This window comes from Physella acuta, unplaced genomic scaffold (genome assembly GCF_028476545.2).
Source record: "Physella acuta isolate Inbredline_101_S28 unplaced genomic scaffold, ASM2847654v3 ptg000398l, whole genome shotgun sequence".
NCBI lineage: Eukaryota > Metazoa > Mollusca > Gastropoda > Physidae > Physella > Physella acuta.
In genome coordinates this window covers 103,468-235,660 of record NW_026731917.1, presented here as the reverse complement: position 1 = coordinate 235,660, position 132,193 = coordinate 103,468, and the positions used below count along the sequence as shown (strand labels likewise).

At 36.0% G+C, this 132,193-nt stretch overlaps 6 protein-coding genes across 20 annotated transcripts in view; 4 read left to right on the top strand and 2 right to left on the bottom strand.

Moving 5' to 3' along the window:
• LOC131942297 (neuroglian) overlaps positions 1–2,383 on the top strand; it is a 19,295-nt gene extending 16,912 nt beyond the window's left edge. For all 4 annotated transcript variants that reach the window (XM_059302092.1, XM_059302095.1, XM_059302093.1 and 1 more), the window contains exon 15: positions 167–2,383. In XM_059302092.1, the coding sequence (XP_059158075.1) occupies positions 167–368 (202 nt within the window). In that variant the 3' untranslated portion in view covers positions 369–2,383. The remainder of the gene's footprint in view (positions 1–166) is intronic.
• A 17,429-nt stretch (positions 2,384–19,812) lies between these two features.
• On the top strand, positions 19,813–35,827 carry LOC131942296 (neural cell adhesion molecule L1). 3 transcript variants are annotated; one of them, XM_059302089.1, is made up of 15 exons: positions 19,813–19,882; positions 27,537–27,640; positions 28,513–28,621; positions 28,766–28,956; positions 29,086–29,262; positions 29,714–29,845; positions 30,279–30,375; positions 30,607–30,815; positions 30,922–31,080; positions 31,490–31,633; positions 31,818–31,929; positions 32,294–32,502; positions 32,687–32,815; positions 33,045–33,123; positions 33,521–35,827. In XM_059302089.1, exons 2-15 carry the CDS (start codon positions 27,580–27,582, stop codon positions 33,726–33,728), a joined length of 2,016 nt encoding a protein of 671 aa, XP_059158072.1. In that variant the 5' UTR covers positions 19,813–19,882; positions 27,537–27,579; the 3' UTR covers positions 33,729–35,827. The 3 variants fall into 3 exon arrangements, with proteins under 3 accessions (XP_059158072.1, XP_059158073.1, XP_059158074.1); XM_059302090.1 differs by lacking the exon at positions 19,813–19,882 and adding an exon at positions 19,893–20,303; XM_059302091.1 differs by lacking the exon at positions 19,813–19,882 and adding an exon at positions 27,144–27,414.
• A 317-nt stretch (positions 35,828–36,144) lies between these two features.
• Positions 36,145–80,872, bottom strand: LOC131942293 (abnormal spindle-like microcephaly-associated protein homolog). 5 transcript variants are annotated; one of them, XR_009386732.1, is made up of 16 exons: positions 80,801–80,872; positions 73,179–73,440; positions 72,505–72,671; positions 63,580–63,634; positions 61,219–61,298; positions 60,864–61,001; positions 57,222–57,380; positions 55,990–56,091; positions 55,509–55,612; positions 54,372–54,496; positions 53,347–53,379; positions 52,605–52,694; positions 51,120–51,986; positions 49,490–50,477; positions 40,094–40,135; positions 36,145–38,860 (listed from the first exon to the last, which is right to left on the bottom strand). XR_009386732.1 is itself a non-coding variant. In XM_059302084.1 (14 exons), the coding sequence occupies exons 1-13, from the start codon at positions 73,383–73,385 to the stop codon at positions 49,515–49,517; spliced, it is 3,090 nt and encodes a 1,029-aa protein (XP_059158067.1). In that variant the 5' UTR covers positions 73,386–73,440; the 3' UTR covers positions 36,145–38,860; positions 49,490–49,514. The 5 variants fall into 5 exon arrangements, 2 of the variants coding, with proteins under 2 accessions (XP_059158067.1, XP_059158068.1); XR_009386733.1 differs by lacking the exons at positions 73,179–73,440; positions 80,801–80,872 and adding an exon at positions 73,067–73,089; XR_009386734.1 differs by lacking the exons at positions 73,179–73,440; positions 80,801–80,872 and adding an exon at positions 72,927–72,938.
• On the top strand, positions 77,493–107,509 carry LOC131942294 (calmodulin-like protein 3). 3 transcript variants are annotated; one of them, XM_059302087.1, is made up of 8 exons: positions 88,797–88,915; positions 97,416–97,533; positions 101,492–101,594; positions 103,624–103,663; positions 104,818–104,961; positions 106,230–106,403; positions 106,617–106,697; positions 107,421–107,509. In XM_059302087.1, exons 3-8 carry the CDS (start codon positions 101,589–101,591, stop codon positions 107,450–107,452), a joined length of 477 nt encoding a protein of 158 aa, XP_059158070.1. In that variant the 5' UTR covers positions 88,797–88,915; positions 97,416–97,533; positions 101,492–101,588; the 3' UTR covers positions 107,453–107,509. The 3 variants fall into 3 exon arrangements, with proteins under 3 accessions (XP_059158071.1, XP_059158069.1, XP_059158070.1); XM_059302088.1 differs by lacking the exons at positions 88,797–88,915; positions 97,416–97,533 and adding an exon at positions 77,493–77,510; XM_059302086.1 differs by lacking the exon at positions 97,416–97,533 and having other exon boundaries at positions 88,791–88,915.
• Positions 107,510–107,573: 64 nt separating this feature from the next.
• On the bottom strand, positions 107,574–118,869 carry LOC131942292 (ankyrin repeat domain-containing protein 36A). Of its 4 annotated transcripts, none has more exons than XM_059302080.1 (10): positions 118,751–118,869; positions 116,192–116,393; positions 115,221–115,357; positions 114,275–115,136; positions 111,344–114,220; positions 110,505–110,558; positions 110,120–110,258; positions 109,593–109,768; positions 108,836–108,925; positions 107,574–108,698 (listed from the first exon to the last, which is right to left on the bottom strand). In XM_059302080.1, the coding sequence occupies exons 2-10, from the start codon at positions 116,381–116,383 to the stop codon at positions 108,636–108,638; spliced, it is 4,590 nt and encodes a 1,529-aa protein (XP_059158063.1). In that variant the 5' UTR covers positions 116,384–116,393; positions 118,751–118,869; the 3' UTR covers positions 107,574–108,635. The 4 variants fall into 4 exon arrangements, with proteins under 4 accessions (XP_059158063.1, XP_059158064.1, XP_059158065.1 ...); XM_059302081.1 differs by having other exon boundaries at positions 111,344–114,073; XM_059302082.1 differs by having other exon boundaries at positions 111,344–113,971.
• Positions 118,870–121,309: 2,440 nt separating this feature from the next.
• LOC131942276 (glutathione hydrolase 1 proenzyme) overlaps positions 121,310–132,193 on the top strand; it is a 15,397-nt gene continuing 4,513 nt past the window's right edge. Inside the window, exons 1-8 of the mRNA XM_059302051.1 lie at positions 121,310–121,513; positions 129,452–129,553; positions 129,860–129,974; positions 130,635–130,743; positions 131,350–131,501; positions 131,646–131,763; positions 131,953–132,020; positions 132,118–132,191. Coding sequence (XP_059158034.1) covers positions 129,490–129,553; positions 129,860–129,974; positions 130,635–130,743; positions 131,350–131,501; positions 131,646–131,763; positions 131,953–132,020; positions 132,118–132,191 — 700 coding nt within the window. The 5' untranslated portion in view covers positions 121,310–121,513; positions 129,452–129,489. The remainder of the gene's footprint in view (positions 121,514–129,451; positions 129,554–129,859; positions 129,975–130,634; positions 130,744–131,349; positions 131,502–131,645; positions 131,764–131,952; positions 132,021–132,117; positions 132,192–132,193) is intronic.

The window sequence follows — 132,193 nt, the reverse complement described above, 5'->3', positions numbered from 1 at the left end:
CTTTAGTTGATAAATCATGTTGTATTTGATGTGATCTATCCAAGTAGCTTTAGTTGATAAATCATGTTGTATTTGATGTGATCTATCCAAGTAGCTTTAGTTGATAAATCATGTATTTGATCTATCCAAGTAGCTTTAGTTGATAAATCATGTTGTATTTCTGCAGCCTCCATGATGATTATGAGTTCCCTGACAAAAAGCCACGGGTGGACTTAGAGTATGATGATGTTCCAATGGTGGGAGAAGATGAAAGTCTGGGTTCTTATGGAGATGAAGATGATACCCATTTTAATGAAGATGGATCATTTATTGGAATTTATCAGAAAAAAGAGGGACAACGTCAAAAGACAAATGAGTCTAAAATATGAAGTTTTCAGACATTATTATAGAAATGTTATAGGTGAAATTTTTACAGAAATCTAAAATATTGAATACTTATATAAGTCACTGATATCTTATACTGGTAACAGTTCTAACATATCTAAAGGTCAAATTTTGCTCACTTTTTGAGAAGTTTAAGAAAAATTAATTTTCATTTCTCTTTTTTTTTGGTTTTTAAATGCTAACAAAATTTAAAATTTTAATACATTGTGGTTAGATAAATCTTGATTACGATTTTATTCTATTTTTATAATTTGTTTTATTAAACATTTATTCTGGCCTAGTTTTGACTGCTATAAATAGAACCTTTTGTTTGTATAGTACCAACAAAATGTATTTTTAATGATTATTATCCTTGTAAGTTTTAAGGCTTTTGTTTTTCATTCAGCTCTAATCCTTGGGTCAATAATACTAAGACTTGTTCTCATCTCCCATAATATTTCATTAGGGATAAATGTTGGGCTTGTAAATAAAGGTGTCTATTACTTGAGTGTGTTAATTGTTCATCCACTTACCTACAATCGCAGTTCTATATTTAATACAACATTCCAGTAAAGTTTGTCATACATTTTTTAAAGCATGTAATCATTGGGGTTGTTTTTTTGTTTTTTCTAAAATATAACTACTTGATTGATTCTTCTGTGAAAATTAGGTAAAATTGTTTTCTTTTTTAAAATTTTCTATTTTAAAAACCAAAATAAAAAAATTCTTTTGTAAAAATTTAAAAAATCTTTTATTGTTAGATAGTACTCAGTAATGCGATAAGTATGGTAAGACAGCTGCACTTTATATCCAGACTAGGAACAAGTTCATTCATTTAATTATATTGTTAAAACAATTGAATAACAATGTTTTTTTTTACTTGACTATGCAGCTGAACCTATTAGTTGCAATTGTTATTTTGTCCACATGAAAGAAAGATTATGATTACAGTAACAGTGAAATTCAGACTAAAAAAAATACTTTTTAAAATTAGTTTTTGAATTGTGGATTAATAAAACATAAAAGTTTACCTATATATTTATGATGTAATGCACCAGAAACTTATTTTTTTTAAAATTGTTGAATCATAATATATTGTTAAAACTCCCAAAGATTATTCTTTTAAAAAGCCTGCAAAATCAATTGCTACATGACTTTAAAGTATTCAAATATTTTCATAGTTTAATTTTAACTTCAGATGAATGTGTTTGTTAGATAGAAAGTAGGTGCAAAAGTTAAGAATGTTCCATTATGTTTTTCTGTACATTTATATATATATAGACAATTTATCATGAAAATTTAGCTATTTTGGGAAAATCTCCCTTATATATGTATGTCATTCTAGGTCACTTTACAACCTAGTTGACAGTTCTGGCAAGTCAAGTCTAATTGTAGGCCCTCCATGTATATAGAGTATATTTTATTTGTTTTTTTTTTTGTCAACTTTTCTACATACATGTGTGAAAGGTGTTAGACTGGCTTGCCATAGGTTGTTTTTATAAAACGTTTTTTTTTTTCTAATTTATATCCATGATTTGTAGTATGTAGAGAATAGCAACAATTTTATCAGACATGAATATACATGTACAGCAAACCAATATTTTGATATATGAATGTACCTTGCTTAGTTTTAATCTTGTACTGTTACTTGCTTTATCATATTAATCTACCGACTGAATCCATTTCTAATTGATGTTACTTAAAATTAAATTGATTTGTTAAAAATTATACTTATTTATCAAGGCACATTAGCTTTTATTTGAAAAGCTAGAACATTATTTTTTAGTTTAGAAATAGCAATTTTTACCATGTGGCTTTACATTTCTTAAGTATGTGAAATAGCTTATGAATTATTATCCATAGACGTCAATAGATGTTAATTTTCTAAAAGTGAATGACAGATTTCTCATTTTCTGCTTCATTAATCACCTGATTTCTGTGTTGTTTTTGTCTACTGGAGGCAACCTTAGCACATGTTTTGCCATATTTTTCTAGCAATAAAAGCTTTATACAAAAATAATTTTTCTGTAGCTTGCTGGGTTATTTTAAACAGCTGATGTTACAGTCCAACCAAAACTGTGTGCTGGTAATTAAACCAGTCTATCTAAAGCAGGCAACAAACCAGTCTATCTAAAGCAGACAAACCAGTCTATCTAAAGCAGACAGACCAGTCTATCTAAAGCAGACAAACCAGTCTATCTAAAGCAGACAAACCAGTCTATCTAAAGCAGACAACAAACCAGTCTATCTAAAGCAGACAAACCAGTCTATCTAAAGCAGACAACAGACCAGTCTATCTAAAGCAGACAAACCAGTCTATCTAAAGCAGACAAACAAACCAGTCTATCTAAAGCAGACAATAAACCAGTCTATCTAAAGCAGACAACAGACCAGTCTATCTAAAGCAGACAAACAACCAGTCTATCTAAAGCAGACAAACCAGTCTATCTAAAGCAGACAAACCAGTCTATCTAAAGCAGACAAACCAGTCTATCTAAAGCAGACAAACAAACCAGTCTATCTAAAGCAGACAACAAACCAGTCTGTCTAAAAGCAGACAAACCACTCTATAAAAGGCAGACAATAAACCAGTCTATCTAAAGCAGACAAACAAACCAGTCTATCTAAAGCAGACAACAAACCAGTCTATCTAAAGCAGACAAACAAACCAGTCTATCTAAAGCAGACAAACAAACCAGTCTATCTAAAGCAGACAAACAAACCAGTCTATCTAAAGCAGACAGACCAGTCTATCTAAAGCAGACAACAAACCAGTCTATCTAAAGCAGACAAACCAGTCTATCTAAAGCAGACAAACCAGTCTATCTAAAGCAGACAAACAAACCAGTCTATCTAAAGCAGACAAACCAGTCTATCTAAAGCAGACAACAAACCAGTCTGTCTAAAAGCAGACAAACCACTCTATAAAAGGCAGACAATAAACCAGTCTGTCTAAATCAGACATTAAACAAAGCTATCCAAAGCAAGCAGGTCAAACCCAAGAATAATTCGTGACTATGAATTAACTGAATTAACTAGCAATGCATCCGAAGTCCAACATTAGTTAATTAGTTAATTAAACTAATTGCTATTGTTGAAAAGATATTTTTAGACTGCTCATAGATTAATGTAATGCAGTCTGATTGCATTGGCTAGTCTACATGATTATTTTTGTAGGGCTTGAACATTGTTTTCAAGCTCAACGTATTTCCGAAGCTTAGTGTAACTCCGGGGTTCTTTACCTTTTTGGGGGTACCAATAACATCCGCCTAAACCCGCGACTGTCTCCCCGACCCCCTGGGGTTCGATCGAATACAGGTTAAGAACCACGGGTTTAACTAGTTAATCTATTTTATAAATGAATATGGTGGCCAGTGCAATCAACATCAGCAATGTAGATGACACCGCTTAATAGTGTAGTTGTTGTATACAGCCAGTGGCGTAGCGAGGTCGGGTGTTACCCGGTGCGGTACTTAATGGTGTCCCCCCCCCCCCCCTGAGGCGTAGCGACTCTTCCCGGGGACAAACTTTCAATTTTCGATTTGCACCCCTCCCCCTCAAACTTTCGATTTGCACCCCCCTCAAGATTTCGATTTGCACCCCCCCCCCCCTCAAACTTTCGATTTGCACCCCCCTCAAGATTTTGATTTGCATCCCCCCTCAAACTTTCAATTTGCATCCCCTCAACCTTTCAATTTATTTTTCCAACACATTTTGGCGCCCCCTAAGGTCGGCGCCCGGGGATATATGTCCCCCCACGCCCCCCCCCCTCGCTACGCTACTGCCCCCCCTCAAACTTTCGATTTGCACCCCCCCCTCAAATTTATCTCTATATTTTACTACTTTTTGCCTTGGTGTCACCCCCCTAAATGGTGTCACCCGGTGCGGTCAGCACCCCCGCCCCCCCCCCCCTCGCTACGCCTCTGGCTGTACCAACAGTAGGGGCGCCAGGTTATGAAAGTACCGGGGTATTTCTAGAGAGACAATAAACAAAATACAGGCCTGATGACAAAGCGCAGGAGTACTTGCTGGGCGAGCCTAGCACAAATTTACCTATTGGCCTACTACTGGCTTACTATTAGGGAGTTGCTAAAAAGTTACCTATTAGAGAACGGCGCTCGCGGAAAATTCTCTTACCCCAAACCCCACTGTAGATAGTGTGAGTTTAAAACGTATTTGTCGACATACTCCTAGGGCGGACGCACACATCCTTACATACTGCTGGGTCCTATTGAAAAAAAAAACAATGAAAGAGGTAAATACAGTCTTTCATCTAGTATACAATGATGAAAGGTAGTTTTGAGGGTCAGTTTTTACCTGAAAAATCCCATTGTAAACAGCGTTAAAAAGCTTAGTATTCGATTATCACCTGTACTAGTATGAATAGCTAAGTATTCGAATACCCTCTCCACAAGGAAACGCCAAAGTTAGACGTACGTGAGGTTTGTGTGTCCACTGTTTACATTTTCTTTCAATGAAATCTTTTCTTACACCCAGATGTGGAGCAAGGAGGTTGGCGCAGTGAGCGGTTTGATTAGTTAGCAAAAAAGGGCAGTGGTAAAACAAAATGGACATTTCCCATTTCCCCGATTGAAGTAAAAAAAAAGTTCTTTTCAGATCAGAATGCACGCGTCTCAGATGAAGTAGAGTTCATCTGTTCTCAGGCCTCGACAAATGAAACGGGTAAAGTAAGATACTTTTAAAAGGAATTGATGTTTTCAGTTATAGGTCAAGGCCATGGTTAGAAAATATTGTGATTAAAATATATCTTGTAATTATTTAATGTCGTTTAATCAACATCATTAATAATAAAAAGCAAATTTAAATTAGGAACAACTGCACCAGAGTTTCTCCCATGAATCTCTTCGGGTGGGGTGAGGGGGGGGGGGGGGAGCTGCTCTTCCACCCCCGCCCACCGGAGAAAGTAGTCTGGCCTACGATGGCCTATATATATTGTTGCAATTGGTGACCCCTCCCTCCGATTTTGCCAAATGGTGTGAATTAGCCACACATTATTTTAATCCACCTATAAATTTTTGCAGTTAGTGTCAGCCCCCCCCCCCCATGGTGTCACCCGTTGCGGCGCGCACCCACCGCCCCCGCCTTGCGACGCCTCTGCACCGAACAGCACCCTTCCCCCACTCTGTTTTACTTGTCACTTGAGATAACCATTTTGTCTGCCCTTATCTTATACGACGTATAGGAAAGACATTAAGTGTGATACGGCCTACATGTACTGCCTACAGTAGCTCCACTTTCAGAACCGAAACCTAACTAAAGTGTAATCACGCAATGTCCGCCTTAGCTACTGGGCATTCTTGATTTGTTTCGTATCCTGATTTGATCTTGTTTGTATCATTTGATATTTTCTACAAACCCATAATTTCTGCTACACCCGTGATGTGTGTACTGGGCTTTTATTAATTTATTTTCTTTCAGTTGCTTCTAGTTGCGTGAGTGTGACAAAGATGCACATCTCCGGGGGAATGGCGTGTTAGTTATTACAGGATTCGATTGGACAGATTCAGTTAAGAGAGATGGAGCACCTCTCGCTAATTTCCGCCCTTGTTAACCCATGAGCCCTGTATTATTATTGTTTTAGATGCACACTCGTGGAGTGATTTGGTTTGGGTTGTGGAGGGTTAATCCAGGTCTAAATATATTGGAAGGGATTTGAGATTTTATTCCGTGCACGCAGGCGGGGTTTACGTTTGTGTCTGACTGGGAGTATTAGATAACTCGTCCTATCGCCCCTGAAATATTTTGTGCTTATCCATTACTATGTCAACATTTCCGATAATGGTTGCCATATCTTGTTCTTCAACACACTGGTCAATTCTAGCACCGGCCCACATGACGCTAGAATTCATTTTTTTTAAAAGTTCAGGTTAAAAAATAAGGGGGGTTAAGTTTTAGTTTATTATGAGGTAAAGCTAAAGAAAAAGTGTCGAAATTATCTTATTTTTCTGGATGAAAACATAAATTTGGCTATTTCAAACTAGGCAACCTAATCGGTTCATTATATTTGTGTAAAGTTTGTTTCTGTCGCTATTGGTAGTACCATAGGATGGACAACGGCAGCAAAAACTCAAACATATTTTTGAAATCTAAATAGACAAACTTATGTGTTCGACATGAAATAAGTAATAGAACTTTACACATAATATTTTAAGATAGACGTACACAAAAATAACATTCGTTTCAAATTTGAACTAATTAACTATCAGTAGTTGCCGATATACAAAGACGCCGAAAGAGAAATCAATATAACATAATTGTCAATGTAGTTATTTTAACCGATACATTCAATAAAACGTCCCTGTTGTTTGAGAATCAATATCGGGTTTTTACAAGGCATATGTTAGTTTTGTTAATGTAGACTCGTAGGTAGAGAGATCACTGGACCTTGGTCAAGGTAGATTCACATGTAGAGAGATCACTGGACATTGGTCAAGGTAGATTCACATGTAGAGAGATCACTGGACATTGGTCAAGGTAGATTCACATGTAGAGAGATCACTGGACCTTGGTCAAGGTAGATTCACATGTAGAGAGATCACTGGACCTTGGTCAAGGTAGATTCACATGTAGAGAGATCACTGGACCTTGGTCAAGGTAGATTCACATGTAGAGAGATCACTGGACATTGGTCAAGGTAGATTCACATGTAGAGAGATCACTGGACCTTGGTCAAGGTAGATTCACATGTAGAGAGATCACTGGACCTTGGTCAAGGTAGATTCACATGTAGAGAGATCACTGGACCTTGGTCAAGGTAGATTCACATGTAGAGAGATCACTGGACCTTGGTCAAGGTAGATTCACATGTAGAGAGATCACTGGACCTTGGTCAAGGTAGATTCACATGTAGAGAGATCACTGGACCTTGGTCAAGGTAGATTCACATGTAGAGAGATCACTGGACCTTGGTCAAGGTAGATTCACATGTAGAGAAGGCATCTAACAAGATCTAGTTTGTGTCTCTAGCTGTGTCCATCAAGACCAGGTGACTACAAAGGTGTGGGTGGGTAACTTTAAACATGTCAAGAGTTTTAGAAAAAACAGTTAAAAACAAACAAACAAAAACAACAAAACGAACAAGAAAACCTACAAGTAAGTTGAGGAGATGTTTTTTTTTTTAAATAAGTGAAGCGTAACGTTTGAATAACACACACACACACACTATCATGGGATTATGCAAATATTGTGTAACACGAACTGGTACGAATTTGTATTCTTTTATATTCTGTTAATACCGTTATTCAGTGTCGGGGTGTTATAGAGCAATACTATATTTTACGTTAATACCGTTATTCGTGTTGGGGTGTCATAGAGCATACCACGCGTCACTGGCTTTGATTTTCTTTATTCTTAGTTTAGCAAACAACTTGACTTAAAACGCTTGGATGAGGAAGTTGACATGAGTGACAATTTAAGAAATTTCCTTGAAACTTGGATAAAATAAAGGGTGTGTTGTGTAAAATAATATATACCGTTATATAGATAGGGGAGTAAATTAAAATTATGTTTTTGTTATATAATATCTAGAGAACTATATACATGGTTTATTGTTTTATTCGTAGGGAGAGCAGATAGCGTTTCTTTCAGACTTTTTCTACGGGGGGGGGGGCTTGAAATTTTCGGGGGGGGGGGGGGGCGGAGTGGACTGAAATTTCCGGGGGTGGAGGCAGACACTGTTAAAAGTATATATTTTCTTTATAAATTCAATTTCGTTCGGAGAGGGGGGGGGGGGGGGGGCGGCAGAGGCGTAGCTAGGGGAGGGCGGGGAGGGCGGCCGCCCCGGGCGCCGACCCTATGGGGGCGCCAAAAGCCCTGAAAAGGGGTAGAACATTTTTTTAAAGTTCATTTTAAGCTGCAGTTTTGAATTATAAACAGTCAAAGTAAAGAAATTTAACGGCTGAGAGTCCTTGCATACTGATTTAACTGTTTTTTTCCCTTGATGTTGTAACTGTAAAACGTATATCCTTAAGAAATAGTGACCGGAAAAACCGCTTTCCAGCTTTCCTTGGTGGGGGGGGGGGGGCGCTTTTTCGAAGACTAAAATCGGAAAAATTCACACCGGAGTAAGGAATAAATAACCGATAGCACTTAGAAAAGAAACCCATTGAACTAAAGCGTATTAGACGATTGTGGAACATAAAAAAGAGTTAGTGACGTTTAAAATTCGCTCTACCATTTTTGTCCAAGACGGTCCAAGTTTTGCTAAGTAATAACGTGACTAGTTCTTTGTACGATTCTTACGATTCTCTGAACTTGATCGTGAGAGATCAGATACTTTTATTTGATTGCATTACATCTTGCCTGGATAATTGCATTAAAGAAAAATAAATATAACGGATTCTTGTATCGCTATCCGATCATTAAAAATAGCAGACTGTCGGAGCGGGTGGATGGGAAGCGACACTCTTTGCCAAAATTTTAAGAGAAAAGAAAATTAGTATATTGTACTGATTATTACTTTGTTCAACCTAACTGATAATTCAAAATTGCAATATTGGCCTACTATTATCGAAATTGTTCTAAAGACACGACCAAAAGTAGACCAAATAAGGCTTGCACCTTCTACAAAATACACTCTAACGCAGTGGTCTTTAATTTTTGGAGTACCGAACCCCACCAGTTTCATATTCGCAATCACCGAACCCTCCTCAATAGTTGTATCGTCCACACTGACAAAATCCGATCGTGAATCCTATGAGTCGGGTGTGTGTCTTGACCTCCGCTGAAGCCCTGAGACTGAATTACCGAACCTCTCGGGTTCGATGGAGCTCACTGTTCTAAGCTCTTTTGATTTTCTGCTTTTTACTCGTTTCAGCATCTTAAGGGGAATTTAATTGGCGTCCAGTGAAGTTTTAGTTAACGACAATCAGCGTAATTGTTAATTTTTTTTCCAGACTGTCGCATACACAAACACACACGCATATATATATATATATATATATATATATATATATATATATATATATATATATATATATATATATATATATATATATATATAAGGGGGGGGGCGCCAAACTGAAAGTTCGCCCCGGGCGCCGGGAGGGGTCGCTACGCCTCTGGGGGGCGGTAGACTTTCTTCGGGGATGCCTGGAAGAAACTCTGGCTCAGTGTTTCTTCCAGACTTTTTTCTCCGGGGAAGCACTGGAAATTTTCGGGGGTGGGGGGGGGGGGGGGGTGGGGAGGGGCGGTAGATTTTCTTCGGGGGGGGGGGGTGGGGGCGGACACTGTTAAAAGTATCTATTTTCTATATAAATTATATACATTTCATTTCGTTCGGGGGGGGGGGGGGCGGTAGAATTTTTTCGGGGGGCTTTGCCCCCCCCCCCCCCCCCCCGAAGAGATGCCTAGAAGAAACTCTGTTCTGGCTGATGGGGTCATGGCATGGGCATGTCACCATATTATGACGACTATCATCCAATCAGCGTTGTCGCAGTCACGTGGTTAAATTGTTGCAGTCACATGGTTAAAATGTTGCAGTCACGTGGTTAAAATGTTGCAGTTACCGTGGTTAAAATGTTGCAGTCACCGTGGTGAAAATGTTGCAGTCACGTGGTTAAAATGTTGCAGTCACGTGGTTAAAATGTTGCAGTTACCGTGGTTAAAATGTTGCAGTCACGTGGTTAAAATGTTGCAGTCACGTGGTTAAAATGTTGCAGTCACGTGGTTAAAATGTTGCAGTTACCGTGGTTAAAATGTTGCAGTCACCGTGGTGAAAATGTTGCAGTCACGTGGTTAAAATGTTGCAGTCACGTGGTGAAAATGTTGCTTGATCTAGATCTAACCAAAATGTAGGCAGACGTTGAAAGCTAGCGTTGTCGACGACAACTCGCCCAATGCCAGCCGGTTTTCTGACGTCATTTGATATTGCAGCACACGTCAATAAGACAGTGGTAACAAATCGTATAGGTTGTGTAGATCTTATCTGCCGTAGCATTGCAAGCAGGCTAAGGTATTTGTTTGTACAGCCGCCTACAGGCTCTGTACGGCTTTTTGTCGGGACATGAATAGAAAGCCAGTGGGGGATTTATAGCTCTCAGTTTTTTGCCTCTCAACCAGCGTATCAAATGTTGGGGGAAAAAGTCGTATGGACATTTTTTTTTTTTCCAGTTTTATTTTTGACGCCTTATATGGAAATAAAATTAAACCAGCCAAAAAAAAAAAAAAAAAAAAAACAATACATATAGGCCTACCTTAATAGGCCGTAATAAGGCATTCACTTCAAAGTTAACTAAAATTAAAATTTATAATCAATACTGTAAGTAGGCCATGTCAATATTATCACGACATTAGAAAAGCATAGGTCTATGTGAGTTCACAAAACAAATTGATAGAAACATAACATGTAAGCCTACATCAACATTATTGGCTGTGTTGTAACATTAGACCTACAACATCAACATTACTGGCTGTGTTTCACATTAGGCCTACAACATCAGCATTACTGACTGTGTTTCACATTAGGCCTACAACATCAACATTACTGGCTGTGTTGTAACATTAGGCCTACAACATCAACATTACTGGCTGTGTTGTAACATTAGGCCTACAACATCAACATTACTGGCTGTGTTGTAACATTAGGCCTACAACATCAACATTACTGGCTGTGTTGTAACATTAGGCCTACAACATCAACATTACTGGCTGTGTTGTAACATTAGGCCTACAACATCAACATTACTGGCTGTGTTGTAACATTACATGTAGACCTACAACATCAACATTACTGACTGTGTTGTAACATTACATGTAGACCTACAACATCAACATTACGGGCTGTCTTGTAACATTAGGCCTACAACATCAACATTACTGGCTGTCTTGTAACATTAGGCCTACAACATCAACATTACTGACTGTGTTGTAACATTAGGCCTACAACATCAACATTACTGGCTGTGTTGTAACATTAGGCCTGCAACATCAACATTACTGGCTGTGTTTCACATTAGACCTACAACATCAACATTACTGGCTGTGTTGTAACATTAGGTCTACAACATCAACATTGCTGGCTGTGTTTCACATTTCACATTAGACCTACAACATCAACATTACTGGCTGTGTTTCACATTAGGCCTACAACATCAACATTACTGGCTGTGTTGTAACATTAGGTCTACAACATCAACATTACTGGCTGTGTTTCACATTTCACATTAGACCTACAACATCAACATTACTGGCTGTGTTTCACATTAGGCCTACAACATCAACATTACTGGCTGTGTTGTAACATTAGGTCTACAACATCAACATTACTGGCTGTGTTTCACATTTCACATTAGGTCTACAACATCAACATTACTGGCTGTGTTTCACATTAGGCCTACAACATCAACCGCATGGCCAAATTATGCCATGTGTCTCAACTGTGTCTGCACATTTTAAGTGACAAATGAAAACAACCACATTGTTTTTGGCAATTTAAAAATATTTTAATTACCGAAAATACTAAAAACATCAAACACATCCACTTTTCTAGTAAAATCAGACAAAAACCAAATAGTCTGTTTTTTTAATAACCGTATTTATTTTTAAGAATTTAAGAATATTTAATGGACAATTTAAAATAATTTCGACACTATACTGGATTGTTTCCACTGCAGTGAGTGTAGCCTTGGCCGTCGGTCAGTGATTGTGGAGACACGATGGTCCGTGGTGATTTTCCTCAGTGCCGACAAAGACAAAAGAATGGAGAACTCGCTTCTGGAACACAGTTCCTAGCTTGTAGAAATCGTCTGGAACAAAGTTGCACCATGTTCCGTTCCTAGCTTGTAGAAATCGTCTGGACTACAGTTGCACCATGCTCCGTTCCTAGCTTGTAGAAATCGTCTAGAACACAGTTGCACCATGTTCCGTTCCTAGCTTGTAGAAATCGTCTGGACCACAGTTGCACCATGTTCCGTTCCTAGCTTGTAGAAATCGTCTGGACCACAGTTGCATTATGCTCCGTTCCTAGCTTGTAGAAATCGTCTGGACCACAGTTGCACCATGTTCCGTTCCTGGCTTGTAGAAATCGCCTGGACTACAGTTGCGCCATGTTCCGTTCCTAGCTTGTAGAAATCGCCTGGACTACAGTTGCGCCATGTTCCGTTCCTAGCTTGTAGAAATCGCCTGGACTACAGTTGCGCCATGTTCCGTTCCTAGCTTGTAGAAATCGCCTGGACTACAGTTGCGCCATGTTCCGTTCCTAGCTTGTAGAAATCGCCTGGACTACAGTTGCGCCATGTTCCGTTCCTAGCTTGTAGAAATCGCCTGGACTACAGTTGCGCCATGTTCCGTTCCTAGCTTGTAGAAATCGCCTGGACTACAGTTGCGCCATGTTCCGTTCCTAGCTTGTAGAAATCGCCTGGACTACAGTTGCGCCATGTTCCGTTCCTAGCTTGTAGAAATCGCCTGGACTACAGTTGCGCCATGTTCCGTTCCTAGCTTGTAGAAATCGCCTGGACTACAGTTGCGCCATGTTCCGTTCCTAGCTTGTAGAAATCGCCTGGACTACAGTTGCGCCATGTTCCGTTCCTAGCTTGTAGAAATCGCCTGGACTACAGTTGCGCCATGTTCCGTTCCTAGCTTGTAGAAATCGCCTGGACTACAGTTGCGCCATGTTCCGTTCCTAGCTTGTAGAAATCGCCTGGACTACAGTTGCGCCATGTTCCGTTCCTAGCTTGTAGAAATCGCCTGGACTACAGTTGCGCCATGTTCCGTTCCTAGCTTGTAGAAATCGCCTGGACTACAGTTGCGCCATGTTCCGTTCCTAGCTTGTAGAAATCGCCTGGACTACAGTTGCGCCATGTTCCGTTCCTAGCTTGTAGAAATCGCCTGGACTACAGTTGCGCCATGTTCCGTTCCTAGCTTGTAGAAATCGCCTGGACTACAGTTGCGCCATGTTCCGTTCCTAGCTTGTAGAAATCGCCTGGACTACAGTTGCGCCATGTTCCGTTCCTAGCTTGTAGAAATCGCCTGGACTACAGTTGCACCATGTTCCGTTCCTAGCTTGTAGAAATCGCCTGGACTACAGTTGCGCCATGTTCCGTTCCTAGCTTGTAGAAATCGCCTGGACTACAGTTGCGCCATGTTCCGTTCCTAGCTTGTAGAAATCGCCTGGACTACAGTTGCACCATGCTCCGTTCCTAGCTTGTAGAAATCGCCTGGACTACAGTTGCGCCATGTTCCGTTCCTAGCTTGTAGAAATCGCCTGGACTACAGTTGCGCCATGTTCCGTTCCTAGCTTGTAGAAATCGCCTTACGTTCATGACAACTGTAAGGACAGCCAGTAATGTTGAACACCGCGACCTCTGTCAACATCCGGTATACGGATGCGAACATTATCTCCCACTTTAGCTTGTCTGAATTTTGAATCTGATTTTGTATTTTACCTTCTTGAGATTGCAAGTTAGCATGAGCTGCTGACATTTTGTTCAAGATTTCTGGGTAATTGTAACATAATCTGCAATTAATGTTCCCGCCGTATCCTTCTTCTGCTTTATTAGCTATTCCATGGACACGACTTACGAGCATCGGCTGCGCTACATTCTCTTTCACACACTACACAGAATCTGTTCGCATAGTTATTATCAAGCTACTGATAAGAAATTTCTGCCAGAACGGAATGTTTCCGAGGATTTTCTTCAGTATGTTATCGACATTCTCTTTGTGCAGACTTGAACTATTTTATAAGTCTCCCTTTTGCTTTTCACCCTAACAAGGCTTTGTATGGCGACTGTTGAATTTCTTGATTAAAATAACGTTTTTTAAAACATTTTAAATTGAATGAATTTGAAACTCACATCCCACTGGGCTGATTCATTTGTCTGAATCTGTCATCATCAGGTTTTGAACATCTTAATGATTAGCACGTTCGACTTGTTTGGACTTGTTTCCGTGAACTTCTCTAAGTTCAGCGCGCACGTTTCTTTGAACTTGGTTAAATGAGTAGGATACGAGGCAGATGTCTGTGAAGTGAGCAGTGTTGAAGTACTGAAGTGAGTAATCGAACGTTTCTACTCTTCCTCCAGTTCTGGGAAAACCACAAAAGAGCACGAGAACAAATCTTCACCATAAATGGTAAACTCTCTGTTAGATCCCTCGTATAGAACAGGCAATACACCAGTGTGATGGATTAGACCAAAGTCTGAACATAACAGTTTAACGGTTTAACGGTTGAACAGCAGTGGTGTGGGTTAGAACAACGTCTGTACAACAGTTTAATTATCTGTAGCGTGGGTTAGAACAACATCTATACATCAGTAGCGTGTGCCTCTCTAGTAACAAACAGGTGAGTGAGCTGTTTTCAATGGAAGATTTTTTTTCCATCAGAGAATCCTGGAGAACTGCTAAATGTAAACATCCAGAGATGAACTAAACCATCTGAACCCTGGATGTAGAGGAGACACTGACAAGAACTTGTTAACTGACAAGAGTTCCGTAGAACAAGCCGTTGGTTGGCTCGTCTACTCCAAGATCTAGACTATCCTGGACAATCAATTATAATTTAGTACTTTGTCGTAGTTGCGCTTTAGTTTGTGTTGAATTATGATGCAGGGTGCTTACCATACCAAGCAATCAAAATAACGTTAATTAACATAATTAAAACTAAAACATTGTTTCAAAATTGTTCTAAATCAAAGGCCTGATGTCAGAAATGTTCTAGATCTAGACAGGACATCAGAAATGTTCTAGATCTAGACATGACGTCAGTAATGTTCTAGATCTAGACATGACGTCAGTAATGTTCTAGATCTAGACATGACGTCAGAAATGTTCTAGATCTAGACATGACGTCAGAAATGTTCTAGATCTAGACATGACGTCAGAAATGTTCTAGATCTAGACTAGACATGACGTCAGTAATGTTCTAGATCTAGACATGACGTCAGAAATATTCTAGATCTAGACATAACGTCAGTAATGTTCTAGATCTAGACATGAAGTCAGAAATGTTCTAGATCTAGACATGACGTCAGAAATGTTCTAGATCTAGACATGACGTCAGTAATGTTCTAGATCTAGACATGACGTCAGAAATGTTCTAGATCTAGACATGACGTCAGAAATGTTCTAGATCTAGACATGACGTCAGAAATGTTCTAGATCTAGACATGAAGTCAGTAATGTTCTAGATCTAGACATGACGTCAGTAATGTTCTAGATCTAGACATGACGTCAGTAATGTTCTAGATCTAGTCATGACGTCAGAAATGTTCTAGATCTAGACATGTCGTCAGTAATGTTCTAGATCTAGACATGACGTCAGTAATGTTCTAGATCTAGACATGACGTCAGTAATGTTCTATATCTAGACATGACGTCAGAAATGTTCTAGATCTAGACATGGCGTCAGTAATGTTCTAGATCTAGACATGACGTCAGAAATGTTCTAGATCTAGACATGACGTCAGAAATGTACTAGATCTAGACATGACGTCAGTAATGTTCTAGATCTAGACATGACGTCAGAAATGTTCTAGATCTAGACATGACGTCAGAAATGTTCTAGATCTAGACATGACGTCAGAAATGTTCTAGATCTAGACATGACGTCAGTAATGTTCTAGATCTAGACATGACGTCAGTAATGTTCTAGATCTAGACATGACGTCAGAAATGTTCTAGATCTAGACTAGACATGACGTCAGAAATGTTCTAGATCTAGACTAGACATGACGTCAGTAATGTTCTAGATCTAGACATGACGTCAGTAATGTTCTAGATCTAGACATGATGTCAGAAATGTTCTAGATCTAGATATGACGTCAGAAATGTTCTAGATCTAGACATGAAGTCAGAAATGTTCTAGATCTAGACATGAAGTCAGAAATGTTCTAGATCTAGACATGAAGTCAGAAATGTTCTAGATCTAGACATGACGTCAGAAATGTTCTAGATCTAGACATGACGTCAGAAATGTTCTAGATCTAGACATGACGTCAGAAATATTCTAGATCTAGACATGAAGTCAGAAATGTTCTAGATCTAGACATGACGTCAGAAATGTTCTAGATCTAGTCATGACGTCAGAAATTTTCTGACGTCATGTCTAGATCTAGACATGACGTAAAACAAAGTTCAGTGCCGGCGCCCGGTTGTGTGCGAGGCAGTGAGTTTGTTGCACGGCCAATCAGTCACGTGATGTGATATTTGTTTTTGGCACTGGCTTTAGACTTTTATTGGCTATACTTGGTGAGGACGAAGTGGTCTATTATGTTTGTGTACATAGGTTGTCTTTCTTTTTTATATAGGTTGTCTAACTTCTTTTTGGATATAGGTTGTCTAACTTCTTTTTGGATATAGGTAGTCTAATTTCTCTATAGTTATAGGTAGACTATTATCATTGTGGAAATAGTCTTGCATCTTTGTGGATATAATTATGTGGTGGTCTATTATTATCTTTGTGGATATATTCCATGGTCTATTTTTTTGAAGTTATTTTATAATTTGTAAATAGTGGATGTGCAATCATATATTTAATACTACGGCGAAGAGACATGAAAATTTCAAATTTCAAGAAATATTGTCAATTAAAAAGATACGACTTAAAACTTTCGTTAGAATAAAAAAAAAAAAAAAAAAAAAAAAAAAAAAAAAAAAAAAAAACCACTCAACAAAATGAAACAACAAAATAACTATCAATCTTTTTACGTCAGGTAGAAAAAAAATATAATAATGATAATAAACGTTTTGATAACAAGCTTATACACGAAAAAGTAGAAAATGGTGATTTCCTTTGATACATATAATTTGGCGACACTATTTAAATCAGAGCCGGCGTTAGGAATACGCGGGGCCTATGGCCAACCATCCGCGCGGGGCCTCTCCATTATATATATATATATATATATATATATATATATATATATATATATATATATATATATATATATATATATATATGTATAAAGGCCTATATAATGTGATGTACACATAATAACACAAATGTTTTGGAGTTTATAACCTAATGCCAAACTTTCCACTATAATAACAGATTTTTATCTCTCCCATGTATTAACCCAATGTTCGTAGTTTTTTTTTCCTTTGCTAAGATATTAAATCACTTTTGACAGTTATGTAATTCATACCAAATCACTTAAGAAAATTTAATCACGTGCCGAATATTTAGGAAAATAAAGTTTACAATACAGCGAACTTGGCCTGATGTATCAAAACAGTATAAACTTCAAAATTTGTTTAGAATTCATACAATATTTTAAAACCAAAAACATTATTGTCTTAATTATTGAACGGGTGAATCCTTAAGGTGACACAACATAACAACAGTTTTAACTTTCTTCCAAAAAATAATAATAAATCACTCTGTTTAATGCCGCCTGATATAGATCCTAAGCCCCCCCCCCCCCTCCTCGTCGCCCTCCTCCCACCCCTCTGCATGCAACTGAATGTTAATTTTGTTATACCGGCCTACATATAGAGTTTCTTCCAGGCATCTCTTCGGGGGTCAAGCCCCCCCCCCCGAAAACGAAATGAAATTTATATAATTTATATAGAAAATGTATCCTTTTAACAGTGTCCGCCCCCCCCCCCCGAAGAAAATCTACCGCCCCCCCCCGAAAATTTCAAGTGCCCCTTCCCCCCCCCCAACCCCCCCCCCCCCCCCCGGTGAAAAAAGTCTGGAAAAACACTGTACATATACGACATTATACGACATTTACAACAAGAAAGTCAGGACTAGAGTTCATCAGGTCACTAAAAGGATGTCTTCATGGGTCCGCATACAATAGGGTATCTCTTTACGTCGTAGGCTAATTCTCGACCGCCATCTCCAGTCAGCTCAGGTCAAATGCCAGGCGACCGTACCCTACACAAAGGGGAGGTGTGACACTGTTTTTGTATCGAATTACGGCCTGTCCCAGTTCAGGTGGGACTCACCAACATCAACCGTGGACTCAGTTATAACAATCAGCATCGTCGGCATTCGACCATTTAGTTTTTCCCAATTGAATTCAGCAACAATTTTTTTAAGTTTACGAACTAATTCAGATAACAATGACATTAATGAAGCGCGGGGCCCCTTCAAGCGCGGGGCCTATGGCGACCGCCCCGTTCGCCACCCCCTAACGCCGGCTCTGATTTAAATAAATATAACGAAATAGAGAGAAACAGGTCGGTTAGAGAAGTGGTCGAAATTTCGCTCGCCAGTTTCGATCAAGGCAGAGGAAGCAAGTTAATTAAAAGCTTGTAAAAACACACTTTAGAATGCTCATTAACGACAAAAATAGTCACGTAAAGAAGGTGGATTTGCTTAATTAAGGTTGAAGAAATTCAATGTTTTTCTACATTTTTCATTTATTTCTATAAAAACAATAAAAAAATATAAAATAAAATAATATCGATCAATATATATTTTCAAATAATAAAGTAAAAAACCATTTAGGCCAGTTCATTGTTTACACAGACAAAAATCGTTTACATATCTTGACTATTAATTTATAAGCTGATAAATAATAAATTTCAAAGATGTGCAGTCTAGATTTTAGCAATTTCAATTTCATCTTGGATTTAAAGCACAAAGCATAAGAGACGTTTTGATCCAAAATAATCAACAATTTGCAACTCATTAAACGCCTTAGGGGTCGTCCATAAATGACGTCACTCGTAGGAGGAAGGGGTTGTCCGTAATTTTGCGACGGTGTGTGATGAGGGGGAGGGGGATTCAGATGGTGTGACGTCATATTTTTGAATTATAAGAAAGCAATGTTAGAAAACGAATTTTAGCCGTTATTTCGCGTTTTAGAAAACTGTTTTAATAAATTGTAATATGAATTGATTAAAATACTCTATGTTGACAGAGTTCAGACAAGATTTTGGAAAAAATATCGTATTTTAAGAAAAATTCAACTGCAATTTTTAGGGGGGGGGGGTTGTATGCTGAGGTGTGACGTCATTTATGGATGACCCCTCAGTGATCGGGCGCACGATTTCGACAATCAAGTTGTTGCTAGACATTTATTTCTTGGTTGTTGTTTTTTTTTATAAACCCGGCTCTGCAGTTATTCACCGTTCATTGTGTATCCAATAAATAAAATGGTTTTGAAACAGTATGAAATTTGATCAGCTATTTCACCATCACTGAGTTAAAATCGGAAAACTGAATGGCTGTCAGTTATTGTTGTTAGTAATGATAACCATTTAGTGCAGGTTCTTTTGGATCTTTACACAACAAAGTGCAATGCTCTGCCACACGAGTCCATCCTGTTTCCATCCCTTTCCCTATCTGGTGCCCACTCTACACGGGGATATTGGCGAGGGTAAAAATTAAAACAGGCATTAAAAATGAAAAGTTTAAGTACTGTAGACATGTCTTCATCTTATTTTTTTTTCTTAAAGATTAAATTGGTAACCATCAACTTGCCGCGAAACATTATTCGGAAATGACTCACAGATCTGTTAAAATATTTTTGGTTTCTTTTTTGTATTTACACCGGAAGGTGTTTGACATACTTTTTTAAAAACGAAGCGACGTTCTGTACCTGCGACGGTATGTCATTTTCTTTTATGTGGTCAAAGTTGTATTATAAAAACGTGTATTACTATATAATCTTTACAGTACGATATAGTTTAAATTGATTTAGGATTATGTTAACAAATACATTTGTAATCAGTTATTTTAGGGATTGGTTTTTCCCACATATTATAATTAAAAATTGATTTGTTTCTCAATGTTTATCAAGTTTTTTCTTGTGGCTGGAGGGTCCCACAATTACTATGACTGACAGATTAGTCATTACCGATGAATGTTAGGTGCAGTGAGAGTAGGAAGTGAAGCTTCGTGTTCGTGTAGTTAGGGATTTAGCCTCACGTTGAATGGTTTTATAAATTCTGTTGTGATTGATTCTCGGAAAATTGTCGAGGATAAAACAAAAAGCGAAAACTAGAAGCAAAATAATACTGCTGCAGGGGTGAGTCAGTGTGTGGATTCATTTTGTTTCAAATTAAAACTTCTGCTTGCCCTAAATTACATTTACAACTGAACTGTAGTAGATCTAGATCTAGATTTAGATCTAGATCTAGATGTAGCTAGATCAAGATCTTTCTACTAACTAATAGAATTAAGTAGGGCCTAAATAATTGATATTGAGTTCAGAACACAAAAAAGAGTAGGCCTCATGGCTAATTCTCAGTTATTTTAACAAGGCCTTAATAAAATCAAAGTCAAATGGCTTAAAATATACTAGAGATCTATAGGCCTACTAGATGAGATCTAGATTCTAGATCTAGAATCTAGATAGATCTATTTCTAGTAACTAGCTCAGTAACTAGACTATAGAAGTTAATTCATTTGCAGTAGGCCTGGTCACCTAGTGTAATTTAATAGTCAAATTAGTTGTAGGCCTACAGTCTGATAGAATAATGACATTCTTCATAATTTTATAGGCCTACTCATTGGCCCACACACTTTGTGACATTGTCCACTTGTTTTTAGTCTACTCTTAAAAATGTTTTAATGCATTTGACTGCTCTCTTCTTTGGCCCAAAGTAATTAGAGGAAATGATCACTTAAATTGTAATTAGTCAACTTCAAGAGAAGTGTCAACTTGAGTTCAACTACTTTTTACAAGCTTTTATTTAACTTTTTCTCTTTCATGCTTTTGTCTTGCTTCATCATGGATCGAAACTGGCGAGTGAAACTTTACCACTTCTAACCGACCAATTTCTCTGAAACTTGGCATGTGTGTCAAAACCCAATGACAGTACATTAAATTTGACTTAATTGGATGTTTAATTAAATTTAAAAAAAGAGCTAATTAAAATTTGCTATGCCTACTGTCCTATAAGATACTATTTACCACGCTATAATTATACACACATTTTTCGTGTTTATTTGGTGCACAAACGTTTTTAGTCATGCAAACTCTATTATATATTTTAAAGTACTGGAAAAATACATTAAAAACATTTTAGTAACAATCTTTTACATAATTGTGCACTAAAAAGTAGAAAACAAATGATTTTCTTTAAATATATAATAATGAACTATTCAAAGCCCACTATTTAAATAACTACAGATAAAAGTGTGGTTCACTTCTTACTTAAAATTCAAATAAAAGTAGGCATTTTCATCAATACATAATAAAGTGACCCACACTTTTCTTTTTAGTTATTTAAATAGTAGTTCATTTTATATATTTAGACCTAAAGAAAATAATTTATTTTCTCATTTTTAATGCATAATTACATAAAAGCTTGTCATCAAACATTTTTAATGTATTTTTAAAGAATAAGAATTAAAAATTGAAAGCTTTTATGTGTTAGATGGTGTCATTTTGACAATTTACATTTAATATAGGGGCCCAATTATTGCTAATTTAATATAGGCCTGACGGACCTAATGTTATATCAAACTGAGCAGTAATGATTACCATTATTAGATAAATTTAAGTTTTTTTTTTTAAAGCTATAACATTTTGGTTTTTCAGTCCATGTAGCATATTAAGATGAGGTTAGGTAGAGAGCAGTGTTTCTTTCAGGTTTCTTTTCCTCTAAGGAAAAAAATGTCTGAAGGAAACCCTGGTGGGAGGATGGGGTGGACCCAGCAAAAAACTTCATGGTCTGAAGTGAAATCTACTGTTGGGCTAGGCATAACTTAAACTAGCATTACCACGTTATCATTTGGTGAGGGATGCAAAACCACCATGTCCACATAGAAAACTTGAAGTGGGTAAAAAGTGGTTTCTGCTTTTTTTATTATATAAAATTGTGTTGTGTTGTATAGAGCAATTTTTAAAAAATAATTCTTTATTGTTTTTGAAAAATTTCTCCTATTTAGTTTAGAAGTTAACAGAATAAGTTAAATAAGAAGTTAAATCAAATAATTTCTTATCAGCACAGTCTGTTAAGGTTTTATGGCTTTTTCTAACAAAGATGTAATTGTAACTAATGTAATTTTCTCTAAAATGTTGTGACTCCAATAATTAATAAAATAAATTTAAAAAAATTGTATATATAATGTGGGGTGGCGATCTAAGAAAATATTTGGTTCGAGATTAGAGAACATTTCTTATTTTTGGCTTTTATAAAATGTACCAGATCATTTCTTAAGAAATTTTATAGTACTGGAATTAGTGTTAGTTATATAACTAGCAGTGGTGTCATTCTATCAGGTTTCACTCAGTACTCTAACTTAGGGTGTCGCACCACCCCCTCCAACAAATTTTCTCTTTCAGTTTGGTGTCGCCCCTCTCCCAAGCTGTTTTATTATTTGAACTAGATAAAACCTAGTTTTGACAATTTATGTTTGAACCTAGTATCACCCAGTGTCGCCCCTGCCTTGTGATGCTATTAATTACTTTTGTAATTTACTATTTGCAATATTTTCCCAATATCCGAGGTGTCTGTTATTTGTCTGGTGAAGGTATAGTATCATATAATAAAGACCTACTGGATATAGAGATATTATTAAAACCTTGCTGGATATAAAGGTATTATAAAAACCCGACTGGATATAGGGGGATTATAAATTTAAAAACCTACTGGATATATTTATTTCAAACCTTATGTTTTATTTAAGCCTGGGAATCTTTACCACCAAAGTATTTATGAAAACTTTTTCTGACTCATTGATTCCTTTCACTTGTAAGGCTATTCAGTTCAGATTCAATGTGTGTAATTTATAGCCTGGGAAAGATCTTTTCTTTTGTGGTATGTAAACTCAGCTTATTATTTCTTGTGACCTGTTACGGTTGTTTATAGCATGTGGATTTAGGTCAATGGAAGGTTTCAGTTTTAGCACCTGAAATTTTATCACATAGATTTTATATAAGATTGGAGATTATAAAAACTTATCAATATTAGCACTTTGTGAGATGGATATCAACCCTATGATTGCACTAAAATAGGCCCTATTAGAATAAATTGTTTCACTACTTTTTAAGTATTTGTGGGCCACAAAGGTCATTTAAGATTAGGTAAAACAGTGACAACATGAATACAAATAACACTGTTTGTCTGCCCCCCCCCCCCCCCCAATGTTGAAATGGAAAAAAAAATGTATAAATAGTGTATATTTAAACTCTAACCAGTGACTGTTTATTTTTTCTCCCCCCCCCCCCCCCCCCTCAAGAAAAATGTCTGAAAGAAACCTTGTTACAGGTAACTTGGACCCATTCTTTTAGCATACAGCATTTACTGTTTACTTCCGTGTACTATTCAAATATTCCAATGAAAACACACATTGTATGATGTAGATATCTGTTGTAGAATTAGGCCCAGGGCAACATGACATCACAACCCAGCCCAGGTTACACGACAACCTACCTCTTGGTGGTGGCCCACTTGCTTAGCGTCTGGAATTAGACTATTTTTAGCTCATCTAAGCGCCCTTTCACTTGAATGTGTTTTAAAATTCATGCAGGTCTCTGAGACCTACCCAAGGGTGACATGTGGTAAGGTGGGTCAGTGAGCTTAGGTTACGCTTGGGTCGTCTGAGTTGTTTAAAAGTGGCCTGCATTGACTGTTTAAAAGTGACCTGAATTGACTGTTTAAAAGTGACCTGAATTGACCGTTTAAAAGCTACTTGAATTGACCGTTTAAAAGTGGCCTGAATTGACCGTTTAAAAGTGGCCTGAATTGACAGTTTAAAAGTGGCCTGAATTGACCGTTTAAAAGTGGCCTGAATTGTCTGTTTAAAATTGGCCTGAATTGACCGTTTAAAAGCTACTTGAATTGACCGTTTAAAAGTGGCCTGTATTGACTGTTAAAATGTTGCCGTTAATGAAAATGAAAAGGTTAAGAACATATTTGCTATCAAATAAATATTCCATAGCGACTTTTTCAACATGTACACCACAAGTGCTGTTGAAAGCCCCCCCCCCCCCCCTCCTCACACACACACACACATCAGCACGCACTTTACCCTGGGCGATCAAAACGTGAACACACCAGACACAAACACACCGACCCGTAACTTGTCTATTCAACACGTCAGACAGACCGTGACACAAACAGGCCCGCGTCGTTAATCTCCTACCAGCTCCATGACTTTAAAGCTAATCTCAGTCTTCTCACTTTTATTTCTTAATGATTTCCTCTCTTTTTTATGGTTAGGGGGATCTTTCTAAAACAGGTTTGTAGCGTTGTTTTTATTCTGGGAAGCGAGAAAAAAAATTACACGACATAATAATTACAGCTGCAGAACTGGTTGGTAACGTTGAACTTTGACCCTGTTATCAGACTGCCGTCTCCTACCCCAGTGTTGTTTCCTGTGTGTCGTAAACACGTTACAGGTCGCCCACACCAGGGGGTCTCAAATTGACGGGGGTAGATTTATGGCCAGTTGTCCATATAGCCCCACCCTGCCAGTGGGTCTTGTCCGAGAGACGCTCTGTACTGCCTACACCACTTACCTGGGTAGTTTGAGCACACGTGAGACCCGCGGACTTCTTTGAGGACCACTGGCCTACAAGAAGGCCTCTTGACGCGTTGATATCAGATGTAGATTTTCTAGATTAAACATCTGATAAAGGGTAGGATTTAAGCGAGTAGTGTGTAGTATTATTAAGCTGTAAAACTAGCATGGGTATAAAGAACGCCATTTATCACTAGCTATATACAACAACCCCTGTAGATTTCATGCTCATTGCGAGAGTATTTTAACAAAACAATTTTTTTGTTTTTATTATGCGCCGCCAAGCTCCCCATTACGACTGGCTGTTACACATTAGAAAGTGCCCTGACATTTTGTATTTAATGTGGCCGGCGACTCCTGCCCAACTGGGTGCTCACGATCTGGGAGACAAGCACTCAGATGTCTAGGGGAACCAACTCAGCAGATGTCTTAAATACCCAAATCTCATAGTTGGCACGATGATCTAATAGACAGGAGGGTTACATTATCAACATGACCCTGAAGCCTTTAAGTTATAAGTTAAAGCAAGGCTTCCATCCATGGAATATCAGTCTGGCATAGGTCTCCCATCCATGTAATATCATGTAGTAGGGTATAGGTCTCCCATCCATGGAATATCATGTAGTCGGGCATGTCTCCCATCCATGGAATATCAAGTAGTCGGGCATAAGTCTCCCTTCCATGTAACATCATGTAGTCGGGTATAGGTCTCCCATCCATGGAATATCATGTAGTCGGGCATAAGTCTCCCATCCATGGAATGTCATGTAGTTTGGCATAAGTCTCCCATCCATCGAATACGTAGTCTGGCATAGTTCTCCCATCCATGGAATATATCATGTAGTCGGGCATAAGTCTCCCGCACAATACATTCAAGTCCAGGGTTTCTTTCAGACTTTTATCTGGGGGCGAACTATGCTTATATATGTATAGATACTATTTTTTTCTATTCGGCCTGGGAGGGAGGCGGTGGACGTGCTTGGGGGGACGGGGCAGTGTATAACAATAGCACCATGAACCCGCACAACATTTAGCGTGACCGGCCATTCTATCTGGGGCTGTGGGTGACTTGTATGGGGCCTTACAGTTATTGGTTGATTGATTCGATGTGATGATAAAATCAATTCGTTCATTAGGGGAGTGATGAACTTCATATTGATTAGACATGCTCATATTACTTTCATTAGAATTGTGTTAAAGCCATCTGTGCATACGACACTTTGGCGCTGATCGTTATTTATTCACGTAATACACGATAATTTACTACTGTTTATTTGTCAGGATTTGCTGTATATTAACAAATCCTTTGAGATGTGATTAATTTGCTACTATCGATGTTTCCGTCAATTACTTTAACCAATAGTGTCTTAACTTCGCTACAGGGCCGACGTCGCTAACACTCCCCCCTGTTTACAGGTCCGCACATTCAATGTTAGGCCACAATACGTTTAAATCATCCACCCATAAATTAGCCATATAACTTGCATTAACGTTTTTTTTTATCTCCCTCCCCTACATATAAACGTATTTTAACTGGTCGGGCCACCTTTTCAGTTCTGCAACAAAATAAAGGCGCGTCCATTCATGACGTCATACTCGTGTAGCCGATTCCCCCTCCCTCCTCCCGTAGCAAAAAGCTGTCCTGCCTCAATCTGAAACAATAAGCTCCACCCACCAGTTCTCTACTAAGTATTTGTCCTTTAGACTAAAATGTGAAATGTATAATGCGTGTCATTTCATCAATTCCCACCAAAGTCTCACATCACATTAAGTCTGACCCGCTCTTTTACTAGATATGTGACGCCATCCACGGACTAAAGCCAGTAAAACGTTGGATACTGTGCTGCACACAGCAAGCATATTTACCACACAAAAGATATAGGCTAGCTTATCGAGCATGTTTAGAGCATACACCGTGTATTTCTGAATTAAAATAACACACCAATTCCCAGACTCCTCCCTTCACGTGTCACAAATGAAACTTGTCCTTGTTTTATCTTGTGACGTCATTAATGTCTCTCCCCCTCTCCCCACTTGAAACGTGTATTAATTTCTTGTGGGTTTCCCACCCCAACCAATAAGAGAGTCCTTGTTATTGGAATAGCCGTTACTGACCTCGTCCTGTCGTCTGGTCCAGGTGCGGGGTCAATCCTAGTTACCGGGGATGCCACCACTCTGCCGTGTGTGGACCCCAGGAAAAGTACGGCGGTTGTTTGTTCCCTGCACACCCATCCCTCCCCCACCACACCAGCGTTGGTCTATTTATAGACATCGCTAAGCCATAAGCTGGTTTATCAGTTTAATCCGCATACATGTAGTCTATAGATCTAGATCCGTTGACATTGCGATCATTCTTCCGTGAAGTGAAATTGTATACTGTAGGAAAGAAAAGCCAGATACTACCAGTGGGCTGTAAAAACTAACATGTGTATGGAAGCGATGACAGTTCTTCAGTGACAGCCGTAAAACATAACTAACTCTTGATTGGCTGATCGTTCAAATATGATACATGGATTGATCCAATTGGACATCGTAGCCAAATATGCCCTTTAATTATTGAATGATTTTCCATTCTCCTTTGTTAATGACCTGTTTTTTAGAGAGTACCTACTGCACATGTTTGTTTACAATTTACCATGCATTGATGAGGCCTACTTATATTATAGGTACTCAGCTGATTAGAATAAAATCTGATATTTAAAAAGTATAGATCTAGATCTATTAATAAATTAATTTATAGCCACCACTGTAATTTTTGTCATTAACAAAGTGATCATTGTTTTTTTAGGTGGTCCTAAACAAGGTGTTTGGTTTGGTCAGACATTCCCAAAATGTCCAGCCTACTTCTTGTAGTTCTGGCTGTTGTTACCTCAGTGTTTGCTCAGTCTGATGGTAAGATGTGATTCTATTAGGTACATTTCTAATGTTTAGCTTTAAAGTTATTTTGTAAATGTATCAAACTGGTTGGACTCTTGAAAGCAAGGAGGGGAGGTAACATTGTTTTTTACTTGGACAACCAGTAGTTAGGGCCTAGATTTAAATTTTATATTATTTTGTTATGATTGGTTATTGTAGTTTACAATAGTTTACATTAATTTATATTTTATATTCTTTTAATAAAGGCTAAAAGCACTAAAAGACAAATAGCTCAATATTTAAAAAAAATCTTGTTGGTTATTTCCATTAAACATTCTGTGCTTGATTTGTTACATATTACTTATCAACATTTTTTACACTACATTCATATATCATTTAAAAGTATTTATTAGTTTTTTGAAAAGCTAATAATTAAAAGAAATGTAAAAATGTTGAATCGTTACAAAGATTTAGGATTGTTCAGTAATAACAATCTTAGCAGATCAAAATATTGTGTTTTAACCTACTATCACTGATTAGGAATTAGTTTTTTTTTATATAGAATAAGCCTGTATACTTACTAGTATGTTTCTTCATTTTTTTTTAACATTTTATTTCTTCACATATTTTAAATGTATATCTTTGTATCTTCATCTAAAGTAACTTGACAAAATATTTCTGTACAATTATTAACTAGACAGGATATTTCTTCATATACTTTTTGGTATAATTCGCAATATATTTCTTCACTTAAAAAATTCTTTATTTTTATAAACTTGATTGTACATTTCTTAACCTGACCCAGTATATATATATATATATATATATATATATATATATATATATATATATATATATATATATATATATATATATATATATATATATATATATATATAACTTTACAGTTCGCTTACCACCCAATGTGATAATTCCTGACAGTCCAAAAGTCGTATATAAAAACCAGAAAGCTGATTTTAGTTTACCATGTCAAGCCAAGGGCATACCAGAGCCCAGGTTAGTCCAAGTTTTAGTTTTTGTATTGAAAAATTGTCAAAACAGTGTTTGCATCACATTGGTGTTTGTTACAACGCAATTAATTACATGAAATAAAAGTGCCCATATACATCAGTCTCGTCAACCTTTATTTTTCTTCCTCAGTTATGAATGGTTGAGAGGTGGAATACCTCTTATAGTAAGTCCTCAGATCACATTTGATTCAGTAAAAGGGGACATAACCTTCAATGATTTTACAACCAGAGAAGAAGGTGTTTTTACCTGTGTGGCAAGGTCTATGTTTGGCACCACAACTGTCAAGAGTTTTGCTCCCACATACACTTTAAAACAATCCAGTGAGTTCACACAAGCTATGTTCTAATCTTGATGCTGAGTTGGAGTTTCTATTGGTGCATTTAAAAATAGCGCAGAATCCTGATTTTTAAAATAGGTATTTAACTCAGTTATTTATTTACATTTCCCAGGGGTAGAAGAGTTCAAAACAAACGCCACCAGCTCTGTGGTAGCTGAAGAGTATTCCTATACCAAGCTAGAATGTGCTAATAAAGGAGAAGCTGTTGGTGAAGAAATTGGTTACAACTGGTATGATTTCAGTGGCAATCAAATTAAAATTGAAGACCGTCACTTCATCGATCAAAAAGGTTAGTATTATAGAAATTACCTTTGCTATTGTAAAAACAAATGTTAACACATTAGATTTCACACAATACACAGTTTTCATTATTCAGATTTGAAAAAAAAAAGTTCTTTTAATATGTTTTGTCTCCTTGATAAACAAATGTCTGGTCAATTGAACATACTGTGTGGATACATTTTTTGAAGTGCAACAATTTGTAAACAAGTTTAGACGTGTAAAGTTTATCAGTTTAGCAAGACATCTAGAAAATTTTGAGAATCTTTCCTTAGAATGTGAGGTGGTTTTATCTTTTTATCACTGTATTTTCTGTCTCAACTGCCATAGAGCTTAATTGAGCAGAATCAGATGTTTAAAAATTTAAACTGTAACAATACTGATATGCTAAACTACAGTGAGGAATTAAAATTAGGATTACAAGTGCTGAAATATTAATGATAATTTTTTTCTTACGCCAGGAACCCTGCACTTTTCATATGTCACAACAGCAGATGGTAATGTAAGACAATACAAGTGTGGTATTTCAGCCACTGGTTTGTCCTACATACAGCTGGGTGGAATAGTATTGCTGACTATCAAGACCATTGCTTGTAAGTAAATTTGTGGATCATACAGTGTTAGGGCCGGGTCCAGCGTTAGACAAGAGCTAATTATTATTAGGTACTATTATTGTATTAGCACTAAGTTTATGGTCAATGTAAGGGCTGTATTAGTTTATTAGCTGGGTTTAATAATAGTTTTAAGATAACGTTAAACACAAATTGCCTGATGTACATCACTTTGTATCTATACCTCCTATAGGTATTCTTAGCTGGGTATAGATCAGTGTCAGCAAATTTCACATATCTAGTACAAATAAAAGATAATTCCTTTCAGAAAAAAAATTCTGCTTGATCTTTTAAAGATTTGAGTTTTCTTTGAACACGAGAGAAAATATCACATGCTGTTGAAGGTATAAGATATCTTCTGAATGATAGGGAAATGTATATTTCTAACATTTTACAATTGTACATTTATTTACAGCTCCGACTGCCATTTCCCCACAAATACAGTACACAAACAGTGGCACCAAGTTTATTAGGTTTACAACAGCCACACTGGAATGTTTTTTCTCAGGATAGTATGTGCTTTTTTCTGTTAATAATACAGTTAAATCTATGATCTTAATTCATTCACATGAACATCAATTTTTAAAAATTCATTGTTTCACAAAAAAGAACGTTTTAATTTAACTTAGTTGTAAAATGGAATGTAATAGATTCTGCTTATAATTCAGTTTCAAATAATGTTTAGATTTTAAAATTGTTAATCTTATATATTGCTCAAGTTTTGTATTTTTGTGTATTTTCAGTGATCCACAATATCCAAATGTTCCTGCAACAAAATGGTATTTTGATGATGGCAATGAGATCATAGCAACAGGTAGATATTCATTTTCAGCTGATCATCGTCGTTTGATAATCTCCAATGTTGATGAAGCAGATGAGAAAAATTATTACTGCCAAGCCCAAAATACAAGAGGAACCTCTAACAAAGAAGCTGTGTTTCTTGACGTAACTTGTAAGTTCTATTTTTAATTTCTAACTATAAATTCTACTTAAGTTTGTAGTTAGATCTGAAAGAAATCATTGATAAATTTCACTATGAATGAACAATTTTTCAACAGCCAGCCCAATATTTTACCCAAATGGCGCACCAGTGGACCAAACTATATCAGAGGGTAAAGATGCCGTGTTTAACTGTAATGCCAGGTCAGCACGTGGTGAAACTGAACCAGATTATCCTGTGTGGTACATTAATGGACAGCAAGTTGGTTCACAAACAGGTACAGCACACAATAACTTGTTTTGTTAGGGGTACATGCCAGCTGCTATGTACTCACACTGTTTGATCATTTGGTTTCTATCCATTCAAGTTTTAATGGCCTTCCCTGCACCATCAGAACATAACTGAAGTTGTGATTGTTATTGGCTTTGGGTAACTTGAGTTCCTCCTATAGCCTTAAAACATTGTAGTTTCTAATCTATCTATTTAAGGCAGATCTTGTTACTAGCTTTGTGTGATGCCGATTAGCTTTTGCCATGAATTCTTCTTTCTAGAACCCCACATGCATGTTTTGTATTGGTACATCACTTGGATACAGTTCAGTGTAATTTAACTCTTGGGATACTAATGTAATAGGACTATAGTAAAGTGATATAACGCAACATGACATTGAATTCAACATATTTCAGATAAGACAAAGTTTGTATTTACTGATGGGAACAAGAAATTAACCATACGATCTTTAAAGAAAGCTACAGACATCATGTGCATTCAGTGTTCTGTTTCTAACCCTGTTGGGACAACATGGGCTGATGGCTGCCTCAACGTTCTTTGTAAGTTTACCTTAGATTTCTATGACTGCAGTAACACTAAACTACATTTTTTACAAATATAAGTACTTTTTTGTGCTGTAAAAGCATTTATAAGTGGTCTAATATGTTATTTTAAATGTTTTACAATTTCCAGTTTGCCAGAGATCAATATTTTAAAAAATGTATAAATTCTCTCTGTTGACAGTGCCCATTACAATTTTGAAACAGCCAGCTGCCACACAGGAAATTGACCATGGAGATACAATAGACCTCACAGTGACTGCTACCACTGATCCTTCACAAAATCTAACGTACAGGTATTTGTAGGTCATTTAGTAAAGCTATTTGTTTGACTCAATCAACAATACAATGATGGCACACTTCTGTGCTAACCATCCCCTTAAGCAAAGTGCATTTTTAAAACTGTTTTTTCTTTCTTATATATTTATGGGCTTTTTCTCCTTAGTGTTATTGCCCAAGAATATTGTAACTCCTTTTATATCTTGATAGCTTGGCTTATTTTACTTAATACATTTTTTCATCACTATTAAATTGTGAGAATTCTAACAATCCGGTCAAAAGATTTTTTTAATACAATTGAAAGAAGAAACTGCTAAAATTCAATTCCTCATAAGCATTGTCTTATGCTCCCTATTGAATAAACTTGATTCCACTGAACAGATGGAAACACAACAACACAGAATCCCTCAACCCTCCGCCATTTGTCATCTATAACCCATCAACAAGAGAGGCCCACATCAACACAAGCAATCTAAACACTGATCAGTACGAATCTGTGAGAGGAATCTACATCATCAATGTGACGCATGTCTTTGATTACCATGTGGTAGAGGTCAATGTGATACTTAAAGACAAGCCAAAACCTGACAGTGAGTGACAAGTTCTTTAATTGCTACCTTATAAGATGCCAAGTCACAGCAGTATTTTTATAATTGATTGTATCACTTTTATAATCAGTAGTTAAACTAAAATTAGAAGTTTTAGGTATATAAAATAAATAATGTTAAAACACTTACAGAAATATAAAACCGTTTGGAAATTGTTATTCTTCAGGTGTAGCTCAGGGAGCTACCTTTGATATGTGGATCATTGGACTAATAATTGGCCTTATCCTGCTGATCCTGGTTGTTATTCTTATTATATTTATAATCTGTCGCAAGCAGCAAGAAGGAGCTTACAATGGTAAAGTTATATAAAAGTTACTCTATAAATTATTTATTCAAATTTTAAAAATATGATTCTCTTGTTCCATTAATAATAGAGAAGAGTTTATCACATTTTGCTCATTTCACAATAATGAGATTATCAAGGTTTCAATATCATGACACCAAATGTTAAATTCTACTTCATTTTTTAAAGAGCAAAATATCAGTAGTCTTGTTTTAAAATGACGTTTGTTTCATTTTTAAAGTGGATAAGAAAGAGACTGGTGCGGGCTTGGATCCTGAAAAAGAGTTAAAAGATAAAGGATTTGATGATTATTCTAGGCCGTAAGTAGTCTCGGTTGTCTCATTTTGAGTGTGAATCTTTACCATAATCTAGTCCACACATTTTTGTATATCTCTCAATCAACACATATTAACTGTGGGCAGACCATTCCCTAGCCACAATAAATGTACTCTTAAGCTTACTACCTGTCTTCATCTTCATAGAATTTTAAAAAGTGTTTGTTAACTAATGTAGGAATATGTTATGAAAAAAAATAAAAACTGAATATATTTAAACCATTGATGATTTCTTATTTTATTTTAGTGGTTTTTTACAATTAGGCCAAATCTAGTTTATGTTCGTTTCATATTTCTCTTGCAAAGTAAAACGTAACGCAATGATCTTTTATACGTTATAGAATATTATCCAGTGAATTACAACATACTATTTTTTTCAAAGGGTTTATAATGAAGACTATGACTTCCCAAACAAACCTCCCAACAAAGCTGATCTTGAATATGATGATGTGCCTATTGGGGATGATGAAAGCCTAGGAGAGTATGGATATGAGGCAGATACACATTTCAATGAGGATGGATCTTTCATCGGGATTTACCAGAAGAGGGAACCTCAACCCCCACCTCATGCCACAGAGTCAACTATCTAATATTTGCTTTGTAATACACTCAAGGTGAAGATATATAACTATATTTCTATTAATAAAGAAAGAATCAAAGCAAAAAATTGCATTACAGATGTAAGTTGTAAAAAGTATTTTCTAAATATAATTACTAAACTGTACTATTGTAAAATAATATACTTCTTTAAAATGCTCAAGTTTGTATGGTTATTAAATGATATTACACCAACTTATTAGTTTATTGTTGTATAGATTTTCACATAAGTTGAGGAAACTGTTGCCTTTAGCCATGTCATGTACACAGAATTAAATTTGAGTTGAAGTCACCAGCAATAGACTGACTAGGTTGTGAAGTTATATCTAAGGTTTGTAGATGAATTCCATCATTTAAAGTTGTAAAATTAAACCGCTTCTGTTTAAAATATTATGTCTTTATAAGCTTTTATTTTTATAATTCTTTGCTGCTTTATGTAAACAAATATATTTATATATATATATTACCAATCAGTGTATTAGAAATTTCTAGATTGTTATCTGAATAATGTCCTTTTAATTCACATTGTACTTTTTGTAAAGATTATTGTTAAGAATTTATAAACACAACAAAACTGTACCATAATTCGGAGCATCAATTAAAGCTACACGTGAACTGAATCTTAAATGTAGTCTTATGATAAAGTTTTGTTAGTGTCATGCTTTTTATTTTATAATGTGTCATTTTTCTATACTTCTTAATTTGAAAAAAATAAACTTTTCATTATGTACATATTACAGTTTAAAAGATGTATGAATGCTCATATACAGACGTGCCTTATGTTTCTAATAAATTTATTTAGCAATTATTGGAAGATTTAATGTAAATTTGTTTTTATAAATTTATAATAAGAATTTAAGCAAGGGTCAAGTGAGAATGCGGTTCTGTAATCATCATGACAGTGTAAATATTTGTTTCAAATGCTATGTATGCAGTCGTCACTGAAGATAACACTTTGATTTTATAGTAACTAACACAAGCTTATGTATTAGTGAATGGGTGAAAAATTCTTGAAACATTTCTAGGTCATTCTACAACCTAGGCAAACTATTGGCAAGTCAAGTCTAATTGAATGCCCTCCGTGTATATTGACTATATATAAATCGTTTTTTTATAATCTTTTAAAGTTGTACATGTGTGAAAGGTGTTAGACTGGCTTGCCAAGATGGTTGATGGTTGAGCAGATGTTATTGTTTCACTAGCAAACAAGTTGTACATTGAATAGCTATAGAATCTCAGACTGATGTGTATCTTTCAACAGGTTTACCCTTACGTTTCCAAAGTTTAATTTACATTTGTTGCTTGTAGTTTAGATTTAATGAGTTTTAAAATAGTATTTCTATATTAAAGAGAGAACTGTAGCACTTTGATTTATCATTGCAATTGATTAAAACACATAAATTATTGCACTCCATCTAGGTAAAATGTGTATATTTTATTCATTTAACTTCATTTGCAATAAAATATAATATGCAAAATAGTTTTCTGACATAATCCTATTCATTTTTCTAAAGATCTGTAAATGTACCCTTTAGTGCAAAAGAATTTTTAATTTCTATTACAAAAAATTGCTAGGCTGTTTTGACTCAGTTTATTTCAATGTTAAAATATTTTATTGAATGCAATGGTTGTGATTAGTGTTTGCTTAGTAAAGGAAAACTGAAGAAAGCTCAACTGGTCTGTTTATTTTTATTAAACAAATATTTTGAGCTATCCATTCTTCTATATATTCACTATTTATTAATTTTATAATTTTTTGGTACATTCCATTCTAGTGGTACCAATGATTTAGCCTATTAAAGTAATTTAAAATTCCATTGATAAAAAAATTGGACATATTTGTTTACATTAAAATGATTAGACAATTCCATACATGCATTCCACTGCTCTGGTTATAAGGTGCACACAGGTAGTTGTGTATATATTTTACATAATCTTAGTAATTTTCTTCTGTCTTTTAAAGAAAAATGGTTGTTATAGCATTTATTTTAATGTATGATTTCTAAATACTGCTTTATATTTAGTTAAAAAATAATTTGGTTGTGATGTATGTAATTTAGAAAATCAAGTAATAAAAATCAGTTTCTCTTTAGTTTTGTGTTTATCAATGTTTTTGTTTAAAATTTCAACTTGCATTTAAATTAAAAATGAATTTTAGAATCTTTTTGTCATGGAGGTAAACTTTTTCTCAAACACTGAACTTAAAATAAAATAATGGAAATTATTTTTTCTTTACTGATTTATGTGCAGCAGATTAAGTAGTGGATTAAAGATTAACATGGAGATTATGAGGTTGTATTTGGTTTAGAGCTGAACCTATTAGCTGTCAACTGTTGTTGCTTATATTACTTTAATATAAACAAATATATTACTTTATATAAACAAATATATTAATATAAACAAAACGAGTAAAGAAATCAATTTTATTCAGTATACATTGTAACAAATATGTAATGATTGAAATACAACAATCTTAAACATTATTGGAGATATTAAGTTCACTCAAACACAATTTATGATATAAATAATTTTGATAGAACCCAATACAATAAAGCGAATTCCCCATCTAGATAAACAAAATTTAATTAGACTAAAAACTGTGGTAATTTAAACTAATACATTTCTAAAATAAAAGTACAATAAATAAAAAAAACAATACTTCAATATTTCTTTAAAACCCTAGCATAAAGTGTATGTTTTAGTCACTAACTACACTTCTTAGAGATTTGAAATTTTGTACTCATTATTATTCAACTTATTTAACCATTAAAAATGTACTTTTATTTTAAACTCATTTCCTATGAACAGCTTTGTAAACTTATTTAGACCATAATTTATAATATACATACTAACAAATCACAAATATTTGTATTACATAAAAACACAAAATCTAGATGAAGAAAACCAAACCATGAATTCATAAATTCTACTTATAAAATAGTGCATAAAAATTATGTGAAATAAAGTGAAGGTTTGGTCATTAATGAGATTAGATACTGTGTAGGCAATATCATTTTATTTTAATCATACATTTTATTGCTTGGCTCACTTTACAAGAACTTGTCAATTATATATTTAAAAAACATTAAGGCATTTTTCATGAGGATTAGACGTTAATGTAATATAACATTTCTAACCAATGTTAATCTGATTTATAGAGAGGTAAAGGGTGATATTTTCTTTATACATACAAGTTAATCTTCTTGTTGCTATTCAGATTTTTAAATAAGTAATTTAAGTTATGAACCTATTGAGATTTGTTGAATTATTCTTTGTAATACCAGTCAGGCTTAACTTAAAATTATCAGTGAGGTTTAAAGTAAGGAAAATTTCCCCCTACCCCCAATTATTTTATCTATCAAAATGATGTACCACCTGAAGTTGTTAAAACATCCAAACACAGCAAACAGTTGTTGCTCTTCTGCTCATAGTTTAATTCTTTCTTTTAGGATTATAAAATTTCAAATTTTTAATTAACAAACATTAACATGCAATATAAAAACACTAAAAAACAACCTGAAATTGTGCATCAAATATAGTGATAAGTTATTAAGTAGTGGATATTGTGATAAAGCTTATTAGCAACCCACTAAAGGTGAGAGGCAATAGTAAAGTAGAAGAGATTTTTATAGTAAATAGTTTTCATTTTAGTAAAATTATGCTGCTCTAAGATTTGGAAAAAATAGTTGTAAACCTCAACAAATTTCAAGATAATTTATCTGGCTTCTTCTGGATTTTTTCAGAAACCTGAGTGTTAAGGGAGTCAACTGTTCCTATCTCCACACAGAGGAATGAGAGGAGAAGCGTCCAATGGGAGTGTATGGGATTGTTCTATGTGGACTTGTCTACTGGTTAACATCAACGTGTTAAAAAATAAAAACAGCTCAACTGGTAATTAGTCACTGTAGGCTTATATAGACCCATGTCTGCAGAAAGTAGTAATAAAGTCACTGTAGCTGTAGGCTACAAAAAAAAAAAAAAAAGGGGAACCATGATGACAGAAAGGGAGATGACTCTAAAAGGTGGGCCTTTGACTTATTTAATTTTGATAGGCCTACTGCTAAAGTAAAGCCAACAACGTCAGAAACTTATTCTTTTTACTTTAAATCTTCAATACTCTGGATCAGTATTGGTTAATTTGGAAAGGAAAATCATTTAAATAAAATGACATCAACATCAATTAAATATATAACACTATGAAATTGATATATTGGAAGTTTTGAGAGAGCTGTTAAAGTTTTGTACTCGTCCATATTAGCCTTTATTAGGATTATTAGGGGATGGTGTGTGTGTGTGTGTGGGGGGGGGGGGCTAGGGTGTAAAAAACATGTAGGTCTACTTGTACTTATACTGACTCATGGTCTTCTTGTAGGAAACTTTTAATAATCTCAAAATTAATATTGTATCATTTTAATTCTTTTTATTCTATACAGACCTTAGCAGGAAACATTGTGTGGTTTCTTTTACTTCTTTGTTATCATACATTTGTAAAGTGATTGCATTTCTTATACTAAATTTTTAAAAAATCTTGTTGATTGATATTTAAATCCAGGTCTACTTTCTTTCAAAATTGTTACAAATAAAATCTCAATGTTGTTGTTACTGCTTGTACATAAAAATAAAACTAGAGGAAAGAATGATGTAGAAAAATGTACAATCATAATGTAAAGTTTTCTTTGCATAAGGCATCATTGAGCAGAGAAAATAACAGCAGTGTGTGAACTATGACATATATTTAATATCCTTCAAGCAGTGGATCAGCTTAAATGTACAAAACAATCAATTAATTATTTTAAATAAATTTTATATTTGAAAATTCTTTTTTATAACCTTTAATTTTACGAAAATTATTCTTTGAATAATCATTGTAAAATAATTCCTAGTTTAAAAATTATGTAATTATTTTACATTTAATTTATAACAGCCTAAAACATTACAGAACATAAACCCTATAGATCATATAGATAGTTTTAATAAAAATAAAATACTGTCATTGTAAAAAAAAAAAAGATTGCATTCTGTAATGAGTGATCAAAAGAATAGAAAAATAATCTTTGGAATGGTCCTTATAAAGAGATGGTTCCATGTTATTTTACCTCATTGCTGAACTATTGGAGTTTTATTCCTGAGAACAGAAAAAAATCAAAATTTAAACAAAACTCAATTAAAATTATAAAAGCTGATCTTTTAATAAAAATAACATTGATTGAAGTGTCTGCTTTGCTGTGGGTGACATCTGCTGATTTAAATAACACATGGGATTTTAGAAAACAACTTATGATATTAATTTTGACACTTTAACAATCACCACTAGTGAAAAATTATGCAAGTATGTAAAATGAAAATGCATACACACATTTCCAGGGTAATTTTCATGCTGAAATCAATTAAAGCCATTGATTATTTGAAATAGAAACATTTTAAACTTCAGCCAATGATGTTTCCTTTAAGATAAATTCTTATCCTTATACTATAAGATTAAGATACTAAATTTTTGTTAAAGAAATAATTAATAAGTTGTATACATGAATGATCATAAACTTTATGCAATGAACATAGATTTAATATACAAATAAATAAAAAAACACTGGATGTTATAATCAGATTTTTTTTTAAATATAGGGACTCTACCAGAAGCAAATTATCTATTGTTTAAAGTTTTGAAAGTGGACTAAATAATTTGACTATCCTAAAGCATTGTTAATGTAATTGTTAGTTTTAGAAACTCAAAAAAAACAACAAAGTTTTGTTTTTGTACTATAATATGGGCTAGCAAGTGCAGAAGGGAGTGAAGACATTGGACATGTAGACCAATGACTCAGCAATAGCTCTAGGCCAACTATTTATAGGAATTTATCACAAAATGCTGACATTCTAAAACTTAATGAAACAATCATAACCAATTAATCACTTGAAACTTTGACCCATCAGCTCTAGTGAGAAGAATTATTTAAACTTTCATTAAATCTACACTACAGAGGAGTAGCGAATAAAATAGAAGCATTTTCGTTGCCAGCAGATATTCAGTAAGGAAAATAACAAACATGCTCTTACAACAAGTGGCGAGAACCCACTTCTTATTGGCTAATAGATCTAGATTTACTGACTGCAGAGTTATGTTTTATAAAACATAAGCTTCATGCAACTTAAAAGTATATTTGTGGCCTGATAATTCAGTTGAACAGATTCTCTCTCTCCCCCCCCCCACCCCCCCCCCCCCCCAAATTATATTTGCTTGGTATTAAGCAATAAAATTAATATCTACTAAGAGAAATTAGAGACTACACCAGTGATTTGTCTCAAATGTATGCTAATGAAATGCTATAAACTGTAGCATGTATGTGCTGCTGTGACTTACCAAAAATGTTTGAAATTTCTAGGGCCAGTATTTTTCATTAGACTGAAAAAAGAGGAAGAAACAGTTCCTAGGTTCATAAAAAGCAGTATTTTTGTACAATAAAATCTGTGGTGTAGCTCATTTATAATGGCAGAACACGTCAAAGTTTAGATTAGATTATTAATTCGTTGTCTTTTACTGATGACTATTATTTATAATCAAATTATCATTTAAATGGATGTTCTATGTAACAAAGAGTGTAGATTGGAGTGAATACTTTGTATTTTCTTGTTAAACCATAGTAAATTGCAAAGCTTAAGAGCAGAGCTGAAGAAATGATTTTTCAACCATATTTATAAGTGAAGTAGACTTGAATGTTTCTACTCACAAAACAGAATATCTGAATTTACTGCAACAACTGTTTTTGTATCTCTGCATGGGTTTAACATGAATTACAGCATGATTCTTGTTAAATACTTATAATTTTCTCTTTTATATATTTGTAACATAAAATATGTATCAATTAAAAAAATACTACTGATTGATGTTGTAGCTTAATTAAAAACTATTTTTTAATTAGACAAAAAAAAACAAGCTATATTTTAAAAATATTACTTTTTTGTGTCAAACATTAAGATCATATTAACTGCACTAAAAAGTGAAAACTAGGTATATTAACTAGATAAAATGATCCACATGGTATAATACATTATTATAAAAAATATATCTGGGCTTATAGGTACTGGCATAGGAAAACAAATTCTCAAAATTCAAGTTAAAAATTTAGATCTAGATAAAGAAGAAAAAAAAACTACGTAGAAAAGAAATATTTTCACAAATAAAATGCTCACAAACTTGAAATTTGACATTTACATAAATCATCTTATTAAAGAAATTTAGGCCCTACATACTCTGTTATATGTCACAGATTGTAAACTGTTAGTTTATGAGCTTTTAATTTGTGAAAAAATTAGCACTGATGATGCCATGAATAAATGTTAACTGTGTGAGTAAAGATCAAATTTTGCAAGGAATGTAGGCTTACATCTAATAATAATATAAAATAAAAAATAATTTGCTCCAGCTTTATTAACAGAAATATTAAAATTATATATATATATATATATATATATATATATATAAATATATATATATATAAATATATATATATATATATATATATATATATATATTGTTACGATCCGAACTACCCAGACCTTTCGATCTAGGAGGGGAGGTAGACAAGAACACACGTTAAAACTAATGAACACCTTTAATACTTGCTCAAGTTTAATTCTTACAACAAAGATACAACATGTAAAAGTAACCGCCACCAAAATACAACACGAAAATCCTACCACCTAGCCTTATCTAAACTATATACAACTACACGTCCTAACTGGTGTGCTGCTATGCCCTGACTGACTGGTCTCACCAATCGCCCTCCTAATATTCTCCAGTCGTCCCTGACTAGTGTGGGAACCTAGTTAATCGAGCCTGACCCCCAGGTCAGGTCAAGTCAGGACATGACCGTACCCACGGGTCCGTCCGTCCAGAAAAGCTTTCCCAGCCATAAATCACGGCCTGTTGGTCGTTACCAGCCGAGTCCCCAAGACACCAGGTATGCGCCGCCCACAGAGTAAAAACCCAATCCGCGTGGTGGCCGAAACGACCCAAAGATTCCCACGGCCAGCACTGGTCAGCCTCTGACCACCGCCAGGTTGATGGATGAGCGTGGGGTCGCTACCCCAACATACGGGTCAGCCCAGGACAAACCCCAAGTAGTCGTAACACCCCCTCCCTTCGAGAAATTTATTCACCGCATGGGGAATTAATTGAACATCACCTAGACCACCACCCCCCGTCTCACAATACCTCAAAAGTAGGGTTACAAAATGTCAAGATCACACACCAGACTAAATTAATTAAAACATCACCATAATTAACAGGGGCGAAAAAAGTGGTGATTTTAGTCACACCAACAGGTTTTGCGAAACAATGACATCAAACATCGACTCAGGTTTTACAACAAGAAAACATGGCATCCAACACATTTAAAAATACATTTTAGAAAAAGACAAAAATAGAAGAAACTACTGTTATCCTTAACATAATCCTACTGAAAAGTTATCCCCGAGATAACATATCCGCCACAATGTTATCTTTCCCTTTAATGTGTTTGATTCCTAAATTAAAATTTTGTAGGTACAGACACCAGCGGAGCAGTCGCTGGTTCTTCAACCCGAGTTTGTTTACGAAAGTTAGTGGGTTATGGTCTGTATACACTACTAAAGGGGAGGAACTCACGTATACATCAAAATGTTGCAGTGACAGCACTAACCCTAGGGCTTCTTTTTCAATAGTTGAATAATTTCTTTGATGAGCATTTAATTTTTTTGAAAAATACCCGACTGGGTGTTCTACGCCTTCATTATCTTCTTGCATGAGGACAGACCCAACGCCACAATCGCTAGCGTCAACTGCCAGTTTAAAGGGCTTGCCAAAGTTTGGCGCCATTAGGACAGGTGAATTTGACAATATGCATTTAATCTCCTGGAATGATTGTTCACACTCCACATTCCACTCGAACTTTATGTTCTTTCTGAGTAGATTGGTGAGTGGCTCGGCAATGGTGGAGAGATTTTTACAAAATTTTCTGTAATACCCCGCCATTCCCAGAAACCTCCTCAACTGTTTTCTGTCGGTGGGCGGGGGCAACCCAACAATAGCCTCCACCTTTGTCCCGACAGGTCTAACTTTCCCGTTCCCCACCTCATGCCCTAGATAGGTGAGGGTGGCATGACAAAATTCACTCTTCTGTAAATTTACAGTTAGGTTAGCCGAGGCTAACTTGGTAAACAATTGGTACAACTGGGTAATGTGTTCCTGAAAAGTTTGACTATAGATAACAACATCATCTATATACGCGTCACAATTATCTATCTCAGCAATTACTGATTTGATCATGCGTTGGAAAGTGCTAGGGGCATTCTTCAAACCAAAGGGCATACGCTTGTACTGATAAAGGCCATCTGGGGTGACAAAGGCAGAAATTTCTTTCGCCTTTTGGGTCAGGGGTACCTGCCAGTATCCAGACAGAAGGTCCATTTTTGTTATGAACCTTGCCTGTCCAGCTTTGTCAATTACATCATCTATACGGGGGAGGGGAAAGGAATCAGCCCTTGTTAAGGAATTAACCTTTCTAAAATCGGTACAAAACCGATAGGTCTTATCCCCTTTAGGGACGAGAAGACATGGGGCACTCCAGCTACTTTGACTGGGTTCAATTATGTCATTCTCCAGCATGTATTTGACCTCGTTTCTAATGAGTGCCAACTTTTCAGGGTTAACCCGATAAGGGTGTTGTTTAACCGGAGTAGCATTACCAACATCAATATCATGGCTAATTAAATTAGTTTCTCCAGGGACATCTGGAAACACATGAGAGAAATCAAAAATAAGATTGCCCATGATGGTTCGCTGATCTTCGGTCAAGTGAGACAGTTTATCATTGAGATTCGATAAAATCTCTGAGTTATGCAACTTTATGTGACCTGGCTCGTCTTGATCGATTTCATCGACCCCACCATGGTCCTCTTTTACAACAACATTCACCACCTCTGTTGTGGCGGCTGGGGGAGTCCTGCTATAAAATCTTTTAATAGAGTTGATATGACACAACCTTTTTGTTTTCTTGCGACCCGGAGTGTTAATCATATAATTCACGTCACTAACTTTGGACTCTACTGTATATGGACCGAAAAACTTGGCCCTGAGTGGTTGGCCAGGGACAGGAAGAAACACTAGGACCTGGTCGCCAGGTTGGAAGCTGCGAGCCTTAGTCTTTCGATCGAACTTATTCTTCATCGTTCTTTGAGCATGGGTTAAGTTAACCCTTGCCAACTCCCAGATAGCACTCAGTTTCTCTTTGAATTTTGAAATGTCAAAGTTCTGTGGCACCGCTTCACTGGAACTAGTCCACTTTTCTTTCAGTAACTTTAAAGGGCCGCGAACAGTGCGACCGAACACAAGTTCGTACGGTGAATATCCGAGGGAATCTTGGACTGCTTCTCGAGCTGCGAACAGGAGCAAGGGTACGCCCTCATCCCAATCAGCGTGGTTCACACAGTAGGTGCGCATCATAGTCTTTAGCGTTTGATGAAAACGCTCGAGCGCGCCCTGAGACTGAGGGTGGTACGCGGTACTCTTAACGTGGTTAATGCCAAATGAACACATGGCTTTCTGGAATTCCCTGCTGGTGAAGTTGGTGCCTTGGTCTGATTGTATCACCTGTGGGAAACCGAAGGTAGTGAAAAACTTGGTAAGAGCTTTTATAATGTTCTTGGCTTTAATATTCCTCAAAGGAATGGCTTCTGGGAACCTAGTAGAGGCACACATCATGGTGACTAGGTATTCGTTTCCGGCTTTTGTCTTAGGTAAAGGCCCTACACAGTCGATGAGAACTGTGGTGAAAGGCTCGCCAAAAGCTGGGATAGGACACAGTGGAGCTTCAGGGATAACCTGATTAGGTTTACCGACAAGTTGGCAAACTTCACATGTCTTACAATACTCCGTTACTTCTCTCTTCATTCCCGGCCAGAAGAAATGTTCTCTAAGTCTTGTCAATGTCTTTCTTACCCCTAGATGACCCGACAGGGGTGAGTCGTGGGCAATGTACATCAGGTCAGGCCGATATATTCTGGGTACCACGACTTGATTGCGGTCATGCCCGGCAACCTCACCAGAGGCGTTGTCTGGGCGATATCGTCGGTAGAGGATGTGATCATGCTGGTAGAAACAGTTCCCCTGTCTCTCGGCCTCAGCTTGAGGTAAGGCCTCGTTTTTCAGTTCAGTTATTTCCGAATCGTTCTGTTGCGCCTGCACGAAATCGTCAAATGAGACTCTCAAGGGAGAGAGAGTGTCACGGATTTGATCACGAGGGAGAGAGAGATCAGTGACTCTATCGAAGAAGGTTGAACTTAAATTCACTGCCTCATCCTCGCTCGTCACTTCCAGCGGTGACTCTCTTTTCTTAGCTCCCGCACGAGTTAACACACATGAAGGGTACTGGCTGTTGGTGTTATCGCTGGTGGACTGGGTGAGCGGATGTTCACCATAAAAACAATCTGGAAACACCTTGTGTCCCGCAAGATCATTCCCCAGGAGTAATCCAATCCCTGGCAGGGGTAAGTGCGGCCTCACTCCAACAACGACATCACCTGTAACTAGACCTGAGTCTAGCCGTATGGTGTGGAGAGGGGCGCTCACTTGGTTTGACTCGATGCCCTGTAGGATAGCGTTGTCACCAGTAAACGAATTACCAGCAAGGATTCCCTCCCGTAGCAAGGTCAAGGAGGCACCGGTGTCGCGAAGAATTTTTATGGGTCGTGGAGGCGATGCATCTCCGGGTATTGACACATACCCGTCGAAGATGAAAGGCTGGAACCTCTGCAATGTTTCGACTGATATTGCCTCGCGGCTTGTGATACCATCACCGGCCACACCAACATGAGCATTCACAGCTTTGTGGATAGGCTTAGGGGCAGGCTCGACGCTTGTCATTTCTTGAGTGTCCTCTGGGTTTGGGATGCACCCCTCAGAATTGGGCAGATCTACCGGCTGGCTAATTTGTTCAATACAGCCATAACCTCGGGTGGTATCTAGATCCCGATCCAGGTGATCCCTCGATTGTTGGAGACAAGATGTTGGGTACACCCTATTATCCTTCATGCGTTTACTGCATTGTCTAGCCAAATGCCCTTTTGCTTGGCAGTAGTAGCAGATAACATCAACTTCATGTGATTCAGATTTGACTGGCTGCTGCACTGAAGATTGGCCTGGGAAGTTGCCTGCTCTACCCAGGGCTGGTCTATGAGAACCTTTCTGTATTGGTGTCTCATAGTAATCCCTGTGGTTCAGCGTGTAGTTATCAGCCATCTCGGCCGCCTGACGAGTCGACTTGACCCCGTTGTCTTGCAGCTGAACTCGTATTCTACCTGGAAGGCAGTTTTTGAACTCTTCGAGTAGGAATAAGGAGCAAACGTCTTCAAGGGTAGTTACATTTTCAGCAGTCAACCACCTGTATAGAAGCTTTTCTTTGTTGTAGAGGAACTCAACGTGAGTTTCCCCTGGAGCTTTCTTTAGGCTCCTAAACTGGCTTCTGTAAGCTTCTGGTGTCAGTTCGTAAGCTCTCAGTATAGCTTCTTTAACAAGCTGGTAGTTGGACTGAATGTCAGGGCTAAGGGATGTAAAAACATCCGCAGCTTTTCCAGTTAACACAGGACTAAGTAGTGTAGTATATTTGTCTAAGGGCCAATCATAACTCCTACCTGCGAACTCGAATGATTTGAAAAACCTAACTAAATCCTCTTCACTAAACTTCGGAACACTAGACTGTAAGGAAGTGAGTTTTATAGGAGGAGATGTAGAGGCGAAAGATTGCAGCTCTAATTCCCTAAGCCTAATTTCCTTTTCGGAAGCTCTCTTTTCCCTCTCCATTTTCTCTTTACTCTCTATCTCAAGTTTCTTTAATTTAACAGCTTCAGAGGTAGGATCACTCTGTTCAATGGTGTCCAGACACTCCTCTTCTAACAACCCAAGGTTCACTAGCTCTACCACAATCTCGTCACGCACTGCCCGATTTTTAGATGAAGCTTTAAAAGACATATTTAACTTGCGCACGATGGCCACTAATTCTACGCGTTTACAATTATCTAACACCTCCAATGTTGGACGCTCTAAAAAATTCATTATATCCATTGTTAAGGTTAAACGGTGGCGGTTAGCTAAAAAAACAAAACTAAATGGCTTACTCTCACAGCTACAAGTACAATTAAAACACTAAAAGTAGGGCTATCACCTTTGACACTTCAAATAGGTAGACACCAGCTATACTGGGCCAACCAAACTAAGATATCCAGCTACACTGGATTACAAACGATTTACTCACGTATACTGGGAATTGACCCTCCAGCTATACTGAGCAAACCAAACAAAAATTACGAATTTATTCACGTACCTGGGAATGACCCTCCAGCTGTACTGAACAAACCCGTACACTCCAGTTCAACTGGACCACACAAAAAACATTCAAGTATACTGGGCATTAATCCCTCCAGCTATACTGAATAAAAATAAAGATTCCAGCTCTACTGGACCAACATAAAAATCAAGAAAAATAAACTCAGTGTCAATACAAAGGTGATAAGCTCGCTACTTACTCAATGTTTGGAAAACTCTCCTGATTCCGTGAACAACTTTATTGTCACTACTTCTAAAACTTAAAACTAAAACACAAGCTCGTGAGCCCCCAACTGAAAATGGCATCGAAAAGAAACTATTCAACTCGTTGTCTGTCCAATCCCAGACGCTAGCCACCAATTGTTACGACCCGAACTACCCAGACCTTTCGATCTAGGAGGGGAGGTAGACAAGAACACACGTTAAAACTAATGAACACCTTTAATACTTGCTCAAGTTTAATTCTTACAACAAAGATACAACATGTAAAAGTAACCGCCACCAAAATACAACACGAAAATCCTACCACCTAGCCTTATCTAAACTATATACAACTACACGTCCTAACTGGTGTGCTGCTATGCCCTGACTGACTGGTCTCACCAATCGCCCTCCTAATATTCTCCAGTCGTCCCTGACTAGTGTGGGAACCTAGTTAATCGAGCCTGACCCCCAGGTCAGGTCAAGTCAGGACATGACCGTACCCACGGGTCCGTCCGTCCAGAAAAGCTTTCCCAGCCATAAATCACGGCCTGTTGGTCGTTACCAGCCGAGTCCCCAAGACACCAGGTATGCGCCGCCCACAGAGTAAAAACCCAATCCGCGTGGTGGCCGAAACGACCCAAAGATTCCCACGGCCAGCACTGGTCAGCCTCTGACCACCGCCAGGTTGATGGATGAGCGTGGGGTCGCTACCCCAACATACGGGTCAGCCCAGGACAAACCCCAAGTAGTCGTAACAATATATATATATATATATATATATATATATATATATATATATATATATATATATATATATATATATATATATGTGTGTATATACTTATTTATATATACACATATACACACTTATAAACAATAGAAAAATAATTTTAAAATGTTAAGAAATTATAATGTCTCTAAAGTTAAATGCTTGTGTGCTTGTTATTTTTACTTTCTCGTATATACGAAGTATAGAGAAAGTCTTGTAATCGTGCAAAAAAAAAAAATCGAGATTTTTGCAAATCTCGACGTTTTGCATCTCACTGATACGGAAAAACATAATTTTGCAATCTTGTCCGTATGTCTGTGTGTCTGTGTGTGTGTGTGTGTGTGTGTGTCCGTGTGTAAACACGATAACTTGAGTACCGTTACAGCTAGGTTGATGAAATTTCATATATAAGTATTTAATCAAAATCGTAGATCCGTATCAACTTTTGAGCGATTTCCAATAACCGGAAGTGGTACTTTTCCTACTTTGAATTTTTCAAAAGCCTATAACTTGAGTACTATTTCAGATAGATAAATGAAATTTCATACGTAAGTAAAAGATCTAATTCTCTACCTTCTATTAAATTTTGAGTCATTTCCGTTGACTGGAAGTAGTACTTTACGCTACTTCCGATTTCTCAAAAAACTAATGTAAATTTTAAAAGTAATAATAATATTGCGCACTATTATGTGCTTTTTTATTTCGCGTTCACTTGGTGTGCAATTAATTTGTCTACGAGATTTTATTCTATTTTTAAAACTTTAAGTATTTAAAATGGATTAAAAATCATGTCTATAGACCGAGTTCCCATCCCCTGTTATTTTATATAAGAATATTCGAGAAAGTTTAGGGGAGATCACTCCCGGTTTATTAATATAACAAAAAGGTAATAAAATGTAGGCTCATATAAAAAAAAATGGAATGTAAAGAATGTCTAAAAGCTCTAAAATAATGATTTTTATTAATTAAAATATCTAGCTAAAATTAGAAGATATAATGTATGTAAATAGATTATATTACTACAACTAGCACCTTTGTAAAAAAAAAATAGTCTATGAAGTTAGGGAAGCATTAATTAGAGAAAGGCTATTAAAGGGGTGCTAAATGAATGTAAAGCTTCTGAGCTGTAATTAAATTTTCTTGTTTCTTGTTAAACAATCATACTCATAGCAGTTATAGCATAGCTTTTTAGCTATTTCTTATTTTTAAAAATTTCATTTAACAATAATTTTTTATAAGCTTATTTTTAGATCTTCATCTTTTCTGATGTGTGGATTTAACAACTGAAATATCTTTCTTTTTGTTTGTAAACTCTTACTTAAGAATGGCTATCTAGCCTGGAAATAACTTGAAGAAAAAGCAACAGCGCAGAGTCTTGATCTTACAAGCAGTTTGAAAATGATCTTTTGTTAGTCATTGCTCACCTGCGCACAGGAAGTGGGTAAAATCTTAACTAGAAACTTTATTGTTGATATCTCTGCGGTACTGGTGTCCTCTGTATGCAGCCTGAATTGTTTTAGCAGCATCTTTATTCTCATTTATATATTTTCGTGTCTGATAACCCTTATAGCTAGCCTGAATTTTAGCAGCTGCCTTTGCACGTTCATCTGAATCTTTAGCATTCAAATTTTTTCGTGTCTGATAACCCTTATAGCTAGCCTGAATTTTAGCAGCTGCCTTTGCACGTTCATCTGAATCTTTAGCATTCAAATTTTTTCGTGTCTGATAACCCTTATAGCTAGCCTGAATTTTAGCAGCTGCCTTTGCACGTTCATCTGAATCTTTAGCATTCAAATTTTTTCGTGTCTGATAACCCTTATAGCTAGCCTGAATTTTAGCAGCTGCCTTTGCATGTTCATCTGAATCTTTAGCATTCAAATTTTTTCGTGTCTGATAACCCTTATAGCTAGCCTGAATTTTGGTGGCAGCTTTAATCTCATCTTGATTATGCTTTGCTGTCATTTCTTTACGTGTTTGATGACCTCTATAACTTGACTGAATTTTAGTTGCAGCAACTATATGGTCTCTGTGGTAGTGCTCATCATTTGTATTATCTATTTCTTTGCGATACCGATGACCCCTGTAAGCTGCTTGAATTCTGCTTGCCGCTAGCTTGTGGTTTTTGTCAATGTTCTCTTTGTTTATGTCTTTACGTGCCTGATGGCCACGATAAGCTGCCTGGATTTTACTCGCAGCTTTATGTTCAATTTTCTCTGTTCTATTGCCCATCTCTCTATGATACAGGTGGCTTCTATAGCTAGCCTGGATTTTAGCAGCTGCTTCATTTTTACCTAACTTTTTATTATTTTGTTTTTGAAACCCTACAGTATTATTGTAAGACTTTCTTTGCTGATGCCCTCGAAATGCAGCTTGAATTTTAAGGGCTGCTTGTTCATCCTCATCTCTACTACTCTGGTAACAAAAATAGAAAACCCACACAAGATTTTATGCATTAGATTTCTTGAACTAACTTCCCTAGTTCATCTGTATTCATTCACTGGTTAAAGTAAAACTTCAAATTTTGAATTAACTTATTTTGAAATATCTTTTATTGAAAATATTTTAAAGCTATTTCACTATAGACTTGCTTTGTCAGATGTTTATGTGTGGAATACTTTTAGCAATCTATGTGTTTAGGTGTATCTATATACTGTAAAACAACAGTCCACTTTATAACAACAAAAAATATAATTAAAAAATGAAAATTCTAGTAGACTTTTCTAACTATATATTTAGACACCAATTAATAGTTTTATACTGGCATTTTAAGTTTGTTTTCTGGTGATAAATCTTTAAATAATGTAAATTTATTTCATGAGATATGATTATTAACTATTGATATTATTTTTTCAGCATCGATAAATGTTTAACTAAGGTAGCTAATAAAAAAAATCATGCATAGCCCTATATTCGAAGCTGAAAGTTATTTTTCAGCTTTTGAAAGGCAAAATGTTTGAGTGAAAAATGTTTACACGAACCATTCATCTGCATCATGAGTGCACCTATGTGAACATAAAGAAAGAAACTTACACATATTGTTTATTTGGAACTTACGGATTTTTGATGATCTTTAGGTTTTTTATTTCCAAGCTCTTTTCTTGTGGCATATCCTCTGTATGCAGACTGAATTTTTGTTGCAGCCCATTCTTCTTCTTCCCATCTTTCTTGCTCAGGATCTTTTTTTGAAGCCCCTTTCTTGTCTTTGACAGGCTTGTCCTGACTCTCAACTTTAGCTACTTTCCCTGGCTTTTCCTGACTTTCAACTTTAGCTGCCTTTTTCTTTCCTTCAGCTAGAAGTTTTCTAGTTTGATACCCTCGAAACCCTGCTTGAATCTTTGCTGCAGCTTCATGTTCTTTAGAATTATTCGGCTCTTCTTTTTTGTTTTTAACCTTCTCTGGGTTTTCATTTTTTTTAGATTTTTCCTCTTTTTTTTCTTTTGTCTTGGGAGTACTATCTTTGCCTTTATTTTTCTGAGAAGCTAACTCTTTTCTAGTTTGATACCCCCGAAACCCAGCTTGAATTTTTGCTGCTGCTGCGTGTTCTTTAGAATTATTTGGCTCTTCTTTTTTCTTTTTTTCCCTTTCAGGAGCTTTTGAATTCTTTGGCTCTTCTTTTTTATCCTTTGTCTTTTCTTGAGCTTTAGCATTTTTAGGATCTTCTTTTTTATCCTTTACTTTTTCAGGAACTTCATTTTTTTTAGCCTTTTCTTCTTTATTTTCTTTTGCCTTTGGAGTTTTTGTTTGTAACAATCCAAGCTCTTTTCTTGTTTGGTAACCTCGGAATCCAGCTTGTATTTTAGCAGCAGCTTCGTCCTCCTCATCAAACTCAGTCAAAAGAGTTGATTTGATTTTCTTTGCTGGCTTAGACTCTGATGGTTTTCCATGTTTTTGACTTTCTGAAGTCTGAGCTTTTGAGGGAGACTGTATAAGAAATATTCATTTAAAAATTTTCATATAAAAATATTTAACTATTTGATCAATGACAGATCATTAACAAATGGTAATTAATAAACAAGTGAGCCATTTAAATTGAAGTAAATTCACACATGAATCTAATCACAAGGATAGCAGAAGTCACTATGAAACATTATGTAGAAGTTTAAAACCCACAATAACAGATAGTTGAAGTCATTTAAGTCAATCTCAATATTGTTGTAAATGTATTTAACTTGGGGATAAAATGGCTTTAAAAAGCAAGTGAATATGTAAATATAATTATTTTTTTCTATTTCCAACTGCCTGGTGGAACCAAAAGCACTTAAATCCTAAAAATTGTGAGAAAATTCCTGAAAGATTATAAAATACAATATCAGCTATAGAAAAATTATTATTTCAAGAATTTCAAGAAAGTACATTTTATTAGTAATGGGAAAATTAACTCCAAACCCATAGAAATAAAGCCCAATATTAAATCATGCAGAAATATTTATATAAATGTAGTTTGATTCTAAAAAGCAAAGGACTGAGGGGTAAAAGAAAAATTGCCCCAGGGAATATAATGATACATCGAAATAAAATTTAGAATGCAGCAAAAATGACCTTGAACTCCTCTTGTTTTTTCTGGTGATTAACTGGTGGTGGTGACCTTTTGCTATTTTCATCAGGATTTCCTTTTTTCTTTTGGGGATCCTTTTTTAGAGTTGAAAAAAAATATGTTAACAGTTTAAAAGAAGATGTGATAAATAATTAGTTGGTTATTTGCAGGGATAGACTGGCTATATTTAAGTGGCCTGGAAAATCACAACCCCTTCTAGACTTCAATTTTCTTGGTGCATTTTTTCAGCCAAGCCACTGGAATTTTTCCCAGAATCCCACTGGCAATATCCACCCTTTTTAAGTGATATAAAACTCTCACATTTAATAGAATTTGCAATAAGAGATGATATAAAACTTTTCTCAGATTCAGGATCTCATTTCTAAATAAAAACAGTAAAATTGCCAATCATTGACTCTAAACCTTCAGAAAATCCCAACATGATGTGATAGGTATTTAAATGTACTAAATTATAAATCTAAATATAATACATGATGTATTATATGCCATGCTAATTACAAGTGTTTCAACTGTTATTTCCAACACACTTTTATAAGACAACAAAAATTCAAAGTTTAGATACAAAATTGTCTGCAAATTGTTGAGCTTTCAATCATAACAGACATTTTTTATACATTTTAATTTAAAAAAAAACCTCTTCAGATGGAAATTTTGTGTCCTTTTAAACTAAAATTATTTTTTTCTGTGTCAGTATCAATAAGGCTCATCAGTATTTTGTTCACCTACTTTTTTGGGTTTTTTATCTTCAATTGTTTCATCCTGTATTAGAGAAAGATAAAAAGTATTTTGTGATACATTACAAATATTTACTTACATTCTACACAAACTATTTAAAACTCAAATGTTCTCTCTGGAATTTTAAGTTTTTAAATGTTTTAATAGTTTGGTAAATGTTTGTCTAATGTGCAAGCCAGGTTATCATCAGGAATAAATGTGGTTTTATAACCCAAGGTCCCACTATGATCAAATGTGGTTTTATAACCCAAGGTCCCACTATGATCAAATGTGGTTTATAACCCAAGGTCCCACTGTGATCAAATGTGGTTTTATAACCCAAGATCCCACTGTGATCAAATGTGGTTTTATAACCCAAGGTCCCACTATGATAAAATGTGGTTTTATAAACCAAGGTCCCACTATGATCAAATGTGGTTTTATAACCCAAGGTCCCACTATGATCAAATGTGGTTTTATAACCCAAGGTCCCACTATGATCAAATGTGGTTTTATAACCCAAGGTCCCACTATGATCAAATGTTTTATAACCCAAGGTCCCACTATGATCAAATGTGGTTTTTTAACCCAAGGTCCCACTATGATCAAATGTGGTTTTATAACCCAAGGTCCCACTATGATCAAATGATGTTTTATAACCCAAGGTCCCACTATGATCAAATGTGGTTTTATAACCCAAGGTCCCACTGTGATCAAATGTGGTTTTATAACCCAAGGTCCCACTATGATCAAATGATGTTTTATAACCCAAGGTCCCACTGTGATCAAATGTGGTTTTATAACCCAAGGTAGCCCAAGGTCCCACTGTGATCAAATGTGGTTTTATAACCCAAGGTCCCACTATGATCAAATGATGTTTTATAACCCAAGGTCCCACTGTGATCAAATGTGGTTTTATAACCCAAGGTAGCCCAAGGTCCCACTGTAATCAAATAATGTGGTTTATAACCCAACGCCCTTCTTTAAGCAGTGGAACTACAAATGAATGATGTTCTAGGTACAATGATCTTGTTTACCTCAACTTCTTCAGCCTCTAGAAAATCAACTGGCAAGTCAGTTTTTGTATGCCGGGTGTCAGGCACCTCTTTTGCTCCTTTTGTTTCTCTGTGTGCTTGTTTGGCCTTGAACACTCCATCATCATCTGTAACAAAGTTATTACATTCTTATTGTTACAGTATTTTTACATTGTTATTGTTACAGTATTTTTTACATTGTTATTGTTACAGTATTTTTACATTGTTATTGTTACAGTATTTTTACATTATTGTTGTTCCATCAGGTTTACACTTTTGTTACAATGTTTTTAAAATGTTGTTAAATTGTAACAATATTGTTACAATCTTATTACTTTGATTTTGAATTTGTCTACCAGGTTCAATCATCATAATTTATTTGATTCAACAGGCATTGCTACTTTAACTCAGACATGGCTGAATCCTGACCATATTTTTTTAGCCCAACTTAAACATCAATACAACGTGCTAAAGAAACTCAATCAGCCTCGCTGCCCTGCTGGTAGTCACATACAAACCATTTGTTAGCAGCACGTATTTTCTTGAAGTTTACGACAAGTCTATAGCAGTAAAAAAGATGATTTTCAGTGGCTATTAAAGTTTATATTTAAATAATAAAAACTATACAGCCATGATATAAAACTATACAGCCATGATATAAAACTATACAGCCATTATATAAAAACTTAACCGCCATGATATAAAACTATACAGCCTTGATATAAAAACTAAACTGCTATGATATAAAACTATACAGCCATTATATAAAAATAAACAATGGGTATAATTTTGAAATAGTTTAATGCCTCCTTCTGAAAATAGTGAACATCTTTCATTGGCCAATTTCAAATTTATTGTCAAGATTAGCTAAATTCATGTTTAATTAATTTAAAAACACTGGGTCACAAGATTTTAGTACGAGTCAAAATTTGCAAAAAGGTGGCTTCACAAAAAACACTGCACTTAAAATTGAATTATGTCATGTATCACTGACTGGTACCCCAGCTATATGGATTAAGTGTGATGTTATAATTACCTTGTTTGTCATAATCAACATTGTACCAAAATAAGTGTGATGTTATAATTACCTTGTTTGTCATAATCAACATTGTTCCCATGTAAGTGTAATGTTATAATTACCTTGTTTGTCATAATCAACATTGTTCCCTCTCTCATTACTTCTGGTATATTTAACTGGCTTTGCAGGAAAAACTTTATCTTCTTCCTTCTGTGTTGGCCTCCTCCTGGGTTCATTCAAATATATTTCAAATAAAGAGCAAATTTTAAAATACGAAAATGTGATAGAAATTACAAAACAAGCAACACTTAAAATCCTTGCAATAATACATTCATACATAAATTTTAAAAAATCCAATAAACTTACATATGTATATACATATATATATATATATATATATATATATATATATATATATACATATAGATATATATATATATATATATATATATATATATATATATATATATATATATATATATATATATATGTATGTATGTATAAAATCACATCCTTTATTACTATATTATTGTAATTAATGACAAAAACCCAGGAAACCCAAGAAAAATGCGCAAAACAAAAGTAGCAAAAAATAAAACTTACCTCTGTGGGTTTGAATTTAAAGAGTTTTGTGACGTAGGCTTTGAACTTTCTGGTGTGGAGTGAATGGTGCTGTTGTTGGAGTGTGGGTAGATGGGGGCCAGGCTGGGGAGGTGGTACAGACATGTCAACATTTGGGTCAAGTACAGACATGTCAACATTTGGGTCAAGTAAAGACATGTCAACATTTGGGTCAAGTACAGACATGTCAACATTTGGGTCAAGTACAGACATGTCAACATTTGGGTCAAGTAAAGACATGTCAACATTTGGGTCAAGTAAAGACATGTCAACATTTGGGTCAAGTACAGACATGTCAACATTTGGGTCAAGTACAGACATGTCAACATTTGGGTCAAGTACAGACATGTCAACATTTGGGTCAAGTACAGACATGTCAACATTTGGGTCAAGTACAGACATGTCAACATTTGGGTCAAGTACAGACATGTCAACATTTGGGTCAAGTACAGACATGTCAACATTTGGGTCAAGTACAGACATGTCAACATTTGGGTCAAGTACAGACATGTCAACATTTGGGTCAAGTACAGACATGTCAACATTTGGGTCAAGTACAGACATGTCAACATTTGGGTCAAGTACAGACATGTCAACATTTGGGTCAAGTACAGACATGTCAACATTTGGGTCAAGTACAGACATGTCAACATTTGGGTCAAGTACAGACATGTCAACATTTGGGTCAAGTAAAGACATGTCAACATTTGGGTCAAGTAAAGACATGTCAACATTTGGGTCAAGTAAAGACATGTCAACATTTGGGTCAAGTACAGACATGTCAACATTTGGGTCAAGTACAGACATGTCAACATTTGGGTCAAGTACAGACATGTCAACATTTGGGTCAAGTACAGACATGTCAACATTTGGGTCAAGTGCAGACATGTCAACATTTGGGTCAAGTAAAGACATGTCAACATTTGGGTCAAGTAAAGACATGTCAACATTTGGGTCAAGTAAAGACATGTCAACATTTGGGTCAAGTACAGACATGTCAACATTTGGGTCAAGTACAGACATGTCAAGACTGGGTCAGAAAAATACGTCTTAGACTAAGACATATCAATGGAGATTTTTCCCTTTATAGACATTTTTAAAAATCTCTAATGAACAGCTTAACTTAAAAACTAATTAATTAATTTTCTCTGCCAATAAGTTTAATGTTGATTTTAAATTTAAAAACTGGAAATGATAAAAGCAACTTGTCCTACTATTTGCGCTCCAGTCTTGGTGAAGTGGCCAAATTTTTTGTCCCCTGTTCGTTGTATCTGGCCCTTTTAAATCTCTCTGTTTTCCTACAAGCCACGTACTGACCATTGGGTACTATCTGGTCAATATCAGAGACTTTGATACCATTTAACATGTACAGCCTGCAAAAAATATAAACATCAGAGACTTTGATACCATTTAACATGTACAGCCTGCAACAAATATAAACATCAGAGACTTTGATACCATTTAACATGTACAGCCTGCAACAAATATAAACATCAGAGACTTTGATACCATTTAACATGTACAGCCTGCAACAAATATAAACATCAGAGACTTTGATACCATTTAACATGTACAGCCTGCAACAAATATAAACATCAGAGACTTTGATACCATTTAACATGTACAACCTGCAACAAATATAAACATCAGAGACTTTGATACCATTTAACATGTACAGCCTGCAACAAATATAAACATCAGAGACTTTGATACCATTTAACATGTACAGCCTGCAACAAATATAAACATCAGAGACTTTGATACCATTTAACATGTACAGCCTGCAACAAATATAAACATCAGAGACTTTGATACCATTTAACATGTACAGCCTGCAACAAATATAAACATCAGAGACTTTGATACCATTTAACATGTACAGCCTGCAACAAATATAAACATCAGAGACTTTGATACCATTTAACATGAACAGCCTGCAACATTGAACAAATATTAATATGATAGAACTTGGAACATTTGACATGATACAACCTGGAACATTTGATACAACCTGGAACATTTGATACAACCTGGAACATTTGACATGATACAACCTGGAACATTTGATACAACCTGGAACATTTGATATGATACAACCTAGACTATTTGACATGATACAACCTAGAACATTTGATACAACCTGGAACATTTGATACAACCTGGAACATTTGATATGATACAACCTAGAACATTTGACATGATACAACCTGGAACATTTGACATGATGCAACCTGGAACATTTGACATGATACAATCTGGTACATTGGAAATGATGCAATCTGTTACATTTGACATGATACAACCTGGAACATTTGATACAACCGGGCACATTTGACATGATACAACCTGGAACATTTGACAAGATACAACCTGGAACACTGATACAACCTGGTACATTTGACATGATACAACCTGGAACATTTGACATGATACAACCTGGACATTTGACATGATACAACCTGGAACATTTGACATGATACAACCTGGAACATTTGATACAATCTGGAACATATCACATGATACAGCCTGGCACATTTGACATGATACAACCTGGAACATTTGACAAGATACAACCTGGAACATTTGATACAACCTAGAACATTTGATACAACCTGGCACATTTGACATGATACAACCTGGAACATTTGACAAGATACAACCTGGAACATTTGATACAACCTAGAACATTTGATACAACCTAGAACATTTGATACAACCTGGAAAATTTGACATGATACAACCTGGTACATTTGACATGATACAACCTGGAACATTTGACATGATACAACCTGGAACATTTGACATGATACAACCTGGAACATTTGACATGATACAACCTGGAACATTTGACATGATACAACCTGGAACATTTGACATGATACAACCTGGAACATTTGACATGATACAACCTGGAACATTTGACATGATACAACCTGGAACGTTGGACATGATACAACCTGGAACATTTGATACAACCTGGAACATTTGATACAACCTAGAACATTTGATACAACCTGGAACATTTGACATGATACAACCTGGAACATTTGACATGATACAACCTGGAACATTGGACATGATACAACCTGAAACATTTGACATGATACAACCTGGAACATTTGACATGATACAACCTGGAACATTTGATACAATCTGGAACATTTGACATGATACAACCTGGAACATTTGATACAACCTGGAACATTTGACATGATACAACCTGGAACATTGGACATGATACAACCTGGAACATTTGACATGATACAACCTGGAACATTGGACATGATACAACCTGGAACATTTGACATGATACAACCTAGAACATTTGACATGATACAACCTAGAACATTTGACATGATACAACCTAGAACATTTGACATGATACAACCTAGAACATTTGACATGATACAACCTGGAACATTTGACATGATACAACCTAGAACATTTGACATGATACAACCTGGAACATTTGATACAACCTAGAACATTGGATACAACCTGGAACATTGGACACGATACAACCTGGAACATTTGACATGATACAACCTGGAACATTTGACATGATACAACCTGGAACATTGGACATGATACAACCTGGAACATTTGACATGATACAACCTGGTACATTTGACATGATACAACCTGAAACATTTGACATGATACAACCTGGAACATTTGATACAATCTGGAACATTTGACATGATACAACATGGAACATTGGACATGATAAAACCTGGAACATTTGACATGATACAACCTGGAACATTTGACATGATACAACCTGGAACATTTGACATGATACAACCTGGAACATTTGATACAACCTGGAACATTTGACATGCTACAACCTGGAACATTTGATACAACCTGGAACATTTGACATGATACAACCTGGAACATTGGACATGATACAACCTGGAACATTGGACATGATACAACCTGGAACATTTGACATGATACAACCAGGAACATTGGACATGATACAACCTAGAACATTGGACATGATACAACCTAGAACATTTGACATGATACAACCTAGAACATTTGACATGATACAACCTAGAACATTTGACATGATACAACCTAGAACATTTGACATGATACAACCTAGAACATTTGACATGATACAACCTAGAACATTTGACATGATACAACCTAGAACATTTGACATGATACAACCTAGAACATTTGACATGCTACAACCTAGAACATTTGAAATGATACAACCTAGAACATTTGACATGATACAACCTAGAACATTTGACATGATACAACCTAGAACATTTGACATGATACAACCTAGAACATTTGACATGATACAACCTGGAACATTTGATACAACCTAGAACATTGGATACAACCTGGAACATTTGACATGATACAACCTGGAACATTTGACATGATACAACCTGGAACATTTGACATGATACAACCTGGAACATTTGACATGATACAACCTGGAACATTTGACATAATACAACCTGGAACATTTGACATGATACAACCTGGAACATTGGACATGATACAACCTGGAACATTTGATACAACCTGGAACATTTGATACAACCTAGAACATTTGATACAACCTGGAACATTTGACATGATACAACCTGGAACATTTGACATGATACAACCTGGAACATTGGACATGATACAACCTGGAACATTTGACATGATACAACCTGAAACATTTGACATGATACAACCTGGAACATTTGATACAACCTAGAACATTTGATACAACCTGGAACATTTGACATGATACAACCTGGAACATTTGACATGATACAACCTGGAACATTGGACACCATACACCACATCCATGATACATCTTCAACAGTCTGGCACAAACTTACTTCTCCACAGTTCCAGAACAATCTTCTTTGAGCATCTCATTGACCTGTAGCATGACATTTTCCAAGGTGAAAGGTCGGACTCGTGGGGTCAGCAGAACTCGACGGGGTCCTCGCAAGTCGCTGCCGTTAGGCCACACTCTGGTCAGGAGGATAGGTTCAGGTTAGGTTACAGTTAGTGTCACGTGGGGGGGGGGGGAGGGGGGGTTAAGGTTAGGTTACAGTTAGTGTCACATGGGGGAGGGGGTTAAGGTTAGGTTATAGTAAATGTCCACGTGGGGGGGGGGGGGTTGATGCTAATGTAGCTGACACAGAAACATTTGCTACAGGACTGACCACATGACCTGTAAACACCTACTTGATTAACGTTGATTGAGTTTCCATTTTGTGTATTTTCCCGGAGTTCAGGTATTGTCTGTTATGATACACAGGATCAACCTGATCAAGGAAATGTGTAAGAAAAGTGTATCAAGCATGAGTTTTATCAACTTGACCAAAAAATATGTACAGAGGTACCTGTACACCACGACACTGTACACCACGACACTGTACACCCACACTACGACAGTGAAGCACACACTACGATAATGTACCCCATACTACGACAGTGTACCCCACACTACGACAGTGTACCACACACTACGATAATGTACCCCACACTACGACAGTGTACCCCACACTACGACAGTGTACCCCACACTACGACAGTGTACCCCACACTACGACAGTGTACCCCACACTACGACAGTGTACCCCACACTACGACAGTGTACCCCACACTACGACAGTGTACCACACACTACGACAGTGTACCCCACACTACGACAGTGTACCACACACTACGACAGTGTACCCCACACTACGATAGTGTACCCCCACACTACGACAGTGTATCCCACACTACGACATTGTACCCCACACTACAACAGAAACCATGTTTGAGAGGGAAGGATTTGTTTGATGCCAGTTTGATTGGAAACGTTTATTTAAATAGCTTTAGGTGGGTGTGTACGGCCCTGCCTTAAATAAACTCAATGGCGACTTTATCAAAAGGGCACTTGAGCTTGAAGACTGGGATTAAAGAGAAGAATAGCTCAGTGGGGGACGCCATGACACGCTCAAGTCTGCTATGTGCCAGGTACCAGTTAGCAGACGTCAGTCACACCTGAATCAATCGCCGACACGATCCATACGGCAGATCAATATTTGAACTGTAATCATCCAGTTGATTTTTTTCTTTCATTGAAATTATTTTCATATGGTTTCACTTGATAAAAAATTATTTTCATATGGTTTCACTTGATAAAAAATTATTTTCATATGGTTTCACTTGATAAAAAATTATTTTCATATGGTTTCACTTGATAAAAAATTATTTTCATATGGTTTCACTTGATAAAAAATTATTTTCATATGGTTTCACTTGATAAAAAATTATTTTCATATGGTTTCACTTGATAAAAAATTATTTTCATATGGTTTCACTTGATAAAAAATTATTTTCATATGGTTTCACTTGATAAAAAATTATTTTCATATGGTTTCACTTGATAAAAAATTATTTTCATATGGTTTCACTTGATAAAAAGGCAATCTTTCAAGCGGGAAAGATAAAACATAACTATAAAAATTTCAGCTTGGTCCTTTTAAAAAGGCACTGATTTGAATAAAATACATTTTTTTTCTGCTTAAAAAAATGATTACTCTATTTTTAATTGTTTATCCAAACGTGTAAGGTTGCTGTCTTTTTTTCACCCGTCACGTCCTGTCTTTCTCAGCTTTTTCTAGCGGACCCTTGTTTACAATAATACATCAGACAACAAGCACATAATTAAATTCTAATGTCTCTGTGACGTAGCTGTACTAGCGAGATCACTGTACACGAGACACATTTCTCCTGTCTGTACACACTTGTATGTGTGGAGACACATTTCTCCTGTCTGTACACACTTGTCTGTGTGTACACGAGACACATTTCTCCTGTCTGTACACACTTGTCTGTGTGTACACGAGACACATTTCTCCTGTCTGTACACACTTGTCTGTGTGTACACGAGACACATTTCTCCTGTCTGTACACACTTGTCTGTGTGTACACGAGACACATTTCTCCTGTCTGTACACACTTGTCTGTGTGTACACGAGACACATTTCTCCTGTCTGTACACACTTGTCTGTGTGTACACGAGACACATTTCTCCTGTCTGTACACACTTGTCTGTGTGTACACGAGACACATTTCTCCTGTCTGTACACACTTGTCTGTGTGTACACGAGACACATTTCTCCTGTCTGTACACACTTGTCTGTGTGTACACGAGACACATTTCTCCTGTCTGTACACACTTGTATGTACACGGGACGAATTTGTCCCGTCACCAAGAACTACCCAAACAATGTGTGACGAGATTGATTACCGAGTTCCCCAGAGACCCGCCATTGTTCCACACAGTTCCAGACTTGTTTGATCTCTTTTTAAATTTTGTTCATCATTAACATACATCAATACACAGACGCTTCTCTTCAGCAGTTGATAAAAGCTAGTCACATATTTATCAACTGGACTGACCACACTGAATACACGGGTAACATTGTATACAGAGCTAATGCCGGCAGGGATTATTTACATGTTCACTTCCATGATGGGAAAACACATGAAGTTATTTTAACGATCCCATTCTAACAACATGCACATACTGAATATGTCAACTCAACTTACGTCATATTTAAAGGGGGAAGACTTCTTTTTATCACTGGCTGTAATTTGATCGTATCTGTGAACAAAGAAAAAAGGAATTCCAATTTCTATTTGACCTTCCACCACCCACATATTCAATAGGTAGATAACAGTCTGACGTTTCTCTATTGAAACAACATAATTCAGTCAGAATTCTACTGGCATAAGAATATTATGTTAAGTATAGCATAGATTAAAAGTCCGTAGATCATTGATTAGATATTTGATTAAATATTTCATGACGTTAAACAAAGATTGACACAGGGTGTGTATTGGACTCAAGTCCCATGGAGATGAGGAGATGAAAGTACATGACCGTACATTCTAATGCCAGTTTTATACATGAGACTGTGACTTCAATGCTGGCTTGATCAAAGTTCAAGATACATTAATTGTAAAACAGTCGGTACATGGTGCGGTTTAGCAATAAGTTCAAGATACATTTGTAAAACAGTCGGTACATGGGACGGTTTAGCAATAAGTTCAAGATACATTTGTAAAACAGTCGGTACATGGGGCGGTTTAGCAATAAGTTCAAGATACATTTGTAAAACAGTCGGTACATGGGACGGTTTAGCAATAAGTTCAAGATACATTTGTAAAACAGTCGGTACATGGGACGGTTTAGCAATAAGTTCAAGATACATTTGTAAAACAGTCGGTACATGGGGCGGTTTAGCAATAAGTTCAAGATACATTTGTAAAACAGTCGGTACATGGGACGGTTTAGCAATAAGTTCAAGATACATTTGTAAAACAGTCGGTACATGGAGCGGTTTAGCAATAAGTTCAAGATACATTTGTAAAACAGTTGGTACATGGAGCGGTTTAGCAATAAGTTCAAGATACATTTGTAAAACAGTCGGTACATGGAGCGGTTTAGCAATAAGTTCAAGATACATTTGTAAAACAGTCGGTACATGGAGCGGTTTAGCAATAAGTTCAAGATACATTTGTAAAACAGTTGGTACATGGAGCGGTTTAGCAATAAGTTCAAGATACATTTGTAAAACAGTCGGTACATGGAGCGGTTTAGCAATAAGTTCAAGATACATTTGTAAAACAGTCGGTACATGGGACGGTTTAGCAATAAGTTCAAGATACATTTGTAAAACAGTCGGTACATGGGACGGTTTAGCAATAAGTTCAAGATACATTTGTAAAACAGTCGGTACATGGGGCACATCAAGTAGGGTTCACGTGTTTCTCAACATTTGAAGAGTTTTTGTGGTCAGGACTATGCCCAGACGCGTTTGCTTTCCCTTATATTAGTTAGGTACCCATCAGAGCTGGGTGGACTCAGGGAAGCCCTACTGAATCCTGCCCGGGGTCCGAACACGAGACTTTTGGTCAACAGTCTTGCGCTCTACCATTCGGCCCACGCCATCCCTTGCTTAGCTGAACAACGAACATCTACCAAATTGGATCGTTCAAATTGTGTTGGCTAATTACTAAATTAAGAAGGGTGAGACTGCTAGGTGAGACTCTATGTACTGGGGTGAGACTGCTAGGTGAGACTCTATGTACTGGAGTGAGACTGCTAGGTGAGACTCTATGTACTGGGGTGAGACTGCTAGGTGAGACTCTATGTACTGGGGTGAGACTGCTAGGTGAGACTCTATGTACTGGAGTGAGACTGCTAGGTGAGACTCTATGTACTGGGGTGAGACTGCTAGGTGAGACTCTATGTACTGGAGTGAGACTGCTAGGTGAGACTCTATGTACTGGGGTGAGACTGCTAGGTGAGACTCTATGTACTGGGGTGAGACTGCTAGGTGAGACTCTATGTACTGGGGTGAGACTGCTAGGTGAGACTCTATGTACTGGGGTGAGACTGCTAGGTGAGACTCTATGTACTGGGGTGAGACTGCTAAGTGAGACTCTATGTACTGGGGTGAGACTGCTAGGTGAGACTCTATGTACTGGGGTGAGACTGCTAGGTGAGACTCTATGTACTGGGGTGAGACTGCTAGGTGAGACTCTATGTACTGGAGTGAGACTGCTAGGTGAGACTCTATGTACTGGGGTGAGACTGCTAGGTGAGACTCTATGTACTGGAGTGAGACTGCTAGGTGAGACTCTATGTACTGGGGTGAGACTGCTAGGTGAGACTCTATGTACTGGGGTGAGACTGCTAGGTGAGACTCTATGTACTGGGGTGAGACTGCTAGGTGAGACTCTATGTACTGGGGTGAGACTGCTAGGTGAGACTCTATGTACTGGGGTGAGACTGCTAGGTGAGACTCTATGTACTGGGGTGAGACTGCTAGGTGAGACTCTATGTACTGGGGTGAGACTGCTAGGTGAGACTCTATGTACTGGGGTGAGACTTTATGTGCTAGAACAACTCTCTTATTGAATGGAGAAAAGCCGCCAATAATGCCACATGCCACTTAAACACACGTCATTATAACACGATACATATCACACGTCATTTTAACACAACACATGTCACACGTCATTTTAACACAATACATGTCACACGTCATTTTAATACACGTCACATGTCATTTTAACACAATACATGTCACGTGTCATTTTAACACAACACATGTCACACGTCATTTTAACACAATACATGTCACACGTCATTTTAATACACGTCACATGTCATTTTAACACAATACATGTCACCTGTCATTTTAATACACGTCACATGCCATTTTAACACAATACATGTCACGTGTCATTTTAACACAACACATGTCACACGTCATTTTAACACAATACATGTCACATGTCATTTTAATACACGTCACATGTCATTTTAACACAATACATGTCACACGTCATTTTAACAGATTAATCTTAATCCGTCTCTAAAAATGCAGCAATTTCGTTTCAACTTTCCAGATTAAAATCTAATTTTGAATCAAATTAGACATTAGATTAGTCATTAACATGTAATAAAAACACGAAGCACTAGCGATCGCTCAACCAGCAAGCCGACTACGGTGAACTGCTGGTTACGGCTGGTTGGTTTACTGAGTCGACCGAAGACTAAGATCGGGGTTTGAATCAAATATTTTTAGTCCTATGTGGTGTCGGCTGAATTTTGAAGGAACGACTAAAAAGTTGGAAATAAATCATATATAAAATCCTTTATAACAATAAGCTTTTAAATGCATTGAAAATAAGAAAATAAAAAAAAATTCATGAAATCTTATAAACATTTTGGCGACCGTTTGGCAAATTTGTTTTTTTCCCTTATTTTCATGCAGTAAAAAGCTTATAGTTGTATAGGTTGTTATATTTGTTATATTGCTGTTTTTTTTTAAAGTCCGCGTCGTCCATTTCATTTATAATTTATTTATTTAATTTTTTGTTTATTTGTTTGGTTTGTGGCTACTGGATTTCAAATGCAGCGATTTAGTCAAATAAAAAAAAAGAGGAACACACTATTGTTTAAAAAAAATAACTTTAGAATTTATAAAAAAATAGTCGAAAATAAAAGAAATATAAAAAAAATTTAATACGTTTTTAAATTGACTGAAAATATGTGAATGAAACAAACTTACTTTTTAATTTTATCGACCAAAGCACTTTAATGAAAGAATATAAGATTTTTTCCGGAATAATAAAAAGCTTATTATAAGGTTATTTTTTCAAATAAATATTTTCCCTTTTCCCCCTTTCCATTTTCCCAATTGTTACAAAGAGCCCCATACCCCCACTCGCCGCCGATTTTGAGTTCGATTTAATGTCAAAATGTTTTTGCATATCTTTTTTTGTAAATTTCATGACTATCTAAAATGAAATCTTAAAGACTAATATGATTCGTATTTTTACATATTTGTTTCTTTAATATAGTCTTTCGCGTAAGTTTAATAGTTGTAGTTTTAGGTCAAATAATATAACATCCCTTGTCACCACAACACTACGACTCTGCTAATCCAAGTTAAAACATCTTCTACATTACTGTTCTATTACTAATAATTATTTGTTTGATTGTTTCTAGCCTTAATTAAAACAGGAAGTCATTTTGTGTTTATTTCACACATTTTGATAGAGTATTCGATTTTGGTTGACAATTAAGCTATTTGGCAACTGCAATTTTAAACCACTTTTCATAAAATACAAGCACGTAAATACTGTGTATGGGCCGCGGTAACCCCCTAAATATGGTATATGGGCCGCGGTTACCTCCTTAATACGGTAGGCCTATAAGGGGCCGTGTTATCCCTTAATACGGTATATGGGGCCGCGTTACCCCCTAAATACGGCAGGCGTATATAGGGCCGCGGTTACCTGCGGTATACGGGACGCGGTAACACTTATGATTATGAAATAAATGTGACTTGAAACGAAATGATTCATTTTATTTCTTCGACTGAACTGATTTCACTGTAGGAGCACACCGCCATTCTTCATACAAATTTAAACTCCTCCTTTAATTATATCGGGGGGATAAAGTTTAGCTTTCCTAGCAACAGTAATCAAGGGAAACAACGCTGTTAATCAGGGGAGAAGATCGATTGATCGAGCCAGAAGGAAAATATTTGAGTTGTCTGAGCATGGCGCCGTATTGATGTCAAGGCGTTAAATTTAATCATTTTTAAATATGATCAACGTGTCAGTTCTACACGACTTGAGGTGTTATGTGGCTACATGTAGCCATGTCTAAGTGTGGCTACGTGTAGCCATGTCTGTTGTGTCTACATGTAGCCATGTCTAAATGTGGCTACATGTAGCCATGTCTAAGTGTTATGTGACTACATGTAGCCTAGCCATGTCTAAGTGTTATGTGGCTACTTGTAGCCATGTATGTTGTGGCTACATGTAGCCATGTCTAAGTGTGGCTACGTGTAGCCATGTCTAAGTTACGTGACTACATGTAGCCTAGCCATGTCTAAGTGTTATGTGTCTACATTTAGCCGTGTCTAAGTGTTATGTGACTACATGTAGCCATGTCTAATTGTTGCTACATGTAGCCATGTCTAAGTGTTATGTGTCTACATGTAGCCATGTCTAAGTTATGTGGCTACATGTAGCCATGTCTAAGTGTTATGTGCCTATAACATGTACTCGATTAGACCAAGTTTTCAATTCAAATTGGGATTATTATTTATGTTTTTTGGGAGATGTAACCCATTACAGTAGCCAGACAAAAACATTGAACAACTCAAGTACAATTGTAAGAATTACAAGCATGTGGTTTCTTAAATCGTCCAGTTTTGTTTTCTTAAAGTTTAAAAAAAAATTTTTTTAGGTGTCTATTTACATCACCCGCTGAGACGTTGGTTCAACAACAAAAGATTGTTTAGAGAAATGTTTAGAGAAATGTTTAGAGAAATGTTTAGAGAAATGTTTAGAGAAATGTTTAGAGAAATGTTTAGAGAAATGTTTAGAAAAATGTTTAGAGCAATGTTAAGAGAAATGTTTAGAGAAATGTTTAGAGAAATGTTTAGAGAAATGTTTAGAAAAATGTTTAGAGCAATGTTAAGAGAAATGTTTAGAGAAATGTTTAGAGAAATGTTTAGAGAAATGTTTAGAAAAATGTTTAGAGCAATGTTAAGAGAAATGTTTAGAGAAATGTTTAGAGAAATGTTTAGAGAAATGTTTAGAGAAATGAGGTTGTTGAACATGGGAGGTGTTGACGTTATGGGGGGGGGGGCTTTGTTTTACTTGTCAGGGACGTGTAAGGATACAGGGGGGGGGGGCTATGTTAGTCAGGATATAGGGGTTATGTTCAGTGTTTCTTCCACACTTTTTTTCCGGGGGTGCACTTGAAATTATCGAAGGGGGGGGCGGACTCAAATTTTCGGGGGGGGGGGCGGACACTGTTAAAAGTATGTATAAATTCCATTTCGTTGGTGGGGGGGGGGGGGGGGCGATAGACTTTCTTCGGAGGGGGAGGGGAGGGGGGAGAGGGCTGAGCCCTCACGAAGAGATTGCTGGAAGAAACTCTGGTTATGTTACTACTATAGTAGCCAGAGTACGAGCGTGTGGTTTTGTTCTCTGTATTCTGTAATTATTGTTCGACACTTGGGATTTTTGCTACACGCTTGAAGCCAAATGACAATGTGTTGAGGCTGATAAGGTCATCAAATACTGAAGCCAAATGACAATGTGTTGAGGCTGATAAGGTCATCAAATACTGAAGCCAAATGACAATGTGTTGAGGCTGATAAGGTCATCAAATACTGAAGCCAAATGACAATGTGTTGAGGCTGATAAGGTCATCAAATACTGAAGTGAAGCCAAATACAAATAGATCTAGCTAATACATTTGGAACAAGCTCCGTCCGCCTCAAGTAGAAGCTAATGCATGACCAACAAGTCACGTGACAGGAGGTAGCACTGTGCGAGTCATGTGACTATCGTCCAATCACCATTCAAACATGGCGTGGACGCTGTGACCGTCGCTAGACAAGTGAAACATTAATGAGGTGGTGGGGGGAGGGGGAAACGTTTGATCCGTTGCTGTTTGTCTTACCCACTACGCCTAGAGGCAAATAGGCGGATCTTTTTATATTGACAGTTGATTGGGTGAATGGGAAAAAATGTGAGTTTTATCTGGCGTTGTTCATTTATCTGGATGACCGGTCCTAAAGTTAGGTCCTCTCTCTCTTGGTGGACGCTATTGTTTTGTTTAGGACAGAGGGAATTGTTTAGGGCAGAGATGAGTGAATTGTTTAGGGCAGAGATGAGTGAATTGTTTAGGGCAGAGATGAGTGAATTGTTTAGGGCAGAGATGAGTGAATTGTTTAGGGCAGAGATGAGTGAATTGTTTAGGGCAGAGATGAGTGAATTGTTTAGGGCAGAGATGAGTGAATTGTTTAGGGCAGAGATGAGTGAATTGTTTAGGACAGAGATGAGTGAATTGTTTAGGACAGAGATGAGTGAATTGTTTAGGGCAGAGATGAGTGAATTGTTTAGGGCAGAGATGAGTGAATTGTTTAGGACACAATTGAGTGATTTGTTTAATTCACAGTTGAGTGAATTTGACAAAATGTAAATCCCTGAGTGCGTGTGTGTTTAATGACGTCAGACTATCCATTGAGTGTGACACAATTGTTCTCATTGTTTGATAGACAAATCAATCATATTTTAATAGGGCTAAGATCAATAACATTCTCTAGGGCATAGACACGAGGTGTATTTTGGTCAGCAACAACTAGCATGTACAACCATTGTATACAACAATCATTTACAACAAGCATCTACAACAATCATGTACGACAATCATGTACAACAATCATTTACAACAAGCATCTACAACAATCATGTACGACAATCGTGTGCGACAATTATATACAGCAAGTATCTACAATGAACACGACAAATATGTTGGATTTTGAACAAGACCAACACCAGTATCAACAACAACAGCACCAACAGCACCAACAGCAACAACAGCAACACCAGCACCAACAGCAACAACAGCAACACCAGCACCAACAGCACCAACACCGACAGCACCAACACCAACAGCACCAACAGCACCAACAGCAACACCAGCACCAACACCAACAGCACCAACACCAACACCAGCACCAACAGCAACAACAGCACCAACAGCACCAACACCAACACCAGCACCAACAACAACAACAGCAACACCAGCACCAACAGCAACAACAGCAACACCAGCACCAACAGCACCAACACCGACAGCACCAACACCAACAGCACCAACAGCACCAACAGCAACACCAGCACCAACACCAACAGCACCAACACCAACACCAGCACCAACAGCAACAACAGCACCAACAGCACCAACACCAACACCAGCACCAACAACAACAGCACCAACAACAACAGCACCAACAGCAACACCAGCACCAACAACAACAGCACCAACAGCAACAGCAGCAACAACAACAACAGCACCAACAGCACCAACAGCAACACCAGCAACAACAACAACAGCACCAACAGCACCAACAGCAACAACAGCACCACCAACAACAACAGCACCAACAGCAACACCAGCACCAATAACAACAGCACCAACAGCAACAACAGCACCAACAGCAACACCAGCAACAACAACAACAGCAACAACAGCACCAACAGCAACACCAGCATCAACATCAACAGCACCAACAGCAACACCAGCGACAACAACAACAGCACCAACAGCAACACCAGTACCAACAACAACATCACCAACAGCAACACCAGCAAGAACAACAACAGCACCAACAGCACCAACAGCAACACCAGCACCAACAACAACATCACCAACAGCAACACCAGCAACAGCAACAACAGCACCAACAGCAACACCAGCAACAACAACAACAGCAACAACAGCACCAACAGCAACACCAGCATCAACATCAACAGCACCAACAGCAACACCAGCACCAACAACAACAGCACCAACAGCAACACCAGCACCAATAACAACAGCACCAACAGCAACAACAGCACCAACAGCAACACCAGTAACAACAACAACAGCACCAACAGCACCAACAGCAACACCAGCACCAACAACAACAGCACCAACAGCAACACCAGCAACAACAACAACAGCACCAACAGCAACACCAGTACCAACAACAACATTACCAACAGCAACACCAGCAACAACAACAACAGCACCAACAGCAACACCAGCACCAACAACAACATCACCAACAGCAACACCAGCAACAACAACAACAGCACCAACAGCAACACCAGCACCAACAACAACAGCACCAACAGCAACACCAGCAACAACAACAACATCACCAACAGCAACACCAGCAACAACAACAACATCACCAACAGCAACACCAGCACCAACAACAACAGCACCAACAGCAACACCAGCACCAACAACAACAGCACCAACAGCAACAACAACAACAGCACCAACAGCACCAACAGCAACAACAACAACAGCACCAACAGCAACAACAGCACCAACAGCAACACCAGCACCAAGACAAAACATCCTCATCAACTTACGAGTAGGGCTTGAAGCGCTCTGTCCCAGCCACCACGTAGGCGGCATTCTCCTGGATGTCCTGTAGGTCGTTGACCCGGTGACCGTGGCGAGGTGTGTGGATCTTGCGGACAGCGCCGAACTTGGGTTCGATTCTGTCCGTTAGGTAGTCTAAGTAATGACTCATATCCTGCCGCCGCCGAGAAATAATGGATATATATATATATATATATATATATATATATATATATATATATATATATATATAATATATATATATATATATATATATGTATATGTATATATATATATATATATATATATATATATATATATATATATATATATATATATATATATATATATATATATATATATATATATATATATATATATATATATATATATATATATATATATATATATATTAGTGTTGTAGTCTAACCTTAAAATGTTTAGGGTTATAGACTAACCTTAAAATGTTTAGGGCTTTAGACTAACCTTAAATTGTTTAGTGCTATAGACTAACCTTAAAATGTTTAGGGCTATAGACTAACCTTAAATTGTTTAGTGCTATAGACTAACCTTAAAATGTTTAGGGTTGTAGACTAACCTTAAAATGTTTAGTGCTATAGACTAACCTTAAAATGTTTAGGGCTTTCGACTAACCTTAAAATGTTTAGGGCTGTAGACTAACCTTAAAATGTTTAGGGTTGTAGACCACCCGTTTAGCGGGAAAGAAAACATCGCCGTTAATGTAAAAGTTGGCGGCTCGACCCCGGGTCAGGTCGTGCAGATACTTGGCCTCGCCTGGGTCGCTCTGGTCCCCACTCTGGTTCAGGTTGTCGTTTTGTTCTGTGCCCGAGTAGCGGGCCTTGCCGTGTGGCTCTGTTTGTGTGGCCATTGTGGTGGGCGTCGGCTGCCCGTAAGTTGACCGGATGGAAGGCTTCAATTAGTTACTGCAGGAATAAACAGAAGTATTGCTTGACACTGGCAGAGTTCGTGGTGTGTCAAGGCCATATTTATCTGGTGTGTCAAGGTCATATTTATCTGGTGTGTCAAGGGCAAATTTATCTGGTATGTCAAGGTCATAGTTATCTGGTGTGTCAAGGTCATATTTATCTGGTGTGTCAAGGCCATATTTATCTGGTGTGTCAAGGTCATATTTATCTGGTGTGTCAAGGGCAAATTTATCTGGTATGTCAAGGTCATAGTTATCTGGTGTGTCAAGGTCATATTTATCTGGTGTATCAAGGTCATATTTATCTGGTGTGTCAAGATCATATTTATCTGGTGTGTCAAGATCATATTTATCTGGTGTGTCAAGGGCAAATTTATCTGGTATGTCAAGGTTATATTTATCTGCCGTGTCAAGGTCATATTTATCTGTTGTGTCAAGGTCATATTTATCTGGTGTGTCAAGGTCATATTTATCTGGTGTGTCAAGATCATATTTATATAGTTGGTATGAAGGTCCTGTTGTATGTGTAGGAAGATAATTTTGCAAGGTGTGCAAACACCGCACATACTAAAAGAACGCTGTGTAATAACATATTAGTTGAATGGTAGCAGGCACGTCAGCTGGTCCTGGGTGAAGACCACGAGAGGTTGGGACTGGGGGTCCGGTATATGGGGGTGGGGGTAAGGTATGTGGGGGTGGGGGTAAGGTATGTGGGGGTGGGGGTAAGGTAAATTGAGATGGGGCTGGGAATCCGGCATATCAAGATTGAGCCATACATACAGGTACACATTTGTCAATTCACTTGGGGATATAAATATATATATATATATATATATATATATATATATATATATATATATATATATATATATATATATATATATATATATATATATTATGCTGTGTATGTATACGTATGTGTAGCAACTCGTTTAAAAACTATTTTATTGATTGTATCAGTTTAAATGTAAACAGATAAACATTTTAACACGAAACATTTTAACTCTTAATATTTATGTTAACATTTCTACTTACATTCCCTTTTAAAATTGTTGAAATCAAAATTTAAATGTCAAAACACCATTGATTGTAACCAGCATTCGTCGGGTTTTTTTCCCAATGCTTAAAGGTTAATGGGATGTTTTCTTTACAAGGTACAAGACAACACCACCACAGGAAAGGTTAAATGGTGTTTGAAGCGTCAAACTAATTTTAAACTTAAGTTAGTCACATTTAAAGCAATGTCATAAATTAAGTTAAAACCCAATGCATCACATCGATGTAAATGTCAAACAGTCTACCAAGTTAAATTTAAACTCATACAGACATTAGATTAGAATCTCCGAGGAAAAAAGAAAAGTCCAAAACAGACTTGAAAAAGTGAAGCTACCGGATGTTTTGGATCCACATTTGTGGAATAGCCCAGAACAGCATAGAGAGGTGTGGTTGGGTACCGGTAATTTTCAAGGACCACGAAAAGATGATGATGACTATAATATGGCGATTAATCCAAAGTTTCTCCCTGCCCCGACACTAACCTTGAACTCTTGCCATAATACACAAACATCAAACACTAGACCTTGATTGACTAGACTTCATCTACACGACTTTAACAATGTTGTCCTCTACACTAGACCTTGATTGACTAGACTTCAGCTACACGACTTTAACAATGTTGTCCTCTACACTAGACATTGACTAGACTTCAGCTACACGACTTTAACAATGTTGTCCTCTACACTAGACCTTGACTAGACTACAGCTACACGACTTTAACAATGTTGTCCTCTACACTAGACATTGACTAGACTACAGCTACACGACTTTACCAATGTTGTCCTCTACACTAGACATTGACTAGACTACAGCTACACGACTTTAACAATGTTGTCCTCTACACTAGACATTGACTAGACTACAGCTACACGACTTTAACAATGTTGTCCTCTACACTAGACATTGACTAGACTACAGCTACACGACTTTAACAATGTTGTCCTCTACACTAGACATTGACTAGACTTGAGCTACACGACTATAACAATGTTGTCCTCTACACTAGACATTGACTAGACTTCAGCTACACGACTTTAACAATGTTGTCCTCTACACTAGACCTTGACTAGACTTGAGCTACACGACTTTAACAATGTTGTCCTCTACACTAGACATTGACTAGACTTCAGCTACACGACTTTACCAATGTTGTCCTCTACACTAGACATTGACTAGACTACAGCTACACGACTTTAACAATGTTGTCCTCTACACTAGACCTTGACTAGACTACAGCTACACGACTTTAACAATGTTGTCCTCTACACTAGACCTTGACTAGACTACAGCTACACGACTTTAACAATGTTGTCCTCTACACTAGACCTTGACTAGACTACAGCTACACGACTTTAACAATGTTGTCCTCTACACTAGACATTGACTAGACTACAGCTACACGACTTTAACAATGTTGTCCTATACACTAGACCTTGATTGACTAGACTTCAGCTACACGACTTTAACAATGTTGTCCTCTACACTAGACATTGACTAGACTTCAGCTACACGACTTTAACAATGTTGTCCTCTACACTAGACCTTGACTAGACTACAGCTACACGACTTTAACAATGTTGTCCTCTACACTAGACATTGACTAGACTACAGCTACACGACTTTAACAATGTTGTCCTATACACTAGACCTTGATTGACTAGACTACAGCTACACGACTTTAACAATGTTGTCCTCTACACTAGACATTGACTAGACTACAGCTACACGACTTTAACAATGTTGTCCTCTACACTAGACCTTGACTAGACTTGAGCTACACGACTTTAACAATGTTGTCCTCTACACTAGACCTTGACTAGACTTGAGCTACACGACTTTAACAATGTTGTCCTCTACACTAGACATTGACTAGACTTCAGCTACACGACTTTAACAATGTTGTCCTCTACACTAGACCTTGACTAGACTACAGCTACACGACTTTAACAATGTTGTCCTCTACACTAGACCTTGACTAGACTTGAGCTACACGACTTTAACAATGTTGTCCTCTACACTAGACCTTGACTAGACTACAGCTACACGACTTTAACAATGTTGTCCTATACACTAGACCTTGATTGACTAGACTACAGCTACACGACTTTAACAATGTTGTCCTCTACACTAGACCTTGACTAGACTACAGCTACACGACTTTAACAATGTTGTCCTCTACACTAGACATTGACTAGACTACAGCTACACGACTTTAACAATGTTGTCCTCTACACTAGACATTGACTAGACTACAGCTACACGACTTTAACAATGTTGTCCTATACACTAGACCTTGATTGACTAGACTACAGCTACACGACTTTAACAATGTTGTCCTCTACACTAGACCTTGACTAGACTTGAGCTACACGACTATAACAATGTTGTCCTATACACTAGACCTTGACTAGACTTCAGCTACACGACTTTAACAATGTTGTCCTCTACACTAGACATTGACTAGACTTCAGCTACACGACTTTAACAATGTTGTCCTCTACACTAGACCTTGACTAGACTACAGCTACACGACTTTAACAATGTTGTCCTCTACACTAGACATTGACTAGACTACAGCTACACGACTTTAACAATGTTGTCCTATACACTAGACCTTGATTGACTAGACTACAGCTACACGACTTTAACAATGTTGTCCTCTACACTAGACCTTGACTAGACTTGAGCTACACGACTATAACAATGTTGTCCTATACACTAGACCTTGACTAGACTTGAGCTACACGACTTTAACAATGTTGTCCTCTACACTAGACCTTGACTAGACTTCAGCTACACGACTGTAACAACTAGATCATATTTCCGCGCTTAGGACCACTAAAAGAATACAATATGTTCTAACAAAAGACTGGCAGATTGCTAGACGGGGACCCTACACACGTCAACCAACAAACACAATCATGGCAAGACCAACCACAAACACATTCTTTACTTCCACACAAGCACCTTGATAGGCTGGAGCTCTGAGGATCGGTGTATCGATTCAATCAGGTATTGATTTTTTTTGTGAGGACGACTATCGTAGGTGAAGAATGTGACATCCCCGGTATTTCTTCTCCACCGAGCTTTAAACTCCTCTATACAGTGAGATACTTTACTCATAAAGTGATACTTCACTCTGATACTTTACTCATAAAGTGATACTTCACTCTGATACTTTACTCATCCTGTCCTAAACCACGACCATCCTACTACATAACTTAGTTTGTTGGTCTCTTGGTTTGTTGGTCTGTTGGTTTGTTTCACTTAACGAGCTGTTGAATCGTCTCACTTCTAGATTGTCTCCTTGTGAGGAGTCAAGTAAACCATTCAACTCTGAATGCACCAAGCACCATGTGAAAACAACTCATAGCCGTATCTCTCACCCATGTTACAGTTCTATCTCACCCAATGGTAGTAAAGAAATGTTAAGGAAAACAATATATTATATATAGTCTATATATTTTCAACATTTTGAAAAGGTGGCAGGTGCAATCCCCCCTTCCCCAACCCACCCCCACCATTATTGAAACTCGAGTTAGAACAGTCTGATATATATATATATATATATATATATATATATATATATATATATATATATATATATATATATATATATATATATATATATATATATATATATATATAATATATATAAAGTTCAATTCTGTATGTAGAGAACCGCTGATTCCAAAGCAATATAAGAAAAAATAAGATTTTTAAAGTGCTCAACGTCTAAATCCGTGATTCAAAAAGTTATCATAGAAGGTGTTGTAAAACATTTTCAATTTTCAAACTTATGTGGATAAATGCCGGCATGTCCATCTAACAAAATCACCATTCACAAAAACTCTAATTGTGTCTGAAAAATATTTATATTTAGTCCTTTAGCACTCATTACGTCCCTTGAAAAATTAGGAAACACAATTACTTCCCTTTTTTAAAAAAAACATATCGAGGGGAAAAGATAATTACATAATTAGCGGGGGTTGATCAAGTGCAATGCATTTTAAATACTGCCTTTATTTATTTTATACACTGAACACACTGTTTACTGATTATTTTTTAATCAATTACAGTTAAAAAGCCGCTCCTAAATGTCCTCTATGTTTACTTCTTTCTCTTTCTGTTTGCGGTTAAGATTGGGGTATTACAATTGTTCACTAGATTAAAACAGGCGCGTCCGCCGGCAGGGTTTGATTTGGCGCACTGGGCTATCCTGTAAGCGATATGGTGCATAATTTCGTTTTAAACAGTGCGATAGACTATGGACAAGAAAGTTTACTATAGTCTTTAAGTGAATCAAATCCGGGCGACCTCTGGCGCCCCGACAGGGTGCTATTTGGCGCCCCGGGCTTTCCCGTTGATTTAAGTGAGTGCAAAAGACTGAATAAGTTAGGGTACTATATAGTCGCTTACTAAGCTTAAACAGGCGGTTCTACCGGCGCCCCAGCATGGTGCGATTTGGCACCCCGAGCTAGACTGTGAACACGTTGCGTTAATGTTTGCGTTTGATTTTTTTGTGTTTGGTTTGGGTTGGGTTTGCGTTTGTGGTTGGGTTTGTGTATGCGTTTGGATTTGGTTTGTTTTTGTTTGCTTTTTGTTTGCGTTTATTTTTGTGTTTTCGTTTGGATTTGTGTTTGTGTTATGTTTGCGTTTTTTTGTGTGTTGTGGTTTTGGTTGGTTGTGGTTAGGGTGGGCAATGCCGGGTATATGATGATTAATTAACACACATGTCATGGTCTTTTACAGATAGGTTTTTCCCAGTGGCCAGTGCAGGGCCTGGCCGGGACGGCTAGTGTGTGTATGTATGTATATATATATATATATATATATATATATATATATATATATATATATATATATATATATATATATATATATATATATATATATATATATATATATATATATATATATATATATATATATATATATATATATATATTCAACATTTTAAAAGGTGGCTAGATGCAATCCCCCCTCCCCAACCAACCCCACCGCGCACCTTTTCCACTGGGTACGTGTTAGATGTTTGAATAACTTGGTCAGCCTGTGCCAACACAAAAGTGACCTGCGATCGCCAGGGATATTTCCAGACAAACAGCTTTAGTCCCGTCAGCTAGGCAGGAGTAAGGTCAAGGACGTTTAACGGCACCAATACTGTAGTCGCCACCTACCTTTCTATTCTACTCGGGGAATAATGCCCCCTCCCCCCTCCTCCACACGTTCCAATATAAAAAAAAATAAACTAAATCCCAGACCCGTAGTCCTGTACCTTGTGTGTTGATATTCGCGTATTAGGCCGATTGTTGGGTGTTGATATTCGTGGTTTAGTCCATTGTTGGGTGTTGATATTCGTGGTTTAGTCCATTGTTGGGTGTTGATATTCGTGGTTTAGTCCATTGTTGGGTGTTGATATTCGTGGTTTAGTCCATTGTTGGGTGTTGATATTCGTGGTTTAGTCCATTGTTGGGTGTTGATATTCGTGGTTTAGTCCATTGTTGGGTGTTGATATTCGTGGTTTAGTCCATTGTTGGGTGTTGATATTCGTGGTTTAGTCCATTGTTGGGTGTTGATATTCGTGTATTAGGCCATTGTTGGGTGTTGATATTCTTCTGTATTCTTTGTTCTTAATTTTTAGTGTTGGAAGGGATCGAGCCTTATCTGCCTGAGGGTTTGAACTCGAGACTTTTTCGACTTTATCAACCATGAGCTTTTGCTGATATTCGTGTATTAGGCTGATTGTTGGGTGTTGATATTCGTGTATTAGGCCATTGTTGGGTGCTAGTATTCTTGTATTTGTCCGCCGAATGTTAGGTCATTAAATGGACTTACATGGTAGTAAATCAGGGGGGGGGGGGGGTTACAGCGATAGGTACACTAAAATCGGGGTTGGGGTGGGGGACTACAGCCGTAGGTACACTAAAATACTTTACACTATCTTATATAACTGTATTTACTTAGCATGTCAAAGGTCGTTTTTTAATAAATAATAACAAATTAAAAAAAAAGCTTTACTGCAAATGTAACTCACATTAAATTAAGTAGTATTTGGAAAAAAAAAGAAAGAAAGAAAAGATGAAAGACTTACTTCTCGTACATCCAGCAGTAACAACTTCTTGTTTCTACACAAATAAAAACTAGAAACTTCCGCCGCCACCACGAGACACACGGGTCGTTTGACTTCAAGAACAAACCCACAACAAAACCAACACAAAACACCACCTATACATTCTAATCTAAATTATTAAACATGCTGCGTTAAATTAAAAACAAAAACTTTTTGTCTGTCTTGTTACCTGGTATAAATTAGGTTTTGTTCCCTGCGACTATCCATAGAGACTCCATATCTAGGCCAATACGGCAGACGGTAACCATAACAAACCGCGCGCTGTACACACCACCAGTCAAAAAACAGTCAGCCATAGGACGATGGTTCTAACGTTGGACTGGTAGACCCCACAGATAAAATTCAATTGTGTCCTCAAGAAATACACGCATTGTGACCTATTGAGAAAAAAGAAAACATCGCCAGTTTTATTGTTCAATACTTTAACAGATCATTAAACCAGGGACGCTTGGAGAAGTTTTCATTGTGAATGGCTTTGTTTCTTTGGCTAGGCGTCTTGTTTAACTTTATAAATGGAAAGTTGCTGTGTAATTGTGTTGATTCTTGCGACGGTTTTAAAAGATCTTGTTTTGTAATGGTCTCCGTTGTAAAGACAGTTGCTCGCGTGTGATTAACTATTAAAACAATTACAAACGTCTTGGTAACAGAAATGGCGGGGGTTGTCTTTTGATGACTTTTCTAAAAGTGTGCTTCATAGGAAGGGGAGATAACGAGGGGAATTTAACATTAAATAATGGTGCCATTCCTACACATAGGGATTATAGATTTTTTTTTTAATTGGGAAAGAAAAAGGGGTGGGGTGAAGAGGTTGGATTATTGAAACTTAGTGATACATATCAGGTCGGATGTCACACGGTGCGGCACCTCATGGTGTCACTACCCCCCTACGTGTGTATATATATATATATATATATATATATATATATATATATATATATATATATATATATATATATATATATATATACATCTGTATATACATATATATATATAAATAAAGGTCTACATATAGTTGCCTATATATAGTTGCATTTGGTGTCACCACTCCTCCCAATTTGCCTAATGGCGCCAATTTGTGCGCACATTTTATTAATCCACCTATTATTTCATGTGGAAAAAGCTTTGGTTTCATTGTAAATTTTTAGATTTGGATCTAACCACCTCCCCGGTCGTTGATTGACTTATCAGTAAACTACTCAACACAACCTTTTTAAAACTTGCAGTTGGTGTCACCCCTCCCACGGTGATAGTTTTAAAGTATGCACAGTTAATATTAAAGATGTTTATCAATAGTCTGTTATTAATTAGATTAGATGTAGATTAGCTCTAATTAATCATTAATTGAATTGGCAAAAAGCATATAATTTCTTCTTTATATTTTGCAATTTTTCGCCATGGTGTCCCCTAAATGAAGCCACTAGGTGCAGTCCACACCCCCCGCCCCCGCCTCGCGACGCCTCTGATACATTTTTAGGTTGTATAGATAGGAAGAAAAAAGTCATTTAGACAAAAAGTTTAGACACGTATTTAGTTTGTATAGATGCGAGTAAATAAGCGATTTATTTAGATAGAAGTTTTGAGACATATTTTGACTATGAATGAGAATCAACTATTTATAACCTAAATGTTGTAATGTTACTCAACAATTTGAATTTTCCGTAACTTCTTGATGTAAGAAATGTATTTATTGAATCTTCCGTAACTTTGTTGTAAGGAATGTATTAATTGAATCTTCCGTAACTTTGTTGTCAGGAATGTATTAATTGAATCTTCCGTAACTTTGTTGTAAGGAATGTATTAATTGAATCTTCCGTAACTTTGTTGTAAGGAATGTATTAATTGAATCTTCCGTAACTTTGTTGTAAGGAATGTATTAATTGAATCTTCCGTAACTTTGTTGTAAGGAATGTATTAATTGAATCTTCCGTAACTTTGTTGTAAGGAATGTATTAATTGAATCTTCCATAGCTTCTTGCTGTATGGAATTTAATAATGTAATAAACTCAATCACGCAAAAAAGTCGCCACCCCCCTCCCCTTCTAAAAAAAAGTTTACACTTGAGCAGATCACATAAACTCAATAGATTACGAAATGCTTGCAGCATGCGTAGCCTACACAAGTATGCTGCAGTGCTGTATGATCTGTCATCTGTCAAGTTTTGTTTTGAATGAAAACCATTAGTTAAACTTACCCTAACCTGATCAAAGAGACGACAGCACCTCAGATGTACGCAATAAGCTCATCAACATATCCAATAGAGGGGATTTAAGGGGGGGGGGGGTTTAGAAGGTATGTACACAGCAGTGTAACATGTATGTACATAGCAGTGTAACATGTATGTACACAGTAGTGTAACATGTATGTACACAGCAGTGTAACATGTATGTACATAGCAGTGTAACATGTATGTACACAGTAGTGTAACAGGTATGTACATAGCAGTGTAACATGTATGTACACAGTAGTGTAACATGTATGTACACAGCAGTGTAACATGTATGTACACAGTTGTGTAACATGTATGTACACAGCAGTGTAACATGTATGTACACAGTAGTGTAAAATGTATGTACACAGGTGTGTAACATGTATGTACACAGCAGTGTAACATGTATGTACATATCAGTGTAACATGTATGTACATATCAGTGTAACAGGTATGTACACATCAGTGTAACATGTATGTACACATCAGTGTAACATGTATGTACACAGTAGTGTAACATGTATGTACACAGGTGTGTAACATGTATGTACACAGCAGTGTAACATGTATGTACATAGCAGTGCAACAGATGTGTACATAGCAGTGCAATAGATGGTTATATATCAGTACAACAGATGAAAAAGGCCGACAAAGGAAATGAGGTAACACCCAATCATGCCGACAAAAGAAATGAAGTAACACCCAATCATCCCGACAAAAGAAATGAAGTAACACCCAATCATGCCGTGACTCGGATCTACGTCATAACCTCAGGTGTCAAAGGTTAAAACATCATCAGTCTGGTTCAAGGACTGATGATGACGTCATTGGACCCGATCAGTGTTTCTTCCAGGTTTTTCTCCGGGGGGGGGGGGGGGGGGGAGAAGGCACTTGAAATTTTGTAGGAGGCGGACTAAATTTCCGAGGGGCGGAGAGCGGACACTTTCGTTCCTGGGGGGGGGGGGGGGGATGGACAACCACTGTGGTCACAAGCTAGAGCATTTCTTTTTTCAGTGGGTACAGAAATGTCTGACCTAATATGGGATGTTACACTACCTCTAACAATGAATGTATAGTTTCACTACCTCTAGCAATGGATAGTTTCACTACCTCTAACAATGGATAGTTTCACCTATATTCCTCAATCTCTTAAACATAAATATATTAGTTCAATTACCATTTATATTCTTGTATCTGTATTACATTTACGTTGTTAAAATATATTACAATTGAGATTTTTTTAAAAATCAAATATAAATGATTCAAGTGCTCTAAATTTACTTAAACAATTTAACTCGAGCAGCTCCAGATAGACGACAGATGATAACAAGGTAAGTAACTCTAGCTTTAACAGTGAGTTAACCAAGAAAACAGACTTACTGCCCCTTGCAGCTGTTTTAGTGCACAAGATGGGTTTTGCTCGATAGCTGGCTAATCAAATCGTCAATGTTTGCTGTGCGGTGGGGGGGGGGGGATTGGTAGTGGGGTGGGAGGGGGAAGGTAAGAATGGGGAGGGGGTAAATGAGTATTTGAGCACAACTGAGTAAATCATGGACAGGGTGGAGATGTCAAACATTGTGCTAACGGCACTCAGGGGGAATGTCGAACTACAGGGGTCAGGGGAAACAACTGCTCCAGCTGTAAGTCCAGTCCATCACCCCATGATGGTTGTAAGTCCAGTCCATCAGGCATGATGGTTTAAGTCCAGTCCATCATGATGGTTGTAAGTCCAGTCCATCACCCCATCATGGTTGTAAGTCCAGTCCATCACCCCATGATGGTTGTAAGTCCAGTCCATCACCCCATCATGGTTGTAAGTCCAGTCCATCACCCTATGATGGTTGTAAGTCCAGTCCATCACCGCATGATGGTTGTAAGTCCAGTCCATCACCCTATAATGGTTGTAAGTCCAGTCCATCACCCCATGATGGTTGTAAGTCCAGTCCATCAGTCCATTTGGAGTGCCTCTATTTGGAGTGCCTCTATTTGGAATGGCATATTTGGAGTGCCTCTAATTGGAGTGCCTCTATTTGGAGTGCCTCTATTTGGAATGGCAAATTTGGAGTGCCTCTATTTGGAGTACCTCTTTTTTGGAGTGCCTCTGGTTGGAGTGCCTCTACGTCTACGTCTACGTCTACATTTATATCTATATCTATATCAATATTTATATAGATATAGATATAGATATAGATATAGATATAGATATAGATATAGATATAGATATAGATATAGATATAGATATAGATACAGATACAGATACAGATACAGATACAGATACAGATACAGATACAGATACAGATACAGATACAGATACAGATACAGATACAGATACAGATACAGATACAGATACAGATACAGATACAGATACAGATACAGATACAGATACAGATACAGATACAGATACAGATACAGATACAGATACAGATACAGATACAGATACAGATACAGATACAGATACAGATACAGATACAGATACAGATACAGATACAGATACAGATACAGATACAGATACAGATACAGATACAGATACAGATACAGATACAGATACAGATACAGATACAGATACAGATACAGATACAGATACAGATACAGATACAGATACAGATACAGATACAGATACAGATACAGATACAGATACAGATACAGATACAGATACAGATACAGATACAGATACAGATACAGATACAGATACAGATACAGATACAGATACAGATACAGATACAGATACAGATACAGATACAGATACAGATACAGATACAGATACAGATACAGATACAGATACAGATACAGATACAGATACAGATACAGATACAGATACAGATACAGATACAGATACAGATACAGATACAGATACAGATACAGATACAGATACAGATACAGATACAGATACAGATACAGATACAGATACAGATACAGATACAGATACAGATACAGATACAGATACAGATACAGATACAGATACAGATACAGATACAGATACAGATACAGATACAGATACAGATACAGATACAGATACAGATACAGATACAGATACAGATACAGATACAGATACAGATACAGATACAGATACAGATACAGATACAGATACAGATACAGATACAGATACAGATACAGATACAGATACAGATACAGATACAGATACAGATACAGATACAGATACAGATACAGATACAGATACAGATACAGATACAGATACAGATACAGATACAGATACAGATACAGATACAGATACAGATACAGATACAGATACAGATACAGATACAGATACAGATACAGATACAGATACAGATACAGATACAGATACAGATACAGATACAGATACAGATACAGATACAGATACAGATACAGATACAGATACAGATACAGATACAGATACAGATACAGATACAGATACAGATACAGATACAGATACAGATACAGATACAGATACAGATACAGATACAGATACAGATACAGATACAGATACAGATACAGATACAGATACAGATACAGATACAGATACAGATACAGATACAGATACAGATACAGATACAGATACAGATACAGATACAGATACAGATACAGATACAGATACAGATACAGATACAGATACAGATACAGATACAGATACAGATACAGATACAGATACAGATACAGATACAGATACAGATACAGATACAGATACAGATACAGATACAGATACAGATACAGATACAGATACAGATACAGATACAGATACAGATACAGATACAGATACAGATACAGATACAGATACAGATACAGATACAGATACAGATACAGATACAGATACAGATACAGATACAGATACAGATACAGATACAGATACAGATACAGATACAGATACAGATACAGATACAGATACAGATACAGATACAGATACAGATACAGATACAGATACAGATACAGATACAGATACAGATACAGATACAGATACAGATACAGATACAGATACAGATACAGATACAGATACAGATACAGATACAGATACAGATACAGATACAGATACAGATACAGATACAGATACAGATACAGATACAGATACAGATACAGATACAGATACAGATACAGATACAGATACAGATACAGATATAGATATAGATATAGATATAGATATAGATATAGATATAGATATAGATATAGATATAGATATAGATATAGATATAGATATAGATATAGATATAGATATAGATATAGATATAGATATAGATATAGATATAGATATAGATATAGATATAGATATAGATATAGATATAGATATAGATATAGATATAGATATAGATATAGATATAGATATAGATATAGATATAGATATAGATATAGATATAGATATAGATATAGATATAGATATAGATATAGATATAGATATAGATATAGATATAGATATAGATATAGATATAGATATAGATATAGATATAGATATAGATATAGATATAGATATAGATATAGATATAGATATAGATATAGATATAGATATAGATATAGATATAGATATAGATATAGATATAGATATAGATATAGATATAGATATAGATATAGATATAGATATAGATATAGATATAGATATAGATATAGATATAGATATAGATATAGATATAGATATAGATATAGATATAGATATAGATATAGATATAGATATAGATATAGATATAGATATAGATATAGATATAGATATAGATATAGATATAGATATAGATATAGATATAGATATAGATATAGATATAGATATAGATATAGATATAGATATAGATATAGATATAGATATAGATATAGATATAGATATAGATATAGATATAGATATAGATATAGATATAGATATAGATATAGATATAGATATAGATATAGATATAGATATAGATATAGATATAGATATAGATATAGATATAGATATAGATATAGATATAGATATAGATATAGATATAGATATAGATATAGATATAGATATAGATATAGATATAGATATAGATATAGATATAGATATAGATATAGATATAGATATAGATATAGATATAGATATAGATATAGATATAGATATAGATATAGATATAGATATAGATATAGATATAGATATAGATATAGATATAGATATAGATATAGATATAGATATAGATATAGATATAGATATAGATATAGATATAGATATAGATATAGATATAGATATAGATATAGATATAGATATAGATATAGATATAGATATAGATATAGATATAGATATAGATATAGATATAGATATAGATATAGATATAGATATAGATATAGATATAGATATAGATATAGATATAGATATAGATATAGATATAGATATAGATATAGATATAGATATAGATATAGATATAGATATAGATATAGATATAGATATAGATATAGATATAGATATAGATATAGATATAGATATAGATATAGATATAGATATAGATATAGATATAGATATAGATATAGATATAGATATAGATATAGATATAGATATAGATATAGATATAGATATAGATATAGATATAGATATAGATATAGATATAGATATAGATATAGATATAGATATAGATATAGATATAGATATAGATATAGATATAGATATAGATATAGATATAGATATAGATATAGATATAGATATAGATATAGATATAGATATAGATATAGATATAGATATAGATATAGATATAGATATAGATATAGATATAGATATAGATATAGATATAGATATAGATATAGATATAGATATAGATATAGATATAGATATAGATATAGATATAGATATAGATATAGATATAGATATAGATATAGATATAGATATAGATATAGATATAGATATAGATATAGATATAGATATAGATATAGATATAGATATAGATATACATTGCCTAGCAATTTAATCTAACGGTTACAAAAATGGGGCGGAAAATCTCCCCAACCTGGTCACCCAATACATTCGAGCTCTTGAAATAAAACTATAGGCGCTTTTCAGCTAATCAATAAACCTAAGGCGTTTTCTTTACTATATGTGGCCACTATATATTTAGAATGATACTTCTTTTATTACAATGCCAGTGGCTGTTTCAGCCTCGACTTGTTCTTAGGCACAATGTAAGTAGTTGTACTACTTTTTTCTTTAATCATCTACAGCTTCAAGCTACTTTTTTTTTTTTACATCTACTACCATGTTACATCTACTACCATGTTACATCTACTACCATGTTACATCTACCACCATGTTACATCTACTACTACCATGTAACATCTACTACCATGTAACATCTACTACCATGTTACATCTACTACCATGTTACATCAACTACCATGTTACATCTACTACCATGTTACATCAACTACCATGTTACATCTACTACTACCATGTAACATCTACTACCATGTTACATCTACTACCATGTTACATCTACTACCATGTTACATCAACTACCATGTTACATCTACTACTACCATGTTACATCTACTACCATGTTACATCTACTACCATGTTACATCTACTACCATGTTACATCTACTACCATGTTACATCTACTACTATGTTACATCTACTACCATGTTACATCTACTACCATGTTACATCTACTGCCATGTTACATCTACTACTACCATGTTACATCTACTACCACGTTACATCTACTACCATGTTACATCTACTACCATGTTACATCTACTACCATGTTACATCTACTACCATGTTACATCTACTACCATGTTACATCTACTACCATGTTACATCTACCACCATGTTACATCTACTACTACCATGTAACATCTACTACCATGTAACATCTACTACCATGTAACATCTACCACCATGTTACATCTACTACTACCATGTAACATCTACTACTACCATGTTACATCTACTACCATGTTACATCTACTACTACCATGTAACATCTACTACTACCATATTACATCTACTACCATGTTACATCTACTACCATGTTACATCTACTACTACCATGTTACATCTACTACCATGTTATATCTACTACCATGTTACATCTACCACCATGTTACATCTACTACTACCATGTAACATCTACTACCATGTAACATCTACTACCATGTTACATCTACTACTACCATGTTACATCTACTACCATGTTATATCTACTACCATGTTACATCTACTACCATGTTACATCTACTACCATGTTACATCTACTACTACCATGTTACATCTACCACCATGTTACATCTACTACTACCATGTAACATCTACTACCATGTAACATCTACTACCATGTTACATCTACTACTACCATGTTACATCTACTACCATGTTACATCTACCACCATGTTACATCTACTACTACCATGTAACATCTACTACCATGTAACATCTACTACCATGTTACATCTACCACCATGTTACATCTACTACTACCATGTTACATCTACTACCATGTAACATCTACTACCATGTTACATCTACTACTACCATGTAACATCTACTACCATGTAACATCTACTACCATGTTACATCTACCACCATGTTACATCTACTACTACCATGTTACATCTACTACCATGTAACATCTACTACCATGTTACATCTACTACCATGTTACATCTACTACCATGTAACATCTACTACCATGTTACATCTACCACCATGTTACATCTACTACTACCATGTTACATCTACTACCATGTTACATCTACTACCATGTTACATCTACCACCATGTTACATCTACTACTACCATGTTACATCTACTACCATGTTACATCTACTACCATGTTACATCTACTACCATGTTACATCTACTACCATGTTACATCTACCACCATGTTACATCTACCACCATGTTACATCTACTACTACCATGTAACATCTACTACCATGTTACCTCTACTACTATGTTACATCTACTACCATGTAACATCTACTACCATGTTACATCTACTACCATGTTACATCTACCACCATGTTACATCTACTACTACCATGTAACATCTACTACCTTGTTACATCTACTACCATGTTACATCTACTACCATGTTACATCTACTACCATGTTACATCTGCTACTACTATGTTACATCTACTACTACCATGTTACATCTACTACCATGTTACATCTACTACCATGTTATATCTACTACTACCATGTTACATCTACTACCATGTTACATCTACTACCATGTTACATCTACTACCATGTTACATCTACTACCATGTTACATCTACTACCATGTTACATCTACTACTACCATGTTACATCTACTACAATGTTACATCTACTACCATGTTACATCTACTACCATGTTACATCTACTACAATGTTACATCTACTACTATGTTACATCTACTACCAATTTACATCTACTACCATGTTATATCTACTACTACCATGTTACATCTACTACCATGTTACATCTACTACCATATTACATCTACTACCATGTTACATCTACTACCATGTTACATCTACTACCATGTTACATATACTACCATGTTACATCTACTACTACCATGTTACATCTACTACTATGTTACATCTACTACTACCATGTTACATCTACTACCATGTTACATCTACTACCATGTTACATCTACTACCATGTTACATCTACTACCATGTTACATCTACTACTACCATGTTACATCTACTACCATGTTACATCTACTACTACCATGTTACATCTACTACTACCATGTTACATCTACTACCATGTTACATCTACTACCATGTTACATCTACTACCATGTTACATCTACTACTACCATGTTACATCTACCACTACCATGTAACATCTACTACCATGTTACATATACTACCATGTTACATCTACTACCATGTTACATCAACTACCATGTTACATCTACTACTACCATGTTACATCCACTACCATGTTACATCTACTACCATGTTACATCTACTACCATGTTACATCTACTACCATGTTACATCTACTACTATGTTACATCTACTACCATGTTACATCTACTACCATGTTACATCTACTGCCATGTTACATCTACTACTACCATGTTACATCTACTACCACGTTACATCTACTACCATGTTACATCTACTACCATGTTACATCTACTACCATGTTACATCTACTACCATGTTACATCTACTACCATGTTACATCTACTACCATGTTACATCTACTACCATGTTACATCTACTACCATGTTACATCTACTGCCATGTTACATCTACTACCATGTTACATCTACTACCATGTAACATCTACTACCATGTAACATCTACTACCATGTAACATCTACTACCATGTTACATCTACTACCATGTTACATCAACTACCATGTTACATCTACTACCATGTTACATCAACTACCATGTTACATCTACTACTACCATGTAACATCTACTACCATGTTACATCTACTACCATGTTACATCTACTACCATGTTACATCAACTACCATGTTACATCTACTACTACCATGTTACATCTACTACCATGTTACATCTACTACCATGTTACATCTACTACCATGTTACATCTACTACCATGTTACATCTACTACTATGTTACATCTACTACCATGTTACATCTACTACCATGTTACATCTACTGCCATGTTACATCTACTACTACCATGTTACATCTACTACCACGTTACATCTACTACCATGTTACATCTACTACCATGTTACATCTACTACCATGTTACATCTACTACCATGTTACATCTACTACCATGTTACATCTACTACCATGTTACATCTACCACCATGTTACATCTACTACTACCATGTAACATCTACTACCATGTAACATCTACTACCATGTAACATCTACCACCATGTTACATCTACTACTACCATGTAACATCTACTACTACCATGTTACATCTACTACCATGTTACATCTACTACTACCATGTAACATCTACTACTACCATATTACATCTACTACCATGTTACATCTACTACCATGTTACATCTACTACTACCATGTTACATCTACTACCATGTTATATCTACTACCATGTTACATCTACCACCATGTTACATCTACTACTACCATGTAACATCTACTACCATGTAACATCTACTACCATGTTACATCTACTACTACCATGTTACATCTACTACCATGTTACATCTACTACTATGCTATATAAAACATAGTATGTGTTAAAAACTGTGAAGCAGATAACCCATTTCTTGATATAAGGCTTGTCAAACACAAACACCTTTTGTTGACGCGGCTTAAAAAAAAAGTTAATCCGTCTCTCTTATGACGTGTGTAACCCTGTCTTGTGACGTGTGTAACTCTGTCTTGTGTGTAACTCTGTCTTGTGTGTAACTCTGTCTTGTGTGTAACTCTGTCTTGTGTGTAACCCTGTCTTGTGACGTGTGTAACCCTGTCTTGTTACGTGTGTAACTCTGTCTTGTGTGTAACCCTGTCACAAGATACTTTAAAACAAGGCAGTCATAAGATACTCTAACACAAGACAGTCATAAGATACTCTAACACAAGACAGTCACACAAGATACTCTAACACAAGATAGTCATAAGATACTCTAACACAAGATAGTCATAAGATACTCTAACACAAGACAGTCATAAGATACTCTAACACAAGACAGTCATAAGATACTCTAACACAAGACAGTCATAAGATACTCTAACACAAGACACTAACACAAGACAGTCACACAAGATACTCTAACACAAGATAGTCATAAGATACTCTAACACAAGACAGTCACACATGATACTCTAACACAAGACAGTCATAAGATACTCTAACACAAGACACTAACACAAGGCCGTCACAAGATACTCTAACACAAGACAGTCACACAAGATACTCTAACACAAGACAGTCACAAGATACTCTAACACAAGACAGTCATAAGATACTCTAACACAAGACACTAACACAAGGCCGTCACAAGATACTCTAACACAAGACAGCCAAATGGTCTGATCTTAGGACGTCTAGGGTCCAATGAGTGGAGTGTTTCCACTTGATTATAGACAGGTAACTGGGAGTTTGTCCTAGGCACTCTAAGGTGTCACTACACTTCTCTACTAGTATAGAAATATTCGCCATTTATATGACGACACACCATCGCTATTGTAAACCACTGAAAAGTCCAAAGTTATAGCAATCTAAAATTCTAATTGCGCGTGATATCAAACTATTTTAACCGATTGTCATCCCGCACAGAATGTATCCATTGTGGATCGCGTGACAACATTCAATCGAGTCAAATCTTTCCACCTCGCTTCCACTTGGATATTATATACTTCTTTCAATCAGTGGCGTAGCGTGGTCGGGTGTTACCCGGTGCGGCACTTAATGGTGTCACCCCCCCAGAGGCGTTGCGACCCTTCCCGGTGACAAACTTTCAAGTTTTCGATTTGCACCCCCCCCCCTCCTCGAACTTTCGATTTGCACCCCCCCCCCCCTCAAACTTTCGATTTGCACCCACCACCCTCAAATTTATCTCTATATATTGTACTATTTTTTGCCTTGGTGTCACCCCCCTAAATGGTGTCACCCGGTGCGGTCCGCACCCCCAGCCCACCCCACCCCCTCGCTACGCCTCTGCTTTCAATCACATATTCTTTTAACAACCAACTAGATACTATATACTTCTTTCAATCACATATTCTTTTAACAACTAACTAGATACTATATACTTCTTTCAACCACATATGCTTTTAACAACCAACTGGATACATCTTTCGTTCACATATTCTTTTAACAACCAACTGGATACTATATACTTCTTTCGTTCACATATTCTTTTAACAACCAACTGGATACTATATACTTCTTTCAACCACATATTCTTTTAACAACCTAGACCGCACCGGGTGACACCATTAACGGGAGTGACATCCAGGCGAGAAAAAATTGTAATATTTTCTTAACAAACATGCTTTGTGCTTGGAGGAAGGGGGGGGGGGGGGGGAAATGTGTAATTGAATATATTCATTAACTGATGAATGACCGGGATGGGGTGACACCACATCTAATAATTGACCTTGATTTTTTCCACTTGAACTAATATGTGGATTAACATAATGTGTGTACACGTTGACGCCGTTATACAAGCTGGAGAAGGGGGGTGACGTCAATAGCAACGTCCACAGAAATAACTATGCACTGATTATAACAAAATACACGGTCCACTGAAGCGGATTGGGGTTACACTACATTGTATAATTGCTAACCAATATATCATTCGATGCTAGGACACAACTGCTAATAGCTTGATTGCAGTATATACACTGCATTGGAAAATTGCTAACCAATATATCATTCGATGCTAGGACACAACTGCTGATAGCTTGATTGCAGTCTATGAAAGAACAATTTCAGCGAGTGTGAGATACTCAAGTATCTGTGTTGCCAACTAAGTAGCTTATCAATGCTAAATTCCTTATCAACGGCCTCCGAATGTGAAAGTGTGTGTGTGGGGGGGGGGGGGGGGGGACAGTAAAAAAATGGTACATTTGATTGTGCAAGTTAGCTGTCGCCTTATGTCGATACTCTTAGATTAGTTTTTGTATTGATTTGTTATGCCGATGTGTAATATGGTAATTGGCTATTCTTCTATTCATGTAAACAATTATCGTAATGTGTTTGACGTTATGTTAATCGTTTTACATTATAATTAATAGCAAAATATCCATTTTGGAAACTGCTCTGAATATTTTCCTACCTTGACACACTTTCCTAGTAAGAAAAAAAGGCCTTATTTTGTTACTTTTTCATATACGACATACAGATATACAGACTAAATTAGAAAACTTTTTCTGACTCAGAGAGGTGTCAAATGTCGAGATCAGTGTTTCTTCCAGACTTTTTTCTCCGGGGGGGGGGGGGGGGAAGAGGGGGGGCACTTGAAATTTTCGGGGGGGGGGGGGCGGTAGACTTTCTTCGGGGGTGGGGGGTGGACGGACACGGTTAAAAGTATATATTTTCTATATAAATTTCATTTTGTTCGGGGGGGGGGGGCTCTTCCCCCCCCCCCCCCCCCGAAGAGATGCCTGGAAGAAACTGGTCGAGATTTGACAATATTCTAGACCTAATGTATCAACTTAACTTTACCATCTAGACCTAAACCATCAACTTTACCATCTAGACCAGGGGTCTCCAAACTACAGCCCGCGGACCGAATGCGGCCCGCGAGGCCCTCTCATCCGGCCTGCGGATATCTTTTTGTCCACGGATAAAATGTTTGTTGGAGGTGGCTGAGGAACTTTGCCCAGAAGTCAAAACAATTTGAAAAAGTAGCTTTGGGTGCAAATACATTTGCTGATTTTAACTTAGACTGGACTAACCTCAGTTACCTTACTGTTGAAGGAGGAAAGTACATGAGTGGCATAAAGAAATGCTTGGTTTGACACGAGAATGAGAATGTTCCTGCAATGTAATATTCACCAGCAAACTTTGTGTGCTAAATATATGGACATTACTGAATCTCGTGGTGAAGCTGTTGAATTTAATAAGGTCACATAAGTTCAACCATGGACTGTTCAGAGACGTGTTGAAAGGTACAGACACAGAATCGCAACATTGACTATTTTACACAGCAGTAAGAAGGCTAAGTTGCGGGATATTTCAGAGCAGAGTATTTAAGTTAAGAAAGGAAATAGGTGACTTCCTGGAAAGTAAAGGCAAGCTACAGCCATTAATGTCTGATGAAGAGTGGTTATAGAGATTGGCTTATGCTGCTGACATAACTAATCATTTAAATTTTCAGAACCTAAAACTACAAAGACAGGAAAATCTAGTTTCTGATCTATACACCTACCAAAGGCCTCCAGATCCAAACTTGTCATGATTTTGGAACAAGTACAGGCCATCAACTTGACGCACTTTCAGCAGTACAAGGTCTTCATGGCTTAAGCAATAGCTGAGTTCACGTTATTTGCATGCGAAACCATCAAAGACCTCCAGCTGCAGTTTCAGTAGCAGTTTTCTGACTTGGATTCAAAGGCAGAAGAAGGGAGACTGTTTGTGGCCATTTGCCCAGATGAACTTCATGTGGAGGTCATTAAATTGCAAGCAAACAACCTCCTTAGAGACAAGTTTAAAGACGGGCGGGTGTTTTTATAAGTTTTTGCCCAAGGAGTTTCGCCACCCGATGAGATGCATGGAAGAAACTCTCGGGCAAAATTTTGGAGACTCCTGATCTAGACCTATAGTATCAACTTAACTTTACTATCTAGTCTTATAGCTCAACTTTACCATCTAGTCCTATAAATCAACTTTATCATCTAGTCCTATAACATCAACTTTACCATCTAGTCCTATAACATCAACTTTACCATCTAGTCCTATAAAATCAACGCTACTATCTAGGCCTACAACATCAACCATCTTGACCTATAGCATCTCTTTAACTAATGACTTAATGTCTTTTAAATCTTTTCCTGTTAAACAGACATCCCATCTTCATATTATTAATGTTTTTGATATCCATGGCTTAAAATCAATATCAATAAAAACTGTGAAAAATAATAGATTATGTTTTCACATTTGAAATACAGTTTAAAAAATCAATACAAATAAAAACGGTAATGTAAACCTAATTATATGTTTAACGATGCTTACATCTATGAAAACTTTATTCCAGAAAGAAAATCAATACTCGGAAGGTTTGAAATAAATTCAATGATCTAATTACAAAAATCAATAGTTTGAAATGCAACAGAAACAATGAAAAACAGGAAGCGATCAATACATCCCGTCCAGTAGGTGACTAGGTGAACATTATTGAGATCCATTCTGTTTACATCTTTATTGATCGGTTCACTCGTATAAATACACACGTGCATTTACACATCTTTATTTAAATAAGCTAATATGTACTAGCTTGGTTAGGTATGTGTACACAATACTTTGATTTGATCGGCCTGAGATAGGTAGGTAGATCAAAGCAGTGGTCTCTGACAGTAACAGATCATTTCTGTATGCTAAAATAATCGACAAATAAACAACAGCAGGACCCATGTACACATGTACACACACACACACACACACGTATACACACACACACACGTGTGATAGGTCTGTGGCAATGTCGAGTCCTTTTGTTCCATATCTGCTTCTCTAAATCTAGCATCATTTGATCGATATCCTGATCGCCTTTGTTAATCTTAATAACCTTCTTTTATGTAACTATTCATAGCCATAGCAGTTGAACATGGTATAATACGGTTCTTTTCTATTGGCTGCTGATTAATCTGGCATTAAAGTCTAGTTTTAACCAGGATTAGGCATGTGGTGAGGGTAACATGATGGATAAAAACCAGATAAAAAAAAAGGGGATAAAAACGGACGAACGGCCGCAGAAATATCGTGAACTGCCTTGATGAAGTTAGTTTTCGTGAATGTTTTTCACCATATGCTCAAAATTCAAGTCTTTTTATTGATTGGATTTGAAACATTATTGAAAGGATCGAAGAAAATCTCTGGGGGTTTATTTCAGTGTTTGATCGCTGCTTAGGTCTGCCGAGTACTGGAGTCACGATTTAATCAGGTGAAAACCTAATCAAACAGTTCGATTTCATGGTCAGTCAAATGATTGCCCGACTCGAGTCAGTTGGCCTAGACCTGATTCAATCAAGTGTTGTCAAGATCTCATTCAATCAAGTTTTGTCAAGATCTCATTTAATCAAGTGTTGTCAAGATCTCATTCAATCAAGTGTTGTCAAGATCTCATTCAATCAAGTTTTGTCAAGATCTCATTCAATCAAGTGTTGTCAAGATCTCATTCAATCAAGTGTTGTCAAGATCTCATTCAATCAAGTGTTGTCAAGATCTCATTCAATCAAGTTTTGTCAAGATATCATTCTATCAAGTTTTGTCAAAATCTCATTCAATCAAGTGTTGTCAAGATCTCATTCAATCAAGTGTTGTCAAGATCTCATTCAATCTAGTGTTGTCAAGATCTCATTCAATCTAGTGTTGTCAAGATCTAATTCAATCAAGTTTTGTCAAGATCTCATTCAATCTAGTGCTGTCAAGATCTCATTCAATCAAGTGTTGTCAAGATCTCATTCAATCAAGTTTTGTCAAGATCTCATTCAATCAAGTGTTGTAAAGATCTCATTCAATCAAGTGTTGTCAAGATCTCATTCAATCAAGTTTTGCCAAGATCTCATTCAATCAAGTGTTGTCAAGATCTCGTTCTATCAAGTTTTGTCAAGATCTCATTCAATCAAGTGTTGTCAAGATCTCATTCAATCAAGTGTTGTCAAGATCTAATTCAATCAAGTTCTGTCAAGATCTCATTCAATCAAGTTTTGTCAAGATCTCATTCAATCAAGTTTTGTCAAGATCTCATTCAATCAAGTTTTGTCAAGATCTCATTCAATCAAGTTTTGTCAAGATCTCATTCAATCAAGTTTTGCCAAGATCTCATTCAATCAAGTGTTGTCAAGATCTCGTTCTATCAAGTTTTGTCAAGATCTCATTCAATCAAGTGTTGTCAAGATCTCATTCAATCAAGTGTTGTCAAGATCTAATTCAATCAAGTTCTGTCAAGATCTCATTCAATCAAGTTTTGTCAAGATCTCATTCAATCAAGTTTTGTCAAGATCTCATTCAATCAAGTTTTGTCAAGATCTCATTCAATCAAGTTTTGTCAAGATCTCATTCAATCAAGTGTTGTCAAGATCTCATTCAATCAAGTGTTGTCAAGATCTCATTCAATCAAGTGTTGTAAGATCTCGTTCTATCAAGTTTTGTCAAGATCTCATTCAATCAATCAAGTTTTGTCAAGATCTCATTCAATCAAGTGTTGTCAAGATCTCATTCAATCAAGTGTTGTCAAGATCTCATTCAATCTAGTGTTGTCAAGATTTCATTCAATCTAGTGTTGTCAAGATCTCATTCAATCAAGTTTTGTCAAGATCTCATTCAATCTAGTGTTGTCAAGATCTCATTCAATCAAGTGTTGTCAAGATCTCATTCAATCAAGTTTTGTCAAGATCTCATTCAATCAAGTTTTGTCAAGATCTCATTCAATCAAGTTTTGTCAAGATCTCATTCAATCAAGTTTTGTCAAGATCTCATTCGATCAAGTTTTGTCAAGATCTCATTCAATCAAGTTTTGTCAAGATCTCATTCAATCTAGTGTTGTCAAGATCTCATCCAATCAAGTTTTGTCACGATCTCATCCAATCAAGTTTTGTCAAGATCTCATCCAATCAAGTTCTGGCCAGACCTGACTCAGGATCTGTAAAATACAGCAACTCTTCTAGTCAATCAGACGCGTAACCTTATTTGTGGGGATATATATATATATATATATATATATATATATATATATATATATATATATATATATATATATATATATATATATATATATATATATATATATATATATATATATATATATATATATATATATATATATATATATATATATATGTGTGTGTGTGTGTGTTACGGTCAAAGCCCGAAGTGCGGCCAAAGCGCGGATTGGCCGGCCAATCCGCGCATTGGCCGGCTCTCTTGGCCAAAGCCCGAAGAACTTAGCACTAAGATTTCGTACATTGGCCGGCCAATGCGCGCGCTGGCCGGGACGTACTGGCCAAAGTCCGAAGCGCTTAAACTTGACAGCGTATTTTGTACATTGGCCGGCCAATGCGCGCACTGGCCGGGATGTCCTGGCCAATGTTCTATCTAGACTAAGTTGTGATCGCATTTTCATTATTCTGGGTGCGTTTTCATTGAGAGTAACGTATAGTTTAGCTCTTGTTTGTATAGCATTCTATATGCAAGGCGACATGGATCAAAAGGGCCGTCAGACCATGAGGCAGACATAGCAGATGGATGTCAAAAGAAAAAAATGAAATCCATGTTAGTTTCCATATATGGGCTCTCGATAAAATAGCTACTGAGGAAGATCTTGAGAACATTGAACAAGAAATGGAGGTTGCCATAAATGCAACGACATCCTCAGCTAACACATCTACTGCCGTGGCGGAACGCCCAGACCAGTTGCGTGACAATAATGTGGCCAACAGATTCTGTATAGTTTGTGAAAAACATTCTAGTGCAGCTCATTCTTTTGGATACTGTGTCAACAATGTCCATGCTATTTGTGGAATACCCAATGAAGCAGACGAAGGGTACGGAGGGAACATTACCTGCAGATTGTGTCACAACAAACAAGACACCATGGAACACAAATAAGCAGCTCATACTGGCTTGCAAACTCAAGGTGCTAAGATGCTTAAAACATCAAATACAAAATTTAAAGATGGTGAAGTGGGTGACAATGTACGCATCCGTTTTCCAGATGTTGACAGAGGTCACGGTGATCCCCGAAGCGTGATTGCAGTTGTCATGAGCGTCGAGGGCAAATTAGGAACGGAACATGGTGTTCTAAAAAATATTTACTTTTACCAGTGTCTGCCCCCCCCCCCCCCGGAAAAGTTAGCCCCCCCCCCCCCCACCTGAGAAAAAAGACTGAAAGAAACACTGGTGATGTGGGTTTAGCTCACTAGTTTGTGATGTGGGTTTAGCTTACGTGTTAGTGATGTGGGTTTAGCTCACGTTTTATATATATATATATATATATATATATATATATATATATATATATATATATATATATATATATATATATATATATATATATATATATATATATATATATCGTGTACCGTAGGTCTGTATGTTGATCTTTTGTTTCAGAATCCTTTAAAAATGTTGTAGATTGGTGGCCTGTAAAGCCGCTGGACGACTGAAAACATTGGATGATCTTTACATATTTGTCCAGCAACATTTAGCTATGGCGGTAAGTTTCTTTTGTCGTCAGCATACTGGGTAATGTGAGGGAACCTCATGGCCAACATACTGGGTAAAATGTGAGTGAATCTCATGGCCATCATACTGGGTAAAATGTGAGTGAATCTCATGGCCAACATACTGGGTAAAATGTGAGTGAAAATCATGGCCAACATACTGGGTAAAATGTGAGTGAATCTCATGGCCAACATACCGGGTAAAATGTGAGTGAACCTCATGGCCAACATACTGGGTAAAATGTGAGTGAATCTCATAGCCAACATACCGGGTAAAATGTGAGTGAATCTCATGGCCAACTTACTGGGTAAAATGTGAGTGAACCTCATGGCCAACATACTGGGTAAAATGTGAGTGAATCTCATGGCCAACATACTGGGTAAAATTTGAGTGAATCTCATGGCCAACATACTGGGTAAAATGTGAGTGAATCTCATGGCCAACATACTGGGTAAAATGTGAGTGAACCTCATGGCCAACATACTTGGTAAAATGTGAGTGAATCTCATGGCCAACATACTGGGTAAAATGTGAGTGAATCTCATGGCCAACATACTGGGTAAAATGTGAGTGAACCTCATGGCCAACAAACTGGGTAAAATGTGAGTGAATCTCATGGCCAACATACTGGGTAAAATGTGAGTGAATCTCATGGCCAACATACTGGGTAAAATGTGAGTGAATCTCATGGCCAACATACTGGGTAAAATGTGAGTGAATCTCATGGCCAACATACTGGGTAAAATGTGAGTGAATCTCATGGCCAACATACTGGGTAAAATGTGAGTGAATCTCATGGCCAACATAATTGGTAAAATGTGAGTGAACCTCATGGCCAACATACTGGGTAAAATGTGAGTGAATCTCATGGCCAACATAATTGGTAAAATGTGAGTGAACCTCATGGCCAACATACCGGGTAAAATGTGAGTGAATCTCATGGCCAACATAATTGGTAAAATGTGAGTGAACCTCATGGCCTACTAACCGGGTAAAATGTGAGTGAATCTCATGGCCAACATAATTGGTAAAATGTGAGTGAATCTCATGGCCAACATACCGGGTAAAATGTGAGTGAATCTCATGGCCAACATACTGGGTAAAATGTGAGTGAATCTTATGGCCAACATACCGGGTAAAATGTGAGTGAATCTCATGGCCAACATACTGGGTAAAATGTGAGTGAATCTCATGGCCAACATACTGGGTAAAATGTGAGTGAATCTCATGGCCAACATACCGGGTAAAATGTGAGTGAATCTCATGGCCAACATACTGGGTAAATGTGAGTGAATCTCATGGCCAACATACTGGGTAAAATGTGAGTGAACCTCATGGCCAACAAACTGGGTAAAATGTGAGTGAATCTCATGGCCAACATACTGGGTAAAATGTGAGTGAATCTCATGGCCAACATACTGGGTAAATGTGAGTGAATCTTATGGCCAACATACCGGGTAAAATGTGAGTGAATCTCATGGACAACATACTGGGTAAAATGTGAGTGAATCTCATGGCCAACATACTGGGTAAAATGTGAGTGAATCTCATGGCCAACATACTGGGTAAAATGTGAGTGAATCTCATGGCCAACATACTGGGTAAAATGTGAGTGAATCTCATGGCCAACATACTGGGTAAAATGTGAGTGAATCTTATGGCCAACTTGGCCAATACTACTTCCATAAATGATACCAAGTGCGGTATCGAGTGGTCAGTTTGGGTGGTTGTGATAGAGTGGTGGGAGGGGGAGGGGGGGGGGGCTCGAGAACAAGTGAAAACTTGAATGTGACTTTATTCTGAAGTCTTGGAACAAAATATCACGTGACTTTAGGAACATCTCTCCTAGTCTGACCCCTGATGTCACGTGCCAACACCTAATGACTTGGTTGACTACCACCTACATCCAAAGTTTTCCTACCCCCTCCCTCCAACCTATCTGCCATAGCTGGGTGGGTATAAAGGTGTGAGGTTGCAATAGCAACGTGATTGATTTTGTGATTTTGATATTTCTGTTTTAGGAATCAAAACGAAGAGTGATTTCTGATGATGAAATTAAAGGTGAGGGTTTTTTTTTATCAGCACTTTCTACTTTCTCGTACACAGATCATAGAGAAACTATTGTAATCGTGCAAAAAATAACGTGAGATTTTGACGGCTTTCGCCTACTTTATTGTATATGGAATATAAAGGATGCATTGTAATCGGGCAAAAATATTAATCCAGATTTGTGAAAAATATTGTCGTTTTATAAACTTCCGGAGCTGGACAAACTGTTTTTTAATGCTGTGTGTGTGTTTGTGCGGTTGTGCGTGTGTACGTTTGTGCGGTTGTGCGTGTTTAAGTGTAAAAATGATAAATTGAGCACTGTTTCAGTTAGGTTGACGAAATGTACTATTTAAGTATTGTACCAAAGTTGTAGTTTTCTTTCAACATTTGGATGATTCCGGTAAAACGAAAAAAGAGCAACAGAAAACAGCGCATAAAGAAGTGCGCGATGGAATTTTTTTTTAAATCGATAATTTATAAACGTTAGCAGAGAATGACTTTGCGTAAATTGTTGAATAATAAAACATTTCTCTAAGAAATATGAGAAAATTAAAGTGTATTGATATACTTTGTATTTGCGCATTTTTTTTGTTTGCGCCATTTATCGGTTGCGCAGTTTTCAGTTTGCGCATTTTTTTTTCTGGGAAGCTCTTTTAAGTTATGTGGACGAATTTTCAAGTAGATCTAGATCTATAATGGTTAGAGTGTATGAGAATGTGTCTGTCAACTTTGAAAAATTTCTGTTAAAGGGATGTGGTACTTTATTTCTGTGGGAACCCTATAACTTTAGTACTATTTCAGTTATGTAGAAGAAATTCCGGAAATGGTAGTAAACTCTTTTTCCGGTTTTAAAATACAGATAACATATATATCAGCTCAATTGTGCACACCTTGTTTAGTTTATTTTGAGCGAAATTATTTTTTCTACGCACTCAATTCTATTCTTTAAAAAAAGTATTTTAAAATCTAAAAAAAAACCCATTTCTATCGCCCTATTGCACTAAAAGTGCCGTCCGCCTTACTGTCATAAGAATATACGACAAAGTTTAGAGCAGACGGCACCCGCTTTTAAAAATAATCCACTCATTTGCACCTTTTCTGTACCCACATTTGCCACATTATAAAAATTCACTTTTGACCTTTTTGTTACCATACTTGCCCTTTAGAAATAAAAGAGGCATTCAACGTGCTAGATGACGATAAAGATGGCCGAATCTCCCTGGACAACATGAAAACTTTGCTCCAGTCACAGTTCATGGTCTTCACAGACGCTCAGGCCACAGCGGCTGTACAACAGCTGGACGAAGATCGTAGGTCACTTGCCTATATCTGTAGGAGCCATTCAATGGTCACTTGCCTATATCTGTAGGAGCCATTCTATGGTCATTTGGTTATCTGCATATCTCTGTAGGAGCCATTCAATGGTCACTTGGTTATCTGCTATATCTGTAGGAGCCATTCAATGGTCACTTGGTTATCTGCATATCTCTGTAGAGCCATTCTATGGTCATTTGGTTATCTGCATATCTCTGTAGGAGCCATTCTATGGTCACTTGGTTATCTGCATATCTCTGTATGAGCCACTCAATGGTTACTTAGTTATCTGCTATATCTGTAGGAGCCATTCAATGGTCACTTGGTTATCTGCATATCTCTGTAGGAGCCATTCAATGGTCACTTGGTTATCTGCTATATCTGTAGGAGCCATTCAATGGTCACTTGGTTATCTGCCTATCTCTGTAGGAGCCATTCAATGGTCACTTGGTTATCTGCATATATCTGTAGGAGCCATTCAATGGTTACTTGGTTATCTGCTATATCTGTAGGAGCCATTCAATGGTCACTTGGTTATCTGCATGTCTCTGTAGGAGCCATTGAATGGTCACTTGGTTATCTGCCTATCTCTGTAGGAGCCATTCAATGGTCACTTGGTTATCTGCATATATCTGTAGGAGCCATTCAATGGTTACTTGGTTATCTGCTATATCTGTAGGAGCCATTCGACGGTTACTTGGTTATCTGCATATCTCTGTAGGAGCCATTGATGTCATCTGGTGTGTGTGTCCTCACATCTCTAGATTATTGATGTCATTTGGTCAGTGTGTCCTCACATCTCTAGATTATTGATGTCATCTGGTCAGTGTGTCCTCACATCTCTAGATTATTGATGTCATTTGGTCAGTGTGTCCTCACATCTCTAGATTATTGATGTCATCTGGTCAGTGTGTCCTCACATCTCTAGATTATTGATGTCATCTGGTCAGTGTGTCCTCACATCTCTAGATTATTGATGTCATTTGGTCAGTGTGTCCTCACATCTCTAGATTATTGATGTCATCTGGTCAGTGTGTCCTCACATCTCTAGATTATTGATGTCATCTGGTCAGTGTGTCCTCACATCTCTAGATTATTGATGTCATCTGGTCAGTGTGTCCTCACATCTCTAGATTATTGATGTCATCTGGTCAGTGTGTCCTCACATCTCTAGATTATTGATGTCATCTGGTGTGTCCTCACATCTCTAGATTATTGATGTCATCTGATGTGTGTGTTCTCACATTTTGACATTGTTCACCAGATAGTGGCTACATTGAGTACTCAGAGTTTGAGAAGTACGTCCTAGAAAACAACTTATCGAAACCAACTGCAGACGAATTTGGTGCTGAAATGTTGGACGCCTTTCAAATGTTTGACACAGACAAAAACGGGTTTATTGACGCTGAGGAATTTAAAACCTTTATGACTAAATTTGGTAAATGATATTTTAAATAAGTAATTTATATTTTATACTTGGTACCTCATTCCTATGCCTTATAAATCCTATCCAGTTGTGTAATATACATTTAATATAATGAAAAAGTTAGCAAAGTAATAATAAATATTTTAGTTTACTTCCAGAGATGTATTATATTTTTTAAGTGATTTTAAGATGTTAAGCTCTAACGAGTTAATTCTCTTAACTCAGGAGATAAGATGTCAGATGAGGAGGTCAAAGAAATCATGCAAGAAGCAGACACAGATGGCGATGGGAAAATTGATTACCAAGGTAAGTTTTATGAATGGACTTTGATCATTCTAAGTTCACATTTCTCAAGAAACCTACCAGACCAGGACACTGATGCTCAAACATGTTTAAACGTTACAAATTAAGGACCCTATTTTAAGATCCGTAAAATTGTGTGCTACAAAATCTGACCACACAGTCTTTAGTAATGTGATTCAATAATCACAGATAATTTTTTAACTATTTCTCTAGTATAACTATGGAAAAGACCTTTTAAAATAACAATCCCCTTTCATTGATCAATATAAGGCACTTACATTTTAATTTTAAAAGTTTTTTGGATACCATGGCATGTAATTAAAAAGACAATTCAACTTCCCCTTTATCTTAACCAAACCGAAATGTATACCATGAATGGAATATACTATGCTGAACAAATTAATCAGTGAAAAAAATATTTTTTCAATACAGCTAATATTTTTAAAAATTTTAATTTGTCTTTAATTTTGTTATAAAATTTTAAAACGGTTATTGCTTGATCTAAGTGACATCTAATAATAGATGACCTTCTGGGTCATGTATTATGGTGTGACAGTCTGGCAATTAAAATATTAACTAATCATGGTGCAAGTGTGGCAATTAAAATATTAACTAATTATGGTACAAGTGTGGCAATTAAAATTTTATTTTGCAAATCATGTAGTGGCAGTATCTTAGCAACACTGGATGACATTCTAATATAAACAATGCTCTTTTTATTTCCAGAGTTTTGTGTGCACATGTCAAAGAGCTTTTAGCCGATGAGATGGAACTTTTTACCAGATTGTACACTAATAAAACACATCAAAGCAAAATTTAGTTTCATTTCACATTTTCAATTTTGTAAAACAATATTACTTGGTTGTCCAAAAATTTCTTGAATATGTATTCCTTAAGATGTCTGGTGAAAAATAACCAGTTAGTAGAAGTTTAGTCATTTTTAAAAATATTAATCTTACAAAAGGGTTTTGTTACATTAGACATGCTGTCTATTAAGCCTCATTTCAATTTTATGAGGTATTATTTATAAAGAAAAATAGAGACATAAAATAAAATGTCTGGAAATTATCACTGTTATCATGTACAAGATGAAACACCATTGAGAGTGTATCAATGAAAAAAAACCAACAAATTTATTAATGATTTTAAAGAGATATTTTAATCCATACAAATCGAAAATAGTTCTTGTTTTTAAAAAGGGAGCAAAAATGAGCCAAAGAAATGTTCCCTGCTACTTATTATGATAAAGAACAGATGATTCATACCAGAACATGTCATCTCTAGATATTGACAGTAAAGCTCTTCAGTAATGACTGACGTGACATGCCTGTATCAATGGTATACAATTACACTTACAGGCCTGTATCAACAATATACAATTACAGGCCTACATCTATATTATCATATAATTACAGATGTACAAAAACCATGTAATTAAAAGTCTACACCAATGTTATCATACAATAACAGGCATAAACTACAACCAACCATCAACAAACATGTTAAAATATGCAAACTCTAGCCACTAGAGGTTTTCAATCTCTAAAATAAACTAGAGGTTACTACACTGATTCCCCATTTCAAAACATTTCTATTCAACAAATATTTCTGGAACATAAAATCTGTTGTGCTTAAATTTGACCTCACTGTGGTTTACTGCATATACAATGAGCCTAGAAAAAAATGTAGCATTGCTAAATGTCAACTATTTTGTCAGTGTTGGCTAGCTCAATTGCTGGAAAGTAACATAGAAATAACATTTGAAGCCATTTATTATCTCATAACACTGTTGGTTTGGATTTGGATTAAAAATAGGTCGTTTCACAGAAATCTTTTTTCACCCAAACAAAAACTTTTAAGTTGAGGTAACTCTGTTTTCATCAAATCACTAAATGAAATTAGCCAGGGACATTTAGCTAGCACCACTATTTAATCACTTCCTTAAGGAATTTCTTCTTTACTTTCTCTTTCTTGTGTGGCCATCCACCTGGAAACAAGAACTTCCTGAAAAACATTGAGAAGACAATTCACTTACACAAGATAAAAACTAAGGCCAAATTAACAAACTATATACTAATTTTTTTTTTAACTTTTTTCAACACAGCTGGTGTCTGAAATGTAAACACTTCTAAAACCTTTACCTTAACTTTAAATTTGGAGATACAAGTAGGGCTAAGAAGTTCTTCTTTGTTGAGGTACGCAGGCCACACAACATAGCACAGCAACAATTCCTGCAGAAAAAACAAGAAACTATCAGAACAAAGTTCAGATTGAAAGCTCAATCAGGTTTCAGAAAGTTAAAGATTCTAGCTAATCAGTGTAGACATTTTAAAAATTCGTTAGTGAATGAGGTTTCTGAGTATAAATAACTGGTCAGCAACACAAATATACTACTGGTCATACTATACTTCATACATATGGTAGTCCAAGTATTTTAGTAGCTGTATAATTAATAGACTGACTTACACAGTAACTTATTACAACAGAGAAACAGCTGTCACTACATATCTCAATGAAAACACTGTAACTTATTACTACAGAGAAACAGCTGTTACTACATATCTCAATGAAAACACTAACTTATTACAACAGAGAAACAGCTGTTACTACATATCTCAATGAAAACACTAACTTATTACAACAGAGAAACAGCTGTTACTACATATCTCAATGAAAACACAGTAACTTATTACAACAGAGAAACAGCTGTCACTACATATCTCAATGAAAACACTGTAACTTATTACTACAGAGAAACAGCTGTCACCACATATCTCAATGAAAACACTAACTTGTTACAACAGAGAAACAGCTGTAACTACATATCTCAATGAAAACACTGTAACTTATCAAAACAGAGAAACAGCTGTCACTACATATCTCAAAGACAGAACCAACCTTTGCCACATGTTCCGTTATCCTGTTTTGTGCCGCTAAAGAGATCCAGCTGGGTTGTCTTTGGTCAAAGTTGCAGCCATCCCCCCTGTCACATGGCAACAATGTATTGTCTGTAACTGCGATTATATTCACAGCATAACTGCCATGGAAATAAGGAGGTCCTTCTTTGTAAAGAACTGTCAAGTACAGAAGCAAGTCAGGAAAACTCATGTTTGAAACCAAAATTTAGAAAAACATTTTCAATATAACAAAAAATATCTGCCTGTTACATTATAGAAAGTATATTACATCAACATATGTTATTACTATAATCAGATTGTGACCCCATTCTATATAAATACTGGCTCACAATACAGCTAAAGGATTTGCAATTGAAAAACTAAAACATTTTTACCCTAGACAATGAAAACCTGAGATAAAAAAATATGTTTAAATTACAATGCATTGGTTCAGTGATTGCTTTTGGTGTAGAGTTACTTTATCCTGAATATATTTTCAGCTTAACACTGTATAACGTATACACATACCTAGATCACATCCAAACTTCAGCCCTGACTTAGGTACCCAGCCCTTGCTCCGAAAGTAATGATAAGCAACATAATTTGGTACAAAGTTCTCTTTCAGGACTTGAAATTGCTGCCACATCTGAGTTAGACTTAATACTTTCTGTAACAAGTTCATCATATTTAATCAATTGAATGCATCACTTTTATTATAATTAAAAAATGTTTAAAGATAAATTAGTAGGAAATTAATTTGGAATTGGACAAGGTAGTTGTAAGACATACCTGTAGAGAATCAAATGTGACTTCAAACAAGTTGAGAAACATGTGAAATATTTGACATTTTTTAAGTGCATTCCTAGATCAAAACAGTTAATTTTGATTTTAAATGAGCCAATAAATATTTTACCTGTTCTGGGTCAATGACTCTTAAACACCCTAGACCATAAGACAAGAAATAAGCCTGAAATATACAAGAGGGGACTTTTATACAAACAATCAATATTAAGCCAGTGAGTTTTAAGTACTGTAAATGTTTATCATTTTATTATTTCAAATTTTTCTCTCAATACTTATTTTATTTGACAGTTAAACCAAATAGAATACAATTATTTACTATTTTAACTTTTTGCTTAATTCATTCTTCTGTATTACATAGCCAACACCAGACCTTAATACTGTTCTAACATCATATTTGTATTTTCCTACCATATTTAGACAATATACTATAAAGCAAATTAAATTAGTGTTATCTTGTCAAACAAAATATTAAGACAAGTAAAACTAGCTAAGCCAGTTACTGTGATAAGTAAGTGTAGTAAGGTAATTGAGCTGCAAGACTTGTGATAGCCAGGACATTAAGACATCTATATAGTAAAAACTATTTGCCTGCACATTTTTTCTTCAGTTAATTTCAAACTAAATCAAGTTTATGATCAGCCAGCCTTAGTCAATGACAGTATTTCTAACTTTAAAAAATATTAAATTAACTAGGCTAATATTTTTAATGTTAAACTAAATTTTCTTTAGTTAACTGGATAAGAAAATGGATGTAGATGTATTACTAATACTAATGTATTTATACTTTATACATAACACTACTTTAAAAAATGTATTTATACTTTATACATAACAATACTTATATTTTTAAGTAGCTATGTCTTTTTGCCCACAGATGTGATTGAAACACAAGATTCCATTTCTTTAAATAGCTCCTATTTGTATGTTATAAAACAAATAATTTCTTACCTCTTCCAGCATTAGATGAATGACTTCTTCAGTAGGATAAGGATCTTTTTTTAAACATGGCCGCCATTTTGTTTTTTTCAATGATTTACTTAAGTTTTCACTGAATTCATCCAAACTGTCATCTGATGTATTGTCATGTACAAATGTGTCACAGTCTTCATCATCAGATCTACTAAATGGATGGACCTGCTTCTCACCAGAATAGGTATATGACTTGGATGACTGAACCCTATCACAGTCATCTTCAGAGCTACTCTCTATACAGATCTGGTTATCTTCACTGCTGCCAGCTACCACAGTCTCAGAGCTGACTCCCTTCTCTACACTGGCTGTTAGCTGCTCATGTTTCCCTCTTTCACTTAATGGACTAGAGACAATCATTGCTGATTCTCTTAATTGGTTATCATCAGCTGTGTTAACCAAACTATCTTCACCTTTTTTTTTAATTTCAGCATCCATCAAACTATCTTTGTTTTTATCAACATCAGCATCCATCAAACTATCTTCATTACTTGCATCCACTTGAGCATCCATCAAATTATCTTCATTACTGGCATCAACCTGAGCATCCATCAAATTATCTTCATTACTTGAGTCCACCTGAGCATCCATCAAATTATCCACACTACTTTTGCTAACATTAGCATGTGGTGCAATTACTTCTCCAACATTAGTTTTGCTTAAACTCACTTCCTTGTTTGTTGTCATGTCAATATCACTAGGACTGGGATGTCCTGACTTGTCAATATCAGTAGGGCTGTCAACAGTATCTTTACATTCAATGTTTACAATTGACAAATCAGTTTTAGCTTTTTTTCTGTCAAGTCCTTGATTAATGTCTAAACTCTTTTTGCGCTTGGATGTTCCACTTTTGTCATTAGCTTGCACCCCATCTTGGTTGTTCTCAACATTTCCAGACTTAATTTCACATTTGTTTTGGTTTCCCAATATATTTGGATCCTCTCTGATTCTTGTCTCTTGGTCTTGTAACTGACCAGTTAAATACTGATAACGGATGTCAAGTATATTTAAATTGAAGGAACTTAAAGTGTTTACAGCTTCAGCAATGTTTTCTTTGGTAATATGAGATGAGCTCTCCTTTTTCAACAATAAGAGACACAATAATTCATGTTCAGTTTGTGGTGATAGATGAACAAAAAGCTTTGACAATATTTTGTTCAATTTAAGACTTAGACTACTTAGATTTTTGTGATGTGATGACTCTATGCTGGAAGTAAACACTAATTGAAGAGACTTGACCATTTCTGCAATTGAATCTGAGTTGCCTGAAGAATGTGGATTTATCTCTGAACTACAGCCATCTGATTTTCTATCCTTTTCAGTTTTGATACTAGCTTCATCACCCAAAAAAATATGTTTTTTATAAATGTTCAGATACTCTGATAAATAAGAGAGGTCTACTGTGGGGGAGTTTTTGAATGCAGATGCTGTGGAACTGACTGAAATTTCTTTATGCCTGGTACTACTGGCTGCCTGCTGATGCGCTGAAGACTTGTTATGTGGGATCACTTGAGGTTGCTTAACATTTGACAAAATGTGTCTGAAAGTTTGAGACATTTTTGATCTGACATTGCTGTATGCTTCACCCAGCTTCGGCAGCGCAGAAAGTCTTTGTTTCATGACTGCACCTTTGGATTTTGAGTTAGGTATCAGGGAAGTAATCGGTGGATACAAGCGCTCATAGACAACCTGAGATGGCTCTAGCTTGCTACAAGTTCCAGACTGACTTTTATCAAATGCCACACACATTGAGGTGGGCAAGTGAGTTTGGTCACCAGTAAAATTAAAATGAAGAACTTGTTTCCAGGAATGAAAGCCAACTTTAGCAGAAACATATGTTGGTTCTTTATAATTATTGCTCATAAAAATAACTGATTTAGTTACAACAGGATTTTTTTTCTTTAACTTGTTCGAATTAAGTAAAAGTTGCTTACATTTTTCACCATCTATAGACTTTGATTCAATGCATATTACATCATCACTGCAATTAGAGCTCTCATGAGCTGTACAACTGTTTTCATCTTCTTCTAAAACAGTTATGTTTTGTGCTTTGTTTTGACTAGAAGGTTCAGCTGTTTTAATCTTACTTGTTTCCAGGTCTAAGAAAATTGTTCTTGGCTTGTCAGACTCTATCTCCTCTGTATTTTTCTCAGTATCAGCCTGAGCAGAAAAATAATTAGTAATCATATCTTTATCTAAAGACAAGCTGACAGTGTTGCCAGAGGGATTTCCTTTCTCATCTGTCTCTGTTAAACTCTTGCTACCAAATTGTGACTCCTTCAGTTTTTCACCATCTGAATCTGAACCCTGTCTATCTATGCTAGTCACCTCTTTCAGTTTTTCACCATCTGAACCCTGTCTATCTAAGCTAGTCTCCTCTTTCAGTTTTTCACCATCTGAATCTGAACCCTGTCTATCTATGCTAGTCACCTCCTTCAGTTTTTCACCATCTGAATCTGAACCTTGTCTGTCTATGCTAGTGTCCTCTTTCAGTTTTTCACCATCTGAAACCTGTCTATCTAAGCTAGTCACCTCCTTCAGTTTTTCACCATCTGAATCCAGTCTATCTAAGCTAGTCTCCTCTTTCAGTTTTTCACCATCTGAACCCTGTCTATCTATGCTAGTCACCTCCTTCAGTTTTTCACCATCTGAATCTGAACCCTGTCTATCTAAGCTAGTCTCCTCCTTCAGTTTTTCACCATCTGAAACCTGTCTATCTAAGCTAGTCACCTCTTTCAGTTTTTCACCATCTGAACCCTGCCTATCTAAGCTAGTCTCCTCCTTCAGTTTTTCACCATCTGAATCCTGTCTATCTAATAAGCTAGTCACCTCTTTCAGTTTTTCACCATCTGAACCCTGCCTATCTAAGCTAGTCTCCTCTTTCAGTTTTTCATTATCTGAATCTGAAACCTGTCTATCTAAGCTAGTCTCCTCTTTCAGTTTTTCACCATCTGAATCCTTTTGTTTTTTTTCAGCCAGCTCTACATCAAGAGACCCAGAACTCTGTATGTCTGTATGCTCTGAAAGTGTATCTACCTTAACTGTGCTTTCTTCTTTTGACAAGTTCTCATCACTACTAGTTACGTTAGTGTTCAATGGTGGTTTGTTATCATTCTTTGACCCCCAAAATGTTTCATCTCCCTCATCATAATCATTCCAACCTTTTTCCTCATTCTTACTTTTTTCAACATTCTCTTCTGTATTAACATTTTGTGAGTCTTTCATTTCATCATCATCTTCCTCATCACTATCAAGAATCACCACTGTTTCATTTAACTTCTCCTTTTTTTCCTTCTTACCAATAGGTGACTCAATTTCTTCTTCTTCTTCTAAATTTATTATTTCCCCCTTATGGAAAAACTGGCCAGGATATTTCACTGCATACATTTTTTCAAGTAAATTAATTTCTTTTTCCCTAAATTGAGTAAACTTAGACTTTAACTGATTCATATCAGATGACACTCGAACAAAAGTGGTGATTTGCTCCTTAGACAGCACTGAAACTTGGCCAAGAATTGCTAACAAATATGATTTTGTCAAAGCTGATAATTTAGGAACAACTGATTGAGGAATGTTTGATTCTGATGAATTTAACAGACAAAAAGCTTCCTCTTTAGCAGCATCCTGGTAATTAACAATATTATCATCACTATTATCTTCATCAATACTTGAATCAGAATGAAACTGTTGTCGTTCTTCATGTACCAAAATATCATTGTACTCTTTCGTTCTGCCAGAGGCTAAAGCTTTGTATTTTTTGTGAACCAAGTACCTGAGGATCAAGTAAAAAATGGTATGAAATAAAACAAACCAACAGGCATCAACATTATTGATGGAACTTTTAGAAATTACTTACGTCCTTTTGTTCATAACCATAGGTCGTATACAGGACACTTTGAAGTCTTTGGTCATAGGTAACTGGACATCTACTTTTTGCTTCCGGTCACAGAAGTTGGCTAAACTACGAGACAAGGTCCCTTTACCAAAAAAGCCCTGCAATAATTATTAACATATAAATCTATTCATTTCCATTGTCTAAATGAGCACATTATTGTAGGATACGACATACATCTAAACAAATTTCTCCTAGACAAGTATTGCTACCACATACATCTAAACAAAATTTCTCCTAGACAAGTATTGCTACCAATCTATATATATAATTCTCTTCTTGGAGACCCTAGAAAACAAGCTGTAAGCGCGCCTTGCAGTCCCCGCTCTTCTTCACTAGGCATAAATCAACCTCCCCAACCCCCACATGGTCTGGTGAGCTGTGGTTCACGCTAAATGTTTACAGTCGTAGACCCGGGTTTAGTGACGGCTATTAGGGGCAGATAATTTAGTTTGAAACGATTTAAAACTTAGGGGAGGTAACTAAAAGGAGGCTGCTTTCACGGGGGGGGGGGGGGGTGTAGGGTAGGGGTTGGGGAAAGAAGGGTAGGGGTAGTATTGTCCTTAACGACCTACTGATAGTGTTTTAAAGCAAATATTTTCAGTGGCAGCATTGGTACTGTCAAATTCACAAATTATGAATTACTGAAAAGTAGAAAATAAAATAACTAAATAGCGGCGTATGATATGCCGCAGGTCGGCTCGTTACATCTAAACAAATTACTCCTGGACAAGTATTGCTATCATATACATATAAAAAAGAAATCATTAATTTTTTTTTTAAATGGTTTTGTATTAATCTTTAAAATCACTGTCTTGGCATCAACACCACTTTAATTTTCTTATTCTTCATGTTATAAATTTGCTCTCATAATTTCTATGCTGCTATCAATATATTCTAAAAAAATATATGATGATTATTTAGAAATGGATTACCTTCTTGTAAATAAAATCCATGTCACCTGAATGTGTAATGACAACTGAGGAGCCATCAATATAGCCTGTATAATAATACCACTGCCTGCAATCTTTGTCAGCCGTACTAGAACACAATGGTATGGGAAAAGGGCTATCTTTTGGTAAATGCCCCCTCTTTTTTCTTCTGAATTTGTCTAACTTTTTAGACATTGTGAAAAATCTGGTGGAAAAAAAGTCTATAAGAAAAAGATTTTTTTAAAACAAAAAGCTCATCAAACCAATAAAAATCAACAAGACTATTTTATGTCAAATTTGAAGGATGCACAATATCAATGCTGAGAAAATCAGTATGTAAGATTCATTGAACTTTAAATATGGTGCTGCAAAATAAGAGACCAAACCGTGATATATGACCGGGAAAAACATTTTACAATAACAATGGCATTTGCAGCTTATTTATCTCATAATATTGTCTAGTTATTTCGCATTTTTACCAAGACACAAAAAGAATATCCCTAAATAATAAATAATATTAAATTATTAAAGTACTAGATCTCGATCTCTCTTTAGTGTATTAGGCCTATTAATAATAATATATCAGCTAGATTGCAATGAATCTATTTTTATTCTATATTCAAGTATATTCTAGATCTAGATTCTAGTAAGTCTAGTCTAGATCTAGTTCAAAATCGAAAAGAAGAACTAGATTACTAGATCTAGATCTGGAAAAAAAATAAGAGTAAGACTAGATCACTAGACTTAAGAGATGTAGATCTAGAATTAGAAAATGCACTGTTATGTAGCTGTAGACTAGATTTTTATATTAAAAATTATTTATATTAGATATTATCATACTAGGTTATGCCATTAGGGCCTAGCCAGGCATTAGTCATTAGCCTATTCCATTAATAGGAAATATATCATTTTAGGTACGTAACAACGGCTGAGGCTAGTAATGTGACAAAAAGGTGACTCATTAAACTTTAGTGATTATTTCACTTTTTTAGCAGAATTTATGTTTTGTAAGTTACTAAAATGTTTTAAGTTTCATTCATGTACCATGTACCTGTTTTTACACAATTGCATTAAACTTTTCGCTAATCACAACTGTGACGTCACATGGAACATATAAGAAATTTTCAAAACGAAACGAATAATGTAAAATTATAAAGCAGGAAAAGCCCACACAATAAAATGACGTCAATGATTCTAGAGTAAACATAGAATTAAAAATCCAAATTCGAAAAAATACACAATAATAAATGACGTCATCTGTACTTAATAATACAGTATACAGACACTACCGCGGAATTTATTTGTCTAATATTAAGAGTGGTCTAAATGTAGAGTTTCTTTCAGGCATCTCTTTGGTTATGAAAATATCGCTAGTCAGACTAGTCTATAATTTTTTACTGAGAAGTTTTAATACAATTGCTTAAAACAATGATTCTTTGAAACAATTTTGTAACTTGCAAAACAAAAATCCTCCTAAACATGTGAAAAAGTTATACAAATTTAATGCGGCACCTTTTTTTCACATTACTAGTCTCGGCCGATTTTGCATAACCTAAAACAGTAGATTACCAATTTACTTTATCAGCAATCTTATTTAAGTTTTTTTTTGGTAAAATTATAGTTAGAGATTCAGGGGAAACCACTAACTTACAGATGGCCGCTGTATAGCAAATCTTGCTCGCAAACACTTCTGTTTAAAGTTAATTTCTGGCCTATTTTATTATTTTGATATATTGGGAGAATTTTTGTACTGGTGTCAGATAATGGAATCTTCTTTAAAAAAAGGGGTGTTAGGCTACTGGTAATTAACCAAATACTAAATACACACATGGCTGGCTAATGTCAATGCTAGCTAACCCAAATTCTGGTCCTACGATACGCATAACCTTAATTTCTAACCATAAAATTAGCACATACACTTAAAATAATTAGAAATACAAAATAATTAGCGAAACAGTAGGGCCTATTTAAAATGCAACTAAAATTAATAGGTACATGCTTATTTTTAAACATGTATTTTAAAAAATATGGCGGCAAATAGATCTAAAGGTTGTATGATGGTATAGGCCGGCCTACAGTATTTTCTGGGGTTTCCAGAACAGCTGGACAGAATACTGAATACGCCAAGGTTTAACTGTTTTTTACTGCTGTTCAAATTCCGGAATAATAACCGACGCTATATCGTGATTTTACCTATTCTAGGACATAGTAATAATACTAAATATAGTAAATAATAGGTAGCCTATAATAAAGTATAAATAAGTAGGCTATTATTAAGTATAGTAGTTTAGTACTCTAGGAGTCTAGATCTATAGTTAATATTAGTAGGAATAGGATAATAGTAGGCCAACTCAAGCAAGACCTAACTTTAAACTTAAGTAGTAAGTTTACACTACAGTGACTACAGTTAACAATGTACTTAGATTTAGTGATTTAGATCTAGATTCTAGACTAAATCTAGACTAGAATCTAGATCTAGTACTTTGTGACTTTAGTTTAGTTTAGTCAGGACTAAAAAAAAATAAAATAAAAGGGCCTATTTTAAATTTAAAATTAATTTACATTCTAGTCCTGCGATTATGTTATCTTGGACAAGGTTTTAAATATAGATTTCTATCCGTCAGCTCTTTTAGTTAGTGACTTTAAGTGCTCATTCTATAAAAGATCTAATCTAGATCTAGCTAGACTAGTAGTAGACATCTAATCTAGATCTGGATTTAAATCTATTGATATTAACCTCCCCTGTTGGGGCAAACAAATCATTGAGTTGCCAGATGTACGTATGGTTTTGTAAACATAAATTAATGACCTGAGTTTCTTAGCTAAAAATAAAATACGTATCTCTTTGAATAAAGTGTTATTAGATCTAGATCTAAATGTTATATTATGTTATTATAATATATTATTATTATCACTAATGTTTTTAAATAGTTTTATGTAGGCCTAAGTATAAGCATACAGAAACACTAATCTAACAGAAGTCGTAAGGTGTGGTAAAAAATATATCATTATAGATTATAGGCCTATAAGACAATGTGTAACATATATATATATATATATATATATATATATATATATATATATATATATATATATATATGTATGTATATTATTTATATCACATACATCATTATACATACATGTGCCTATATTATATGTATAATATGTAAGATCGTAAAATGATGGTTTATGACAATGACATTAAAAAAATTGAGACTGAAAGCGACACGATCGCACCAGCGTGATTCGGCTGTCATTATGGAGGGTCTATGGGGGGTGGGGTGGAATTTGGGGGGGGGGGGGATTTCAAAGTAATGTGTATATATCCTAAAACTAGACTGGCACTATTTAATAATTTTAGAATGAAGCGTAATCTTGTCAGATAAATAAGCGGATCTTTTTTGTGTGACTGTTTCGACAGGGTCGTTTTAATGTGGGGGGGGGGGGGGGGGGGGGGATTTGTCGGCGTAGTTTTGTCACAGGCCGTTTTGAAGTCGAGGGGAAAACATTGTAATTAATTCCTCCTTTTGTTCTGAACACCGCCGTAGGATAAACACATAGATCTAGATTTAAGAGACAGACACGTGTCTGAGTGTAATGAAATTGCCGATTTACATTTTTAGAATACAGAATCTAGATTCAGATCTAGCAAGACCTGTATCAAATGCAGTGGCGTAGCGAGTTCGGGTGTCACCCGGTGCGGCACTTAATGGTGTCACCCCCCCCCCCCCCCCCAGAGGCGTTGCGACCCTTCCCGGGGACAAACTTTCAAGTTTTTGATTTGCACCCCCCCCTCAAGTTTTTGATTTGCACCCCCCCCCTCAAACTTCCGATTTGCACCCCCCTCAAGTTTTTCTCTATATATTTTGCTATTTTTTGCCTTGGTGTCACCCCCCTAAGTGGTGTCACCCGGTGCGGTCCGCCACTGTGTCAAGACATGAAGAAAATGAAAAATGACATTAAATTTGACTTAATTGGATGCATAATTAGTTTTTTTATGAATTAATGACAATTTTCTGAATTACAACTATGCGCACTATAATATTATACTCGCGTTGTCGTGCTCATAGATGCGCAATATTAGTCATGCAATTGTATTTTTTAAAAATTAAAACTGTCTCGAATATTCTTATATAACACTACGGGGGAAGGCAACTCGGGATATAGTCAATATTTTTAATCCATTTTTAATTACTTAAACTTTTTAAAATAGAATAGAAACTCGTAGAAAAAAGAATTGTACACCAAATGAACGCCAAATACAATGTGTATAATAGTACGGAATATTATTAGTACTTTATAAATTCACATGCGTTTTTTGAGAAATCGGAAATAGCGTAAATTACTACTTCCGGTCGACGGAAGTTACTCAAAACTTGATAGAAGGCAGAGAATTAGATCTTTTACTTAAATGTGAAATTTCATTTATCTATCTCAAATAGTACTCAAGTTATAGGCTTTTGAAAAATTGAAAGTAGAAAAAGCTCCACTTCCGGTTATCGGAAATCGCTCAAAAGTTGATACGAATGCTACGATTTTGATGATATAATACTTATATATGAAATTTCATCAACCTAGCTGTAACGGTACTCAAGTTATTGTGTTCACAGATACACACACACACACAGACAAACGGACAAGGTTGCAAAACTATGTTTTTCCGACTCAGGGAGGTGTAAAACATTGAGATTTGCAAAAATCTCGATTACATCCAATCTATAGTGAAGTCCGAAAAAACCCAAACAGGATTTCATAACCAACATATAATTTCAACTACGCCGTACATGATTTTAAAAATATTTAATGGCCCTTCGGCTTCGAACAGAGTTTCTTCCAGGCATCTCGACGCCCACCCCCCCCCCCCCCCCGAAAAAATCTACCGCCCCCCCCCCCCCGAACGAAATGAAATTTATATAATTTATATAGAAAATATATACTTTTAACAGTGTCCGCCCCCCCCCCCCCCCGAAAATTTCAAGTGCCCCCCCCCCCCCCACGGAGAAAAAAGTCTGGAAGAAACACTGGCTTTCGAATACCTTTGAGACTTTTCTCGCTCGGGTCCATTAGTAAAGAAAAGCAGTAGATTCTAGATCTAGGCCTAAGTCATAGCGGTGGTTTGAACCGTTGCCTATCTTTGACACAACTGCTCAAGATTTATTTAAACAGCAGGGCACTGGGACCTCGGGGACCCGTGGACTCTACCATGGGACATCCTAACACGCCACTGCGTACCCCTAACGGTGAATGAATGATTATCTCGCAGACCAGCTCTATCGATCAAAAATAGGGTCTGCATCTGCGTTACTCTTCATCGGGAAGCAAAATGTATGTAACATTTTAGCTACATTCTAGTATTCTAGATACGATATAGAGTCTATATTTAGTTAATTTAGTTAGATCTAGAATAGACCTAGATCTAGAAATCTAGATTTAGAACTAGATCTAGATCTAGATCTAGAATTCTAGACTAGTCACTTAGTGTTAGATCTAGAGGCTAGATCTAGATCTAGATGATCAGATCTAGACTAGATCTATCCCTAGATTAGAAGCTAGATTTTGTTCTACTTCTAGATTTCTCATCTAGAGTCTAGTCTAGATCTATATTAATTTAATAATAATTAGAATCTAGTGTAAGTGTAGTGTGTAGTCTAAAATTAAGACTAAGTCAAGTTCAAGTACATATACTACTTACTTAGTGTACTACTTAGGCCTACTACTTAGTACAGTACTTAGATTCTAGTACTTAATTAGTATAGGGCAGGAAACAGATTGGTACCGCAAAATGCATATTCGGTCTTCGCCGTTCATAAACTTTCTAACCAGACATCGTTCGGGGATTTTGTTTATACTGATAAATAGAGCAAGGTTTTTACAAGCTTCGTTAGCAACATTTTTGTGGAATTCGTTTTTTATGACATTTTGTGCCGCGGCGAAGGATGCGAAGTATGCAAATCTGGACGGAATGGATCTACTTGGAAAGTACGTGTACTGCACTAATGAGGTAAGAAATAATATTTTGTAAAAATAACTATTATTTTTTTATGGATTTTTCATTAGAAATGATTGCTGTAAATTATGAAAGTAAAAAAAAAGTATATTTGAATGCGTTTTTTACTTTAATTTGAACAAAATGACTGCCGAAAATTACGACACATCGGCGTCGCTGAAAGCGGGAATTTCAGTTAATTTTTTACGGATATAAAATTGTATTTTTTTACTCCGAAGCATGTATTTAAATAACAGTTAAGTTAAATCTATTTAATTCTGTAAAATATAATTATTATTTTGCCGTAGATACTTTTTTTTATATTTTTAATGATTTTCTGTCGCGGAAAATCGGTATTCGCACCATGCACGCACGCGTAGTAAAACTAGACTTATCTTTAAAACACGAGAATCTTGAGTACACTGCGAATAACAAAGTTTTTAAATTTTAGTTTACTTTTGACTTTAAGCCATTTGTTTTAAATCGAAATTAATTGATAATGTAATTATTTCAAAGTAAAAATTTTCCGTCGCAAATTGGCTTCTAACCTTCGCCACTGAACCAGCCTACGCACGACATTCGCGCGAGTCTGTTTCTTCGCAATAGTCTGTATAGTGTCGAGGGCTAATTCTAAAAAGAATCGAGTCCTTACTAATCTAATGTTTATTAAAATTAGGTACAATTGTTGGAACGCATGAGAAATAACAAATTAATATTTCTTTAAATCTACAGCCAAAAGAAAGTAGAACTTTATAACTCTGTAAATTATGAATCGAGTGACGGCTGTCGTGAAAACGGGAGCCATTTTACTCTTTTTTTTTAGGGTGACCTACTTTTATTATATAATTTTAAAATTCATCGATTTGATAAGCAGCTGAGTAGCTGACTACGCATGCGATATGGCTGGCACGTTTTGGGATAGGGATCGAGTACACCATAGAATTTTTTTTCTTTGAACTAAGCGTATTTTTTTTTTAAATCAAAAGATACTTACATATCAGTTGTTGATTTCAATTTCATTATAGATCTAATCACTAACTTCAGTTTTTAAAAGTAATTTTGCTTCTAGAACTAGCGTATTTTCAAAATTACGTAGATTCTAAATCTAGATCTATTCACTTACTATTTGACAACCGTGTCAGTAAAATGAGGTCACCGCTTCCAGATTCTTAGGTTTTAATTATGTTTGTCACTTTGAACTATTATAAGTAGCATTAAAACAACTGCATCTATTATCAACATTGTTTTTATATGCCAGTTCTAATTATACATTCTGTTCATTACCAATTCTAATGAAATCGTATCAGGCCCTAACACCCTGTTCACCTACACTGACACTACACTTGAATGACGCCACAGACAGTCGTAACTTTAAATTAATGTTCAAAGTACTAAACAATTATAATTAGCCATGTAAATGCTGCAACTATATTAAAAATTGGCATATAGACATATTTTATTAATTATGTTTTTTATATAGACCTTCTATATTTAACTCTGTTATTTTTTTCTTCCCCAGAGTGTTTCTAAAAGCCAGAATTTTAAAGGGGAGGGCGGTCGTTTTTTTTCTCAAGAATAATTATAGAAATAAGCTATAAACTGGTATATTTTGTAAAGTTTGACATAATTACAAATAAATGTATGCCTAAGTGACATTTCTGTGTAATTATATTGTTAATTTTGTGAATTTCGTGGATTTTTGGACCTCACTACATTTAGATGTAAAAAAAATCTCAGTTGAGTGAGTGTGGTTAATCTACATTTTGAACGTGATGTAAATGTCTAGTGCTATTAATTTTTATATTTTTGAATTCCTCGATTGTTAAGCAACAAAATTGATATATAATATGTCAATATTTGTTACTTTGAAAATTGGCGAAAATCGACCCTAAAAGTAGATGCTTGAGGGTTGAATCTGTTTCCTGCCCTAGGCCTACTTAGTATACTATACTAAACTTAACTAAACTATACTATTAATTAACTATCTATCTTATAACCTACTAGTACTATAGTAGGCCTCTGCCATATAGTGATATAGAATAGATCTAGAATCTAGATTTAGTAGTACTAGGGCCTATATAATTATACTTCATACTATACGCCTATATATATAAAGGCTATATAAATATTATAGCCTATAATATATATATATAGGCCTATATATATATATATATATATTAGGCTATTTATTATAAGCAGAGCCGGCGTTAGGGGTACGTGGGGCCTAGGGCCAACCATCCGCGTGGGGCCTTATATTTTTCCATTGATGCCTAAAACATGTACAGTGAGGCATTTTTTTTCTTCTCATCGTGAATTAATATTTATAACAATATATATGGTATTTTTAAGCTGCTTATCAATGTCGTATATTAGTTTTAACATAAAGACACTGATTAAAAAATAATGTGTTACTTAGTGCTTTTGAAACGTTGTTTGTTTCTGTTAAAGCTTTTTGTTTGAAAAATAAAAAAAAAACAGATAAAAGTTTGAGACACGCATTAAAGAGACGATGAACGTCAGCTTCATACTTGATTTTTTACATTAATTCATTAATGCTTTTTTATGACAATCTTACCAAGTACGTTCACAAAAGATTTACTTTTCTTGCCTTTCGTGAGAAAAATTCTTTGATTATATCATCATAGTCCTATTGGGAGGCAATGCCTTTTTCTATTGACAGAATCAACAGGCGGCAGAGCTTGTCTTGGGACATCGTTGATACATGTTCCCAATTTCCCGGATCATATATATCTTTTACGATCATTGGGAATGAATTATTTTCATCAGAATCATTTTCTGAATGGCCGCTTGATTTGTCCCTATTGTCGAAGTTCGTGGGGTTTGCAGCTGACAATAAATGACTCGAGGATTCATTATTACCGTCACCACCACAAATGGTAGTACTCTCATTGTAGTCCTTTTTGTTACGTTCTACATTTGCGATATTGGAATCCACAACCAAATCAAAACGTTTTTGTTGTTTAAAGACTTTCTTTGGATAGTGTATGTACTTGTCCAACGCGCCTGCTTGTGTTTTATCAAATTCTTCTCTTAAATTGCGTTTCCTCGCTTTTGATGCACCACATTCATACTTGCGAAATCTATCTCTGTCTCTTGTAACCATGGTGTTGAGGAAAAATAGTGAAATCACTTTGAAGCAACGTTAAATCGTTCCACAGTGGTGGTGATAGTATTGATATTTTCTCAATTTATCGAGTGTTAACAGTGGCGTGCAGAGTGTGTGGATGCCGGGGAAAATAGCAAAACATTGATAGATTTTAGACCAAGCTCGAATCGTAAAAAACACTGGTTACGGCTAAAGATATCCAAAATGAAATAACTCTCAAATGTAATCACGGACGCTCAGTAGGGTGGAACACTGGGGTGGGTGACAGTTGGTGGGGTGAGGTAAAGGATAACTATACATTTAAATCTATGGGATGCCAAACCCTAAAAAAAAAATCGGTTCGGTACTACGTTACTGGATCTCTGACCAAGAGAAAGTGCGTGTTTATAGAGCATCCACATATTACATTACAGGTTAAGACCGCGTTCTCACAAGAGAAGGTTAGTGTCTATAATTAGAAAGTGAACCATGTGACAGCCAGCTTCACCTTATTTATGAGTTTCGCGATGGCATGCTCGGACTGCCGGTAATTTAGACGTTTGAGAAATCAGGAGAACTTTACCATAAAACAGGCTCGGCCTGATGTATCAAACTGTATAGACTTTATAATTTGTTTAGTATGCCTGCACTATTTTAAAACAAGAATCACTATGGTCTTAACTATTATACTGAATATCCCTACAATTAATTAAAATAAACATGTGCTTAATCACTTTATAAATACCGTTATAGCTTACCAAAATGAATATGGACATAATTACTGTATAAATGCCCTTCAAAAATATATAAATAAATACAAGTATAATGTATTTAAAGATGACCTGACAATATATAAAATGAATATGAACATAATTACTGTATGGATGCCTATCAAACGTATCGTGGTGAATAAAAATAATTACACAAAAGATGCTCAAACAATGTATAAATTATGATTTTAGGGATAAATACTCTGGATGTCCGGGGCATGTCCCCCCCCCCCCCCCCCCGCCCCCCGACCCCCCCCCCCCCCCCCCCCTTGCAGGCTATCATCAGGTCACGGACTGTTTACTACAGGCACCCCTGCCTGCTCACTAAAAAAAAAAGTCTCCGCATACAATAGGGTATCTCATTTCGTGTTTTCCCGATTTTACCTCCCATGTCAGGTCGTGGGCTAATTCGCGACCAACATCTCCATTCACCTCAGGACAGGGTCGGCGTGGTCGAGTCGGTATAGCTCATGGTTGCTAAACCGAAATGACTCGAGTTCGAACCGAACCCTCGGGCAGATGAGGCTCGTTAGCTGGGGACAGCCACTCTTCTAGGAGAGACAGCTCCAAAATTAAACAACTGCTGCCTTGTAGTTTGTTCTTGGTTGGACAAAAGCTATGGAAGCAAATCCAAAAAGAAAAGCAGGCTGAAATCGGAGTCAATGGCCTCAATGGCGCATAACCAGTTGACACGTAACGCTTAATTGTGTTGGAGGTGTGGTCGAGTCGGCAAAAGTTCATGGTTGATAAATTCGAACAAAGTCTCGAGTTCAAACCCACTGGCAGATAAATATCGATCCACTTCAACACTAATAATTAAGAACGAAGAAGAAGAAGAAAGACCTCAGGACAATTGCGAGTCGACTGTGCCAGCGATGTGTGACACTAATGTCTTTCTTTAGAATAACGGTCTGTCCCAGCCGTGGCCTCAGTTTTAACATACAACAATTTCGGCCATTTAGTTTTTTTTTTAAATTTAATTCAGCAAAGATTATTTAAGTTTACAAACTAATTCAGACAATAATGGCGGTGCTGAAGCGCGGGGCCCCTTCAAACTCAGGGCCTGGGGCGACCGCCCCGTTTGCCACCCCCTAATGCCGGCTCTGATTATAAAGGCCGATAGACCTATCTATATATTTTTTTCTAGCCCTTTATATAAAGAATCCTTTAAGCCTAGTGATCCATTGGGCAGATGAAGTAGAGTTTATATATTTATAGATTGCAGCACTTAAAGTAAAGTTTTTTTTCAGCACTTAGCCCAGCTGCCTTTACTTTCCTTTAATTTACTTGCGTAAGGGAAAGTAAAGGTGGCTGGACATAGAGCCTTCATATGGTGCCTACATATACCGAGGTCAAGAAACTTGTGAACTCTACTTCTTCTGCTGAATGGATTGCTAGGTCTAAAGAGGAGCTTACGGAAAGAACTTAATATTTTCTGTACTCGTAGAATGCCCTGTTAAGGATTATAACATTTATAAGTCATAAGGCCATCTCTGGTTCACGTATTGTTATGTTAATTCTCTCTTACTAAAGATGCAGATCTACCCATCCATAATAATATGTCACACTCCTGGGGGAGGGGGGATAGAGATTTCAAATTTTATTGATGATGTGTGACAAGAGGGTAAGAAACTGAGGTTTAAAAAACTTTACGTCGCTAAAACATTTTTTTTTTGTAAATTGCAATAAATACCCATAAGTAAATAGTTTAGAGAGTAACAGCAGTTTCTCATAATGTCATTTTGAGGGGTTGGTGAAAGAATAAGATGTGACAGCATTTTAAGGGGGGGGGGGGTCTGGCTTTTTGTGATGTTCAACACAGCATGATGTCTGCATGGACCCTAGCCCCCACCACTCCCCCAGTCCACACGCTACAACATAACTTGTGGACGTCATAAATGGGTGACCCCTAATCATAGCTGGCAGATTAGATTAGTCAGGTCAGAGTTAGGGTAGTGCTTATTTCTGCCAACATTAGAAAAATAAATATGCCAGGGCTCATATCCTCAACATCCATGTGTATATATATATATATATATATATATATATATATATATATATATATATATATATATATATATATATATATATATATATATATATATGTATATATATATATATATATATATGTATATATGTATATATGTATATATGTATATATATATATATGTATATATATATATATATGTATATATATGTATATATATATATATGTATATATATATATATATATGTATATATATATATATATATATATGTATATATATATATGTATATATATATATATATATATATATATATATTCTCACTGTTGAGAGACACTTGTTTATTTGTTTGTCAGGATGTGAGAGGATATAAGCACCTCAAACATTTCCTCTAACTGCAAGACAGAAATGTCTGGGAAAAACAAACATGCTTTTACATAAAATGTAGATTATAGATATATCCATCAAAAGATATTTATTTATTGATTCAGTTAAAATTTTTAATATTTGCTCTGATAAAAATCATTATTATTATTTCCTTAGACTATCCCTAACCCAACCCGGATCCTTAGCCTGCACTCCTGCCTTAGACCCTTGAAATATTATAATGCATTCAAAATTATATTTTTAATGTCATTTTTAAAAAAAAAAAAAATCTATCAATTCTGCAACACAGCCCACTTGAAATATGTAAATTATAACAAAATATGAAACAAAACAAACTTTACTTTAAAAATTCTAAAAATATACACTCCCGGTAAAAAATGTAAACATGTATGCATATAAAAATAAAATAGAAGCTAAATATAGCAAAATGATGCGTTAGGGTATTATCATGCTGTGTATATACTCTGTCATTGTCAGATATAAGCACTTTCCAGAGTTCGAACTTAGATTCTAAGATCTAAATTTAGAATCTGATATAGTACTCTTGGATTAATAAAAATAAAATAATCTTTTGAAAAAAATCTTTTAGAAATTATAGACCTTGCTAGCAAACTGTTTAATAACAAGAGTGAATATTGTACTAAGTGAAGTCTTAGTAAATTGTGATCGCCCTTGCAACTGTCTCTGATTGTCTACTTGCCTGTAGTAATTTGTATCATTAGAATTTTAAAGATGCATAGAGTGTAATTAAATATAGTATAGCATAGATTTTTAGATATGACTAATTTGTTACTATAGTCACTGAATTATTGTGTGACTATAGTTGACTTGTTTTAACTGTTTAGACCTACTAGAATCACTATTTCATAATATTATTAGTAGCCTATCATAGAGGTTATAAGCTATATAGATCTTTTATTGTTACTGTCTAGATCTAAACCCTAGTTCTTCATTAATTTGAATGTTGTTTTTTCATTTAGAATGTTTAAAATTATTGTTAAAAAAATCTTTTTTTCTCATCTCTTTTAGAACATTAGAGGTCTGCATCATATACAAAGTTTGAAACCATGGAGTCTGTTGAACAGCCGTTTGACAGTATTACTAGGTTGGGTCAGGATCTACCGGATACTAGTGAGTACTAATATTCAGTGTTTCTTCCAGAGTTTTTTCTCCGTCCGGAGGGGGGGGGGGGGGGCAGATACTGGTAGAAGTATATATTTTATATATAAATTTCCATTTCGATATTTCATTTGGGGAGGGGGGCTCGAAGAGGTGCCTGGAAGAAACACGGCTAATATTTTCTAAATATGCTAGCTAACTAATTACATAGATGTTGGTGGTTTCAGAGTTTGAAATTTATTAAAAAATGTATAATGTTTTAATAGATCTAAATGCATGCTACATTTTAGTAATATAATGAATTATTATGTTTTTTAGATGACAAGTTGGGACTAATTGACACTGATGGTCCACTTAAATATGTCAGCAATGGTGACAGTCCTGGAGCAGAAATTTCTCCTCTGCATCAAATGAAGTCTACAAATAGTGTACTGTATGTGGAAAAATTAACTGGAGATTAAAAGTTTCTATGTTTATATTATTCTCAAATGTTAAAAGTTGGGCATCGCGTGGTCAAATAGGGGGCAGCATGGTTGAATGGTAGAGCGCTATACTGCTAACCCAATTGTCATAAGTTCGGATCCGAGGCTTGACCCTGTAGTGCCTGAGTCCATGCAGCTCTGATGGGCACCTGAATCACTGGAATCAGACTGCAGACCACACTTTTATGCCGATGTCATTGAAACAGATGAATGTTTTTTCATTTGCCCCTTGTGAAGTTGTGTCTTGGGCACAAACAAGAAAAGATGATGTGGTTAAATTGTAGAGATTTAACCTGGAAGTCTTGAGTTCAAATCTGGTTTCAAGTCATTAGAATGTCCCTGAGTCTACCCAGCTCTTTTGGGCAACCGACTCACATAAAGGAAAGTAAAGGCGGCTGAGCACACTATCCCTTCAAATGCAAAGGTCACAGAAGCAGGTGAACTCTATTTCACTTACCAAATGGACTCACAGATAGCAGATCTGTACAAATCATTACTTATTTGGATGTTCGTTTTTGTTTCACTTTTTTGGTAGAAAACAATTTAAAACTGTTTATATGGGTAGTTATTTTAAACTTAAAAATGAGCTTCCTTCACCTTCTTATGTTCAGGTATGGTCCACAGAACAGAGGGTTGCGTATTATTATAATTTCATCCATTGTATTTGCTATGGCTGTCACTGTAGCTCTAATACTAACAATTTATCTTGAGCCTAAGCCGGTAAGCGAATTTACTCAATTATATCATTCTTTCATAGTAAGTGTTATAGTTTATAAGGCTCATAATATAAACATAGAACAAGAATAAAACCCTTAATGAAAACAAGACAATAAACATAATTTCCTGATCTATAGAAGTAAAAGTAGTATAAATATAGGGTTACAAATTACAACCTTGAATTATATTTCCATTTGTTCTTGAGCCAACACAACACAAAACTAAAAATGTTTGCTTTAAACCCAACCAGTAACTCTAGAATACAATAATCTCTTTAAAAGTCCATTGTTGGCTCTGGTTTCAAAATATCCATGAATACAACTCTACTAACTGATTAAATTATCACTACTTCTTAATTTTATTATCTCCATTTATTATTAAATGTAGTTTTTGAATTTACTTGTATTAACTAATGTAATAGTTTATTACAATGAAAGGAGATATTGTGTTGTCACCTGAAATGAAGTTTTCTCGAAATTTTGAATGTTTTTGATTTAACCACAAACCATAATGCACACCCACAGACATGACAAAGAGTTTATATTAGAACCAAAAGGTTACATATTGTATTCAAAGTATTCAACATGTGTCATCCTCTAAATTGGGAAGGTCCATGGTCATGCTGCTGTAGCATGTGATGACATTCGATGCAGTGAAATTGGTTTAAAGGTGCTGAAAGATGGTGGAAATGCCGTTGATGCTGCAGTTGCTGCAACTTTATGTCTGGCCGTTGTTGACCCAGCACATGCTGGTATAGGAGGGTCAGTCATTTCAATACCTTTTTTTAAATTTAATCATATCATATAAAAATGTCTTTATAGACACATAGGTTGAATTGTAAAAAGAAGTCTTACTGTTGGGCTTCTAATTATTAATGATATTGCATTTTTATATCTTATTTTCAGTGGAGGATTTTCTTTAGTACATGATCACAAATTTAAAAAATCCTGGAGCTACAACTTCCTAGAAACTGTTCCAAAACAGTTGGACCTCAGTCCAGAAAACATTGGGCTTATAAATTCTGTAATGCTATAAAACTCTCTATTCATCCATTCATTATGATATTTTGATGTTATTATATTTCTTTTAGTACAAGCATCTTCAATGGATTATATTCATGAGCTAATGTTAATGAAGTAATTAGATACATTTTTTTTTAAATTTATAGATTTTTAAAGAGTTATATATAATGTTCAACTAATTTTTAAACAGAGCTCAAAGTCAGCGGGAATTCCTGGGCTTGTAAAAGGATTGAATTTAATGCATCAAAACCATGGACGGTAGGTAGATTACTACACTAACTAATAACACTTACTTGAATAAGTATTTTCAAAATAGACCTAGTTTAACTATTTTATTTGGAGTCATATTTTTCAGACTTCAATGGGATCTTCTTGTGCAACCAGCTATTGACCTAGCAGAAAATGGCTTTTTAGTTTCAGAAGAACTGGGT

Bases quoted from the DNA above. Each gene is read 5' to 3' on its own strand.
- LOC131942293 (XM_059302084.1), bottom strand. From the start codon at position 73,385: ATGGCCACACAAACAGAGCCACACGGCAAGGCCCGCTACTCGGGCACA. The intron at 72,672-73,178 runs GTTAGTCTACAG...CGGCGGCGGCAG, and splicing joins ACAACCCTAAACATTTTAAG to GATATGAGTCATTACTTAGA. The intron at 61,299-63,579 runs GTAAGTTGAGTT...TTCCTTGATCAG, and splicing joins CTTCCCCCTTTAAATATGAC to GTTGATCCTGTGTATCATAA.
- LOC131942296 (XM_059302089.1), top strand. From the start codon at position 27,580: ATGTCCAGCCTACTTCTTGTAGTTCTGGCTGTTGTTACCTCAGTGTTT. The intron at 31,634-31,817 runs GTAAGTTTACCT...CTCTGTTGACAG, and splicing joins TGGCTGCCTCAACGTTCTTT to TGCCCATTACAATTTTGAAA. The intron at 32,503-32,686 runs GTGAGTGACAAG...GTTATTCTTCAG, and splicing joins AGACAAGCCAAAACCTGACA to GTGTAGCTCAGGGAGCTACC.
- LOC131942292 (XM_059302080.1), bottom strand. From the start codon at position 116,383: ATGTCTAAAAAGTTAGACAAATTCAGAAGAAAAAAGAGGGGGCATTTA. The intron at 115,137-115,220 runs GTAAGTAATTTC...CTTGATCCTCAG, and splicing joins ATGGTTATGAACAAAAGGAC to GTACTTGGTTCACAAAAAAT. The intron at 114,221-114,274 runs GTTTCAGATTCA...TTAGATAGGCAG, and splicing joins AGACTAGCTTAGATAGACAG to GGTTCAGATGGTGAAAAACT.
- LOC131942294 (XM_059302088.1), top strand. The intron at 103,664-104,817 runs GTGAGGGTTTTT...CTTGCCCTTTAG, and splicing joins TTCTGATGATGAAATTAAAG to AAATAAAAGAGGCATTCAAC. The intron at 104,962-106,229 runs GTAGGTCACTTG...ATTGTTCACCAG, and splicing joins ACAACAGCTGGACGAAGATC to ATAGTGGCTACATTGAGTAC.